This window comes from Protopterus annectens, chromosome 10.part0 (assembly GCF_019279795.1).
Source record: "Protopterus annectens isolate FY-2018-M chromosome 10.part0, PAN1.0, whole genome shotgun sequence".
Taxonomy (NCBI): domain Eukaryota; kingdom Metazoa; phylum Chordata; order Ceratodontiformes; family Protopteridae; genus Protopterus; species Protopterus annectens.
The window spans coordinates 1,358,599,298-1,358,743,476 of record NC_056744.1 but is presented as its reverse complement, the minus strand read 5'-3'; the positions used below and the strand labels follow the sequence as shown (position 1 = coordinate 1,358,743,476).

Here is a 144,179-nt window from a genome sequence, read left to right as displayed (position 1 = left end):
CACTGATGGTGTAGAGCCTATATAGTTTTATGGTAATTTATTGATATTATTCTTTTTCCCTAGAAAATAATTTTTTAACATCCATATAAGGGGTGATGATATTACAGTTAAATTGTTTTGCATATGATTGTAATTAAATTCTATGTAAATCTGTTCATGCGCTTGTTTCCATATAGGTTTGTATGAATTATTTAACCATAGTGTTATATTTTTAATAACAGAGGAGGTAATATATAAATCAATATCCAGTAAATTAATTCCACCATCTTCCCAATCTGGTAAATGCTTATTTAAGGCTATACAGGGATTATTTGGAAACCATAGAAAATTTTAAATTAGTTTATTATATCTTTGAATAATATATTTGGGAGGTGGCAATGAAAAGTTTTGTAGTAAAAATAATATTTTGGGAAAGATGTTTGCTTTAATAAGATATAATCTGTCTGCTGTTGAAAATATGTATTTATTCCATTAACAGATTGTTTGTTCTATTTTGTCTAGTATTTTCTTATAGTTAAATACTAGAGAATCTGTTAATTCATTGAGTAGATTTATTCCAAAGTATAATAATTTATTTTCTGTTACTATATATTTGGAAAACCTTTTGCTTATTTTTTTTTTTTACAGTTACAGGACATAATTTTGGTTTTGTTTTCATTAAATTTTAGGCTTGAAATATTTTGAAATTTATTCATGGAGTTAAATAGAGCATTCAAATATTTATTGGCATCTGAGAGAGTTAAAAGTATGTCATCAGCAAAAGGTTGGATTTTAAGGTTGAACGTTTTATTAATACATTTATGTTATTGTTTGATCTGATTTGATTTGCAAAGGGTTCTATGAGTAATGCAAATAACAATGGTGATAAAGGGCAGCCTTGGTTAGTTTCCTTTTTGATTGTTATAGGGCCTGATCTATGTGATCCTAGTTTAACATATGCAGTAGATTTTTCATATAGTATTTGAACAAGGTTATTAAAATTAGAAGGAAAGCTATATTCTTTTAAAACTAGTGAAAGAAAGCTCTAGTTAACAGAATCAAAAGCGTTATTAATATCTAATGAAATTACATTTAAATCTAGGACTCTGTGTTTGCTATAGTCAATTAATGTTAGTATTCTTTTAATATTATTTGAATTGTTTCTTCCTTTAATAAAGCCTGTTTGATCTTTGTGAATTAAGAAAGTGTTTGATCCTATCTGCATATATAGCCCTAAACATGTTATAGTCTATATTGAGTAATGATATTGGCCTATATGAGGAACACTGCTTTATCTGGTTTGATAATTGGGGATATCAATGAATATTTCCAAGAGGGTGGAATGTTCAAGTCTTTTTTGGCTATAGCATATACTTTTAATAATAAGGATATGGCTTGATTGGGTATTAATTTATACATTTCTGGTAACATATTGTCTGGGCCAGGTGCTTTATTTGTCTTGAGCTTTTTAATTTGTGATTTTAATTATAGCATATTGATTGGCTTGTTTATAATGTCTATTTGTTCTTGTGTTAGTTTAATATGAATATTATTTTCTAAGTATTTTTTTATATCCTTGGTAGGTATATCTTGGGTGTTTAGGGAATTATCAAAGTTATATTGAAGTCTGAATGCTTCTAAAATATCATTTAGATCTGTAACTCTTTTGTTAGTATTAGGATTAAATATTTATTTTATTTGTTTAGATTTGATTATTTTTTTGTTTTATTAGTTGTGTCTCAGGTGTGCTGGATTAGTAGAATATGAATTTATTTTTATCTTTTGTAAGTTAATCATAATCTTACGATGTAACAATTCTGCATACTTCTTATTGATTTGTGTAAGTTCTTGAACTAGAGTAGTATTGCCCTTTTGTATTTCCAGTTTCAATTTATCTGCTTTGTTTTGTAAGTCTAGCATATCTTTATTCCATGACTTCCTTTTATTTATGTACCAGGATAGTATTTTTCCATATGTAACTACTCTTAATGAATCCCAGACAAATATTTCTGAAATATCCTATGTAGTTTATTTCTAGAAAGTTTTTGATTGTTTTTTTTCATAAAATTCTTTAAATTCTGACGATTTTGTGATATGGGAAGGTATCCTAGTGATGGGATTTGACAGAATAGGTGTAAGCTCTATCTCAAAGACTATGGTATTATGATCAGATAAGGGACAATTTATAATTTTAACTTTGTCAATTGTTGTTATTAGGTCATTTGCAACATATATTCTATCTATTCTAGAGTTAGTTCTATATCTATGAGAATAAAATGAAAAGATTAGTGAGTCTGGTTCTGCAAATTTGTTTATATGTTTTAAATATACTGTGTCTATAAATTTTAAAAGCGCCTTGGAGATAGGCTGATTTCTTCTTTTAGTTTTAGAATCTGTATCTTTTTTCATTTATTATACAGTTGAAGTCTCTTGCCAATATCAGGTTACCCTTAGTTAGATGAATTATCTCTTCAAAGTGCTGTTTACCTGTTCTTAATCCTAGTCCTGGAATCCAATATAGATTTACTAAAGTATAGATTCTCTTATTTAACTCTATTGAAGCTAGACAAAACATACCTGATATATCTTGATGAGTAGTAATTATTTCAGGTGTTATAGTTGTGTTGCGAAGTAGTATAGCTACTCCTCTTTTTTTGTTTTATGCTGAGAACTTATTAATACTGTGTAATTATTGATATTTAAGTTGTTTATATCTCTATTTAATAAGTGTGTCGCTTATAAGAACACTACTTGTGGTTTATGTAACTTTATGTATTTGAATAGGCTTCTCCTTTTATTACTATTATTCAGACCATTAACATTTATGGATAAACATTTCATTTCCTAGTTTTGAGTTTGTTTTATATGTGATTTTATGTAAATATTGTTTATTCTTAGTTCTATCTTGGATAAAGAAGTTAAAAATGTTTCTACTGTATAGTTTTTGCATGTTTCTGACTGACACCAAAGTGATAATTAAAAACAAAAGAACTTCTGAACTTGTAATTCTTAACCTTAAAACCATTCCCTATCACTATGAGGTAATATACCTCTTTGTTTGGTTAGTGAATCTAACCAAACAAACTTTCTACCCTCGCAAATAATATTTGGATCAGTTTCTTTTATCCTCTTAGTTTTAAATAAAGATACTTAAATAATATATGAAAATAATATAATCAACTAAAATATATAAGTATATTCTTTTCTCTTTATATCATTGTAATTCAGTAATACTTGTTTCTAAAAAAATTTCAAAAAGGTACAAAACATTTAGACTAAGGTAATATAATTTCAAAATAATTTAGAGTACTAATAAACATTTTCTCATGTTCAACAATATTATTAACAAAAAATATCCAGAATTATACACTCTGTGAAAATCTGAACAATTGAAAGATGACTTGATTAAAACTACTGTAATGACACCAGGATTATAACATTATAAGTGCAATTTATTATCCTATCTGATTAATACTGAAAAAAATGGGTCTCTGACTACAAAATCAATTAAGCAAGGTTTAAGTAATGTCCCAAAACTGGAGGAAGAGGAATGATAAAAAGGGTATGAGTTATTCAACTTTATGGAATAATTAGTGAGGCTGAGATGGAATAAGCCCGGAACAAAAGCCTGCAATGTCCCCATTATACTTTCCTCTTTTGGATTTAACCACATCACCATTAGGTAAGGAGAGTATGTTTAACATATAAAGAAATCCTAGACAAATGTAAAGATAGCAAAACCCCAAAATGTCCCTAGGGTCCACAACAGGATCCAACAATATCATTTTAAGTCAGTCTAGGGGGGTAGGAGAATAGCTGCTAAATATGGTGTGGGCATGGGGTGCTGGTTTTCAGCTCAAACATCATGTTCTATGAAACAGGATAGAGTTACTACTACTTGGTGAACAAAGGGCAGTTGTTTTACTTGGTTTATTGCTATTTAAAGTTTTGTATTACAAAACTTCCTTTCTCAAGCTGTAAAACTTCCACTGAGATCCATTAGTTACAATGTAACAGATCAAACAAATCCATATTCAATTTTATATATAATTAAATTTAAATGTTAATGTACTTAAATCTTCTTATTACAGTTAAGTGAATTTAAGAGTGTACTGAAAAAACTGCCCTTTTCTGTCTTAGGGGAAAGATAATGATTTCTTATGGAAGTGGGGCATTAGCCTTCTTTATAACTCTTTGCACAACTCCTTTCTTATGTTTCATATGATGTGTATATATATATATATATATATATATATATATATATATATATATGTTAACTTCTGCTTTTCACTGCTGTAATTAATTTCTGGGGCTTAGGCTTACTAATTTGCCTTAGTAAAACCCATTAGTGGATTGTAGTGTATATATTTAAGAATGTGTGGTTCTATGTGTGAGAGCATGTCTGTGTAGATTTATGAAAAGTGATTCAATATACAGAATTAGGAATGGGTACTTTTCCACTACCAGGGCAACACCACAAAAGCAGCAACTGGTGGTGGAAATCATCGCACAGCTGCTTATTTAATGTGTTAACTTGTATACTGTAAGCTAATTCATCATAGTTAATACACGTGGAAAAAGTGTGTCTTTTTAGTTTAACCCTTTCAATGCAGTCGCTGCCACTTTATAAAAATAGATTCAAAACTAACAGCTGTTTTCCAATTCAAATAGTAATGCAGCTATTAAAGTGTTTAAAATGTCAGCTATCATTATTTTACTTTTCAGGTAGTTGTAATGGACATTTCTTCTGTGAGTATATACATGTCCACAAGAAGGTGAATCACTTGTTTAACTACCATACATTTCTTCTTTCTGGAGAACATGGCAACCCTTTTATAACAGTAGTTGGTACTTTTCAATTCAAAACTTAATGCTCATCTGGTCTAACAGCTGTGCCAGGATTCCGATCAGAGCTGCAAAATGCCAGATCAGTGTAACTATTTTATTGTACTGATAAAGTAAAACATAAATTTATTATTAAAATTTTGTTTACTAGCACCTTTTAAAACTACATTGATAGATAACAGCTGCTTTCCAAATCAAAACGCAAAGTAGCTGTGCGAGGATCCCAACCACAACCGCATGATGTCAGACAATTCAGACTAATGTATATATCCCTGTGTTGGTAAGATAAGACAGAAAGTACTTATTATTAACATGAAAATACAGAATAGCAATGCGGCTCCTGACAGTCTCCAGCGCCACAACTAAACCGTTGCCCCGAAAACGGAAAAGCACCGAGGAATGTCTTATGGATGGAGGTGTATGAACAATGGTCATGTAACTTTAAAAGTGAAACGAGCATGTTTCCTGGTTGAGCATCAATTAGATAGGGCCATGGGATGATGCACATAAGCAAAAGTGTCAATAAAATAAGGAGCTTGTGTTTCTAATACTATTCGTGACTGTAAGACTGTCTCGTGAACCAAGTGGGAAAGGGTATGTGTTTTTCCTCTTTTTTTTTTTTTTGTTCTGGCAAGATCATCTACTGTTCACATGACTGCTCTAGTCTGCTCTACACAGTTCACATTATAAAAATGCATTTTAAGCATGTTATGATATATATTATCATAAGGCAGAACATAACAGGATATTTAAATATCAGCAGAACTGTCACTCAACTCTGGATGTCCAGAACCACAGCACATTCGGCTTAAAGCCAGAAAATACTACACAGAGTAAATTCTGCACTACACTACATTAACATAGTCAAATGAATTAAAACGAAACAGTTTTAAGACTATTTAAACTAGTCTTATGATAATTCCAGACTGAAACACTTTGCATCAATCACGACACATTCCCGCCCAGCTCTACTGTTTACCCAAACAAGAACACTTTTGTCTCTTAGAAAGATATGTAGTCAGAGATATAACTGATAACAAAGTTTACAACAGGTCTTACTATATCTATTAAGGAATACAACCATGAACTGAAAAAAAACATTATAAGTTAATGAAGACTTTATATGTAAGAAGGAAAAGAAAACAAAAATAAAAATGTTGAGAACTTTGTTATGTGTTGATTAATCTGTTTAAGAAAATGAATATAACAGATGGATAAATAATGAAAAATGAAGTAATGTTTAAATTATGCTTAATATATTGGAGTGATTGAGTTAAATGTATTTGAATTTATATTAACTTTAACATTTAAAGTATAATTGAAAACAGTACCTGTTTCAGACTGACTTGAAGACAAAAATAACTTTTCTTTTGTTGTTTGCATTATTATTTAAATTTTTACAGTATATAAAACGTAAGATTATTTGTCTTTTAGTTTTTTTTTTCTTTTGTTCAACAGTCTTCCAGTTATTTACTTCAGTATTTCTCTTTGGAGTACTAAGTGCCCAGTCCATAGATTATTCGTGTGTTAGGATGTTATTGTTGGTAAGGTATTTTATTGCTGAATCTACTGTTTCAAAGACTTTTAATCCATTTGGTAGGAAAATTCTCACTCTTGCTGGAAATAAAAGATGGGTTTTCAATTGCTTCTTCTTCAAGGCTTTTATTATTGGTAGAAATTATTTTCTTTATGAAACCACCTTTATAGAGTAATCATTGTCAAATCTAATTAATGTATCATTGTATTTGATGGGAGAATTTGCCCAAGCATTTCTTAATATAAGATATTTATCTTGTGTAGAAAAAAGTCTCACAATTATGGATCTCGGCTTGTTCTTAATTGGAGAAGAAGTATTTTCAGGAGCTGCTAGTGATATATGTGCACGTTCTATACCATATGAAAGAGCTTTAGGTAATTTCACTACATTTGGTATCCAGGTGTAAGAAAGTTTATCATATTGTCCCCTTCAGATTTTTCTGGTAGACCATACATTCGGATATTATTTCTTCTTGTTCGATTTTCCATATCATCAAGCTTTTCTGGTAAATATGTGTTCTGTTGTAGTAAGAATTCAGTTTGTTGTTCTTCTATTTGGACTCTGGTGTCAATGTCATTTAGTGACTGTTCAATAAGTGATATCTGTCCTTTCTGCTGAGTAAACATTTCCTGAAGCTGTTCTAGTTGTTGTGAGGACTTTTCTTTAAAAGTATCTATTTTATTGTCCATCTTGTCAATTTTAATTGTGAGTTCCTGTATATTTGTTATAAGAGATTGTAGATATTTTCTGAGAGAAGTGTCTTGGGCTGAATTCCTAAGATGACTCATGTTGTAAAGCTGATATTGGTGTTGATTTCCCAGTAATTAATTTGACAGGAATTGTTCATGTTCTGACAAAGAAAGTTTTCCTGTAGATGCTTGAAGTTGTTAAAAATAAGTTAGTAGTAAATATTTCTTCATATTAAATATTTTTTTGTAAAATTCCTGTCAGGAATAGCAATGAGGTAAGAGAGATGAAATGAAGTGCAGCTATCAGTTCAGCATCCTAGCCACGCCCGTTATGCAGATTGTTGACATAACTAAAGAATGCCTTGTGGTTATCTTTAGTATCTGTAGCAATTTTGTTTTCATAACTAGCTTTGGAGGATTTGATGAGGAATCTCCAGTTTTTTGCTGAGATTTACAAAGGAATTTTTCCAGTCTTGGGACTTTACCCTTGTCTGCAACAGTTTTCTCCTTCTGTTGTAGAGTTTGTTAATATCAGGGGGCCACCAGATTGGCTTCCTTTTTTTGGAGGACAACATCTTGGTTCTGTTTGGCATGTCCCAATCCATGCACTTGTGTAAATGCTCATACAGTGCCTTGGTGTATAATTCAGCAGCCATACATCCATTCCCCATTAGCATGGATGATGTAACGTTTGTCACTTCTGTCTTTAGAAGCTCAAAATTGGCTTTGGAGAAGTTCTTCACTGTGGTTTCTTTCATAGGGGGTGAGGGTGGGATTTGGATATCGATGGTGATTAAGTTGTGGTCAGATCTAACCAGGGAGGAGTTGATTACTGGTGTAGAGCAGCGATTCCCCATGTTTGTAATGACCAGTTTGAGAATGTTTCTACCTCTGGTGGGGGTGAGAATGAGTTGGTCCAGAGTGTTGGAATTAATGAATTCCAGAAAAACATTGGGCAAATGAGTTGGAACAGGAGTAATTGTCCCAGCTAATGAAGGGGTAGTTAAAGTCTCGCAGTATAAGGGCTGAACCTTAATGTTATTCAGAGTGTTCAGGAATGCAGAGTGGGAGTCTTAGAACATTGTGGGGGAACTATAGCAGGCTACAACCTAGATTTCAGTTATATCCAGTGTTAGTTGTACCTGAAGTATCTCTGATGCGTTATGTTGGGCAACTAGTCTGGAGGTGTGCATATATTTTATGAAGAGTAATGCACCACCACCACCTTTGGTGCTTCGGTCCACACCTCTTTTAGGGCTTCGGTCCAGATTTAGGGGCTGAAAGGTGTAATATGCATTATAGCTTGGTAGTGCTGGGGTGCTCTCCGGAGCCTTGAACCAGGTCTCTGTTACTGCACAGATGTCGATGTTCTCCATTTTAAGAAGTGACTCCAGCAAGTGCATTTTGAGATTTAAACTTCTAGTGTTGAGTAGCATAACTCTCAGGTTGCACTTGTGTGAAGCTGTTATGGTGGTAAATTTGTCTTCAGGGCATTGCCTAAAAAAGGCACTATAGGGGTGGCAAGAGCAGTGGCCAGTATCCAGAATCCCAGGGGTGACAGATACACTCCATCTCTGGCAAAACTTCGAGGTCTGTCGATCATATCATCCCAGACAGACAGATACTGGATCCCCTTTGAATGACACCAGAAACTTACCCAATTATTGAAGTCAATCATTTTCTGCTTGTATAATGGTATAATTCTGGGTGATGGTAGGATGCTACACAGGGCTTGGGTCATACCTGCCTGGGCTACAAGATCTGAGAACTCCTCCATGTCTCTTTTCATGTAGTCCAGGGAGAGACATCTTAGGTCATTCACATGAACATGGACAATGACAAAGTCATATTTGTACTTGTTGTGGAGAGACCCAAGTGCATGTGTTATGTGGAGAATCCTGGCACCCAACAGGCAGCTGACCGTAACTTTATCCTTATTCAACCTAGTGAGCGGGACATCAGTGTGCCTTACTATTGAGTCACCTATGACTATGTGTGTTGGGTAAAATGTTTTGCCGTAGGGGCCTAGGCTGAGTGTACACTGTTTATGTGGGCTATGTGTCTTGTGGGTTATGTTTGGATGAGATGTTGCTTGCATTTCTGCCTCGGAGGTCTTTGTTTTTTGGGTAGATTTTTATTGAGAGCCTCAGCGGAAGTGTGTGTGTGTGTTTTGTGTTAATATGTGAGAGGTGTTGTGGTGTGTGATCTGGGGAGCTATGAATTCTATGTGATGTGATGTATGTGTTAACCTTCTCCTCTTGACTGGCTACCCTGGTCATGGTTTGAGAGAGCATGACCTCTAGTTTGGCTATGTAAGTGCATGTCTCACAAGTGGATGTGTTAGGAGGTAGGAGGAGAGGGTTGTCTGTGTACATGAGGCAATTGCTACATTGCCTCAGGATGCCCAGATTCACCAAATTAACAGGAGAAAGCATAGGGAACTGACCTTTAGACATGCCTGGATAGGTGCTCAGTTATTTAAGTACTGAAGCTGTTTTTTCTTTCTTTTAAGTACTGAAGCTGTTTTTGTTTCCTTTATGGAAAGTTTTTAGTGCTACTAGCAGTGAATATGCTTGCAGTAAATGCTGCTAGAGGTTCTGAGCAAGTGCTGGATTTAAAGGTCTAATATGAGTGCTCAGAAATGAAAGCTAACAAGATCTAAGGGAAAATTTGAAGAGAGAGCAGACTTTAAGGCACCAGTAATAGTTTACCATAGATTAGCAACACTGCATATCGTGCAATACCGCACAAACATGGATTTTTAAGTCAGAAAGTTGAAAGGGATAGAAGCAGTCCAAAATGGCCAATAAGATGCAATTCTTGAGCTGGAAGCTGCTCTTCTAGCGATAGATGGGCTGCTCAGAACCTACCACTCCCACTGATAAGCAGAAAGACTTCCTTCTATCTCAGCAATGTCTAGACAACTCAGAAACACAAAATACAGTCCTGAAATCAGCAAATCTGAGATCTGGACTATTCTAGTTGAAGAAAAAGGTGGGAAATGAGCAAGTAGATAGATTTTTTTGTTTGTTTGTTTTTTTGTTACAGAATCAAAAATATAGTTCATGTAGCAATAAAATTTACTTTAAAGGCACAAAAAGGCTAGTGCACTTGAGTGTGTAGCATACAACAGTAAATGCAGATGAAAAAATGATTCAAAAAAGTGCAGTAAGCAAAAATTAACAGAATGCAGTTAAATTAAATACTAAAGCTTGTACAAATGGCTGAAATAAAGTGCAGCAAGCAAAATTAAGCCAAAGAAGGTAAAAGCAGTTAATACTTCATTAATGAAAGCACTCATCCAAAATTAAAAACTGAGACATGCTGTAATTCCTGGCTAGTTTGGTTTTCTTATTTTCAGTTTGTTTTCTTAATTGAGTTTTTCTAAATATCAGAGTAGGGCAGGAATGTGATATATAGACATTTGAGCAAGCGAAAGTCCATACATATTTGGGATTTGATGAAAGATGCACCAATAAAACATGAACAAAATGTGAATGAAACCAAGTAAGGAATATTTGATAAGACTAAAACTAATACAGAAAACTATGTAGACATCAAATAATAAAGTTTATGGTGTAAACCAGTTTACTCTTCCTATTCTAGCTTACAGTTTTGGGATGACTGACAGGCCTCCAACGGTACTGGATCATTTGGACAGGAAACAAAAAAAATGCTTCATACTTATCAAATGATATGCAAAAATCATTATATATCAAGATTATATATTCCTCATGCTAAAGAAGATAGGAGCTTCTTTGAAACTGATAACATGTATAGATCTGGATCTGATATGGAACTGAAAACATATCTGCCAACCTCACCAGATCCAAACAAAGTGAAAGTTTTAAAAGATGAGGAGAAGAAGTCTAAGGTGACTTCCCTGCTTAGTTTAGCAAAAACATAAGTAAGAACAATGGCTGCTCATGATATTGGACTGCAGGACTGCAGTTCCCCCAGTTGTAAACCAAAATAAAAAAAAAAAAAATCCCAGAACTCCAGGCATGCATGCTCAGAAACTTGAATCTGGACTGCTGTTTAACCAGTCCGGGTTCGGAAAGAAGGCAACAGTCTACAGATGCCCAGAAGTCTATGCAATTACAACTACATAGACTGGAAGGGGATTGGACTGCAAGGTCTGCAGTCTGTGCATGCTCAGAACAAACTAGAGGCAGCACATGCATGTTTGGCATTCCAGCACCAAGAAACAGGAGCTGCTGCTGCAATTTGGACTCAGCGAGAAACAGGAGCTGCAGACTTTTGAATGGGGGATGGGACAGGGAACTGGCTTATTTATTCCAGTGGAGGATGGGATGGGAAATTGGCTTATTTATTCCAGACTTTGAATGGAAGATGGGATGGGGAACTGGCTTATTTATTCCAGCTCCAAGAAACAGGAGCTGCTGAATACTTTTTGATGGGACGGGATTCACTCAGCTACTGGTGTGTGTGTGTGTGTGTGTGTGTGTGTGTGTGTGTGTGTGTGTGTGTGTGTGTGTGTGTGTGTGTGTGTGTGTGTGTGTGTGTGTGTGTGTGTGTGTGTGTGTGTGTGTGTGTGTGTGTGATGCCCCAGTTAACTATAACTGGTGGCTAGAGAGAGTAACTCAGGCTCAAACCCTCAACCTTGTCTGCGGATAGCAAGAGCCTGAATTCCCTACCCACCACCACTTGTGAAAAGCTTTCAGATTTTTGCCTCATATTTTTGTTCTGTTCTGTTCCTTATAAAATCTGTGGTTTTCTGGAATTTAAATTAACTAAATAATGACAGACATTTGAATTTCAGACTTCATATTCTTCAGAAAGTACATGGTAACATGAAACATTTTATTTTAGCAATTTTCTAGGTTTATAAGATCAATATTTGAAATGTATCCCTGTTTTGGGGCTGTATTCCTCCATTATTGGCTTTGTGCAAGTTTTTTGTGCTAACCGGTTGAGAGCTATGGTGAGAACTGAATTCCCTGAATATGTTTGGGGGGCTGTATTCCCCCATTATTGGCTTTGTCCAGGTGTTTTGTGCTAAGACATTGAGAGCTATGGTGAAAACTGAATTCACTAAATGATAGCCATTTAAGTTTCAATCTTCTTGTCTTTTAAGAAACAGCTGATTTGGCATAGTGGTATGTTGTTTTGACTGTAGTACACAGGGTCCTGGATTCAAGTCTTGGCAGTGAAATGCATGGCGGTAGCACAGCATTTTATTCTAACAATTTTCCAAGGTTATACAAGCAATGTTTAAAATGTATCCCTGGTTTTTGCGTTTAAATAAATACATACATTTTGACTTTTTCCAGATTTCTTGTGCTCATGTGCTGCAAAGTTGAGAGATACAATTGAGTATCGAGTGGATTTTATAAGGAGCTAAGAGCTTCAGGGGGAAGAGAAGTTTAGTGCTGCTTATGGTGAGTCTGCTTGCATTGTTAATAGCACAACAAATAGTGTACTTGCTTTTGATGCAGAAGACTGTGAGTTCTACTCCCACAGTATGTAGATGCATTGCTGATACTGTACTGTGTTGTACTTTTAAAGGGGAGTGGATGCTGCAGTCCTGAGAATGTCTTCTATGGCAGAGATACCTAGTAACTATCAACCTGTTATCAGTTTTCCATCAATTCCCTATTGCAATATTACTAGCTTATCATTTTTTTAATGTAACATGGGCAATTTAGTCCTCAAAGGCAACAGGCACTTTATTTGAAGATGAAACAATGAAATATAAAGTTGTTTGCTAGCAGCAACCTCTTCATTAGTTACAGATCTCTTTAATGTGGAATTATTTAGATGACTTTTACTTCTGCAGATATTGTGCATATTTCCTGATACTGGTGGATTGCAGAAGGCTGAGTAGACTTTTATGATGGAAATGTTCTGAATTGGGCAGTTTTGTCCTTATTGGTGCAAGCATTTGCTTCATTGTTTACTGGAAAAATGTTCAAAACAATAAATTTAAAACACCCTCTAACAACTGTACTATATTATACAAGGAATATAATTTAATACAGTCAGGAAGGTGTATCAATGAATACATGTATGTTTCATGTGCAAGGGGCCTATGATTTGAAAACAGCCCAAAGTTTATCTTTATCTGCCTCTGGCCAGACGTATTTTTTTTGATTGTGAGTTTCAATGCTGTTTCAATGAATATGAGTTTCAAGGGCAGAGAAGTTTTAATGCTAAGTCTATTTTCATTGTGAGACTGTATTGCTTTGTTTAGCAGATGTCCATTAGTGTTTGTGCTGTAAAATGTAAAATAAAACTTTTAAATGAAATCTAAATCATCATAGAGGTAAAGCAGTATGCACATTGCAATGTTTATGGTAAATGGGGTGAAATAGCTAAGTAATGGGACATTGGAATGACTGCAGGGGGGAGGCCCCATTTGACCATGATTTTGTGAGGGGGAAAGGTGGCAAACTTAAAGATAGCCCTAGCTGAACTATACCTCTCCACTGTCCAGATTTTCGCAGAATGAATAGATTTTGCTTCTTATTTTTGGTTTGTTCCTCATAAAATTTGTGTTTTTTTTGGCAAATCATTTAGGAATGAAGTCACTAAATAATGACAGACATTGAGTTTCAGATTTTATACCCTTCAAAAAAATGCATGCTAAAGCAAGACGTGTCATGTTTATACAAAAGCAATTTTTAGTACTGTCTGTATGTTCCCCCAATATATTTGGCATTGTCCAGATTTTCTGCATTAAGAATTTGAGCGGCACGTGCAAATAAATTGCTTTATAGAATTAGGTATATCCAAACCTCTCAACTGTCCCCAACTTTGGGTCAAAATGTTGCTCTCCCCCTAAAAATCCTTCTGCAAAATAGCAATTTGGAAGAAAATGTGGAGAGTTTACAATTAATGAATAATTGTAATAATCAGAGTTACAGATTACTTTTATTTCAGACATTATTTATTTATTTATTTTATTTTATTTTACATTTGTTAACCTGGGGTGTCTGACTGAGCCGAAAAGGTCCTTTTTTAGCAGAGGCTCGGGGAGAAAAGTTCCACACAGAAAAATTACAGATACATTTAGACATGATCAGTATACACACAAATTACAACAGACATGATTTTACAGTGGTATGTAGCACATCAACAGTTACAGTGGAGAGAACAAACAAAATTTAAAAATAAAGGTACCTAATAGATTTGTGGTATACAGCTGAAATTTGGAACATAGGTAGAATACATACATAGTACACAGGTACAGTACATACATTGTAGATTAGCCAGTGTTTGTGAGCATAGTTTTCAATCTTAATCAAGTACTCTAGGTTTAGTATGTGTACCTTATTACCTTATCTGCTTTCACTAGCCTGGGGAGCAATCATGGCACTGCTAACTTTGCTTGAGATGTTGCCTGATGAGGTCTTTAAAGGAGGTTTTGAATGATGTGTTTTGAATGCTAGTGGGGACAGAGTTAAATATTTTAGCCACTGAACTACTATATAGTGTATCTCCAAAGCTATTGTAGCTGTTGGTGACTTCTAGTAGTAGCTTGCTTGATGATCTAAGAGGCCTTTTGGCTGAGTGATGTTGTACTAGGTTTTTGAGGGCAGGACACTTATTAGGGAGGTAATAGATAAAATGACAGAGGCACAGCTGATTGTAGGTTAGGGGGTTGGACAGTTCAAGCCAGTGGACCTGTCTCAAAGCAGTACAGTGATGAGTTCTATATGAGCAATTTGCAGCAAAGCTGGCAATTCTGTTATAGCAGGCTTCCATTTTGCTTAGTTCAGTTTTGTTAAGATTAGTCAGAATGGGAGATGCACAGAGTAGGGTGGATAGAAGTTGGGAGCGAACAATGGCTGATCTTGTGTTGTTGGTAAAAAATGGTTTGATATGGTAGAGTGATCCCAGTTTGGCATGTACATTTTTAATAGTTAAGTTGAGATGACTATCAAATTTTAGGTGGGAGTCTATGGTTATTCCCAATAGCTTAGCCTGTGCCACTGGAGCGATTGGAGTAGCATTTGTGGAGTAGATAGTGAATTGACTGTTATCAGTGTTTTTGTTAGAACTGGTTTTCTTTGGATTGAGGATAAGTTGGTCTTTGGTTAGGTAGTTTTCAATGTCAGAGAATGCTAGTTGAATTGTTTGCAGGAGGGTAGGAATGTTTTGTTCAGCACAGATTAAGGTAGTGTCATCTGTATACTGAATGATAGATGCATGCTGTGTGGAGGTATGTAGGTCATTTGTGAAGATTGTGAATAGTAGTGGTCCTAAGATAGAACCCTGTGGGACTCCTATAGTTATGGGCAGCTAAGGAGAGAGAATTTTCCCATTTCACAGCTTGGTACCTGTCAGTTAAGTAGCTTTGGAACCAGGTAAGAGTGGAATTTGATAGGTGATACTGGTTTAGTTTGTTTAGCAGGACTTGGTGTGGGACTGTGTCAAATGCTTTGGACATATCCAAAAAAAGAGTTGACACCTGCAGGCCTTCATTTTTGAGATGGTTTACTGTGTCTGTGAAGCAGAGGAGGGCTATAGTGGTTCTATGGGCAGGTCTGAAACCATGCTGAGTAGGTGACAGGATGTTGCTGTCTAGGAAATATTTTAGCATCTGAGTATGGATTCATTTTTCTAGGATTTTGGTCAGGGGGAGAGTAAAGCAATGGGTCTGTAGTTATTAAGTTCAGTGGAGGTCTCACCTTTATGTATGGGTGTAACATAGGACATTTTCCAGTATTTGGGCACATAGTTTTCAACAACTGATCTGTTTATGAGAGTGGAGATTGGGATAGCAATAGCATCCACTGTGAGTTTCAAGAAATAGCTGGGGAGTAGGTCGGCTGCTGTTGATGAGGTTTTTAGTTTGGAGAGCATGCTTTTGATTGAAGTGGTGGAAACTGTTTTGAGGGTAAAGCTTGTATTAGTGTTATTTGTGAATAATGCATGTAGATTTTCTTATTTTGTCAGTTGCTCAGCTTAACAGTACTAATATTAAAAAAAGTTTCCACTCTTTGACAGGTTCCCAGCTGTATTGCGCAATGATTTTATATTTTTGCATCACATTTTTGGTCCAATTTTCATACAATTGTGGTTTTCTGGAAAATTAATGGCAAATCATTAAAGATTGAAGTTAAAAAATAATGACAGACATTTGAGTTTCAGATTTCATGCCCTTCAGAAAATTCATACTAATGCAAGACCTACTGTTCTATTATCTTTCTAAATTTAAAAGAGCAATATTTAAAAAAATGCCCTTATATTTGGGTGTTTTTCCCACTTCTGTTTATGGCTTTGTCCAGACTTCTTGCTCTGAGGTTGAGAGGTATGACAAATGTGTCACGGTCATCACCGTCAGCCAGAGACATTTCAAATTGTGACATACTTGTTGCACCCCATTCCCCCATGTAGTCACTCTGGATGTGTCCAAGCAAGGTAAGGAGCAGTTATGCAGTATACGTGTGCAGATTATCCCCCCATCTAAGGTAGACACGAGTAGTACATTGGCTTTTCATCTTTCCTTGATTTTGCAGAATGTTCTGGTTTTCTGTCATATTTTTATACTGTTGATTTATGCTTCTTATTATTCAGAAAATGCATGCTGTTGCAGTGTCTGTTGCTCTGTGTTTAAGTAGCAATGCTTTAATGACCATCAGGTAAGCTTGTCTGAGATTGTAAGATGCAAGTAAGCTTTGTTGTTGCCATGCAGAGAATATTTACATAACTAGATAACATATAAGCCTTGTATTGAAAAGAACATGACAGTATTTGTAATAAAGGACAGGATTACAGTATTTTCAGAAGTTCATTACATTTGTTAGAGACTTGCAGTCATCTTTGCAGGTTTGACCCATAAACTAAACAGAATGCAAATCTATTATGTGTGGTCCATAACCTGTGCAGTAATCCTTTAAGCAATTTATCTTGAGCTTGTTTCTTGTTTGCTGGTCATTTTTACTTTGATCATGTTTAGCCCATGAAACAAGTAGACAGTTGTCAGGTAGCAGGTCTTTTTTGGATAACAAACATTTTTACAAGTGGGGGTATCACAGAGATTGCTACTTTCAGCATGTTACTTGGTACTTTTATGAAGCTGATTATAATTTATAATTAGAACTGCAGTGCAAGGAGAAGTGGTTTGCGTTGAGTACTGCTTGTTTTTTTATACTTGATTTTGACTGGCATTCCAGTAATGTATTTAAAAAGTAATTTATTTTTCCATGCCTCACAACCTTTTTGTTTCCATCTAGATATTAAGTAAGCTGTCATGTAGCCAATGCATTGAATGTTTTTTTTTTCTTCTATACTTCATTTTGTCTTGATTGGAACCTAATAATGATGGTTTAGCACCCAGGGCAGCGTATTTAATTAAAGTCACAGTTTTTGTGGTTTTGAGAATAGCCACACCCCTTTCTAGTTGGTCACACCCTTCCCATTGGCCCCACCCATTCAACTGTCTCCTGCAGCCTCCCTTTGGTTTGAAGTCACCAGCGCCACTGAGTAAGAATGGAAATTAAACCAGAAGTAGGCACAAATCAGATGACAACTGAATGTACCCCAAAATAAATAAAAATATTTAAGGAAAAGGATTAGGTGAGAAGGAAATACATATGCAAAATGGCATAAATATTGTGGCAAGTGCAGAGATCTCCTGGAACAATCTTATGTCAATCAGGGTTGGGAGGTTGGCATAATGGTTAAGTGTTCACTTTGCAAAAACAAGGTGCAGGGTTTGATTCTCACATGGGGTAACTGGCTAGGCTTAAAATGGCCCACAAGGATAGTTAGCCTAGTACTAACCTAGGAACCTAGGGTTTGAAGCAGGAATAGTTAAGGAGAGCGGAGCTGAAACCAAAAGATGAAATATTAATAATGGCAGGCCAGGGTAGTGGAGTACGTACACGTAGGCAGAGAGACACAAGTGCTGAGCAACTCACAAGTCAGAGGATGCAGGCATCTTCTCTTCTCTTCTCACTTCTCTTCTCTTCATTTCTTCTCAGCTGTTGTCTTCACTTTGTATTCTACATCATAACAGAAATTGCAGGTGCCAGCAAAGAGATTTTCCCCAAAGTTCATGCTAATGTAACTGTTATTAATTTAGATACACAAAAATCTATCCTGTTTCCTCTGTTATATCACATTAATTTATGTTAATAGTCTTGACTGCTGAGTTCATCTGTCTTGTAACATTTTGCGTTTTATTTACTTTCTGTAATTTATTTCTTTTAGCGATCCTAATTTATCGATTCATCTCTAGTAAATCAAGAAACTTTGATCATTCTCTTCTAGACTGAGAGCATATGTTTTGCCCTCTGCTTCCTGTGGATATTCTACAAAAAGTTCCAGAACATCTACCTGTGATATTTTCTTTTCAGCTGCATCCTGCATCTTGCATAATCTGTTGCTCCTTCATATGGAACGCATTGGTCCAGCACTCCACAACATTGCCTGCATCAGAGTTGTTACTCTTTCTTCCCTCTTCCTCCAACTGAACTTTTGCTCTGGTTTCCCACTGAAGGCTCCGGAGCACCATCATGTGGCAAATCATCAGATGCTTCCCATTCAACGTGTTTCTCCTTAATTTGGGGACTCATTGTTCCATCATGCTGTGACATTACCTGCGTTGGACTGCCTACACTAAATCCTTCACTTTGCTTTCTTTTTCTTTAACTTCTACCTTACTAATCCTCTGTTCTATCTTCCCCTTAGGGTTCTTTTTTTGTATTGTGAAATTTTTCATATCTGGGTGCCGTTGCCTATATTTCTATTGAAATATCTTTGGATCTGCTTTTTATATTGATTAGTTTGGCTTTCCCATTTGCATAAAAAAATATTAAAAGTGCAACGATTCTAAAACAACCAACCACAACTAGGAAGATATTGCTGCAGTCAAGAAACGGACTCATGTTCGCATAAAATTACACACTATTACAAGTCAAAATAAAATGAATTGAGCACTTTCGTCCCAACCACCTGGGACTTCATCAGAACTGCAAAACTTTAACATATTTAGAGAAGCCATGTTTTGTCTTAATTAATTCTCTTAAACATGCAAAGTACTAAGACTTCAAAGTCCTAAAACACATGACTCTAAATATAACCGTGATGGTTAAAAATAAAACCATAACAATGTGAAGGGGAAGGTGAATATTTTAAACAAAATAAAGGTATTGCCATGTGCCCCAATGTATTGCAAATATGTTTTTGTTTGAATTGGAGTATGATAAGGTCCCCCGGGGCTCAGTCCTGGGACCCCTCTTGTTTGGTATATACTTCTCAGAGGTACAGGCAAGCACAGGAGGACTTTGGCTGACCAAGTTCTCAGATGACTGCAAACTATGGGCCATAATTGATTCTCCAGCTGATACAGACACCCTCCAGAAGGGTCTCAGAGATGGATACCTGGTGTCAAAATCATGGCCTCAAGCTGAATGCCAAAAAGTGCATAGTCATCCCCTTTGGAAAAAACAAAGTACCCACGAACTACTACATAGGCGGTAGTCCACTAAATACAGAAAAAGTAATAAGGGATCTGGGGACCCAAGTAGATAGCAATTTCTCCTTTGATACTCATATTGCCAAGGTGGTTAGAAAATCCTTTTATGTGGCCCACCTAATCTCAAAAGGGTTCACATCCAGAACAAAGGAGGTTATTGTGCCTCTCTATTCATCACTTATTAGACCCATTATAGAATACAACACCCCATTTGGGATGTACCTTACAAGACACCTGCAACAGCTGGAAAGACCACAAAAGTACCTCACCAAGAGGATTACTGGCCTCAAATAGATGACCTATGCAGCCTAATTAAAGAAACTCCAGCTGCACACGGTTGCATACCGCTTACTCAGAGGTGATCTCTGCTTGACATACAAGGTCATGTCCAACCCAGAATTGATGGATATGCTCCACCTACAAAAAAACAAATCCTGAAAGCCACACACTCTAGGGATATAAACCTTACCACAACGATAAATAGGATGTGCTGGAGGGATAGATTCCTGACCCAGAGACTCCCCATGCTTTGGAACAAGATTCATCATACATCAGGCAGAGCCGCTCACTAGCACTCTTTGAGAGAAACCTTGACGAGCGGATGGGAAACAAAAAATTTACCACAGGGATCACTGCAGTGGCTCTGCTGGACAGAGGCTCAGGGAACTAATGTCTCTGCTGGTCAGAGGCATAGGGAAATAATCTAAGGGGGTGGCGAAAGCCAACACACTTTGGCTAGGCTTATAAATGCCCTAGGGCAGATAGCCTAGTACTTACCTATGAACCTATAAACCTAACAGTGGGTTTCATCAATATTTGAAGCTTTATGTTCGATACCTGGATGACATATTTATTTTGTGGAAAGGGCCAGAATGTGAGATTAGGAATTTTATTAAGTACCTTTCTTGTTTCCCAAATTCTGTTACTGCTAGAACTTTTTTTAAGGTACTTTATATTTTTTATATATTTTTGATATAAAATGCTTCCTCCAACAGCATTAACATACACTACAGAAAGTTTGAAACATTAAGCGGAGGAACTAATTTTACATCAGAAATATACAAAAAAAAAATAAGTAAGCAAAACACAACAATTTTACAGTGAGCCCATTCTCTAAGTGCAGTAATGCCCTCCAGGGTGTGTGTTAATGTGTCGTGCCTGATAATACCCCTGGATGGGCATTAATTACAAATTAACACACATTCTGTCAGGCATTATTGCTTACTTAAGTGCGCTTAATAAGCTTTTGTTAGGTACCCAAAAGCACTGTTAAGATTGCGTTGTGTGCTAGGGTACCACTTAACAAGTTTATCTTTTTATCAATTGCACAGAGTATACTGCACTAAGAGTGAGACCTCTATGTCAACTTTTGTGATACTGAGTACATATAACCATATTTTGCCTCCTAACTGATGTCAGAAACCAGAAGCTTTCAGACTAGTAAACAGTTTTCACTTGACTATGGCCAAAAAAAATATGACCATAATACACTAAATTGAGCATTCCCAAAAACTCATGAAGACAGGCCCCCTGATTTACTATTCCTCCCTGCAATGCTAGCTTAGTCCTGCATGGAGGTTGCAATTTAGGAGCAGGACAGCAGCGCGCCATGTATAGTACTGAGGCACTGCCCTGAGCTCTCTTTAATCTTTCATAAGGCATGTAAGAGTGCAGGCGTGCGAAGGAGAGAAGACCCTGAGAATACAATGAAGAATAATGAAAGGAAACAATGAAAGGGTACAGAAATGGTGGACCACTCATGGGTGTCCTCCACTATATCCCCACAACAGCAAAAGTATACAGAAATAAACAGACAAAACCTTTTTTTAAAAATAACTGAAAAAACTTTTTTTGAAGTGCAGAAAATGCTCGCTAGGTGCACGGTTGTTAATGCAAGCTATGGCTGAAATTAAGTAAAAGGAAGATATATGCAAATGATAAGCATAGCATGTAAATGAAGCAGCATATTTCTCCTGTAGCAGGCAGAGCATTCTCCTTCGAGCAGGGCAGCACCTCCATTTTTCCATGTGCACACTCCATTTTTCCATGGCAAAATTTATGTATGACTATACTAAATATTTTTTATGACTATATAACTGATTTGCAATGTGATATGATCATAATGAATAAAGCACTAGTAAGCAGGATTAAGCACCAATAAGCAGTAGTAAGCATACTTAAGCAGTAGTAAGCAAGCTTAAGCCCATTTGCAGGGGTAAGCAATGCGCACACAGGTTAAGCAATTCTGAAGCAAACTCTATGTAAGCAGTTTTAACCTCAGGTTAGGAGTGATTACCATCATGCAAACCCATGCAAACCCACTTACATATAAGGTGTAATGAATAATAAATCAATGACAAAAAGAATTATAATGCAACGTCTAATGTCAGCAACACTAAGCATTGCACAGGCCAGCTTAGGAGGTGTAAGCAATGTGTAGGCCAACTAACTCACTGTGCCCAGTATTATACCCCTTTAAACAATGCCAACCCTAGGTAAGCAGGTTTGCCCATAGCCTGGCCTTTTCAAAACTGGCCAATCACGGAAATGTGCGGGACATCAGCCCTACATAAACCCAAAAGGCAGGAATACATCTCATATCTGGTTGTAGCTTCCCCTTGCAGTCACCATGTCAGGAAGGGGAGAAGGTGTGCGCTTTCGGGTGCAGCGCTGATGCATCCAGGAGCCCAGAGTCATGGCAGGACTCCTTGTCAAAGACCATGATCAGAGACTGCTGCAGGGCCAGTACCAGGGCTCCCAGTATCTCGCCCATGACCTCACCAGTGCCAATGACATACCCCAAACTGGTGAGCAGGTCAAGCATCACTATGCCAACCTGAAGTGGCATAAGGGGACCTCTTGGATCAGTGGATCCAAGAGACTAGAGTGGCAGGGGATGTTCCAGTTGTGTGTAAGTATCACCCCACTATGTGTGTAATAATTGTCAGCTCAGGTATATCATGGATAGATATGGCTAAATATTCTTCTTATGTCCCCCACAGCTGCAATGGAGTGGGTCGCGAACCAGGAGGCCTACATCAGTCGCCTGGTGAGGTTGCGACTTGAGGCAGGTCAGTAATATTCATGTATTTACTGTCAAAGGAAATAAAAGTAAAAGTAGTTGTAAATCAATTGCCTGTATAAAACCTGTATTGTTCAAGGCAAGTATTGCATACACTGGAGAATATGGCAGGAAGAGTCTCATATAGTTCGTATATATATATATATATATATATATATATATATATATATATATATATATATATATATAAAAGTGTAATATCCTGACAATAAAGGTCTAACTGCTGGACTGCATGTGTATCCTCTGGTATCATATGGTAATGTAGATTTACGATCATGTACCCACACAGTGCGCCATAAATTGAATGTGTAGGAATGCCTGTATATGACTGGTGTAATCCCCAGAGGCCATTTAGTAGAACTGAGAGACACATAGACAGAAAACAGGGAAAATGCAGACAAGAAAACCCAAATAGTACATGAAACTGAGATGTGAACTGTTGATTATTTTAGCACACACAGCCATGGTTCGAATCCTGCCAGTGGTAGTAGTCTGCATACAGAATCATACCCCACAACTGTACAGATATGTCCAGAATGTCCAGTAAAGTGGCCCATATCTGTTGCCTATCAACTTGTCCACCTGGGAAATCAATGGGATGATCCCAGACATATAGGCAGCAAACAGGAAATACAACTGATTGACACACATCTATGAGAACAAAGCTGACACACTAGCAACTTCCCAAAACCTTATGAGACTAGGAAGCCACGTATGTCCCATTTCCACCCCAACTTGTCAAGCTGTGGCCAGAGTGTGTACAGTAACAGAGTGAGATGTATGTGCATAATAGTAATGTGAAATCTGATACAGTGTGTGGGAACATTCAGGTAGTGCTAACAAACACTGCTCCCACAGGTACGTCGGATATGAACACTGGGCTGAGAAATAAAGACCATTATAACCTGTACTGGTCCTGTTCACTCTGGTATTGTAGAGAATTGTGAGTGTTGCAGTTTCTCTGAATAATAAGATATCACTGATCACTGTCACCCACACTGTGCTACATAATATAACTGTGCAGGAAACCATGTATATGTGTGTGTCAGGTCACTAAAGGTTGAAGAGGGCAATATTCTAGATATGTCCTGCCACACCTGCATGTGGTCAACACATGTCCATAGTCTGTGCAGAAAGAGTTGGATAGCTATGTGCACAACATCAACTCAGAATTCGGGAGTAGGTGTAGAAACAATAAGTGTTAAACATTCCCTCCATATGTATACCAGGTAAGAGGTGTATACTGCAGGTAAAACCAGTCCATGTATAACGATGATGACAGCCATATTACTGTCCAAACTAAGGCTATAGGGTAGTGTAGTAAGACTTGTAAAGTACAGATAACAGCACTGACTAGGAAAGTACTGTGGGCTACAGGAATATACTAGTTGTTAATTGACATCTTTCTCCCCCCCCACCATATCTCCAATAATATTCAACATATCCAAGCCAACTGGTATGTAATGACACCTATGTTCTGATAATGTCCAATTGTTTGATAAATATTTTAATTGTTCCCATGCATGTGCTATATTGAATTATTCCAACATTGATGGCATAGTGCCATTAATGTACTTGCATGCTGTTCTTATTACCACTGTGGTCCCATATATGCATGTGTTCTGTTTACTATGCAACTGTTCCATATCTGGTGTTTGGTTTAATGGGAATATCTATGCATGCTGTTATACTTAACCCTGGAATGTGTTGACTATTACTAACCCACATATGATGATGAAATCTAAACACTATAGCACGTTTGGGAAGGCCGGTCCCAGCAGACCCACCTGTCCCACCTCATCTGGCCATGGCATTGGGCACCAGCATGTCTGGGGCCAAACCCAAGACCTCCCTGCTCATTGGTCCTGCACCACCTTCAGGTGGAACTGCCTCAGGAGATGGGGCTCACCCCCCCCGGGAATGGGCATGGACAGGAACCTGTCATCCATCGCTAGGTCAGGGTCATGGTGCATAGAGAGCTCAACCAACAGCTTGGTGATCTTCTGTGCCAGCTCGAGGGCTGTGTGTTGCAACTAGTGCATCAGTCTGGCTCTGCAACTCAGCCCCCAGCACAGCCACCATCAGGGCTGTGAAGGTGCAGTGGTGACTGCCCATGGGTGGGGACCTCAGTCCCACTGTTTCCACTAGGGGGTTCATGGGTTTCCGATTTCCCAACACCCCTCCCCATCAAGGTGTTTACCCCCCACATGTGTCATATACTGCCCCATATGTGTCTTGTCTGTTAACCTACCCAACCTACCTCCCCAAATATACCTACTGCCCCTCCCCAACATACCACTCTCACCTGAAAAAAAAGGGCAATCTGTTCCCCCCCAAAAAATCTCGCCCATACATAGCTGTCCATTTCACACGTGTCCACTGAACACATGTAATCAGGTCTAAATGGCATCACAACTTATTATTGTTGTCCTCGCCCCCTCACAGGGGGTTGAGTGTCCAAATCTACCTCCAAATTCAGTGCATATGCACAACTGTTGCTGGAGAAGAAATGGGCAGCTATGAACCTTCCACACACCCTTCCTGCACATCCTTAACTATTTCCCCTACTGTCTTTCACTCTTTGTACCCCTTTTTTACCGCTTTCCTATCAACCCTTTTTTCTTTTCATTTAAAGGAATTAGCGCAGGGGTAAGCAGGAGTAAGCACTTTTAAGCAGCAGTAAGCAGTTTTAAGCCTGTTTGCATGGGGGTAAGCAATGCCTACACTGGTTAAGCAATTTAAAAGCTGAGTATAAGAAACTGTAACCAGAAGTTAGCAGTGCTTACCTACCCGCAAATCTGGGCAAACTCTCTTACAACTGCTCAAAAGTGCCTTAATCACTCTGTATCCAATGGCCTTTGTTCTGCCCAGTAACAAAATAACCAGCCTCTGCAAGGCTCTTCCCCAGGACCCTGCACACCATAGCCAAAATAATTTACCATTAAGCCATGTCAGATATACATAACCCTGATGTATTCACAAACATATCATCCAGCCTAGTCATTCAACAGTACAGAGAATGTATTCCAACATGTAGATGTGCCGTGTGTGAACATATATTAATATCTAAACAGATACAACATATATATATATATATATATATATATATATATATATATATATATATATATATATATATATATATATATATATATATATATGGCTCTAGGACTGTTGAACGAAAGTTCAGCAGTCTGAATCCACTATCACCGAACACACTTTAGCGAAAGTGCTTTCATCGAAAAAGTGCTTTCACTAAAGTGTATTCAACAAAAAAAAAAAACATTGGATTAACATTTTTGCAGGGGGGCAAGCCTCCCTGCACTCCACCCCACTTTAATATTCTCACTCTGAGATGGCACTACAGTGGGGAAAAGGGAATTTTCCCTTATCCGCACTGTAGTACAACCTCCACAAAAGGCATAAGTATGCTCTGGCATTAGTGATTTGGTGATGTCATTCGGGATCAGTACAGATCCCATATATATATATATATATATATATATATATATATATATATATATATATATATATATATATAAACATATATACATAGAAATGCCTACATCTATAGATATATTTGTCTACATCTATATGTCTAAATATATACAGCAAATTATATATATATATATATATATATATATATATATATATATATATATATATATATTTAGGTAGAGTTATATTTATGTAAGCAGATGTATATATGGTCATACATCTGTAGATAACAATGAGACAATAACAAAAACATATATGTCCACATGCACCTTAATGGGGTTGAAATGCTCCAAACAATATATGTCTTGTACGAATAGGTATACCACCTCCCCACAGCCAAACACGTCTGCCCTGCAATACACTATCAAGTGTTGCAGATCCCATAACCAGGGCCTGACATGACATGAACATCTCTCGGGTACATACACACAGACACATATATGCAGATACAGAGATATATATATATATATATACATATACACATATATATATATATATATATATATACATATACACATATATATATAGATATATATGTAACTACACATACACACGCAGAGATATGACTAGTAAGATACATATGTAGTAGGTGCACACAATATGGAATGGCCACTATTCCTACAGTTACCACCTTACCAAATGGAGACTGTATGAGCCACCCATACAAATGACAATCATTGCCTGCAACATATGCCCACAGAGAAGTCAAAGGATATAACACCACACACAGGTTTGTATAAATGGGAAAGCTTTATTTGTGCACTATTACAGTTGTATATGCCATGTCGTATAGCTGTTTAGACATGGGCATCCATATAAACTGAGTAATGCAACTATGAAACAGTTATACAAATACAGTAGTCTGGAAAAGTTAACAAATGTTACTGTCCAGGCCAAGGCCATCAAGTAGTACAATAGTAAAGACAGACTGGGTTACAGGATACCAAACAATCAACAGTAAGTAATGCAGATGTATAGTTCAGCAGCCTCTATCTATCCTCTGCAGACAATCCCTAGGGGGTAAAGACCTCCGTTGACACAATGGGGTGTAACTGTTACATAACAAGGTACAACTGACACCATCACAATCACACTGACAAACAGAACAGTTTGTATGGCAGGTGGCAGTAGGCCTGCATTTAACCAAGTTGGATTGTATGGTAATGTACATCCATATACCTTAAGGCAGTTTACCCCTGATGGTCTTCAGGACTTTGGGCTTTCAGGATTCTGTAATGCTCCCATATACATATATGAATATATAGATATATGTATATATAGCTATATGTATATATGTATATATAGCTATATACGTATGCACATCTTATGATATGCCTAGTTATGTTGGTATATATGTAGATATCAATAACTATATGTGCATACATATCTATTCTGATATACCTGCTACTGTTAATATATATGTAGATATCCATACATATATGAGCATATGTATTTCTATCTGTATATGTGTAGACATATATTGCTCTGCATATGTATATATCTGGGTGTTTATTTGTATATCTATGTACATATACATATCCATCTATGTATGTCGATATATATATATATATATATATATATATATATATATATATATATATATATATATATATATATATATATATATATATGTGTGTGTATGTCTATATAGATATTTGGATAATTATATGTACATATATCTTCACCATATGTCCTGAATATGCAGTGTAGCCCTCCCTCAGCCCCTATAGTCCCAACTTCGTAGTGCAAGAGGATGTCACGTATGTATAGCAGGTATATTTGTAGACATTGCTACTGTAATAAGGAGTGTCTTTACAGACATGGTGTGTGGGAGGTCATATCTGCTTTAAACATTTGCACCATTGGTTACTGACAGACATCCTAAGGACATCATAGTACAGTACCACTGTTAGCTGTAATGCTCCTGTGGACTACAGCAGAGACAATGACCAATATATGTGGACAGTCTGACACACTCTGGATAGTCCAGAGGTATACACATAACCCATTAGTGCAAGACATGTGGACCAATCCTGACAATGTGGATGTTAACAGCCATGTAGATGGGCATAACACGTAAATACTGGTATACACGTGCCCCCATAAGTTATGCATTCATACGTCCCTGTCTGTTCTGCCACATAATAACCACTGGTACAGAGGTGCCATGACCACATACTACCCACTAGTTATTGACATACATCCGTACAGCATCCCACTGTTCTGTCTGACATACATGACTGTTATGTTGGCCCGGCAGCAGTATATCTGGCAAGTATCTGGACAATGCATCTGACTGGGTAAGTACACTAAGCTGCTAGGCTTGCAACAAAGCACTGTACAGGCTACAGACAGACCGGCTCAACACTGGCCTACATTTCCTATGGGGGAATGCACATGTACCTGCATATATAGCAGGCTCTACAGGCATGCAACAGCACAGAGTAACACACCCCTGTGTGAAAGTGCATAACCACAACCAATGTGAACACAGCCACAGCCACATATGGTATGCTAGCGTATTATTCCTAGAATTTATAAACTGAAATGCTATGGAACAACTTGTTACCACTCCCACAAGAGTGGAAAACATACTGTACCTGATCATCACCAACATGGGGACTCTATGCTCCAGAACAGAAGTGTATCCCTCACTGGTAAGATCAGACCATAAACTAATCTCACTGGATATTCACATCCCGACCCCACTCCCTGCCCAGAAAACCACAGTGAAAAACATCTCTAAAGCAAATTTTACACTCCTCAAAACTGAGGTGGAATCCTTCAAAGCCCCCGAACCTGTGGAAAATACGGCCCAGACTGTAGAATCCTTTATAAATGCATTCTATGAACACCTTCAGGAATGCATGGATCATGCAATCCCAAATAAAACCAAGACCCAATCCTCCAAAGGCAGACGTCCTGTCTGGTGGACCCCAGCCATAAACAAACTATACAATAGAAGGAGGAAGCTACTACATGATAGAGCAAAATCCCAAAAAGGGAAGGCATCTCTGATCAGTATTAGCAAAAAACTATGGGCATTCATAAAATAGTCTAAGTCCAGCTTTGAGAGAAAAATTGCACAGGACACTAAGGATAATCACAAGGCTTTCTTTAGTTATGTTAGGAACCTGGGTGGGAATTCCCAGATATGCTCAGAATTAGTCCAAAATGACAAAAAATACACCGAACCCACAGACATTGCCAACATCCTAGCTGACAGGTTCAGTGCAAACTCCCCCTCCCCACCAAAAGGGCAAATATTTATCCCAGCAGAGTGCTGCCCCCCTGACATCTCAGATGCTCAGGTAAGAGCCGCCCTCTCCAAAGCAAAAACACAGCATCAATGGGACCAGACGGTGTCCCAGGCTGCGTCCTACATGAACTCCGAGAAGAACTAAACCCAAACATAAAACTACTGTTCAATCTCAGCCTTACTACAGGATATGTACCCAAAGAGTGGCGTACAGCAACAGTGTTCCTTCTCCACAAAGGTGGTGCCTCAACGGATCCTGGAAACTATCACCCCATAAGCCTGACTAGCTTGGTCTTCAAAGCTATGGAAAGGATCATCATGGACCTCATAAATAAAGATATTACGGACCTACAGACACTGGATCTTACCCAGTTTGGCTTTGTTAAGGGCAGATCCTGCCTCTTAAACCTGGTCGATTTCTTTGAAACAGTCACTAAGGCCATTGACGAGGGGAAGGTGGTCCACACAGCCTACCCGGACCTCACAAAAGCCTTCGATACAATACCCTACTCGGGCATTATAGATAAGCTCACCAGCTTAAATATAAACCCCTATGTCACTAGATGGGCTGCAAACAGGCTCAAGGACAGAACCCACATGGTTAGAATTGCTGGAGCTATGTCAGACTCCAAACCAGTTACAAGTGGCATCCCACAAGGCTCAGTCCTGAGACCTCTCTTGTTCGGTATATATTTCTTGGAGGTACAAGCCAACACGGAAGGACTGTGGCTGACCAAGTTCGCAGATGACTGCAAACTGGGTGCCATAATTGACTCTCCAGCCAACACAAGCATCCTCCAAAAGGGCCTCATAAAAACAGACAACTGGTGCCAGAGCCATGGCCTCAAGCTAAACGCCAAAAAGTGTATAGTCATCCCCTTTGGCAAAAACAAAATGCCCACAAATTACCACATAGGTGGTAATCCATTAAGTACAGAAGAAGTAATTAGGGACCTGGGGACCCAAGCTGATAGCAATCTCTCATTTGACAACCACGTGGCCAAAGTGGTTAGAAAAACATTTTATATAGCCCACCTAATCATGAAGGGATTCACATCTAGATCAGGGGAGGTCATTGTACCTCTTTACTCATCCCTCATCAGGCCCATAATTGAATACAATGCCCCTTTTGGGATGTACCTTACCAGACACCTGCAGCAACTGGAAAGACCCCAAAAGTACCTCACCAAGAGAATCAAAGGGCTCAAACAGATGCCATATGCTGCCAGTTAAAGAAACTCCAGCTCTACTCAGTGGCATACCGCCTGCTCAGAGGTGATCTGTGCCTGATGTATAAAGCCATGTCCAACCCAGAATTAATGGACATGCTGCACCTCAGAAAATCCAAATCCCATCGAGCTACGCACTCGAGAGACTTGAACCTCAGCACTGAAATAAATAGGACATGCTGGAGGGACAGATTCATAACCCAGAGGCTCCCTTCACTCTGGAATAAAATCCCAGTCCAGGTTAGGCAGAGTCCCTCATTGAATCTCTTCAAGAGGAATCTTGATGAGTGGATTGGAGATCATAGGTTTACCCCGGGTATCACTTCCATGTCACTGTTAGACAGAGGTACAGTATACTAACCTCGAAAAAGGGCATAGCAAAATTAATTTAAAATGGGTGGCGAAAGCCAAACACACTCTGGCTAGGCTTATAAATGCCCTAGGGCAGATAGCCTAGTATGAACCTATGAACCTATGAACCTATTACAGTATATGGACTATCTGTTCAACATCAGCCTCATATGTGCCACTCACACACTAATCCCAGATATACTGGGCCACTACACAGTGTGGTCCAATGCCTGTCTGTGATATGTACATGTGCGTGTAAGGCCCTACAAACATGTAAGCCGATAGGGTAACATACAGTGGAGCAACATGCAACATCAGATAGAACAGGACCAAGAACAATGACATCTACCACAGTCTCTACACAGGCCAAGGTACATATTAACATTGCACACACTGCCGACAATCACCATAAGTACACATACGTCAGTACTGTACACACAACCACAGAATGTCCAGGTTATGTCAACAAATATAACTCCTACTATACATAACATCTGTAGCAGTCTGATATCTCACTGGCTTGTTATCAGATATGATGTCACTAATTATGGTGTAAAGCACATATGCACCCCTGACTGCATGACATATGAACAAAGGATGACAAGGTTGTGGCTGGAGGCACATAAACAAGGCCAATATTGACATGTTGCTGTGATAACCTCATACATTTACTGTTGTAACAGGGTTTGTTGCAACATATGTCCTTTGAGGGAAATGAATTCAGTAACTCTCATGGCTGTCACCGTCTACAGACTGCAGTCCTCACACTACCTTCTGCAGTTCACAGATAGGTGCTCTGTGGGTAACACCTGAAACAAAAGGCACTGCACACTGGCCAGTCTGCAGATGACCCCACAGATGGATGTTCCCTCATAAACATAGCACTGACATGGCAGGTATGAAAACATGTTGAACAGCCATATCCACACACACCCTGTTAAACCAACATTACTACAAATGCAGAATAGCAATAGCTTGAGTTCCTGCTCTCAGCTGATCCTGAGCATCACTTAAAATACACATGTTGCTGCCTAAACATCATCATCCATCAGAGAGGGAGAGAGAGGCAGAGAGAGAAGCAGAAAAGCCAGGAAAGCAAGTTTGTGTCACACGCCTACCAGTACAGGGTATCAAACCCCTAAACACTATGTAGTGCTATCACATGTCCATGCAGTTATTGGATGCACCACATAGGTTACATGTTGGGGAGCCCTCAGAATGTATATGTGATGGTGAGTGACATCTGCAACAGGGATATGGTAGCTATGTGGTAGGTGTAGTACACGTGCCTGTCCATATGAACAGGTGTCAGCGTCAATACAGCCACACTCTCACAGGGACGCACACACATTGACACACTTGGCAGGGCCAGGAATACAACTCATCACTAGTGGGATTGCCACAACACAGTACTGTGCAGGTATCACATGCACCACAGGGGTCATATGGAGGTTATATGTGCAAAGGGTATGTGGTGTCAGACATCAGGCAGCATGCTTCAGTATGCCAATGGGGGTTTTAGTGATTGTGAATGTGATCATATGCATCATAGACCACACACACAGACACGGCTGTCAGAACTGACATGCATGGCTGCACAGCTTCATGGGTGTGTTTTGGTTGACTGTGCCAGATGGCTATACGAGGCTAGGTGATGGGTATACCTTGACATCAGGCCACATGACAATGGTCTGCATTGTGACTCAGGGGTGTAGTGTCTGGAGTTGCCCACACAGGTGGGTATTGTATTCACCATCCAGTTACCTGGATGACTGTTGCATGGCCAATGCTGTGCATTGCTTGCCATGTATGTGTGCCATAGTCCATGATATGGACAGTGTCTGGGATATACACACCTCCCACATGCATGTACAGTAACATGTGACACTGAACCTGGGGTGTCTGGGTCATGTTGTGTACACAGATTGTTATCATCAGATATGCCAGTCCTGGCCTCATGTGGTGGGAACTGTTAATGGACAGCAGGTTGACCCTGCACTTACATTGATTGCTTGATACCAGTAGTCCCTGATGTCAGTGGCATCTGTCCATACAAGGTTTGTGTTTCATGCATGGTATGTCTTTTGTGGGTCATATTTGATGGCACCACAGGTGTGGCAGATGTCCAGTTGGGAACATGGGGGAGGTGCACTGTTGGCATGTACATGCCTATTGGACTAATGGACAGGGTGCCATGCCCTCTGCGGTCCACTGCAGTCACACCATGGTTACTATCAGTGGGCAATATGCAGGGTACTACCAACATAGTGGCTGTTGCCTAGGCAAGTGTGTGTGTGTGTGTGTGTGTGTGTGTGTGTGTGTGTGTGTGTGTATGAGACATGGGTTGAGAGTGTTCCCTGGGTAATACAAGGGTTGCTAACATTGTTCAGCTGGCATTGATGTCACATTTAGGGGTATGGATTTACACCCCAGCCTCTCAGCTAGTTAACATCTGTTATCCCTATATGGCAGACATTGTGCTATATACTTGGCCCACCATATACGAAGTTAGCAAAACTCACTCCACATTGAGTCCAGTTGTTACACACTCACAACCACCTCCATACAGGATATGAATGACAAACACACACACACACACACACACACACACACACACACACACACACACACACACACACACACACACACACACACACACACACACACACACACACACACACACACACACACACACACCTGTCATGTCTGGGATTAGAACTCCTTCCTAACTAGTATATTACACTACAGCACTATGCCAATATAAAATGCGCCACAGAGATTACTGGAGTACTCCTTCCCCAAAGTTGTATTTCACAGTGAATGACATCAGCAGGCTTGGCAAAGTAGGGCATTCAAATTGTACTGAGTGTGACTAGCCTAAAATGCATAGAAACACACACAAAACATCCACAAGTGCCATGTGTAGGAATAGAACCCCTACCTGAGTTCTCTATCACACTACAGCATGATGCTCTTATAGGACGCACCATAGGGATTGTAGGAGTGCCCCTTCTCCGAAGGTATATTTCACATTGAATGACATCAGCAGGATTGCCAAAGTATGTCATTTGAATTGTACAGTATGTAACTACCCCAAAATGCATTGCTCCTTACACAGACATAGAAACACACACAAAACATCCACAACTGCCATGCATGGAATAAAATCCCCTACCAGGTTCTATATCACACTACAGCACAATGCTGCTATAGGATGCACCACAGGGATTGCTGGAGTGCCCCTTCCCCAAAGATGTATTTCACATTGAATGACATCAGCAGGATTGCCAAAGTAGGACATTTGAATTGTACTGAGTGTGATTAGCTTAGAATGCATTGCTCCCTACACAGACATAGAAACACACACAAAACATCCACAACTGCCATGTGTGGGAATAGAACCCCTACCAGAGTTCTATATCACACTACGGCATGATGCTGTCATAGGATGCACCATGGGGATTGCTGGAGTATACCTTCTCCGAAGGCATATTTCACAGTGAATGACATCAGCAGGATTGCCAAAGTAGGGCATTTGGATTGTAGTCAGTGTGACTAGCCTAAAATGCATTGTTCTCTAGACACACACACACACACACACACACACACACACACACACACACACACACACACACACACACACACACACACACACACACTTGCCATGTCTGGGATTAGAACACCTACCTAACTATTTTATCACATTATAGCAGTACACAGTTATGGGACATGCTACAGAGATTACTGGGCTACAACCTTTCCAGAGGTGTATTTCTAGGTGGATGACATCAGCAGCCTTGCCAAAGTAGAGCATTTGAATATAGGGAGTGTGAGTAACCTAAAATGAATTGCTCTCTACACAGACAGGGACAGACGCACACATGCACACACACACACACACACACACACACACACACACACACACACACACACACACACACACACACTTGCCAAGTCTGGGATTAGAACTTCTACGTAACTATTATATCACACTACAGCAGTACACAGTCATGGGACACGCTACAGAGATTACTTGGCTACAACCTTCCCAGAGGTGTAGTTCTAGGTGGCTGACATCAGCAGCCTTGCCAAAGTAGGGCATTTGAATTGTAGGGAGTGTGAGTAGCCTAAAAGGAATTGCTCTCTACACACACAGGGGCAGACACACACACACACACACACTTGCCAAGTCTGGGATTAGAACTCCTACCTAACTATTTTATCACACTACAGCACTACGCAGTTATGGGACACTCTACGGAGATTATTGGGCTACAACCTTCCCAGAGGTGTATTTCTAGGTGGATGGCATCAGCAGCCTTAACAAAGTACAGCATTTGAATTGTAGGGAGTGTGACTATCCTAAAAAGCATTGCTCTCTACACACACACACACACACACACACACACACACACACACACACACACACACACACACACACACACACACGCACACACGCACACACACACACACACACACACACACACACACACACACACACACACACACACATACACACACAGTTGCCATGTCTAGGATTGGAACTCCTACCTAACTAGTTTATCACACTACAGCAGTACACAGTTATAGGATGTGCCATGGAGATTACTGGGCTACAACTTTCCCAAAGGTGTATTTCACAGTGGATGACCTCAGCAGGCTTGTCATAGCAGAGCTATGGGGAGGGCAGTGTGTGTGCATGGGCCATAACCCATTCACCAAGAGGTTGACACACCACATGTGGACACACACAGGGTCATATTTCACAGGTACGTGTATACAGCTGCTAGATGTCTACTTCCTTGTACAGTCATGTTGCTCAGCTAGCACTTGCACCACATAGTCTGTAATGCTGACAGATGCCGGTGGCTAGTATCTACAGTGAGTGACATCTGAACATCATGTGGTTGTGGCCTTTTGGCTGTGTGCTGGGTGGGACAGGCCTGGATGGCTCCTCATCACAGTCAAACTCTTCCACACATCTAAGTGCATCTACCCTTGGCTTATTATAGTGTGTTGTCCTTAGATATATGTCTGTATTCCTATCCACTGTGTGTGCAAAGCATGAGTGGTGCATACTGAGGAGTGTCTGCACTAACATCTGCGACTTCCAGATATGTCTGGTCCACTGATTTTTACAGACTTGGCCTTCATTTGTTTAAGTGTGTGAGCATGCCCAGTATGCCCATCTGTATTGAATGTGTGGATTGAGTCCAGGTAGTTTGTACTGCAGTGCAGACCTTTGTGTTGTACACCTACAGGTAGGATACTGTTTCTGCAGGGAATCCGTCAATCATTTGGCAATATAGGGACAGACTGTGCAGGGGATAGTGTGTACTGTAAGTGATTGTGTCTGTGCTGCTTCAGCTGCTATTAGCAGAGATATTCAGACGTGTACTGTTATACACAGTGATGTTTTCTGTCCTCATGTACTGTCAGGTGGACATTCTTGCTCACAGTGATGTCTTGAGGGACAAGGGTAACTGCAGCTGTGTCTGGTATTGTGGGCAGACACCTACATATTCATGGTAAGTTAAACCATTCTGGAGGAGGAGCTGTAGACACTTGGTGCTGGGTTTGTGTATCCGGTTCAGCTCCTTTGTACAATATTGGCAGAGAATCCCATACTTGTATGCCCATCAGCATGAAAGTATGGGCTTATCTTGCTGTGGCAATGCCTCACAGCTGTACAGATTTGCACAGGTTAGCCAGGGGCAGGGGCCATGGGTCAGGACAGTTACCTTTTTCTTGTGTATGGGCAGGTGTGTAGCCACCCATGTATGTGTTTGCAGTCAGGGATAGTGTGTGCACACAGCTTGGTGTCAGAACCTGCACATTCCATCCTGCCCATGCATCCACCCCCCCATGTTATTCTAACCTCTTCCGTACATTATGCATACATTCTCTGATACTTCCCTAAGGGTATCACCCCATCACAGGTGTGTGTTAGTGTTGGTCCACAGTTCATGCAGTGAGACATGGTGGACATGTTACAGTAGTTTGTCCACATGGCCTTGCATATGGCTTATGTGGAGTGTGTTATGTTGTTATTTGGGTGTCCATGACATAATATGCATTGGCAGTATGTGTGGGAGGCAGGCCTTTGGCAGATGCCTGTGGGGCATTAGGTGTTGCTGCATGCCTTATGTGGCAGGTCATTGCATTCTGTCAGTCCCTGGGGTGACAGGGTAGGAGTGATAGGTATTCATACCAATACATCCTAACAGTCTTGTTCAGGTGGTGTGGATGCTGGCAGGGTGCTACCTGCAACTAGGGCCACACCTGCATGGGACACCTGCACTGCATGCTGCAGTCTTCTACTATTGCCATATACAGGTGGGGTCTTACTGTACCCATTCCCCACAGCAGGGATATGACCAGAGAGGTGCCTGCGGGTGGTGTTTGCATGAGCTGGGTGCATGTGTGCCATGGACACTACTTGCATCTGACACACAGATATAGGTTCATAGGTTCATTGGTTGGTACTAGGCTATCAGCCCTAGGGCCTATACAAGCCTAGCCATAACAATTCCCTGGCTATTTCTTCCCACAGTATTTACTTCCCTGGATCCCTGTCTAGCAGGGTGACTAACGTGATCCCTTGGGTGAATTTCCTATCTCCCATCCAATCATCAAGGTTCATTTTGAAGAGGGCCAAAGAGGCATTCTGCTTGAGATGTATGGGCAGTCTTTTCCAGAGTCTAGGGAGTCTCTGGGTCAGGAACCTATTCCTCCAGCATGTTTTGTTCATTGTGATGACAAGGTTTAGATCCCTGGAGTGTGTGGCTCTGAGGGATTGGGATTTCTTTAAGTGTAGCATGTCCAACAGCTCTGGGTTTGACATGGCCTTGTATGTTAAGCAGAGATCGCCTCTGAGTAGACGATATGCAACAGAGTATAGGTGGAGTTTTTTTTCGACGGTCAGCATAGGGGATCTGCTTTAGGCCTGTGATTCTTTTAGTGAGGTATTTCTGTGACCTTTCCAGTTGTTGCAGATGTCTTGAGGGACACATACCAAATGGGGCATTGTATTCTATAATGGGCCTAATGAGAGATGAGTACAGTGGGACAATGACCTCCGTTTTTTCTGGATGAAAATCCCTTAGTGATGAGGTGTGCCACATAGAAGGATTTGTGGAATGTGGTTATTGAAGGTGAGACCACTGTCCACCTGTGTCCCTAAGTCTCTTATCACACTTTCGGTTTTTAGTGTACTGCCATCTATGTGGTAATTCACAGGTACATGTTTTTTCCCAAAGGGGATAACTATACTTTTCTTGGCATTGAGCATTCCATTTATGCTTGCATGTGCAGGTACATCAGCTGTTTCATCAATACATCAGTCCTACCTGCTTTATGATCTGCGAGTGTTTGGGTGGACAATACCAGTATTCCCTACAACAGGACCAAATAATGTGATGCATACCTATATGTACTTTTCCAAGGGTGTGTCTATTTCACAGTGACACAATATATACTGTATGTCTTTTCCAAGGGTGTGTCTATTTCACAGTGACACAATATATACTGTATGTCTGGGGTACTTTCCCCTGTGTACTGCTTGTGTATGTAGACAACAGCCATGCCATGTCAGTCTTTCAGATGGTGACACATATTACCACCATACATTTGCAATGGCTTACTGCTAGCTTGTGTTATACTGATGGGTATTGTGTATGGCACTGCAGTTGTGAGGACTTGTCCCTGTCATCAGCAGTAGTGGTAGATGGCTACCAAGCTTACCTCAACATGTGACCACTCTCACACAATATGGGACACACACCAACCTAACACGCACATACCTAAATATTGTGCAGATGCTACAGCCTATCCTGCTACCTTGGCCACTTCTGTGCATCTGTGCTCCACTGATATTAGACCTACACATACATGTTACTCCATTTCTACATAGGGTTGTGGGGACACACCTGACTGTTTCGATGTATGTACATCACATTGGGGGGGGCACACCAAACCATTACTACGTAATTAAGTAGGATTGGGGGGAGCACACCTGACTGTTTCTGCATTCCTACACAGGATTGAGGGACACACACCTGACTATTTCTACATATCTACACAGGATTGGGGGGCACACCTGACTGTTATTACATTTCTACGTAAGATGGGGGGGGGAAGACACCTGACTGTTTCTACATTTCTACACAGGATTGAGGGGGCACACCTGATTGTTATTACATTGCTATGTAGGATGGGGGAGGGGCACATCTGACACTAACCTATCATGCTGACTAGAGACACACCAGTGCACTACAGATCTTAGCTTTGATTTACCTACATGTTAGTTTCTGACTTTCTACCCTTCAGAAGTAACATCCCACTGCCTGACCTGCCGTAGTCTGTCTGTGTAGCCCTGGGGGGGGGGTTACCCATAGGCATCATTCAGTGGCCATAGCACAGCCTTTGTTTGTATTTGTCTACGCCTGTCCTGCTGGCTGTGACTGTTGTTGGGTATGTGAGCCCCCACTGGCATGTGTGAGTTACTAACCTTGTAGGTGTCCCAGTATTGAGGGTGGTGCTGCAGGGCTGCTAATGTCAGATGCACATAGTACACTCCCTACACATGGTTGAGCACAAGTACTGTCACATTTGGTATCCTTTTTACTGTATGTGAGAGTCAGAGAGAAGTGTTATTCCCTGGGTCCCTCCTGTGTCAGTGCTTGTGCTATGGGTTGCCTCTTTGCCAAGGCCAGGGCATACTGGGCACCCCTCCTTCTGCCTACTGGGGCAGGCTCAGGTTGTTCCTCCTCTGAATCACTCTGTGCTTGTGCAGGCCTTGGCAATGGTGGGGGGCTTTGTGGCCCTGCCCCGTGCTGTTCCTGCTGCAGCTGTTTCCGCAGGATCATATTGTGTAGCATGGCACATACAATGACAATTTGGGTATATGCAGCTGCTGAGTACTGCAAGGCTCCACCAGATGTGTCCATGCACCAGAACCATGACTTGAGCATCCCAAACACATGCTCTGCTATGATTCTGGTCTGTGTGTGTGCCTCATTATGGAGTTCTTGTTCGGGTGTGTGTGCATTTCTGATGGGTGTCATCAGCCATGGCTCCAGTGTGTATCCAGCATCCCCCACTAGGTGATCATGAGGGATGTATCCATAGACAAATCTCTGGTACAGCTGCATCAAATGCCAGATGTGGGAATCGTGATAGCTTCCAGGGCAGCCAGCACACACATTCATTATTATGCCCTGGGCATCGAGCACAACCTGGCATTTGATGGAGGGGAAGCCCTTGCGGTTGATGTGGACCCTACCCCGATCACTGGGTAGTTCTTTGATGCATATGTGCATGCAGTCTATACCACCTACTACCTCAGAGTATTCTGCTATTTGGTGGAACAGTTGCATATTGATGGCCAATGCCTCATGGGTGTTGGGGAAATATACGTGCTCACCGACGTGCTGACATGGCATCTAGGAACTGGTGGAGTACCTTGGATGCTGATGCCTGTGAAATCCCCATCATATCCCCAGTTGGCCTTTGGACGGTACCTGAAGCTAGTATTCTTAGGCCTACACATACCTTGGTATCCACTAGGCTGGGTTCCACTCTGTTAGTTCTATGTGTCAGGCGTGGACGGCAGAGCTCAACAATTTGCAGTAGGGGGTCCCTGTCCACCCTATAGCACCCCACTATCTCCAGCTCATGTAGCCCCTGGTAGGTTACCTTAGGTCTGTACACTCTTCTCTGTCTCCTCACTGTGGGTTGGTCAACAGCATTCACATCCTCACCACTCTCAGCCTGTTCCACAAGTTGTTGTATGATAGCTATTGCAGCCCCTATCATTTTGTTGTTTTGATTGTTAAAAGTTCCCCGCTTGTATGCACTGGTGGTGTAGAGTGGGAAAAAAAACAGAGGGGAAGGTGTTTGCATAGTTTATAGTAGTATTCTTGGCTGGGCCTATCTGCTGCCTGTATAATTGGCTGATTCTGATACATTTCACCTGCCAGCTATGCTAGTTCTCATAGATTACCTTCCGACTGCTGTTTTCCCTTCCCATTACCTTCCTGTTTAAGCCCAGGGGTGCGGCACGCAAACAAAGTGCTCAAATGTGCACAGAGCTGGTATTTCCTGGTTTAACTTTTTTTTTAAACCTTTAAAACCCGGTGTGTACCGTGCATACCTACTTAGGCAATGTAAAGAGTGCTGGGCAGACTCAGACACACCCCCTTGCTTAGCTGTGATTAGCTATGAGCAAACTTGAGCCACAGGGCCCCAATCAGCTTACAGTATGCCTGACACACCCCCCATGATGTCAGCTAACTCCTAGGCTTGCACCAAGCTATTCCTACTCTTACACTGTTGGGACCTGACTAGCATGCTGGGGAAAACTGGGATTCACTATCATTACCCTCATTTGCCTAGGATTGCCTGCTAATACATAGTTACATGTCTCACACTGAGCCTCCCCCCTTAGCAACCACTACTCACTGGCCATGTTGTCTTCTGCCTACCATTGACTTTCATGGCAGAATAGTGATTTTAGTTAGAATGCTTATTTTAGGTTTATTTTATTATCCCCTCGATCCCATTTGCGCACTGTTGCCGTGCACTTAAACAGCCGAGATTGGCTAAAAAAAAAAGTTGATTTTTTTATTTTTTTAAGCTGTTTGCAATGCCAATGGCCTTATACTTGGCCATTGGCATGCATTCTGACTGATATGCAGCCTTTATTTGGAGCTGTCACAGCTCCGTTTTAGATTTTTGCAGAAATGTACTCGGTTACTAACCGAGTACATTTCTGCAGATTACACTAGTCCTGCATGGCAGGTTTCAAGCTTCCTGGATCACAAATTCAACTCATTTGCATGGATTTCTCCTGCAAATGGGGTGATTTGCATAGAGGGGCTTAGTTTGTGCAGGACTAGTGCAGGAGTGCTCGTGCATGCCCCGGCAGGCTGTTCCTGGATCGCACGGCAGACATATTGCCTGCTAGAACTCCTGCACTAATCCTGCACGCCATGCAAGGCATGCAGAATCTGGGGGAGAGTAAAGGATATGACCTCAGCAAATAGTGTGAGAATGCAAGAGCACATTATATGAACTGAAATGCAGCAGATCAACAAACTTTCTTATGGCAAAAGTATAGTGCTGGAAATATGTGTCTTCATATTAAAAAAAATTGGACAACACTCCTGGCCTTGAAGTCCTTCAGTGTTTAGTCTATATTTCAGATGCACACATGTAGCCATACTGCAGTGTAAATTTTAGACTTTATGGTTTCATTTAATTTTTGACATGTTCTTATTGTCTAATGAGCCCTTTTTAATTAAAAGAATCAATTATTCACTGTTCTTATTGCTTCAGTGCACCACCAAAGCAATTACAGACCGATCTCTGCTATTGGTAAACAAACTAAATGTTTAAAGTGAAGCAATCTAACTCATTTTATGGGAGCTCACATATATTACCCATGATGCTTTTGTTTTATGAGTTATATGTAGTAATGTTCATTTGTTCCCTGACAACTGCACTATGAAGCTGGAGCCTTAGCCTATCCTGGATCTCTGTATGCACATACAAGCAGACACACACACACATTCACTTAAGCAGAGTTCACACATCTATGAGAAACTTGCAGGATCACCTGTCTACATAGAGCATGTTTTTGTGATGTGGAAAGAAACACAAGCACAAGTGAAAACTGAAACAGATACCTACAGACTTCACAGAGCTGATACCCTCCCACCCCATGCTAAGCTGGGGAAGCATCTGTTGTGAGGCAGCTGCTGAGTTACTGTGCTATCCATGTAATTATGTTTTTTCTAAGTATTTAGGAGTTTGTGTAACAAATATGGAGATAAATTAATATTTTACTGTGGTGTTAAAAATATAATCCTGATGTACATAATTTTCAATGTTCCATATGCAAAAATGTTATTTAGATTATTTTAGATTGTATTTTAGCCCAAGAGGATGATGTGCTTTTTTATTGGAATACAAACAATACTATATTATAATGCAAAGACGCTTACAGAAGAAGGACTACGGCTATTTGGTTACTCCGGGTTTTATGCTTAAGCCTGTATCCCTTTATTTCAAATATTCATTCTTATTGCCAATTGCCTTGATTAGCCACACCGAGCAATATTTTATTGTCAATCAAATATGTTACCCCTTCAAGCTGCTGCCCATGCCCCTTAAATATCCTTTGTCCTTACTTCTGTCTCCCATCCCCATTCAAAACTGTGGTAAATAAATGTTATGCTTTCTTTGCAAAATAAACATGACTTTTGTCCTTCATACATTAATGCATTCCCCATAGCATTTACTCAGTAATCGTTGTTTCTCATTTTCTGTTTAACAATCTTTTTTTTCTGTCTTGAAACTGTATCTATTGCATGGATAATATTTCTTTGCACAATTCAGTTGTAAGGTATTCTGTGTTGCCTGGTGTCATATCACTTCAGACAGATTTTTGTATAGTAGGCAATAATTTCTGATTCCTTTTTCCTTTCTACCTAGGTGTTTAAAGTGGAATGCAGCAATGAACCTTTAGTGATGTACAAAAAGGAAGGGCATTTGAATTACTACCAAATAAGGTATATGTATTTTACAGCCAGGGCCACTTTCAGGAGGCTATACGCTACTTTCAATGCTTGTTATGTCACTATTTAGAGCTGGAGAAAAAGAAAGGAGCATTCATTAGAATTGCTTCTAGTACATCTCATTTGACTGCACACTACATGGGCATGTGTGTGTTTTAGTGCTGTTTAGTGCTACTGACATAGGAAATGACTAGGTGCTGTCATCACTTCTGTTTCAGCTTATCGTAGTCAGTACTGAAACTTGCTGTCAATCACTCAGTTGCAGGCATAAAAAAATACTAGCAAAGAATATTCATAATTTTCCTCTTTTGCAAGAGAGTACCCCTGAAAGTGTAGACGCCAGCATGTGATATGCCTTATTTTCAATGCAGGACTACAAAAGGTCTGAAAAAGTAAATTACCAGGATATATGACTCGCAAAGATGGAACCCAGATTTGATTTTTTTTTATATCTATGCAATTCTGATGCAAATAGCACAGACAATTACAGGCAAATTATCTTGCTTGCTGACTCGTGCCAAATGTTTTAGAGCTGTTCTGATAGTTAACACAGATACATTTTGATATAAGCTGGGTTTGTGAAGTACAAAAGAAGATTGTTTCATATACTCGGCCTGCTACTCTTCCTTGGAATGAAAGGTGCAAGAATGCTGGGATATGCCAAAAGTTTCTTCCCGCAATGCAATGTCCTGTTATTCTTCACTCCATTAACTCTTCCCATTATCTGCCTCAGCACTTAGTAAAAGTACATTTGAATGTGTGCCAGGGCAGCTTAGTGGTTAACCATTTTCTCTCAGTTTCATGAGCTGAGGTTCAATTTTGACCCACTGATTGTGTGTTCAGGGTTTGGGGTCCATTCCTGAGTTACTGTCTGTGTGGATTTGCATGCTATTTCCTTGTCAGTACCATTTTCTACAACAATGTAGTGATTGAATGACAGCTGCAACAATACTTAATACCATATTCATGGGTAACTTTAATTACCCCACTATTAACTGGGAATCCTATATGACATCAAACGTACATGCACAGAGATTCCCGGATTTTGTAAACACAAACTCCCTGGACCAGATAGTCAATAACCAGGGGTGCCACCATACTGAACTAATATAGGATAGTGCTGCACAGCCCCTACTGTCATGCCTTCCCTGGTAAGGTCAGATGACAAAATAGTCTCCTTTAAAGTAAAAAGAAAACCTGGACCCCCAGCTGAACTGGGAATAATCAGGAACTATTCTAAGGCTAAGCTTCTGCTATTAATTGAGAACCTGGCAACATTTCAAGCCCCTATAAATCATGAGAACACTTCTGCTTATGCAGAACTGTTCACAGAAATCATGTACAAGCATGTTAAAAGCTGCAGACTGGCAACTGTACCCACCAGGAAGAAGTACAGAACTAACTCAAAAAACAAGCCAACCTGATGGAATCACAAAATCAGTCAGATGTATAACAGGAGGAAGAAAATCATGGCACAAATGAGATGCATCACCCAGAAGGATAAAAGCTCTCTTATCAAACTAAATAAACAATGCAGAGGACACATAAAGTCTACCAAAGCCAAATTTGAGGTAAGTTTGGCCTCCCAAGCCAAGGACAACCACAAAACATTCTTTAGCTATGACCACAACCTCACAGGCAATGCACAATTGTGTGCAGAGCTCATTGTAAATGAAGCTACCTAATGCTGAGCCAGAAGATACAGCAAAACCTCCTGGTTGATAAATTCAGCTTCTACTTTACTCCTCTCTCCCCCTCAACCTTCCCTAAGGAAATATCACCAAATATAACTCCCCCTAATATCACTAGGGAACAGGTCCTTAATACTCTCTCTAAGACCAAGAACAGTGCATCTGTGGGGCCAGACAATATCACATGATGCCTTCTAAATAGCATGGAACATGACCTATTAGGACCTCAGGGATTACTATTTAACTGTAGCTTCCAAACAGGCTTCATGCCTCATGAATGGAGAAAGGCAACAGTCATCCCTCTGCACAAAGTTGGGCCATCTACAGGCCCTGGAAACTACAGACCCATAAGTCTCACTAGTCTTATAACCATGGCAAGAATTATCATGGAGATGATCAATAGAGATATAGTAAACCTCCAGACACTGGCCACAACCCAGTTTGGTTTCATCAAGGGCAGATCATGCCTACTCAACATGTTGGACTTCTTTGAGAAGGTCACCAAAGCAATGGATGAGGGCAAAAACATTCACACTGCCTACCTTGACCTGGCCAAAGCATTTGACACAATACCCCATTCTGGCATTGTTGACAAACTCAAGAGGTTAGGTACAAACCCGTATGTCACCTGGTGGATAGCCAACTGGCTCACAGACAGGACCCAGGAAGTTAACATTGGGGAGTCCACCCCTACAAAGAGGCCAGTCACAAGTGGAGCTCCTCAGGGATCAGTCCATGGACTGCTCCTTTTTGGCATTTACTTCTCAGAGGTCAAGGCCAATGTCAGTGGTCTCTGGCTGACTAAATTTGCAGATGATTGCAAATTAGGCGCTGTCATTGAATCTCATACTGACGCAAACATTCTCCAGGAGGGGCTGACACAGACAAATAACTGGTGTCAGAGCCATGGACTAAAACTAAATGCCAAGAAATGCATAATAGTATCCTTTGGGAAGTCGTCCATCCCCAGTAACTATCATATTGACAACACACCCCATAGACGTAGGGACACACACATAGATAGTATTCTAGCCGTTGATCATCATGTGTCTACAGTGGTGAGGAAATCATTCTATGTTGCACAACTTATAAACAAAGGTATGCCATCTAAGTCCAAGGAAGTCATTGTTCCACTGTATTTGGCATTCATCAGACCTATCATTGAGTACAATGCACCCTTTGGTATGTACCTAACCAGGCATATCCAACAACTGGAACGTCCACAGAGGTTCCTCACTAAAAGAATACCGGGTGTAAGTAATATGTCCTAATCAGACTGCCTAAAGGTCCTGTCCCTGTATTCTGTCTCTTACAGGCTTTTGTGGGGAGATCTATGCCTGGCATACAGGGCACTGTCAGACCCCACTCTGATGGACTTTCTGCATGTCACAAAACAAACAGTACTAGAATTACCAGTTCTAAAGACAAACCTTGAATGTGATATAAATAGGACCTGCTGGAGAGATAGATATGTATCCCAGAGACTACACCATCTATGGAACAGGCTCCCAATCCATGTGAAGCAGAGTTCCTCCCTAACCCAATTCAAGTGCAACTTGGACAATTGGATGGAAAACCAGAAATTCATCCCTGACTTGGCATCTATGTCTCGAATGCAAACAGGTAGCCTCAAAATGGTTGATCTCCCAGGCCAATGCTTACACTTATCACATTTATCAGAATTTGTTAGACATTTGGGATGCATGGCTATGCTTAAAAAGGCCCTTGTGGTCATTAGCCTAGTAAACACCTATGAACCTATAATATGCATTTCATTTACAATTGTATTTATGGTCTGTCCTATAGATGAAAATGGTCAAAAGGGACGAGGTCTCTTTTCCAGGTGACCAATATATACAATAAAATAAATACATTTATGTAAAAAATGATTTATGATGCATCACACTTTTCCATTTAAATTCATCTTATTCTCTGTCAATCTGAAGTATTCATATTGTAGACAAAACCTGCATTTATCTAAACATCAAGGAGAACCAGTGTGAATTAAATATTTTGCTTAAAAACTTTTGACATTGTTTTTTTATGCAACCCATTCATTGAATAAACTTTCTGTAGGTTCAGATAGCAATATCTTTTTGTTTGTGTTATTTTGGGAAGCAGTGACCTGCCAATAAGTTTTCAAACGGTCTAAGTGACCCCTTGGAGTTTGCTGGTACTATGATAAACAAAATGCTTATTTCAGTGAAAATAGATCCAAACAAGGTCATGTGGTTATTACTTTTTTGCTATAAATTCTCAGAAAATTTCACAGCTGTCAGTTCCTGCACTATGAGGGCCATTTTGCTAGCTGTGACCCTCACAATTGTGGGTAAGAGAATACTTTACTTTTTGTGTTATTCTCACAGAGAACATAATGAAATAAGACTTAGTTCTAGCCCAGCTTAACGGTTTTTCTTTTTATCTCTAGGGTGTCAGTCTAATATTGGTAAGTGTTTATTTTTGGTTTGATATTGAAGACATAATGCTATAAGCATTTTTATTAAGATTTGCAAGTGGTAAAACTGTGATATTACTATTAAAATCTTTGCTTCTAGAACCTAATTTCAGTCAAGGCAAGACATATCTGTACCGTTATGAAAGTGTTCTGTTAACGGGATTTCCTGAAGGAGGTTTAGCCAGAAGTGGAGTGAAAATAAACTGCAAAGTTGAAATTGGGGCAGCTGGATCACATAATTATATACTCAAGGTAAAAGAAATCTTAATGAATGAGCAATTAATGAACATGAAATAATATTATTTTTTTTATATTTATCACTTAATACAACTCCAGACAAATGACCATATCCCTTTTTGTATATTTCACTATAACAGACTATTTAAATGACATTTCTATCAGCCTGATTTTGTCAGCTCAGTGTAAGTTTATGCATCATAAAAAATAATAATGAGAAATACATCAGTGATAAATATAATTATCCAGACTCACGACTTATCTGCTAATGGCATATAATTTGCTGTATTATTTTAAAATAATGACTGCTAGAGCAAGAAACAAGGTAGCCCACAAACGTAAAAAATGGTCACTATGGGTTTTTGCATTGCTGACATCTATGTGTTTGGTGTCTAAGTAGGTGGTCATACTTACATCTGATTTTATGATGTGCCTTTTTTCACCAGTTACATGGCAAACATGAAATATAGTGTATTCAGTTTTGATGCCTGCATCGTATTGCTTGCTAGAGACTAAACAGCTCAATTGTAATGGGTGAAGGTAAAAGATCTGAGGTCCATAGGTTCATGGGAGTATCCTAGTCTAGCAATCAATAGGGCCTTTATAATCCTACCTGCACAACCCAAATGTGTACCACAACTTATACGTTTTAGATGTTTATATAGGGGATGATTATTGGTTACGATATGATTTAATGACTGACTCAATCCATCAGAGACGTAGGCACCAGACCACTGGCAAATTTTCAGTTTCCCATACAATGGTCCAATCAATGTTCCAGACACATAGTCATAACCAATGAAAACTCATTAGTTTGCATACCGCATATCTCCTGTGTCTTGCTGTAAGCAGGAATTCAGTCACTTTGATGCTATTGGATAGCTACAGGACAAGAAAATTGTAGCTTGGATATTTGAAGGCATAAATATGATTGGCTATAACAAGAAGCAGGATTTATGTTGTATGTAAATCATTAACTTTGTTGCTATTGGATAGTTCTGCCACTAGAATACCAGACATTTGATACCCTGAGATATAATAATGACTGGCTCACAGCAAGACACAGGAGATATCTGGTATGCAAACTAATGAGTTTTCATTGGTTATGACTATGTGTCTGTAACATTAATTGATTTATTCTGTTGGTTTATCCTGTTTTTAAATTCAGAGTGAGCACAGCTAAGACATATGATCTGATGAAGGCTAGTAAGCCGAAAGAGCTTATCAGGGAATTTTACTGTGCTCCTGTTTTTGTTGTTTTTACTGACGATTAAAGTTTGTTTTTAACATTTTTACAGCTGTGGTGGAACCAAGGATTTTTTCCTACTACATTTCTACATTTATGCTCGGAGCCTTCAGCAATACAGCTATGTTTTCTTCATCTTAATGAGTATAGAGATAGGGTTTTGAAGGGATCCACATAGGACACTGAGTTTATGTCCTGTATTCTTTTTGCAAGAAACCTTTATGAGTGTTCCAATTGCTGCATATGTCTGGTCAGGTACATAGCAAAGAGGGCATTATACTGAATGATGGGTCTGATGAGGGCCGAGCATAGTCCTATAATGACTTGCATGAACCTAGATTCCATGCACTTGTAAGTTGAGTAACATAGAAGGATTTCCTTACTGCCTTGGATATATGTTGGGCAAAGGCCTGGTTACTCTCTACATGTGTTCCCAGATCCCTGAGTTTTCTGGGCTGGCAGACTTTCCCAAAAGGCACTGTAATACATTTCTTGGCACTGCGTTTTAAGCTGTGGCTTTGGCTCCAGTCATTTGTCTGTGTTAGACCCTCTTATAAGATGTTAGTGTCTTAGGGGGATTCTGTGCCTGTTCCCAGTTTGCAATGATCTGTAAACTTGGTCAGTCAGAGGTGTTTGACATTGGCCTTGACTTCTGAGATGTAGATGCCAAAGAAGAGTGAGCTCAGCACAGAGCCTTGAGGGATTCCATTGGTGACTGGCCTCTTTGAGGAAGTGGTCTCATCAGTTCTATCTTCCTGGGTCATATCTGTGATCCGGCTGACTATCCAGTGTGTTATATAGGGATTTATGCCAAATTCTGTACAAATGTAAATGTAAAAATTAACAATTCCCGAGTCGATATTATACCTTTTATTAACAATGCCTGTGTCGGATATTGTACCAAACACCTTAGCCAGGTCAAGGTAGGCAGCACACACTATTTTATCTTCATCCATTGCCTTGGTGACCTTCTCAGACATGTCCACACATATATAGAGATGCCCCATAATGGCTGAATGACTTGTACATCAAATGCATTTGAATAAAAGAAGAGAGATTGTGGAACCTTAAATACAATAGGTGAAGTACTGTAGATGAGGTTCTCAGAGTGCAGGGGATAAGGGAGTTGTCCTACATATATTTGTGAAAAGACATTTTACTTAGTTTGTAGGATGTCTGATGAGTTAGAATTCTTTTTTATGTGTTTTTGGTGTGAATGCATTTGCCAAAGTTGCTTTTTGGTAGGTTACTATAAACCTGTATACACACACACACACACACACACACACACACACACACACATATATATATATATATATATATATATATATATATATATATATATATATATATATATATGCGTGTGTCTGGGTGTATGCAAACAATCTCTAAAAAGAAATTTCCAGCACTACAAAATAATATCAATTTCTTCTTCGATATTAAGAAAACATCCAGCAGACTTTTGTTTGCATGTAACAGGATTTTTCAATGCTTAATCACAGGCCCTGTTCCAACATTTAAATGCCCATCAATATTGTGGCTTTCCTACTGACATGGTTTAAAAAATCAAGACTTTACCACCACTAAACACTCTTAAATGCATATAATATCCCAAACATGTGTAAATAAATGCAAACATAAAGTACATAAATATATGCATGTATGGTTATTTACAGTCAAAATATTTTTCAAACAAGACATAAAACAGTACACTCATAATTAAATAGTCCAGTGCTGCCATCTGATGTTAATTTCCTTACATTACAAACTAAATCCATTCCAGTTTTTTATTTATTCTAATTCATTTAGTGCTGGATATACCATTGCCCTAAATTAACAATCCATTTTTTCTTTCTTGTCTAAACATATATATATATATATATATATATATATATATATATATATATATATATATATATATATTTAGTCTTAGAACTGTAAAGGGTAGCTACTATGTTGTCTGTAGTGATAAAGTTAAAATATGTTCCTTAAGTTTAAGTAGATGTTTATATAATACACTTTTCTATCTTTTACATCCAATATCACTTGTGGAGAAATATCCTTTGTTTCCACACAAGTAAAGTTTGTCCCACAGAAAAACTGCCAAATTGATATACCATCACAGAAACTAACCATTCAGAGGTACAACTGATAAACCCCCCAATGTCATATGTTCGCACAGTTTTAACTGCAATAAAATATTTTGTGTTAGAGATCTTATCGCTCTATTTACAGTTCCCCAGGGGAAACAACCATTAATTACATTAACTGATTTTTTTTTACTATGCCAATATTTCTCTTATAGCCAGAAAGGAACTGGGCAACAATCTATCATCTTCTGTATGCCATTTTGCATGTGTCATCCAAAATGCTACCAAAGTAAGAATAACCTGTTAAAGTAAACCAGTATTTATTTAAAACATGTCTAACCTTTGAGGTATTATTAGCACATGTGGTAGTAAAACTAAGCCTTTTGTATCATTCTTGATATTGGATTTCTAGCTTAGCAATTCTGATTTCTCCTTTGTAATGACCTTGCTGGCATTATCGTCTAGCAGTTTGGTATGATATTTCTTAGCTCCAAACATATTATTCATAATTTAAACTTGTTTATTGTATCCTTCTTTGCTATTGCAGATACACGTAAGTATTAAACATTTGGCATGTTCCTTAACTTGTGTTTATAACTTAATTTTACTTTATATAATGTTTGCATTCAAAAAAACATTTAGTAATCAGGAGTGTTACAGCATCCAGGATTTATATGTACCCAGCACAGCAAACTCAATGACAAAAGAACATCTGTCTATCTTCTTCTTCTTCTTTCGGCTTCTCCCGGCTAGGGGTCACCACATCGGATCACCTGTCCGCTCATGATTGGCAGTGGAGTTTTACAGTACTGAGTTGCCAGCCAGGTGCACAACCTTCCACAGAAGACACACACACACACACACACACACACACACACACACACACACACACACACACACACACACACACACACACACACACACACTCACACCTAGGGTCAATTTAGAGTGTCAAATCCACCTACAGCATGTCTTTGGGATGTGGGAGGAAACCAAAAGAACATCTATCTATATCTGTCCAGAAAGTCAAAACAACCACACAGGTGGGTTGAAGTTGTCACACCAGTATGCAATAAGCAAAACCAAATAAAAACTGAGTGACAACAAACATGGCTATGTAAAATAAACCAAAAAAAAAGCTTTTATTGTACCTTAATATGCGCTTTTGTGTTGACCTCATTGCTTCATCTGTCTGAAGAACTGTAGCTTTTTTGGTTTATTTTACATAGCCATGTTTGTTGTCCCTCAGTTTTTATTCTGGTTTTATATATCTGTATATCTATCTATCTATCTATCCATATATATATATATATATATATATATATATATATGTGTGTGTGTGTGTGTGTGTGTGTGTGTGTGTGTATATAGCTATATCAGTTTTGACTTAATACATATAGTAGCAGGTGATTTTTTGGTTAAGTAATGCATTAGAGGGTGCTTGTCAGACTACATAAGTGATGGTTCATAAATCCCCCAGAATTAAGATTTTGTAATAAGTTATGCTTCATTTCACCAGTTGCATACTTTTTTGTGTATTTACATTTAAAAACTTTTGTAAGTTAACTGGATGCAGTTTTTGAAGTACAACATAAAGTTTGATCAATAGAAGGCTGACTTTGTTTCATCCTTCTGTGCATATGGATTTGCCTTTTGATGAAAATGTGAGCATTTGAAGAATTGTCTATTGGCAAAAGTATCAGCCTGCCCCTCCTGCAGTATGCTGATTCTTATTGCATGTGTTAATGCCAAATAAAGATGTTTTACACTTCTGTTAATATGTTTCAGAGCTGCAACTTGTTTATCTGGTGCCCTGGCCAGTGCTCCAGACAGGTACATGATATAGCAGGATATAAAATAGTCCAACATTGATGACATAACATATATTAAAGACAATCTTGTAATTTTAATGTAGTCTTAGAATGTTGAAATGGCAGCTAGAGATGCAAAATCCTGTTTTCAATGAAGGCTCCCTGTTAAAGGAAATATAAATAACATACATGAATGAGGCATATTTGAACATTTAGGCAGAATAGACTTGTACATTCAGTACAATCTAATAGAGTATGCACAGAAGAAATATTGTACGTACTTGGTTCAGTGAGGAAGGGTGACCTGGAAAGAAATAATGCTAAACTTGGGTTGCTGTATAACTGCTGCCTTTAGAGATAGGGCAAATATAACCCTTGTGTTCTAATGATTAAGTAATTATAGCTAAAGTTAGCTGGGAGGTGAGACCTTTTACCTGTAGACTAATGAGATTTATTCAGTTGCTGTAGAAGAAAAAATTGTATAGCAGTTGGCAATGTAGATAAAATACTTGTAGTAAAGCCTATGTGTTCACGCACAGGTTGGTTCAGCATTGTAAAGCCTGTCTGTTCATGCACAGGTCAGTTCAGCATTGTAAAGCTTATATGTTCACACACAAGTTGGTTTAGCATTGTAAAGCCTGTCTGTTCATGCATAGGTTGATTCACCCCTATGCTTAGTCACTAAATGTATGAGAAATGTATGTGGAAACTGAAATATTCATCAAGAAAAGTATATAATGATTCCATTATGCATCAACAGAAGTATATAATGATTTCATATTTTTTGTGAACATCTGATAATGCAAATACTGTAATCATGTTTATCATAACAGTTTATTTACTAAATGTATTTAAAAATTAAGCCATGATTCTTCTCTGCTTTCCTTTTTTAGATTTTAGACCCCCGTTTAGAAGAATTCAATGGTATCTGGCCCAAGGCTACATTCCAGGAAGCTCCAAGACTGACCAGGACATTGACCCCTCAGCTAACACAGCCAGTAAAATTTGAGTACAGCAATGGTCGTGTTGGGAACATTTATGCTCCTGAAAGTGTTTCTGAAACTGTTGTCAACATCCAGAGAGGTATCCTGGAAATGTTCCAAGTTACTATCAAGAAATCGCAGAATGTGTATGATTTGCAGGAGGTACATTTTTGATCACTTACTTTATAGAGGTATGGCGACATGCACATATCAAGAGATAAGTTATTTTTGCTATTAATTTTACTGTACAGGCTGGAGTTGAAGGTATCTGCCAATCAAATTATGTTATTCAGGAAGGCAGAAAATCTGATCAGATCTTTGTTACAAAAGCTAGAGATCTCAACAACTGCAAGGAAAATAATATAAAATCCATTGGAGCCTCATACATCCAACCTTGTCATGCATGTGAACAAGTAAGTAGGTTACACGGATTTAATCTTTTAAACAGGCAGCAATTTAGTATGTAAAATAATACAAAACATTTTTTCCTTTTTCAGAGAAGCAAGAGTCTGCGAGGTAATGTTGCCTACAACTATATAATGAAACAAAAAAGCTCAGGAGCTTTAATTACTGAAGCCAGAGCCCAGGCAATATATCACCTTACACCATTCAAAGAACAAAATGGAGCAGCCATTACAGAAGCCAGGTAAATGTGTGCTAAAAAATGTAATACAAATCCTCTCCAAAAGACTGTACTATTCAAATAAAGAAACAAAAACTCAAAAAATAAATTTGAACTCAGACAAAAGAACAGCACAATTTCAAACCTAACTCACAAGTTATTTCACAAGTTGTTTAGCACTTTCATTAAAACACACTGACTTCTAAAGAAGTTGTTTTTAATCTGATAACACTTCATAGATTCATAGGTGTGTACTAGGCTAAAGGCCCTGGAGCTTTTACAAGTCTAGCCCATAGGATTACCCTGGTATTGTGCCACCCGACCTTAGTTCCCAGTGACTCTGTCGAGTAGAGCCACTAGAGTGATCCCCAGGGTGAATTTTCTATTTCCCATCCACTCATCAAGTTTTCTCTTGAAGAGGGCCAGTGAGGTGCTCTGATTGACATGTATGGGAAGTCTATTTCATAGCATGGACAGTCTCTGGGTTATGAACCTGTCCCTCCAGCATGTTCTGCTGATTGTGATAATGAGGTTGAGGTCTCTGGAGTGTGTGGTGTGGAGGGATTGGGATTTCTTTAGCTGTAGCATTTCTAACAGACCTGGGTTAGACATGGCTTTTTAAGTCAAGCAGAGATCACCTCTAAGTAGGTGATATGAGACAGAGAATAGTTGGAGTTTTTTGAGTCTGTCCATATAGGACAAGTGTTTAAGGCCTAGGATCCTCTTTGTGAGGTACTTTGCGGCCTCTCCAGTTATTGCAGGTGTCTAGTGAGGTACATGCCAAAGAGGGCATTGTACTCAATGATTGGCCTAATGAGGGAAGAGTAGAGGGAGACAATGACCTCTTTCTTCCTGTATGCAAAACCGTTAGTAATGAGATGTGCCACATAGAAGGACTTTCTGACCACAGTGGTAATGTGGTGGTCAAAAGAGAGGTTTCTGTCAACCTGTGTTCCCAGATCTCTTATAATGCCTTCTGTGTTCAGTGGACTACCATCAATGTGGTAATTCAAGGGAACTGGGTTTTTCTCAAGGGGGATGACGATACATTTTTTGGCATTGAGCTTAAGGCCATGGTTCTGAGACCAGTCACTGGTCTCAGCGAGGATTTTCTGTAGGACATCGACATCACTTGTGGAGTTAATAATAGCTCCCAACTTGCAATCATCTGCAAACTTTGTCAGCCAGAGTCCCTTTGTGTTGGCCTGAACTTCAGAGAAGTAGATACCAAACAGGAGAGGACCCAGGACTGAACCCTGTGTGACTCCACCCGTGACTGGTCTGCAGTCTGACTTGGAGTCAGCTACTTTCACACTCTGGGTTCTATCTGTGAGTCAGTTTGAAACCCCACCTAGTGATATAGGGGTTGATGCCTAGCTTAGTGAGTTTTTCTATGATTCCTGAGTGGGGAATGGTATCAAAGGCCTTGGCCAGATCAAGGTAGGCTGTATGAAACACCTTGTCTTCATCCACAGCTCTGGTGACTGACTCAAAGAAGTCAACCAAATTGAGTAGGCATGATCTACCCTTCACAAAACCAAACGGTGTAGGATCCAGAGTTTGGAGATTCCCTATATCCTTGTTTATTAGGTCCATGATGATGCATTCCATAGTTTTGCATATCAGACTCATCAGGCTAATGGGGCGATAGTTCCCAGGGTCTGTATTCGCTCCTCCTTTGTGGAGAGGGATGACTGTAGCAGTGCACCATTTGGTAGGGACAAAGCCTGAGGTGAGGCTATGATTGAACAGGGCACACAGGTGAGGTGCCAGTTCACTGTGTAATTCATGTAGAACACAGCCAGGGATATTGTCAGGTCCCATAGAAGCTGTATTCTTAGCCTTGGACAGTGCTGTTTTAACCTGTGCAGCAGTAATACTGGGTGCCTGGCAATCTACTGGTATTGTGATTGGTCCATTAGGGGGGAGATATGGGTAAAGTTGACACTGAATCTGTCGGCCAGTATATTGGCAATATCTGACACGCAGTTAAATCCAAAAGCACAAACTGTATACACCAAAAAGTGCCAAGGTAGTGCATGACCGGAAAGCAGAGTGTATAAAAAGTGCATAAAAATATAAATGTAGATATATAAAGCCACGAATCGATCAAAAACAAGCAAACAACAAATTTAATAGATAAGGCACCTTTCGTTCATACCATATAATGAACTTCTTCAGATAAAAATCAAGACCAAATCATTTCCTTATATAGGAACAGGTAAATCACACGACCATTCATTCCCTCCACTTCTAATACATACTAAGTTAATAAACATTCATCAGCACTTAAATATCATAACATATATAATATTAACATAATAAAAAACTTAATTCTACATATAATACTATATCTATTAATTAATAAATATTATCTAAAATTTTCATTATCACATTATGCATTTTTCACTCAATATACCCTACAACTACACTTTAAATTAAAAATATTCAGTAAATATTTTTTTAAAACATTTTAATAAATAATTTTTTACATTAATTCCTGTGTCTAACTTCCATCTTAATAAGTTCCACAGTTTTAATAAGCACATAACGGAGCACATGTCATTCAGGCCTGGAGGATTATAAGCATTCAGTTGTACTTGCCATAATAATTCTATCCTTTCCAACTGCAATGACAATGGCCCTCCTCTCTCATTATCTTCAATCTGATCAATAACAAAAAATGTAAACCGATGCTGGGGGTGCATACATGTATTTTTTGCTAATGCACTATCCATTTTATACTTCCTCATACTATATATGTGCTCATAAATTCTGTCTCTAAGACAGCAGTCTGTTTTACCAATATAAAATACATCACATGCTTTGCATATTGCTGCATACACCGCTATCTTAGAACAACAGTTGCATTTTGATTGACAATAAATTTTTGTTCCATTTATCATTATACTAGTGCCCTCTTGAATATATTTACAATATGGACACATTCCACATTGTATCATTCCTTTACCACCTACTGTTTTTTTGCCTTCCAGCAGAGTCCTAAAAGTACCACTTCTTTTTAAGATGAATTTCGGACCGAGACCTACCCTCACCATTAAATCTCTATCATGCAGAAAAATATTCCAATTTTTCATTATAATGTCTTTTATAAGTGGAAAATTCGAGCTGTATGTTATAACACATCCCAAATGATGGCCAAACTTGCTACTGGGTTGGTTATCAGCTCCTAATTTAGCCGTATCCACATTAAGAGCCGACTCATTTAATGGGCTATAATCCGCCCCTCCATCCAAGATTGGCTTATTTATTCCACTCATTCTCTTATGTTTCACTTCGCGTTGATCGGCTCCTCTAATAGCATTGAAGGGTAGGCCCTTCTTAAAAACATTTGTTTTAGATTTTCACATTCACTATCAAAATCCTGCACCTAAGTAATCATTCGTGCAGCATGCACCAGTTGTCCCTTGACAACAGATTTTTTTTCTTTTGGAAGGGTTGGGCACTAGTATAATGTAGGAATGCATTACAATAAGTAGCCTTCCTAAATATTTGGCCTCATACCTTTTCTCTCCCACATTTTTACTCAAGTAAACATCCAAAAATGCAATCTGTCGTTCACTGAATGCATGTGTAAAAGGCAAAAATTCTGTAGTATCATTAAAATACTTTACTAAAGCAATCGCTATTGTCTCTTCACCCTTAATAAGTATAAATATATAGCCCAGGTATCTAGTATAGAAAGCAATTTTATCCATGGCACTTTTTGGTGTATGCATATTGGCAATATCTGTTGGCTTGCTAAAGGAGGTACTATTGTGCAGTAGCTCAGAGCGAATCTGGGTATTGCCATGGATATTCTTTACATAACTATGGAAGGCTTTGTGGCTGTCTTTACTATCTGCTGCAATTCTGTTTTCATAGCTAGCTTTAGAGGATTCGATGAGGGATCTCAACTTTTTGTTGAGGCTTATATTATAGGCCATTTTATATCAGATGGGTCCCTAATTCTAGCGGGGTGGTCTGCCTTGCTACTTATAGTTCCTGTAGCAGTTTCTATGTTGAAAATGTATAAGGTGTTTGAGTAAATGCATTTCTGAGCCAGTTATATGATATAAAGACACTTAACAATTCATGTTCCTGTACAAAATTTAAGAAATACAGAAAGGTAACCTGTTCATTTTATTTGCAATTACTGAAAATGATAGTTCATCTGAGCACAGCCCATTTTAAATGAAACCTTAGTGTGTAAGCTCTACAGAGCAGTAAAGAACAAGTACGATTCAATGCAAAAGGAAATACGGCTGCATTCTTTGAAGCTCATGTTGTACCATGCAGCTGCAATTAATAATAAATGCATTTTATATGTAGTAATTTACATTGCTACAATACAATTTAAATGTATTTGGTACCGATAGGCTGGGATTTCAACAGAATGAGATGATTTGTGCAGAATCTTAATGGAGCAGGGCCTAGATATGTGGGCTGAGTCAGCAAATGGTGTAACTAACTAACTAAATAAATAAATAAAATGAGCTAGATGAGTAGAAAAGCTATGAAAAAATGTAGTCATGGAAACAGTGTAGTCATGGAATTCAGGTCATATTATAGTGATAGCTTATGACACCTAAAAGTATACCAGTAAGTAGGCAGGCTGGCTTTGCGGCACAGAGGTTTGATATCCTGCCTGAAGCCCAGGAGAACTGGATTTAATTAGTTCACTAGGCTCCTGAGCAATCAGATGAGAAATAGGAAAATAGTTATTTGGACAGCTTACCTATCGTATGTGTGTGTATGTGTGTGTGTGTGTGTGTGTGTGTGTGTGTGTGTGTGTGTGTGTGTGTGTGTGTGTGTGTGTGGGGGGGGCATTGGGTTGATCCTGACACTCTCCCAGTCTATGAGGCTTAGGAGGTGGTACAACATTCACTACAAAAATTAGGAGAGACACTGGCAGATGGAGTGCATTAGTGCATAAACAAAACAAGTGTCTCTCTGGTAACAGTAGCATGCTGCACAGGTATGTCACAAGTACCTCTTTGGTCCTAAATATCAGATCAAGTTCAGGGAACCCAGAGATCAAAGGTATGGACCCATTAGCAGCTGACACTCCTCTGTTAGAAGATCAAAACATATTTAAAGTAACTGTGTGTGCACATACTGATACTCTTCACAATTTAAAATTCAGGTGCAATATAACTGCAAAGGAAGATTCTCATTGTGCATGTTCAGCTTTATAAAATCTATAAATTAGTGCATGGGTGTGTATCTATCTATCTATAGATATATGTGTGTGTGTATACATATATCTATCTATATATATATATATATATATATATATATATATATATATATATATATATATATATATATATATATATATATATATATATATATATATATATATATATATATATATATATATATATATATATATATATATATATGTGTGTGTGTGTGTGTATTTATATCTACATAGTACACACACACACACACACACACACACACACACACACACACATATATATATATATATATATATATATATATATATATATATATATATGTAGACACACACACACACACACAATCACACACACACACACACACACACACACACACACACACACACACACACACATATATATATATATATATATATATATATATATATATATATATATATACTCACACACACATATATGTGGGAAAGATGGTGAAAGCAGCAGCTGTTTACAGATTTGTTCAGGTATTATTTGAATATATACCAAAAAATTGAATGTGATTGCTAAACCATGGACAGCAGCAACAAATGAAAAGGAAAAAAAAAAGCAGAAATCTGTTATGCTTAAGCCATATTTAAAACAATGTTTTACATTGTTGTTTAGAGAATGATAAGAATATACTGGGAATAGTATGATAGGAGTGGACTGAGAAGGGAGTTTAATGAAGATTTATATGTTAGAACAACAGCATTTTGAACACTGGTAGTGTTAAGCACATTGCTCAAAAGCACATTACTGTGAACTTACACACACCAATTAAACTTGTTTTTTTTTTGGGGGGGGGGATTTATCCTTACAATCTTCACCTGGACAAAATTACAATCCTAAATTACAATCAAATTTGAGGTCACTTGTTCTTGAAGAAATGGATGAAATAATCATATGCATGAAGTGGCTTGCATGACTGGCTGAAGCAAATTAGATTGACAGATCTCCTGTTCAACCAACCATACTATTTTCATTTAGTATAGACTGGCAAGAGATAACAGAGAAATTGTCGGGGGGGGGGGCAGGTTTGGGGGCAAAGAAATGTGACAACGTTTTTGATCTTTCAGTTCTTAACAGTCCTTTAATGTAACATTTGTGATATGCTTTAGGTGTTTTCTGTTTTAGACTTTTTGTGATTGAATAAAATGTAGTGATGTTTCTTAAACTCTTCTTTATCTGTCTGTCTGTTAGTATGTCTGTCTGTCTATATATCTATCTAGCTATCTATCTTTCATAAATCAGTTTATATCATTATGAATTACTGACTGACTGACTGTTTTGCCACCCATGCTGTACAACTAAAGGCAAGACCGTTTTTTGAAAAAAAAAGATTAATATTTGGTTGTTACCTTCTCCAAGCATGCAGTGCTATAGCTCTTGCAGTCTTACTCACTACAGTGAAAGTCATGCTTAATCTCCCAGGTAAATATAAAGGTTTGTGTTAATCTCTGTCTCTGTTTTTTTTTTTTTTAACTGATGGGATTTGAATCATGGTATGATGGGAGGGCCCCCAAACAAGATGGAGACTTGGTACCATGTTCTTCAGTTTATATATTTATTTATTGAGTCCTTTTGCTCTCTTCTCCCACAGACCATTTTCCCTCAGTCTGGCTATCACTGATGACCTACTGATTTTCCCAATGTAAGAACCCTTTAATCTATTAACTGCAGTAGGGGCAAGCTCACCAGAAGAAAGCCTAGCAAATTCTCACTTTAAATGATTATGTTACCCTCAAGGGATAACATTAAATAGACACCTACTGTGGGGATCTCTCATACTGGCAAAAGGCATTCAACTGGCTCGTGAACAACAAATATCTTCAGTGATTTCTGGCACCAATTGGCCTTCATCTTTGCGTTGCATGCCAAACATGCTCTCACCTTACCCAGGAAAAAGTTGATCAGACATTGCATTGTAATTTCTTTCTGCATTCTGGCCACCTGCATCAGCACTTGAGCTTCTAATCAAACCCAGGTCCACTAGATCATGGCCACTGCTCTGTCCTTTTATATAAGCAGAGCTGTCTACAACTCCTGCCATATTCCATGTTGAATGGAATGAGTGTGCAAAAATATGGTAACTGTCTGAAATGTTAGGACCCACTAGAACAAATCCTGAGATAAGGAGACTGAATGGCCAAAAGAATGAATTTACATATTCCAAGTCAGAGATGCCATTTCTTCAAGGTATGGTGCTCTTGGAATTGGCATATCTAAGTTCAGGGGGTGTGCCAGGAGGCTTGTATCCCCCACCCCACAAAAAGCAATTGTAAGGAGAAAACCAATCTTCAAGATTCACTTTTCTCTTGTGTTTTCAGTCTTTTTTTTCAGCACATTGGCACTTGGCATTTCAAGTGTCGACATTTGAATAGGAAGCTGAAAATATTGCTTCTGTATTACTTGATAAGAATTTATTTTGAAAGTCATTCAAGTGTGTGTGTGTGTGTGTGTGTGTGTGTGTGTGTGTGTGTGTGTGTGTGTGTGTGCATGTGCGTGTGTGTGCATTTACATGTGTGTGCATTTGCATGTGTGTGTGTGTGTGTGTGTGTGTGTGTGTGTGTGTGTGTGTGTGTGTGTGTGTGTGTGTGTGTGCGTGCATAAGTGCGGTGCGTGCAACATTAGGTATGTATGAAGGTTGTATTACCGCCTGTGACTTTTTATCTTTATAGCTGAATAATGGTCTATCAATGTGCTTTATTTCATTCTGAAGTGGTTGATCTCTGTGTATGTATGTGTCAAGCATTTACAGTAAAAACATGTATTTTCCAAATTTGCATTATGGATGCAATTTTTAGAAGCTGCAACAGGTTGCACATTTTCTTAGAAATAATCCTTTATGGCTTTAATTAAGGAATGTTTCCTGCATTAGCCATGGCTCCTGGATTTATTACTTTCAACAGTACTCCACTTGAAATATTCTGTCAATCGATTACAGGGCACATGACTGACAGCATTGTTTGCATTGCTTACAGTAATCTAATGCTTTTATTTGTACTGTCCATTAGGCTGAAGGCGAGAATGACATTCAGCCTTCTGTTTAAAAACTTTTAGGCTAATTAAGAGGTTGATAGGATTTAGTGGAAAAAAATGCAATAACAGAAATCTTTTCTGCATCACATTTATAATCTGAATGCTAATCTTACTTCCTTGTTATCATCTATAGACTTCTTTAGTTGTGTGTTCATTTCATGATGTATGCACATGTTTTGTCTCAAGTCCAATGGAATATGTTTGAATTCTTATTGGTAGATTATCTGCTAGGTTTCTCATTTCAAAGGGTTCAGTATGTGGAGACTGAAGTACTTGTGTACTCTGCTTCTCAATATACTTATGACTTGAATAATACATAATATTCTTTGAGCAATACATTTACTAGTACAATATAAATTGCAGGTAAAGCTGGAAGTAGAGAGCCTCTAAAATTGAATGCAAATCATAACTTTTCTTCTTACTTTACAGACAGCAGCTAGTCCTGATTGATGAGAAAAATTCCCAGATGAGTGAACCTCACAGTCAGATGAAGAATCGTGGAAAGTTAATGTATCAGTTTACTCAGGAAATCCTACAAAACCCATTTCAGCTTGTGAAGACTAGAAATCCTCAAGCTCAGGTAAATTTAATTCCTCCAGAAATCATTTTCCAATTAAATAAATGCACTTAGATATTCTAAGGGCAGTACTGAGGTAACGTATGTTGTTCAACACCTGCAAAGTCAACCTTACTTAGTCACACTTGGGCACTTAAAAACTAAATAAGTACAGTGAATCAGACGATATAGTAAGTTTCAGAATGCAACATGTACCACATAATATGTCAGACTACTATAAAATGGGCTCTCATAAGTTAAAGATAACATTTTCCCCTGGGCATTTTAATAATTACATTGCCCTTGTATGTTCTTGTAGAACATTTCAGAGTGCACCGTAATGTTAGCAAAACATTTTAAATGTTCATTTATATAAATGTTTTGTTATTTATGAGTTATTAGCACAGTAGAAGATATAGGTGACGTTTTTCAAGCCCAAGAGCCTAGAACAAGGGCCATGCTTATCATTTAAGGACTAGCAGTTTTAAGTGGAGACCAGGGACTCCAGTAGAGTGATATATAATATACATACACACACACACACACACACACACACACACACACACACACACACACACACACACACACACACGCGTGTGTGTGTGTGTGTGTGTGTGTGTGTGTGTGTGTGTGTGTGTGTGTGTGCGTGTGTGTGTAAACTTCATAGCTGTCAAAATGCTGGATCAGATGCTCTGATCTGCTGTATAACAATTTCCCCTGTTGCATATGTTAAGGTTACCCACTTATGGCATTCCAGTTTATGAGGACAAGACTTACAGATATCAGAGAAAGTTGGACTAGGAAGCTTAGTAGTCTGAGACATATATAATAACTATGCAGTTCTTCTTTTCATGAGTTTTCACTGCTCTTGAAACATGATTATTCTTTCTTTCATCTGTGTGCTGTATGCCTTTTAAAATCCTCATTTACTGCCTGGCACATACGTCTTGGTGATATTAACAGACCCATATTTCAGGAAAACATCTGTTCATTTTATGCAGAGATTATGGCTACGAGCTCTCAACAAGCTCCATCCTGTAGTCCTGAATTTAAATCCTTTGTTCTGCACACAAACCCACTGACTTCAGTTGTGTATACAGTAGTAGAAAAGCATGTAAATCATTAGTGACGTTATCTAATAATATTTTGCATGAGAAGTTCCTCTTTGATTAGAATGTGCTATTTACCTAAATCTGAAAAGTATTCAGCATTTTGATGTTCAGGGTATGACATTTGTATTCCATTTCTCCTTAGGCTTCTGCTGAAAAGGGATTTTGCATATTCCAGTTAGACTTTTCCAGTCAATAAAGTCAATAAATAAAAATAAAAAATATATATATATATTTTCCTTTGTAACAGATAGAAGAAACTCTGCAACATTTAGTGCAAAATAATGTGCAAAAAGTGCACCCTGATGCTCCTGCCAAGTTCCTGCAGCTCACACAGCTGTTACGGTTTGTAAGTTATGAAGACATCGAGGCTCTCTGGAAACACCGCTCATCAAACTCAGAGTACAGGTAACAATACTTAACATGCAGGAAACAAAATTATAAATAACAATGCAGGCATTAAAGTGACTGAGTATGATCTTTGTTTCTGCAAAACAGGAGGTGGATACTGAATGCTATTCCAGCTGCAGCAACACCTGAAGCCCTAAAATTTATTAGCCGAAAGATCCAGAATGAAGAGGTCACTTACATGGAGGCAGCAGCGACCCTGATCCCTGCAATGCATATGGCAAAGGCAAACCAGAAATCACTGCAGATAGCATCAGTGAGTATGTTGTTGGATAATAACATCCCTTCTGGGGATATTTGTCTTCTCTCTTCTTCTGTAAAAATAAATTGAGTCTAAAGAATTTTTCATAGCATACGGTACATCACTGAAGAATGACTACAAGATTGGATCACCATTATATGATGAACAGATCAAAGAAATTCACATTATCTGATATTTTTATTTTTATTTAAGAATCCGAAATGCAAAGGTTGAGAGCTACTCTGGAAGAAATGAGTGCTAAAGCATGTGATTCAATATATATGTTTAAAGATGGGTCATACCATACCAATGTAAACAATTATAACTAGAATTACACTAACAAAACAGGAAACACCTGACAGAAAGCATTAGGGCAACGTCTAGAAAAGAGTAAAAGATTTGCTGAGGAAATAACATTTTTCTTATTAGCAGAAGACTTCTTGGATTCCAAAAGGGAATCAGTTTGTTCTACGATGTTGCACTGAATATTCATCCCATTAATGATTTCATAAGCAGGAGTCACACTCTTCTCAGCTGACATTTGTTAATGAGAACTGGTGGAAGCCTACTTCTGATTCCAAAAGGTGACTTGGCTTGCAGTACTAGACCTTTAAGATTAATACATTGATGAATTCTGCTTATGTACAACCCCAAAGGAATAGGATAACACATTGGCTTCAGTGGGTGGTTTTGGCATTTCAGCAACTCCACCTGTAAAACAGATTTCGTAGTGTAGAGAGAATATAGTGGGGTTGGTGATTGACATAATGGTTAAGGTGTTTACCTCGTAGACACAAGGTTGGGGATTTGATTCTTACTTTTGGGTTGGAAAATGCAGCTAGGCTTAAAATGGCCCACAAGGGTAAATAACATATGAAACTATGACATAGTGGTAAGCCAGGCTGGCTGCTGAAGCAAGTCCGACATAGAGGTGGAGTTGTTCAGCTACTTTTGAGGAGGTGTTGAAAGGACCATATGACACTGATCCATATGCTCAATAAGGTGATGTGTGAGTCATTGCTGAAGTTTAGTGAACAAACACTGCTTCCTGATGGACTGATGCCTATCTAGGCCTTTTGCTATCTGACCATGCTACATGTCATGCATGACTTCTCCCACCTGTCATTCAGCTGATGTTGCTCTACAGGGTGGCCACTTGCTTTTACCACTCCATTTATATGGCAGCACTGTATAGTAGGCAGGTATGTGCTACCCTACAAGTAGAGATCTGGTCATTGTCAAAGTCTGTAAATGTTTCATTGTACTGTAAAACTGGTACATGTCTTACTACTGTGACATTTACAAAATTATATTTGTAAAAATGCTATCAATAAAGAAGATGAGGTGAAATTAATATATAGCAATAGGCCAACCAACTCAAAAACACAAAACTGAAAATGCATTTGCAAAAATAAGAATATATTTTATAGCTACGATTTTAAGTTATTAATTTCATACAGTTTTCATTTTAAGAGACCAGTTGGCATAATGGTGAAGGTCTTTGCCTGCCGTGTACAAGGTACAAGGTGTAATTCTGACCTCTGGCCAATGCCTGTTTGGAGTTTGCATGTTTTCCCTTTGTCTATGTGGGGTTCCTTCCAACTCCAAAAAATGCTAAATGGGCAGTAGTGCAGACTGTTCATGGTGATCTCTAGGGGGAAGAGTTGTATAGGCCAACCTCTTTGGGCATCTACTGTGGTGTACAGTGTCCTCAAGATAGGAGAACACAAATCACAGACTGCATGCCATGTTTGGGCTAGCCACTTGACAGTGTAAAATATGGTCAGGGATATTTGCCATGGGTCAAGTGGGTTGAGGACCTGGCCTAATCTGTCCTATGCAAGAGACCTATGTTGATGGTGGGAGGAGTGTATGTGCCATTAATAAACCCCAGCAGCCCTGTGTGGATAAGCTACTGGATGGTCTGTGTTCAGTTGCCCAGCCTGGGATATCTGGGATAGCTCAGCTGAGCAAAAGCTAGACGTAAAACCAATCAACCTGCCAAACACAAACTAAGAATTGCTACACAAAGTGTAGGTTCACTGACAGGATGAAATTTGGAAGTCAATGACATGATGATATAGAGGAGGCTGGACATCCTATGTATCCAAGGGACATGATGGAAGGGCAGTGCAGCAAAGCCACTTGGCTTGGGATCCAGAGTCTACTACTCAGGAGAAGGACAGGCTAGAAATGATGTGGAAATTGGAGTGAGAGAAAAGGTAGTGAGGGATGTCATCAGAATTAGTGACAGAATCATGACAGTCAGACTCCAGCCAGTCAGATAGGACAATATTCATAATCTGTGATAGTGAAGAGAAGAGTACATTTAGATAGTTACAAGACCTACTAGATAAAGCAGGACAGCATGTATTGATAATGGATGACATAATGCACATATCTGGACAGACAGAACAGGGTATGTGGATTGTCTGGGTCCACATGGGTAGAGAAACAGGAATATAGAAGGAAAGGCCATTCTAGACTTATATCTGGAAGATGACTTGATAGTAATCAACACATATGGTTCAGAAAGAGAGGAAATCACAATATCACATACAAGAGTGGCCAACAAGAAACTCAGGTAGAGTTTATCCTAGTAAGCAAAGGGCACTAAGGTAGAATCAGTGCTTGCAAAGTCATCCCTAGTAAAATAGTCAGCCTGCAGCATAAACCACTGGTTGCAAAAATGTAAGCAGCTGTCAGGGAAGGCTCTAAGGTCAACAGAGACCAGGCTGAAGACCTGGAAGTTGACTTGATAGACATTAGAACAGCTCAAGCAATTACTAAGGGTGCTAGCACCACAAAAAGAGGAAGACATAGGTGGAGTTGAAGAAGAATGGCAGTGCCTCAAAACAGCATGTGTGAGGACTACAAAACAGATACATGGCAGATCAAGGTATGGAAATAAGGTACATAAGGAAAGCTGGTGATGGAATGCAGAATTCCAGGAAGTCATCAAAAGAAAGAAGGAGTGTAGGAAAAAGTGGGAGATAGAAAAGATAGGCCAGGCCAGGAAGGAATACTGGTTGGCTAACAAAGAGGCTAAGAAAGGAGGTGCAATAGCAAATAATAGGGCATCTGAGGTACTCTACCAACTTCTGGAAAGTGACTCAGTAGGGGGCACAAAGAAACTGTATCACATTGCAAGATAAATAAGATAGTCAGATACCTTTCATAAGGAATGCCAGCACCAACCTACTCACCAGTCCACTGGGCATTAAAAGCAGATGGAAGGAGTACTTCGAAACTTCTGAATGAAGATAAACTCACAGAAGCTGTACTACTCCAGACACAGCCTATGATGAGGGAGGAAGAGGGGATCATCCTAGAAGAAATAAGAACAGCACTAAGGAAAATGAAGTCAGGGAAAGCAGCAGGCTCAGATGAGGTCACAGCAGATATGATCAAGATGCTGGGTGAGAGAGGGGATACTCATAGCAGTGTGAAGAGTTAGGTGTATCCCAGACAACTGGAGAATAAGCATACTTGTGCCAGTGTTCAAGGACAAAGGGGACATCCACAACTGTAGGCAGTACAGAGGTATCCAACTCCTAACACATTGCATGAAGTTCTACAGAGGGTGATTGATAAACGGATATGCAGAGTAGTAGAAAGTAAGATGGGAGATGAGCAGTTCGGATTCCGATCAGGATATAGCACAACTGCCCCAATGTTTGCAGTAAGACAGTTAGTTGAGAAGAAGCTAGAGATGAGGAAATAGTCCAATTGGGCATTCCTAGACTTGGAGAAAGTATATGACAAGCCCCAAGAAAGCTGACTTTGGCAGTTCTGTGGTGGTAAGATGTCCCAGAAACCTTGGTGGAATTAGTGCATGCCATGTAAAAGGACCCAGTAACTCAAGTATGGATAGTGTTCAGTCTCACAGAGGGGTTCCCAGTGGGAGTGTGTATGCATCATGGTTCAACTCTGCTTTGTCCATACTGTTGATAGATTTCATTAGCATACAGGTTGGAGGTGACAGATCAACAATGTTGTTGTATCCAGATGATGTAGCTATACAGGCAAACTGTGAAAAAGAACTTCAACAAAAGATAGGGGAATGGAATGCAAACCTTAAGGCACATGGAATGAAACTAGGTAATGACAGCAAACTGAGGAAATCAGAAGAAACTGAGAAATCTGATAGAAGGAAAGATAGTGGAACAGGTTAACAGCTTCATTTATCTGGGAGGGGTGATTGAAGAGAAGGGAAGTCTGAGTGAAGTCAAAGCTAGAATCAGAGGGGCTGCAGCTGACTGGCAGAGAGTGTCAGGTGCAGTGTATGACAGACGAATGTCAAAGAAGCTGAAAAGTAAGGTGTATAAAAGAATGGTGTGACCAGTACCGCTGTACGGTACAGAAACCAGGGCATTAAAGGCACAGCAGCTGAGGAATCTAGAGGTGAGAGACATGAAGTACCTGAGATGCGACTTAGGATGCACACTGTGGGACAGATGAAGAAATAAGGACACAGGAGCAGAAGCCAAAGTAGTTCTAATTGCTGAAAAGATCAAAGTGAACAGATAACTGGGGTTTGAGCACATGTGCAGAAAAGCACAAGTCAATCTGGTGGAGAAGATCTGGGACAGACAGGAAGAAGGTAAGAGGAAACAAGGGTGTCCAACAAAGAGGTGGGTCAATTGTGTGAGAGAAGATCTGTGCCAGTTACGCATAAATGTTGAAGAAGGCAGGAGTGTGGCATTGAATAGAGAAAGATTGTGACAGTTAACACAACACCCTGAGCCCTTTTAGAAAAATGGGGAGAAAAGAGGGTTGATGATGCTGGTGATTATGGTTTTCAGTATTCAGAGATAGGTTTGCAAGGTAATTGTGCAGAACTGCATAAGAACTGTTTCTTATTTTATTTAAATACTGTTTATAATTAATCTATGGTGTCTACTTTGCTAGGAAATTGCAACATCTCATTATGTGAAGAAATACTCCATTCTGCGTAAAATGGCCCTGCTCGCATATGGCTCCATGGTGTACAGATATTGTAAGGAACAGGACACTTGTCCTGATTCTGCTCTTCAGGTATGCTGTAATTTCCAAATACTGATTATGTAGAGATACAATGCAGTGACCAACTTTGCTGCCAAAGGTTATTGAATGTTTGTGGTAAAGTGCCAGGTGAATAGGAAAAGAAAGGCACCAAAAGCATATGTTATATTATAAACTGACTTCATTACTAGTAGCAGTATTCATTGCAACTTAACAAACAGAAAAAGCATCCATATATACTACACCTCACTTTAGAGACATTCATAGAGACTGATACGCCAGCATAGCAAGAATTATTCTGATAACGCAATAACCCTCAGAAAATGTTACAGAATATGTATATATAGTGCCCTGATTATTACACTTCATCATGGACTTTATCACCATTTGGTTCTACTGTCAGAGATATCACCCGAGTAGCACTGGCTCACAGACCAATTCATTTTAAGAAATGCATAATAACAATGCTTTGATATTTTCATTAGTCACATCATAGTTTTTGATGAGTTTTCCAAAAACACAGGCGATACATGTAGTGTTTGACCTCTACCCTTGAGTGTATTCACCATGATCACCGACATAATTTTGTGAAAAAAAAAGTTTATACAAACTTTGACTTTTAAAGAGTAAAGTGCAACTTAACCAGCACATGACATAGTGATTTGTTTACTTATTTCAAGGATCACAGCTTAGTATGTGCTCTTATCCTTTCATGTAGCATTATGGCCATCACATAAAAATAGGTAGAGATTCTGTAGTGTCACTGTAATATAAATGTATTCCCAGGAGCTTGGGTGTATGCAGATAGACCAAACTCCCCAAAAGAACACATGGATATACATGGGATGCTTGAAGGAAAGAGCAGAAGAGGCCAATATCTGTAAAAACATTATAGAAAAATAGTTGTTGCAGAATAACTTCTTTGTGTCCAACAGGAATTTAAATTTGTTGTTGATATAACTGTGTCCTTGCCTAAACCAACCAAGTTCTGCTTATACTGGATAGACGAAACTTACATATTCACTGAAATACAGTGCTAAAATTGTATGGGTATTATTATGAAATGTTTAAGAGTGGTTCATTCTGATTACTGGATAGCTAGTTCCCATTTACAGGATATGATGTACATTTTTCTTTTGTTCCCATTTAAGCTGTACATAAAATGTTGTGGGTTAATGATAAAATGTTGTCATATTACATATCTGTTACTGCCCATGTTAACATCTCTCCCCATCTGTCTATCTCTTGTTCTCACACTCACTTTTGCTTGTCTTTCTCTCTGTCTATATCATTTTGTGTATCTGGTTTGTTCCATACATTCAGATGTGCTCATACTTAACTATGCTATCTCAGTGTTTTTATCATGACTGTCTCTTATTGTCTTTGCCATAACTGTAATCCTTTATTTAATCTGAAATAAGTCCATTTGATAAAAGAGTGTTGGAAGTTTGGTCACTGTTATCACATTATACCATAAATGTCACCATTAATTGACGTAATGTTACAGAAATAAACAAATGGGATGTTTTTCCTCAGGTACTCCATGAATTTGTATCAAAATCTGCTGAGACTAATCAAGAAGAAGAAATAATTCTGGCCCTGAAGGCACTCGAAAATGCAGGGCAACCAGAAAGCATTAAGCGCATTCAGAAGTTCCTGCCTGGGTTTTCATCTGGAGCTTCGCATTTTTCTATCAGGACTAAGGTAGCAGCTGTGATGGCACTGAGGAACATTGCTAAGAAGGATCACAAGAAGGTAATAAAATAATATTCCAAATACAGAAGTACAACTTTTATTAGTTCATTTACTTTTCAGGAAACTGACTCTAACAAATTGTATTGTTTTAGGGTTTCAATTAAAATCTATTAATACAGTAAACTAAAACCATAGTAAAACTAGTAATTTATATTATTGACAAGCTGTAATCCTTCAGGTGTAGAGGCTTTTACTCTATTGCAATATAGAAAATAAAAAAATGTACAAGTATGAACTAGAAAATATGAAGCAGCCATCAATGAATAATACATGTAGCTATGTAATTATACTTGTCTAGATTAGACTGAACTGCACATTAATGATACTATAATATCTGGATCTTTAAATATTTGAATTCTATTTCATAATAGGTTCTTCTAATATGGGACATAATTTATAAGTAATGTCAGTTTTGGAATGCTTTCATATTTAGAAATGTCTTTATCATAAACTATTGATAGAATACTTTTAAATTCCTGAAAAGAGGGAGACTGTTTTATTCCACTCTGCAGTAATGCTTTCTCTCACTACAGTAAATGAACCCCAACAAAAGAAGCCTTTGCAGTGTCTTTACAGCCTTTATCACATTCAGTGACATTACATGTGTATTTCATGGAATATATAGGCATGTCTCAAAGTCCTTAGATGATAATTGTTGTTAGTTTAAATCAGACACGCATTAACATGAAACAGTGATGTTTCACAGACTTTCATGATAATGCCATGTTTTAAGAGTGCACTGTTACACACTGAACATGACAATGCTTTATACTTATAAGTCGGGATAGACGTGCATACACATTAAGAAGCACAGTGGAATGTGTTGTTAGTTGGGCGACAAGTAGCGCACTCACCTTTGTTGCAAAGGGCTATGGGTTCTAGTCTCATACCATGTAGACTGATTGTTGACACTGCAGTGCAGCATGGGGCGGGGGGTGCTGCACTCCTGAGTATGTTGTCCTTCAGATGCGACATTAAACAGAGGTCCCTTTGACTTGAGTTAGGGGTACCTCAGTTGGATGTAAAAGATCTCCCTGCACCTATCAAAAATAATCAGGGTCCTTCATTTAATACAACATAAAACAATATTATTTACATACTTACATGTTTAGAAAATGAACACATCTACAAACACTTATAAACATTTCTATTTTTTACTAGTTATAATTTTTCTTATAACACCCTCATTGTTATTCTTCAATAATTAATCCCTGTTCTTTCTTCCACAACCATAATCTAATTGTTTGCAATATATTTTCCAAAATCTGTTTTTCATTAAAAAAATAATTTAATTTTCATGCCAAATAACTCATATTATATAAATTAAATTCCTATCTACACTTTTCACATCAACTTTCTTCTTGCTCTTAAAATAACAGTACAGAATCATATTGCTATCTATATTATTTACATCATTAATATTCTCAAAAAACATTTCTTCAGAGAAATTTTCCATAGTTTCTCTACACTTTTACATTAAAATGCATGCTGTGTTGTCTCTTCTTCCTCACAAAATAACACCCTTTCAACTTTTATTTTTATATGGCATATTATCCTTTATTGATAACTTATTTATTAAAAATCTGTATAGCAAATGCTGACACTCTACTATCATGGAACACCATTTTTCTACTGGTAAAATTTCCCATGGACTTACCTTTGAATGTTGTTTCATTGCATTATTATACTACATACTTGTATCATTCTGTATATAATCAGTTTTATTTTGCATTATAGTATTTTTCTTGATAAATTTCAATTTCTTTGTTTACATATTCAGTTTCTCTTTTTTTATTCTCATAATCTCCCAGGACTTTCTTTTACTTATATTTAAACATTCTCAGTGTTAATTTCTCATCCACTTCCTTTACCCACTTTAATACTTTATACAGTTTTAAAGAACCAGAATAAACTACTAGATTTAGTAACTCTAATCCCTTTTTATTTTCACTCATATACAACACATCTCTTTTTTCTGGGTTTAATCTGGAATTCCATTTGGAAAAAAAAAGTAAATTGAAGAAGTTTCTTATATTTTTTTCTGGGACCATCTTGACATTTGACGTATATACTATTTTTCTCATTAATACAAAATTCACCAGATACACAATTTTCCCCTGAATGCTAACCTATAAACCCTCCACAGAAGACATAGTTCTTTCATTTCCTTGATCAAACTCCCCCATTGCATCATGTCTACATCATTTTCCCATATTTTAACCCTAGCAAATTTACTTCATCCATTGAAAAATATATCCCCCCTCCAATTTCACCACATCTCCCAAATCCTTACTTTTGTCTTTAGTCAAGGTAATTTCTCTTTCCATTAAACATCTCGTCAGCCAAATCAACACTTCCCTAATCCATATTTTGATCTTAGCAACTACATCTATATTGTCTACATATGTCAAAATTACAGGACTTACCGCCTCCTTTTGTGTCACATACTTCACTCATTATCAGATTCATCACCACTGCAAACAATATTCCACTCATGGGATATCTTTATCTTATACCACACTTCCTGAATATGTCTTTACTCAGCCACCCATTCTCTCACACACTCACTCTGTTATTCTGATATACTGACATATGCATTCTCCTAATTGTATTACCTATTCCATACTTCTGCATAGCATCCCACAAAGCATCATGTATTACTGTAGCAAATGCCTTGCTAATATCACCTACCATAGATTTCACATCCCCATTTTTCTTATATCATCTACAATTTCTTTCAAAAGCAATACTAATTCTTGACATCCTTTCCCTTTTATACCATGCATACTTTTTTTTCATAATATTTTTCATCCTTCCTTCCATTCTTCTCTGTATTATTCTCATAAAAATGTTACAATTTATGTTATTTAGTGTGAGCGGGTCCCTGATTTTTTATTTCATTCTTCTCATTTTACTTCCATGTGAAGTTTAATATCCCACTGCATACCTATCCATAAACAAAAAATTCCTCCAAACATTCATTCAGTATATTTACAAAATACTCTGCCAATCCATTAATTTCTTATATATTCCATACAGTAGACCATATGGGCCTGATGCTGCATCAGCATTTACTTTCCTAAGTACATCATCCAGTTCACTAATAATAATTTATGTTTCAAATTCTTCCTTAACTCATTCGTTATTTTGTTTTTACTTTCCATTATTTTGTTTTCCTGCAGGAGCAGAGCCAGTTGTCATTTAAGTACATATCGAGTAGGTGTTTAAACATGGATGGGTTGCTGGTGTTAAGAATGTGTTGAGGGATGGAATTCCATGTTTTAGAGATATGGCTTGAGTAAAGGGAATCTCCAGAACTGTTATTGCATTTAATAACTTTTAGTAGGAGCTTATAGAAAGATCAAACTATCATTATAGTCATTATCTCTGCAAATCATAAAAGCAAAGATATTAACACTAACAGTTCCTAAAATTTGCAATTAAACTAACAATGTACTTATATTTCCCTAAAATACATAAAAATCCACTTCCAAAATACAAACCTCATTTTTCTTTCCTTCAATGTAATTACTTCTTACTGCTTCTATATATTTTGCTCTTGTACCTCTAATGAAAATATTCAATTGCAAATTGTTTTTACATATAAAAATATAAATAGGATCATAGGAGGTTATTAGGCAATTGGCCCTGAGGCCCTTATAAGCCTAGCCAAGAGTTTAGCCCATGTTTAGACAAGTCAGCACCCAAAGCCCCTGTCCAGCAGTGACACAGGTGGAATCCCAGGGGCGTATTTTCTGTTTCCCATCCAGTTATCCAGGTTGCGCTTAAAAAGGGATAATGAGGTACTCTGCTTGACGTGGAGAGGGAGTCTATTTCACAGATGGGGGAGTCCCTGGGACACAAATCTGTCCAGGCAACATGTCCTATTGATATCACAGACCAGGTTGAGGTCGCACGTCTGAGTTGCTTGAGTGGAGCTTGACTTGCGGATATGCAGCAGTCCCATCAAGGTGGGGTCTGAGATTGTATGCTAGACAGCGGTTACCTCTGAGGAGTCTGTAAGAAACTGGGTAGAGGGACAGGACTTTTAGCCTGTGTAGGGTAACTATGCACTTCATAGGTTCATAGGTTGGTACTAGGTTATCGGCCCTAGGGCCTATGCAAGCCTAGCCATAACAATTCCCTGGCTATTTCTGACAATAATGTGTACTAATTCATTCTATTTGTATTTATGCATAATATAACTTTATCTTCTATTCATTTCTTAAGCCTTATATTGTATCTGTCATATTTTTCATGTGAAACTTTTCTCCCAGGATGTCTGTTGAAAATAGGCTTTAATTGAATAAGATTTACCTGGTTAGAAAATGGAAATGAATGAATCAACAGTTTAAAAAAAATAATGACATCTTAATGACATATATAACATTTAATGTTTTCGTTACCAAAAGTGAAACAAAATGTCCTATATTGAGGATCAGTATAATATATACTGATTTCAAAATACATTTTGGAATATATCTTTCTGTCAAGCTGTACATACTTAACAGTTACTTGTTAATGAATTGTAGTTTAGCTGATTAACTTAAGTTTATACTATACTTTTCAAAATATGAAACATTTGGGATGTGATTTTAATCACTAATCTTTGTGAACAGGATTTTGACATGAGTACATGTTGCGTAGCCTTTGCTGATTATTCTTAAAGATAATTTGACAGATGCAGTTCTAAAAATAAGATACATTTTACTCTTTCAGGTACAAGACATAGTGGTTCAGATTCTGTTTAATAAAGAATTACAGCCTGAAGTTCGCATGGTTGCTGCCACTGTCCTGTTCAGAAGCCAACCTCCTCTGGCGTTAGTAACAGCTGTAGCTGATTCTCTGCTGAAGGAGACCAATTTACAAGTAACCAGCTTTATCTATTCTCAAATGAAAGCTTTGGCCAGAAGCACTCTGCCTGACCTTCATACAGTGTAAGAGAAATCTTGTTATATGTAATCCTTGATTTCTTTTGTTTTAAGATTATAGGCTACCACATTGTCTGGGAATAATGACAAGTTTTACAATTGAATTATAAATGTTTCTGTAGATGATGAAGTAAAAGCATAATATAATTAATCTTGTAAAATACCATCATTTGTCAGTAGCCCTCAACCTTCCGCCTTCATAATGTAGAACAATATCTTTAACAATATGGAACTTCTTCTTCTTTCGGCTTTTCCCGGTTAGGTGTCACCACAGTGGATCACCTGTCCACTCATGATTGGCAGTGGAGTTTTACAGTGTCGAGTTGCCAACCCGGCACCCAACCTTCCACAGAAGGAACACACATGCACACACTCACACCTAGGACCAATTTAGAGTGTCCAATCCACCTACAGCATGTCTTTGGGATGTGGGAGGAAACCGGAGCACCCAGAGGAAACCCACATGACCACAGGGAGGACATGCAGACTCCACACAAAAGGCACCCCAGCTAAGGATTGAACTGGAGAACCTCTTGCTGTGAGGTGGCAATGCTAACCGCTGCACCACTGTGGCCGCCCTTTTAATAATATGGAACAAATGGGCAAAATGTAGAACACATAATAGCATGTTCAACAATGAAGATTACAGTTTAGTTAATAACTGTTTATGCACACAAGTTCTTTTGATGAATGAATATGAATATGAATTGATATGATTAGATATTATTTACAATGTATAATTGTTAAAAATGAATGTGTGACAGATGCTTTAAATGTGACACAGAATGAAACATTGAAATTTTAAGTCTCAAAATGTGGATAATTTTTTATAATTATTCATAATGAGTTATAGTTAAAAGGCATGCATTCATCTACATTCATCTGCATAAGATTCATAGAGTCTCAGTGCATGCATTGAAAGAACAGCATGCTGTTATGTAGAGTATTGTTTGCAGTGAGACAAAATGGTAGCAAAGCAGAGACCTTAGAACTCTGAGGAAAAGCTCATTATGGTTTACTTCTATCTTCACATATTTTTATATGCTAAGTTTTACCACAGAACAATTTTGTTTATATTACAATTTTGTTTATGTTAGGTTGTAAAGTAATATCTATACATGGAACTGCCCTTAAAATCAGTGAAACAACTAAAAGGCTTACAAAAGTTAATATATAGTCAGAAAATCATTTCTTCCACTGGGAATTTGCAATTATAGGAATACACTGTTAGCCCTGATGATTTTGAAGTAATGATTAAAAAAAAAAAGACAGTGCCCCTTTCACAGCTGCTGCACACATTTTTTGGAATGCTGGTCTAATCAAACCCCCTTCACAGATGTTCTGCACAGCTTGCTATGCTGCTGTTGCTGAAGCATGTTAATTGCTTCCCCATGTGGACAGTGATGGCTACAGTGAATACCTTTATTTGCAAGAGACAAACACATTTACTTTACCCAGCAGATACTTTTTCTACACTAGTTCAACATCGGATGTCAGTACTACTGTGTTGCAGGGAACCTACTTGGCACAAACAAAATGGATGACCCAGCACTGACTGCTCAGTACTAACCTACCCAACTGGTTCTGAACTCACAAGCAGGTTTTAAACTAATGGTACCAGCTTTCATTACAGGTATTTTTAAAAAGCATGATAATTTATTTTAAAATATCACATACAAACTTTCACGGTATAGGAGAAGTTCCAACATGAGGGGTGTAGTATCTCAATATTCTTGTTATGAAACAATCATTTACTTTCCACAATAAATACCTTATCATTCTTTGTTTTGTTTACATTGTACATCCACAGAAGAAACTTGATTTTATAATACATTTGTCTATAATTTATTTTTAATTACAGGCCAATGCATTTTACTTGTGTGTATATTCACAATAACAAACAAACCATAAATAAATAAGTGAATTAATAAAATCCCTTCCTGGGTAGCAGTTCTAGTTTCATGAAGGTTTGGCTGTTAGTTGCATTGGGTATAAGGGTTTTTAATTAAATGTAAGCCAGTATATTTTATTTGCATTTTATGTCCGCAGTGACTAGAAGAGAATAAGAAAATTCATTCAGTTTGTTGCAGCTGTACTTTGATTGAAGTCTGATTGCCACTTACAGTATGTTGCTATTTAGGGTGAGAAGTTCTGTAACTTTTAATTAACTGCTTCTCTTTTTATTTAGTACTTTGAGATGACAAGTATTTTAAGTAGGTTACAGTGGACTGATTGGAACAGTATGATTGCACCTTCTCTTGAGCTGTGACTCCTGGTTTTGGTCTGAGGTATCTGAAGTTAAACGATTTTAACTTTGTGTAATATTATTTCAACTAGGTGACTGTCTTTGATATAGTAGCTAATGAAAATATTTCCAGATCAAACTGCTTAGCTTTGACTGGTAATTTGTAAAAGGAATTTGAAATGTAGTTTGTTTAAGGATGCTGTTACGTAAATTAGATGAGAAGCACTGGGTTCATCAGAGGAGGTTCTCCTATCCAGTTTCAATATTTCTCTAGTCTGATAATATATTTTTTCATTCAATCATTTTTCCCAGCCAAAGAAAAACTGTTTTTTTTTTCATTTTTAATAGTTTTTGACTAATGATAGATAATAGCTTAATTATTGCATTTTTCTTGTATATATGTTTACATTAAGGCTACTAAATGATGAATGACTTTATCTAACACTGTTTAACTTTCAGTGATGGTGGCACTTCACATTATGTTGGTGAAAGTTTGTAGCTTACCCCATCTTCCTTAAAGTTTACCAACTCACACTGTATTTTTATACTTTTCATTCAAAATATATTTATCCATACAGATGCATAATTTATAGAAATATCATGAAGAAAATTATAGCTACTTTACATTGTGGTCCTTAACTTCTTTATAAATAGATGTTTGTGAAGATATTCCTTAGAACATGATTTAAACCTTCGATAAGCATGCTTCATAATTTCTTTTAATCTTTTTTTCTCCAGAAGCCTGATTATCTCAGTTTAGATAATATTACGTGTTAGTATTTTGGCGCATTTAATTTTTTACTCACACATTTGGGCTTTCTAAATTTTCATTCTAAGAGACTAAGCTACCCTGTGACAAAATCATATTTATAAACATTTGTGTCTGCAAATGAAAATTGTATTTTGAATTATAACCACATCTAAACTGCATTTTATTTATTTGATTTATTTAGAGCTGCTGCTTGTAATGTTGCCACCAAGCTTTTAAGTTCAAAGTTTGACAGACTTAGTTACCGCTACAGCAAAGCCTTCCACTTTGATGCATTTAAAAGTAAGTAAAGAATCCTCAGATAACAAGTGAATGACATGTAATGAGGTTTATTGCCATTAATTATAGTATTTTCTGCATTTACTTAAGTATTAAGGAAGGCTGATTTGCCAAAGCAATGCTTACGTTTGCATTTCAGTTTTGTTTTGCCATTATAACTACTGAGGTTTCATAGAAGTGACAGATTTATTTGATTATGTTTACTTCATGTTTATGGTGGCAGGACCATTATCTGACATTTTGTCAATGTTGCCTTGCCCCATCAGGTAAAACGTAATGTCTTTGTCAGGTTTAAAGAATTATGATTGGGTCTCTGATCATAAATATGTTGCTCTAAGTTTAAGAAACTAATGTCAAGAAGTCAACCTCAATGGTGGAGCAAAATAAAACTTGAGGGGTGATGTTTAACTTCCATTTCAAGAATATGCAACTGTGATAATGTGAAGTATTGCCATCTGTGCCAGGGAGAATAGGCCAATGCATGTGTAACATATGCCAGCATAGTTAGCTGGAGCTTTGTAAATAATTTTGGGTCATTTGACTATCACACTGACTTGTAAAGATGTTTGCATTATAAATGTATCGACAGTGTTATTATAATTGATTAAATGTTTATATTTAAGCAAAGAATTCTGGAAGAGAAGAGCAGATGTTTTTGAAAATTGTTCTATAGCTTTCAGATACTGCAACAGATATTAAAAAAAAGCTCTGAGTATTGTACCAGAGTCAGGTGATCAAATGTGATGTCATTCCCTAACCAACACTGAGAGGATGGAACTCTCACAGCAGTTTGTTTTCTTTTCTTTTCTTTTCTCCAGAACCTGATATTAAGATCTGTGACAGTTATCACAGTCAGTTAGTTAGATGAGATAGATAGTTCAGTTCAGTTTGTTAGAAGCTCATCACTTTGCCTTGTGGATGTAAACATCTCAGCACCTAGTTTTGCCTTGAGGTATTAAGTTAGCCAGGGAACAGTTATTCTTTAGACAGTCAGGAAATACAGTGATGTTAGTTTAGTGTTTTTCTGCATCTGTTTGAATCTGTCCAATGGTGTTATTTTTATTTCTCCTGTGATTAAAAGTCTGATGTTTAGCGTACTTAGATATTTGGTATTCTCATGTTTTCTATTTTATTATTTATTATTAAATATTTTTATACATTTCATTGTGGCTGGTCTTTTAGAGAATACTTTTAACATCTTGAGAGTACTTGTGCTTATTTTAGTGACACTTTGGCTACTCCAAAAAGCTACTTTGGTTACACTCTACCATGTATATTAGTATTGATTTTACTCAATATAATTGGATACCCTTTTAAGAGCCTGAGAGTGGTTGACTGGCAACGTGGTTACCTTATAGATGGGCAGAAGGGGTACAGCTAGTAAATCTGTGCCAGTCTTTCCCTGGAGTGTGTGGGTTTGTGTGTGTGTGTGTGTGTGTGTGTGTGTGTGTGTGTGTGTGTGTGTATGTGTGAAAATCAAATACCCAAGTGTGGAGGTGTCAGCTACTTGAAACTGGGACAAAGTGCTCCAAAGTAAGTCTCGTTTGGGATGTGGAGAGACAGAGAGTCCAGTCTCAGGTATGGAGCGTGTTCCTTGTGTGCCATTGGGGAAAACTCTGCTTGATGCAGAGAGCTGCATCTTAAAATACTGTGTAAATCCATTCCTGGTCTTAGTGACATCTCTTATCAGTGTCAGTGGTGAGGATTGAGGCTCCTTGATTACTGGCTTGGGGTAGACAGGCCATCACAGTAACTATTTGGCTGTGATCAGAAACCCTGATCATCACCATTCTTTGCTTTTGTTGTACAGGCAGCTTCATCTCTTCCCTACAGTACCAGTTGTTGGGGGAGGGGGAGGTTGCAGCCATGTCAATAATTTTCGCACCTTGGAAAGATAAAACATACTTCAGTCTGACAAAAAGTGTTTATATTACATGGAGCTTTAGCTGCTCCACTGCACTACAAAACAGTGAGAAAAAAGTGTTTCCTAACTGTCAAATATGTAACACATTTATGCAGCCTCACAAACAGCAGCCAAAAGTGAAGTATACCTGATGCACTAACAACTGTAAAAGCTGTACTGCTCTTCACCCTGTCAAATATGTAAGGAGGACTTTGTCAACCCAAATTGGCTGCTATTGTTTATACTGAGTTATGATGTGCTTAAGAAAGAGTGTTAATCATTTTTCTTATATTAGAAAGGTGCTTATCAAATGTACTTATTCTTGAATTTGGAATGCAATCCTCACACTCTATATATACTGCATAAAAAAACTTGGTATCCTGACCACTTAGTGAGAAATGCCATTTAATTTTAAGCTTATTATGAACAATATTATTCCCCCCTGATAAAAGCATATACAGGTAGTTTATTGCTTCCATAGCTTTTGATATATATTTTTTTAAATTATAGAAGCTTATGCATTTCCCATCACACATACACATCTTTCACCAGGTGCACACATACCAAACATATTATACAGAATTTATTTGTTCTTTATCAGGGACTTTTTTCTCTTTAACATCCCTTGTTTTTGATATCTTGGTATCTTATGAACATTACCGATTGACAAGAACTAAAACATTACATGTTAAAATGGCACCACAAAATAAAATATAAGTATGTATGTATCATTTTGAAAACAAGTTGGTCAAAGTCATATTAATTTGCTTAAAAATGTGTTAATGGACTAGAAACAAGAATGCATTTAACTAAAAAGAGGAGTTCTAAAAACAAGAAATCAGGATTTGCAGGTTATGGCAACATTGTTATTGTAGAACTTTTACAGTCATCATTTAAAAAAAATAAAGATTAAAGCTGGGAGGTGCCATAAATTGAGAAGTATGCTACAAATAATTTACTTCAGCCTCTAGATAGACAAAACTGTTTTAGCATTTAGACATTTTAGAGAGAAATTGAAGTCATTTAAACATTTACAGCACACAGTTCCTAAAACTGACTTCAGGAGATTAGACTAGTGCTTTCCACAACTGTCTGTTTGCTCTAGAGTGCAGTTTAGGCTCAGTAAACAATGTTCCCTCCAATCAGCAGTAATTCTTATTGTCATTGACTGATCCTGGCTTGGTTGTAACCATGCATACTTACCTATCAGATGCTGTTGTCTGCCTACAGTACTGTTTTATAGATGCTGCTGCATAACTAAGTAAGGTTAAGTGTTGCTGTGATTGTACTGTCACAATTCTAAATATATATATATATATATATATTGGAGGCTTCCTTAAAGTAGAACAGCGAGCCTGTAGCTCAGACAACTGAAAACTGCAGTGTAACTGAATCACATTTTAATACCATACATGCCTCATGAGGCTGCCCCAAATGAGTATTCATCTCCTGTTCAAAGTAACACAGCCATGTACAGTTTATGTAGACAATTATATCTAAATTAATATTAACTACAATAGACACCCTTGATTTAAGATATATTTGGGATATTACTAGAAGTGTATTGAGCTTAATAATGACAGAATTAATGGACATTCTTGTAAAGGATTTGCAGATGTAGTATGTCTGTCTGCAGCTATGAAGACAACAGTTTAAAAACTGTTCTTGAACTTAGTGGGTTAATCAGTGGCTACAGTATATGGCTCTTATCCTTATCATCTTAGGGAAGACAGTAAGTATATGACATTAGTTTGATGCCCCCCACCCTGGCCAAAGGGGTCACTAAAACCATTCCACCGAAAATATAGAACTGTCACTGATAGCACTAGGAATGAAGCTGAAAAAAGATATAGCCCAAATGAAAAAAATGCATAATTATATTATTGCATGTATGCTCTAAGCAATGGACTTAATTATGCAACAGTTTATATATGGATATTACATACAGCTGATGTATGTACATTCTAAAACTGTTAAAGTGATATGATCAGGGATAATTGCATAACAGGTAGTCTATATAATTAATACAGGAAAACTAAACAGATAATCAAGTATCATCAGACATTATGTAATGAAACACAAATCAGATTTAAACTTCTATCTTTGAATATGTCATTACAAAGCTAGAATGTTTTCTAGTTTTTAGATATAATTAGTCTTCAAATTAAAATCGATTCTGTGTTGTCATATTGATATTATTGTGGCAAGCACAATATGAACATAAGCCTTTCCAAACTTGAAAGAGTTAATAGTGAAGCACATTTTGCTCAATTTCAAAATTGTAGCTTAAGACCATACTTTCTAAGTGGTTACCTGTAAGTCAATGTCTAACCTTTAACTATGTTTAAGATATTTTATTAACACTGTAGCTAGATTGTTATAACTAGACTCAGTGTTCTTCCAAATTAATTTATTTAAGCATATACATTTCTTATTGCTGTCAATTTCTATTTTAATTATTTGCCTTAAAAATTGCCTATATGATGCAACTAATCTGTAAAAAGATTTTACAAAAATGATGTGATGTGCAAGCAAACTGCAGAAACATGTTCAGAAAGGAAACAATGTTTGATGTGACAAATTAACGTTTGGGTGGAGGTACCTTTCAGCGCACCTGACAGAAGTAGGCAGTAAACTAAATGAATAAACATCAGAATAAATAACAGAAACATTAGAGATAATTTTAGACCTACATTTTGTATCACAAATAGTGTTTTTGATGTCATTATGGCAAATATTTTCTGAAAAAAATCCAGCCATACTGATAATGGATGAAGTGTTAAGAGAAAATCCTATGAAAATCATTTGAACATAATTTCAGTATATGATAAATTTTACAGAAAAATATAAACAGCCATGTCATTTATTTCCTTAAAAAAAGCAAAGAAGTATAAATGGTAATTTATGTTATATAATACATAGTACATGCAGAAATCAAGCAAGGAGGAGGTCTGAACATTAGCAAGGAAAGTTTTTTCTTTCTCCAAGATGTATTTATCCGACTTTTTTCCTTGTTAATGACCAAAATACCAAAATATCTCTAAGATTGTTTGCACTTCTGCCTGAGAAAATAATACAAAAAAGTAAAACACAGAATTTAGACTCATATAAAAGAGAATGCAAAGGAATACAAACAATCCAACAGTAGTACTTTTTTTGTAAAATATATCTCCATTCCTAAGTAAAATCTCAGTTTTGCTGTATTGGAATGAGTAAATCAAATGAAAGGACATGAATTCATTAAATTTGCTATATATTTGTTTGGTAACCAGTTTAACTTGATGTGTTAACTAAGGTATGGTTTTATTAGATTTATTTTCTACTCTATGGATGAAAAAGCTTAGTATTATTAGAGGGTACTCTGATAATATGTAATAGGTACACATCCAAAATAGTTAGCCAAAGTTTTCAGCAGTATAGGTGCTATTTATTTATAGAAGGAGCGCAATTTATTCATGGGGTAGATTGTTATCAACTAAGTTTATAGTACAGCTGCACAATTTCTTCATTTAATACTTATGCAGTTACTGGAAAATATAAAATATTATGAATATTCTTCATGAGGATTATATATTTTACATCCTTTTTTCACAGATGACCTCATGTCTGGAGCATCTCTAGATGTGTTTGTCCTCAACAATGCTGCCAGCTTCCTGCCTTCAGCAATTATGACCAAGTTCAGAGGGTATTTTGCTAATGCTAAGGCTAGCATTTTTGAGGTAAATTAACATGTCACAGTTTAAAATCAAATGTAAATGTTCACTTTAGTTTTGATAAATATTACTAATCATTAATTATTATTATGCAGGTTGGTATCCAAGCAGAAGAACTGCAGCAACTTATGAAACGTCAGGGAATCGATACTCGATCGACTGTGAGAAGCAAAATACAGCAAATATTGAAAACGGTAAGTTTTTTTTTATGGACATTAAGTTCTACTTACAGCAATTGAAATCTGATGAAATTCTAGTGCAGTATCAATGAAATGTGATAATGAAAGCTAAATTTCACCAGGCCTTCCTTTAAATACTGTAGGAAAGTATTAGGCTGGAAGAGATATAATTGTTTCAACAGACACCTCTATTATATTCACAATACAAAGACACAAATATATATTTACTACTGATTTACAGGTCCATCTCATTCTAATAGCTTAACTCTCAGTTTACTCAAAATATGAATGCAAATGAAAGAAATAACAGTGGTCAATTTTAGGTGAACACAGGCAGTTAGTCTAAAAAGCAGGAGCCATAACAATAAACAGTGACCAGAAACAATTACGTATACAAAGTAAGTTCTTATAACAAATGGAGTGATGAGTATGCAGGTGGTATATTCAATTCACAACATCCAAATCAAAGATATTATCAGAAAAAACAAAATGACTGAAGTGGAAATTTTATATAGCTATAGGCAGAATAGCACAGAAGCTGCAGAAGGTTGGGATGTAGAAGGCAAAAGGAAAACGTAGTCATCTAAAAGTGCAGTTTTTTTCCCTTTTTTTTGCGGTCTACTGTCATAACAGAAGTATATCTCTGATACAAGATGTATGTAGTATGAGTTACATTTGGAATTACTGCACAGAAATTTCATAGAAAATTACAAATGAAGCTAATCCAGTAGCCATAAAAGTCAAAAGTTAGAGGAAAAAAATGCAATGGTGTTGTTGCCACACAAAGAGCAACCACCGCAGAGGAGTGGCAGGAAGATTTTAAACACTTCATTCAAATGATTAAACACTTCAGTCAGACTTTTAATAAAAAGTCCAAATGAAGTGTTTAGCAGCTTTCCACTGCCAACATTAAAACTACAAGCAAAATATAAGAAAATATAAGTCTTGATGCAGAGAAAGTATGTGGCAGAATAAGCTGGGATTTTATGTGTACAGCAATGGAAACATTGCATTCCCTGATACAATAATAGGGTTAATTAGGGGGATACATGAGAGATTGGAGGCAATAATAAAAGTGTGAGCGTTCCTCTCTGATAAGTTTTGTCTGAACAGAGCAATCAGGCAGGGGTGTCATCTTTCCCCTTTGTGATTTGCTTTATATTTAGAGCCATTGGCAAAGAAAATAAGGGACTCAAATTCAAGGATACAATTGGTATGGTAATCAAAAAACTTGGCATTATTTGCAGACAATATTATTCTGTACCTGCTAAATCTAGAAAAGCACATCTCAGTGTTGTGGAACATTCTGAGACAGTTTCAAGTCTTTTTGGGTTATACAATTAATGAAGATAAAACAATGGATATAGCTGTGAATTATGTACCCACACATGAAATGGCTCAGCTGTACACATATTTATGAAGACACAATAGAAATAAAGTATTTAGGAGTATAGATTTTGTTATGGCAGCTTTGATAAACAAAAGATAATACAAAATCTGAGAAACTGTGGATGTGTTTTATGGACATGGATACAAGCAGTGAAAATGTTTTTAGTCCCTTAAGTTTTATATATAGGTCAGGTATGTTTTATCAATCAGAGGAGAATTCATGGACAATAATTAATAAATAGGTGAAAGGATTTAACTGGGAGAGAATGATGGCAAGGGCCAAGTGGGATAAGTTGATCCTTCCAATAGAACAAGGAGGTATAGGATTACCTGATTTGAAGGGATATTTTAGAGTTAAGGCTCATATACATAACACACGCAGAAAGCTATAATTCAAAGTGGAAAGGGATGATGAAGAACTGAGGGGGTTAAGAAGTAGGGAGAGAGTGAGATTTTGGATACAGATCTTTAAGAAAGAATAACAATAGCCATAGAGAATATTATAGTTATAAAGTATCAGAATGTATTCTAAGAACTAAGCCAGCATAAGAGTGGAGAAAGAAGATTTTGCAAATAAGGATAACTGCAAATAGGGGTAAAATGAACAGGTAAGAGGACGCTGAAATTTACTGAAGAAACCTGGCAAGCGAACCACGGTATTGGGAGCAAATAACTGGAGGGGTAAAGTGATAGAATGGGATGAGACCAAGAAAATGTTTGGATTACAGTTTAAAGATTGCCTTCCCCACAAGAGATTGATATCAGAGTATAGATAAAGAGAAAGGGATAGAGGATCCTAAGTAAATAACTTGCTCTGGTAGAGTTTTTAGTTGAATCTAGAACCACTGTTAAAAAATAAATAATTAGTAGGGCATATAAAATATTGCACAATAATTATATGAATCAATCAGAAGAGGTTAGAAAAGATTGGAAGGAGAGACTAGGTAAGCAATTTACAATGGAACAATGGATGAATAAATGCATGGCTCCCAAATATGCAACAAAGTCTAGAAGATTTAAAAAGGAAAAAATTGGAACCTTCTGCCACCTGATCTAACTTTACAAACCTCCCTGCAGCTCTTTAAACAGAAACTCAAGAAACATCTTAAAACTCATTGGTTATGTCCTTGTTGTAACCCTGACTAATCCTCTGCTTTCTCTACTGCCATCCCTGTACTGCCTCCTCTTACCATTCAGTACAATCTCTGGACTGCCTCCTCTTACCAACCATTACTACTTTACCTCCCTGGATAGTAGTAAATATCTCAACTAAAATTAAATGACCTATGCTATGAATGTAATCCTTGGAATGTACTGTATATTCTACAGATATCATACTGTTCAGTGACTTATTCCTGTCCTATATGCACATAATACTTTAATGTATTTTTCCTCTCATTAATACTCATTTATTTTAACATCCTTTCTTTGTATGAATTGTACATGATATATTTAAGTGTTTTATCTCAATGTTACCATTGGAGCTTTTCTCCCCGGGCCTCCACTGAAAATGGAAATATACCCAGCTAGACTAGCCCGGTTAACAAATGCAAAATAAAATACAATAAAATAAATAAGATTTAGGATTTTTGCTTAGAAGTGTTTGTATATGTATTTTTATACCCAAGTAGACTCCAAAGAAATGTCCATCAGGTAGATGGCAAATGTTGGAGGGGGACCAAGGATAGAGCCTTGTGGTACATCGGTAGTGACTGGGAGGTATGGAAAGAGGGAGGAGTGCCTTGTTACTGACTGATATCTTTTTGGTAGGTAGAAGGGTGGGCTGAGAGTGACATAATGAGGACATTTGAAGTAGAAGTTTGCTGTGACAAACTGTGTTGAACGCTTTTGATAAGTCTAGAAATAAGGAGGAGACTAGTTTCTTGTTATCACTAGCTTTATTGACAGTATCTATATAGGTTACAAGGGCAGTGTTAGTAATATGAAGAATGGAAACCATGTTATGTGGGGGATATGTGTTCTTCCTGCAGGAGATTGTTTAGTAATTATTTTTAAAAAAATGTTCAGGTGTTTTGGAGAGCGGGAAGTAAGATTGCTATAGGTCTAACATTAGTAATACCTGTTGAATTTCCTTCTTTGTGTACAGGGACAATGTGTGATGTTTTCTAGTGAGACTGTAATGATTTTCCAATGATCAACCATTATTCTTTTCAGCTTTAATAAGTTATTTATATTCAAGAATTAATGGCAGGGATTTTGCCTGCAAAGGTATATTTAGGCATACCACAGGGAATAATGTTTCTGAATCGTCCTTCTGGTCAGCTGGAAATAACTCACTAATCTCCACATAGTTGTGCATCACTTAATTGAACCACACTCCTGTGTATTTCGCTAAGACCATGGGATACAAATTGCTTAATTCTTGTACTCTCATCTAATAATACATTTTAACCATCTGTATTTTTCCACATTACTGTAATTCCCAATTTCTTAGTTAATTTCATTGTTTGTTGTCCCTTGTAACTGAATAAACTTGTTCTTCATATATGAATATCTATTCAATTGCTCACTAACCATAAGATTGATATCCTTTTGCTCTCAGCCTCTGCAATCCAACAGCAAACATTTGCATTGCCTCATATTCAGATAAACAATTTAACATTCCACCTTATTATACCTATTTTTGCATGCATTTTGGATCAAATGCTAACCCTGACAGAGTTAGACTTTCAGAAATGTTTTGTGATGAACTGCTCAGTTACTTCATGACACTCTGGAGAAGTGGATAAATCCAGTTACCATACTGCAGTATATTGTACATTGCTTCTCGCATAATACAACTTCATATACACATTTAACATTTTGTCATGTAGTCTTTTATTAACTAATTTGTCAGTTATTAAACTTCAAACCTTTTTATTTCCTGCAATGATTTCATGTAACATGCTTTTTTTTTCTAGGAATGACAATTCATGTCACATTTTTCTGCTCTATAAGGGCTGTCTTTTGAGATGGAATGAATACTTCTAACTCTATTCATTTTATAAGAAGTAAAATAGCACTGTAAATAAAAATGGTTGGATTTAACAGACATTCATTAAACATTTCCATAAGATAAGAAAGGTGATGTCAGGAGTTTGGTCTCTGATGATATTGAACTGAAGTAAAACTATATCAATCGTCTCTGTGTTTACAGCTTTTGGGATGGCGAGATCTTCCAGCTGGAAAACCACTAGCATCAGCTTATTTGAAAGTATTTGGCCAAAATGTTATTTTTGGAAGGTTCAGCAAAGACGAAATTCAAGAGATGATACAGGTAAAAATACATATTTCTTCAATGATAAATTCAATAGCATATCCCTAAATAAATGTATAAATTATAGTGAACATATCATGTCATCTAATACAATGCTTTTATTTCTACAAAGGCTGTAAAGCAAACAAGGGATCCAGCCATTCCAGTGCAGAAGATAGTAAGACAACTTCAGAATGGAATAAACACTCATTGGTCAAAACCACTGCTTGCAGCAGAAATTCGTCAGGTTGTTCCTTCCTGTGTAGGGCTTCCTCTGGAATTTAGGTTACATGCATCTGCAGTGGCAGCTTCTAGAATTAACAGTAAGTATTAACTAATATAAATCATATTTATTTATTTTTTTAATTTAAGTAACTGCTAATTCAGATTCCTCCTTTATCAGGTCAAATTCAGATTAAGCCATCTGTGTCAGAAAATTTTAGATTGGCTCAGCTGTATGATTCAAAGATTGATATGAGACTTGAAGCAAATCCCAGGTATTTAAAGACTTTTAAAATAGAATGCAAATTGTATTAACTACAGAGCAACTTAGAAAACTGGAAAACATGATTCAGACTATATTTTTATTTTGTTATAGTGCAATCACACATGTTGTGGCTATCATAGGAGTCAACACTCCTTATTTCATAAGTGCAGTTGAGATGACAATTAAGGCCAGAGCATCTGCTCCTGTCAACATTGCAGCAAGCTTAAATATAAGAGAAGAAAATTTCAAGTTAGAAATGGATCCTGTTCAGCAAGAAAATGAAATCATAACTTTGAGGTAAGACATTTCAGTAATCGTTTAATCTTCCATTTGTAATAAATAAAAAGTAGTAATAGTAGAAGTCAAAGCTGACATTAAGTATTTATTGCAAGTAATATGTTAATTTCTGTAAGTATAATTAATTCTAATATAATAATTAAAACATCATATTTCTTGCATAGATTTTAACAATCCTGTAAATTTTCATGCACTTCTAATTTAAGATAATTAAATTTTTGTTTATTTTTCTCAGATGTATAATGTAGCACATCATCTAATTCCATGTAAGGTATAACAAAGGATATATTGGTGAAAAGGATCAAACAATGAAGGATCCAGCTTTATTCTATCACATATCGCCTACTCAGAGGTGATCTCTGCCTAACATACAAAGCTATGTCAAACCCAGAGCTGTTGGACATGCTCCACTTAAAGAAATCCCAATCCCTCTGAGCTACATGCTCTAGGGACCTAAACCTTGTCACCACAATAAACAGAACATGCTGGAGGGATAGATTCCTGTCCCAGAGACTTCCCATAATCTGGAACAAACTACTTATCTATATCAAACAAAGCTCCTCATTAGCACTCTTCAAGAAAAATCTTGATGATTGGATGGGAGATAGGAAATTCACCCTAAGGATCACTTCTGTGGCTCTGCTTGACAGGGGGCACAGGAAAATAATTTTCTTGGCTGGCAAAAGCCAGGGTACCATTTAGCTAGGCTTATATAGGCCCTAGGGCCAGTAGCCTAGTACCTACCTATGAACCTGTGAACCTATAAGAATATTGTCAGCACTCCATTTTCAGTTTCTGACTCAGGTAGACTGATATGTATGGAGAAAGATTTAACAGTCATGGGCCAGCTCTTATTTCACAAGCAATAGTTAACAGTTGACACATTCCATTCTTACTCAATGGATGAGGATAGATGTTATAACACAAACAGCACTTTGAAAAAATATAGGGTGTAGTTAGGCATGTACGTTAGAGGTACTGCTCATGAGATCATCTGTATGACCTTGTATGGGTATTATTTCCTGTTCATGTTCCTTCCTTTTCCTATTTTTACACATTGTACAGACAGTACAAAATGCCTCCTGTGTGAAAGGCCATTACTACTCTTTGATATCCTACCCACAAGAATGTAACATATTTATTAAAAGCAGCTGGTGGCTAAACCGTAGACAATTGATTGGCACACAAACGTATACAACTAGTATGAATATAAAATATACATGTTCAAAGAAAATACTGCACTGTCCCTATTTTTATATCATATCACGCACAAGTGACATTAACTGACTCATGCACACCTCTGATTTGGTTGCCTGTGGCCTTACTGCTCTAAACGTACTCTACACTATGTAGTACCGTTATCATCTTACTGTTTCTATTACCTGTCCTAACCTGTCTTCCACCACTCATCACTCCCTTCTCCTTCTACATCAATTCTAGACTTCCTATTTCTAGTCTACTTGCATAAATGTGTGTGTGTGTGTGTGTGTGTGTGTGTGTGTGTGTGTATATATGTGTGTGTATATATATATATATATATATATATATATATATATATATATATGTGTGTGTGTGTGTGTGTGTGTATAGAATTTGTTTTCAGATTGTCACTGTATACTTACAAATGTTTACCATTGTTGATTTCATACTGCACATTGTTTTGTTACAGGATGGACCTACGCTAGTAAAACAATATGCAAATAAATAAATAAAATAAATATGTAAATAAACAAATAAATAGAAGATTATTCCAATAAATTGTATTTGTGATAGACATTTCCTGAATAGTTTGCAAACAGTAGTGAGGTTTATTTAATTCACAATAATAGTTCTCTATCTGACCTGAATAAAATTATTTGTGTTGGTTTGCACCCATGTGTGTATTTGAAAGATATACCCACTGAAACTGAAACAGTTTTAGAATATAACACATTTATAAACATGAACCACACCTTTACTTTTAGTCATTTGACATAATCCTGTCTGATGTAAAATTCATCATAATGTATAGGCTACTGTATTTCCATGCTAAATGCATCAGCAGGAACTTCCTGATTCCTAGAAAGACACATTGACAACTAGGTATTTCAAGTGGAGCAACTTACATTTAAAATTAACACACGTGATTATGTAGTATTGATGTAAGTAAGTGGCTGCTCTTCTAAAGGAATAAGTTATTTTTATTTAACCAGAATGCTTTATGGTTGTATGTAAATAATTGCCTGATACCTACCACGACATCATTTTGTGGGTATTGTTATAGAGAAAATGAATAAACAATGGAATAAAACACATAAAAACAAACAAATAAACAAACAAGTAAAAAACTTTTTGCAAAATGACTTGCAACTTTAACATGAGGAGTACAACTAGAAACAAAACTAATTGTAAAATAAAGAAGCTTCAGAAAGTGATGGAAGTACTTTAAGAAATGACAAGTCTTCTTTCACATGAATTATTTATTACTTAAGCATTTTACAAAAACAAAAAACATGGATGCACATATAAAACATTTATATAGATCATTCAATGGCTCAAGTAATATGAATTAGTGAAATCTGTGTGATCTGCATTCCTCTGCTGGAATTAAACATATATTTGTGGTGAATCTTCAGCAAGTTGTGAAGCTGTAGTGACTGAATGTCTATAACTACAACCAATTTTCATTTCCATGCTGATGCCTAGCTCTGGCCACTATGATGAAAATCCTGTTTCTAAGTAAGAACTCATTTCTTAAAACAATACTTCCTATACACTGAGATAGAAAGTAAGGCTTTGAAAAACAGTTAATTAGATAGTTATGCTTCTGTCTTGCTTAATTTTCTTTTTATTCATTTAAGTGGTTAAGCCCACTGGATGCAAGTGCCCCTTTTAGGAACAAACCAAGAGCCCTGTCTGTTTAACAAACTGGCTAAATGTAATGCATTAGGGAAAACGAAGTGGAAGGAGACAAACCCTTGACTATAGATGGTAGCTCATTAACATATCAGAGCCTTAAACCTGTTTGCTAACTGCCAGACCAGGTTACTACATTTTGCACAGGAATGAACCTGTTTTGTTCTTTTAAAATAGTAAACAAGGAGACAGGTGTTAGTCCACCCCAAGATACCAAAATAACCAACAAATGTAGAACTTAAGAAGAAAAAAAAGCAGATTCAATTTATTGGTGCTGTGCAAGTAACAGCCAGTAATGCTTTTGGTAGGTAGTCAACTCATAGGTTCATAGGTGTGTACTAGGCTTATGGCCCTGGAGCCTTTACAATCCTAGCCCATAGAAGTGTCCTGGCATCTTGCTGCCCGATGTTAGTTCTCATTGCCTCTATCAAGTAGAGCCACTGGAGTGATCCCCGGGGTGAACTTTATATTTCCCATCCACTCATCAAGATTTCTCTTCAAGAGGGCCAGTGAGGTGCTCTGCTTGATATGTATGGGAAGTCTATTCCAGAGCATGGGCAGTCTCAGGGTTATGAACCTGTCCCTTCAGTATATTCTGTTGATTGTAGTAATGAGGTTGGGGTGTCTGGAGCGTGTGATGCAGAGGGATTGGGATTTCTTTACATGTAGCATCTCTAATAGAGCTGGGTCAGACATGGCTTTGTAAGTAAAGCAGAGATCGCCTCAGTGGATGATACAGAGAATACCTGGAGTTTTTTTAGTCTGTCCATGTAGAACATGTGTTTAAGGCCTAGGATCCTCTTCATAAGGTACTTTTGTGGCCTTTCCAGCTGTTTCATATGTCTAGTGAGGTACATGCCAAATAGGGCATTATACTCTATGATTGGCCTAATGAGGGAAGAGTAGGAGAGATGATGACCTCTTTCTTCCTGGATGCAAACTCCTTGGTAATGAGATGTGCTACATAGAAGGACTTTCTGATCACAGTGGAAATGTGGTGGTCGAAGGAGAGGTTGCTGTCAACTCATGGATCATTTTACATCATTTACTACTTATCCCTCAACTGCTTTATATATAGTGTTGAAGAAGGGAGACCCAAGTCATAAAGAATACATGCACTTTACCTCTATTGCCCTTCAACAAGTTAATTATGATACCATGGTGTGTATATGGGTCTACTTTTATTCAGTGAAAACTCATTTCACTGAATTTCAAAACATGCATGCCAAATTGCTGAAGGCTCAAATCACTGAAAACTCATTTCACACAGAATGTAAGTACTGCTGGACAAATAAATCATATATGCCCTTTTCCCCATTGTAGTGCAATCCTGGCATTATTATATATAGTTAGGGGGTGTTGGGGGCACAGCCCCACACATTTGAGGGTGTGGGCGGTGTAGCCCACACTTACTTTTGGTTTTATACTGTTAGCTTTCAGTGAAATCAGATTCATAAATATAAAAGCTAAGTAGGTGGGGGCTATGCCCCACACAATACCCAACGTAGGGGGCTATGCCCCACACAATACCCAAAGTAGGGGCTATACCCCTGGCACCCCCCTAACTATATATACTAACTCTAGGATCACGCTACAGTGGAGAAAAGGGCATACACATTTTATTTGCCCAACAGTGCTTTCAGTGAAATGTGATACAGTGAAATGAGTTTTCAGTGATTTGAGCTTTCAGCGATTTTTTTGAGGGTGAATTGAAATTCAGTGAAATGAGTTTTCAGTGAATGAAAGTAGACATATATATATATATATATATATATATATATATATATATATATATAGTTCCCTATCAGAAGCCTGAAACACTATAAGCCTGAAAATCAAAATCCTGAAAACTATAGACTGAAAGTTCAAAATCCTGAAAGACCAAAATCCTGAAACTCAAAACCCTGAAAACACAAATAATGCTAATATGTCACTATAAAGACACTAATATCTACCAACTGACCCTGACCCTAACCCTAACCCTAAGGTCCATCACTATCGCACACTCACCTGACCCGCGCCCTAACCCTAACTCACTTAAACCACCCTAACCCCAATATTTGTCACTATTGCATACATGCCTAACCTGCCTCTAACCCTAACTCACTTAAACCGCCCCTAACCCTAACATAAAACCAACCGCACACTTACCTGAACCCAACGCATGACCAACACCACAGGGCTAACAATAGCAAAGCCACAATGACGTCAGTATGTCCATTTTGTGTTTTCAGGATTTTGAGTTTCAGGATTTTGGTCTTTCAGGATTTTGAACTTTCAGTCTATAGTTTTCAGGATTTTGATTTTCAGGCTTATAGTGTTTCAGGCTTCTGATAGGAAACCATATATATATATATATATATATATATATATATATATATATATATATATATATATATATATATATATATATATATCTCAAAAATGTAAAGTAGTCGAGTAGTAGTCGAATCAGAGCTGATACAAGAAAGCATTTGTTGTCCTAGAAGGAGTGGTGGCTTATAGAAACAGAATTCTTGAAATTGTAGCATGATCCAAAAGTATAAAAGATTTCATGATTTAAAGATTAATAAAAGTGGGAAAAGGTGTTGATTGTAGATGTTACACTTTTTCAGTACCTAGAGATATAGATGCAATGATGGCTCAAGTACTCCTCTGATAGCACATTTCTGTATTTATGGGCTAAGAGTTTCTAATTACATTTACAGAGCCCAGACATTTGCTGTGTCAGAAAATACTGAAGATCAGGATATGGCAAGACGAACCCCAGTGCTTCCCCCATCTGCTGACAGACAGTCCATCACAAAACAAGAATTTTCCTCCGGACAAATCTCAGCTGTAAGTAAAATGTGTGTAATAATTTAACGTATATATATTTTGAATGAACTGAGATTAATTTAAGCTTTTTTTCTGTTATAGGAACATCATAGTTATGAAAATACATTAATGAACTCAAAGTACAGTTCAAGTGATTCACAAAGACATTATTTATCCACCTATCAAAAAACCTACCAAGCTTGTGCAAAATTAGTGAACATAGCAGTGGAAGCTTGTATCAAGACTACATCACAATCTGGCACATTTATTAGGCATTCTCCTCTATACTTCCTGCTTGGAGAAAAGGATGTTCAGATTTCTCTTAAACCAGGTATGTCTATTATAAGAGTTCAGCCACTGTAATTTTCATACATGAGTAACTAAAACATGATCTTAATATCATGAACATTCTGAACACTTGTCTTTTCAGCCCACACTGAAGGATCTATTGAGAAAATACAAGTTGAAATTCAGGCAGGTGATAAAGCAGCTTCAAAAATAATCCGTTTAGTTGCTGAGGAGGAAGTCGATGCTGTTGAAGAGGAAGAGCCAAAAGGCAAAATGTCTCTCTTGACAGCAAAGCAGATTCTGAGAACTACATCACAAAAGGTAATTTTTGTACAAGTCCTAATCACATGTGGCACCCATCTTGACTAGGTTAATGGAAAACCTGCAAAATGTCAATAGTTTAATAATTATAAAATGTAGTCTAATGGCAAAATAGCTGGCCTATTCTTTCTCTCCTTCGTTCACTGATCTGTTAAACATTTTAGTTATTTTGTAAGCCACTGTGTCATGTTTATGTCAGAATGCCTAAACGTGATCCTTTCATAGATCTGATACCTGCCTGATAGTGACAGCACTGATGCTGACAAGTATTTCATACAGTGTGGCTGCATTTAGTTTCAGAGCTGGAGAAGTAAAGCATGTCACGACTTCTAAGCATGGTTAATGTTACCATTACTAGTACAACTTATGATCTACTGTGACATAAGGGTGTTTTTAGCTGCAATAGTTGGTTAAGCAGCTTTTTAAAAGTATTCATATAGTAACTGGTTAAGTGAATTGACCATCTAATTTAAAACATGACCCAGGCCACAAGCGTAAGAGTAAATACAAACTGTTTAGGGCACCTACTGAGGCAGCATATTTTTTGTGGTGAGAGGAACAAGGAGTGCCTAGAGAAAATTATGTAGACATGAGGATAGTACATGAATGCCATGCAGGCAGTAACCTGAAAACAGGATGGAATATTTTTTTTTCTTGAAACTGTGAGATACAGATCTTAACCATTTATATACTGCCCACTTTACTCCAGGTAATTTTGTATCCAATAACAAACTTCTCTGACACTTCGGCCAGAAACCTATTAACTTTAACATCAAATGTAGCCAACTGCACCCTCCTCCAGTATGGATAGCTTTATTCCCATTTTAGTTCCCTGGATTAAGAGTTAGGCCTATTTACAAAATATATTTTAACAAAAAAATGTCATTAGATACACTAAAACCAATTATTCTGGTGCCCTTAATTAAACCTTTAAAAATAATAAAGAACAATGTGTATTTTGTCTTAGGATAGATCAAAAACCTTTCCTGTAAAATATATTAGTGATATCTGAATTACTGTTTGATATTTCATAAACTGGCGCATCTGTAGACACAGATTTTAACAGATAATTTTATATGTAAGCCATGACAAATTAATGTAATGCAACACTTTGAATGAACAGATTCAAAGATGTTACTGCAGTTACGATTCAGAGGTAGCCCTTCCACAGCGCTGCACCAAGAAAAGGCCTACCCTAAATGCAAAAGAGGCATTCTGGAGGAATGGCCTATGCTAATTATCTCTGCTCTGTCTGTACAGATGCTTGCATTAAGACATTTATGCAGCTGAACAGAATTGCATGGCTTTGTAACAGGGGTGTAGCTAGGATTTTCAAATTTGTACTGACAGCTCTCAAACTGCTACCCCCCTCCCCAGCCAAGCTACGGCCATTCTTGTAATTCACGGTTCGTTCTTTTAGTGTCGATGAAGAGGCATTCGCTGTAATGCTTCTTCAATAATATAATATAAATTCACTCAAAATCGGTTCCTTGAATTGAAAATTAACCTGAAATGTCAGTTCTTTGAAAAATGCAGCATGGCAGTTGGGGTAGAGACTTTATACTTTTGTTTTCTGTAACTAAGGTACAGGTTTTGAGCTTGAGTAAATTACTAACCACCTGCTACCACTAACTAGGATGTTTCATTCACACACACACACCCCTACCTACCTCTTAGTGCAAGAAATATGGACAAAGCATAAAATAAACAGGGACAGACATTAAATAATGTTCTCATGAACTCAGAAAGTTGCTAGAATAACAGGATTTGTGCTAGTATGAGAAAGTTGCTAGAATAACAGGATTTGTGCTAGTATGAATTTTTCTAAAGGACATTACGTCTGAAGCTCAAATGTCTGTCATTATTTAGCAACTTCAGCCTTCAATGATTTTCTAGAAAATCACAAAATTTATGAGGAACAGACAAAAAATATGGGGCAAAAATCTGGACATTCTGCAAAATGTGGACAGTTGAGAGGTATGCTACCTACCACACACACACACACACACACACACACACACACACACACACACACACACACACACACACACACACACACACACCTCTCAACCTCTTACAGCAACAAACTCATAAATAAAACTGAGGCAAAGGCCCAAAAATAAGGACATTTTTTTTAAATATTGTTCTTATAAACATAGAAAGATAATAGAATAGTAGTAGGTCTTGCATCAGTACGAATTTTCTGAAAGGTATGAAATCTGAAACTGAAATGTCTGCATTATTTTCTAACTTCAGTCTTTAACAATTTGCCACTAATTTGCCAGAAAACTGCAATTTTATGAAAAACGGACCAAAAATGTGATGCAAAAATATAAAATTGCCAGACAATACAGCTGGGAATCTGTCAAAGGAGGGACACCATTTTAATATGAGCACAGTTAACTTAGAGCAGCTGACAAAATTAGAGAATCTACATGCATTTCTGAAATAAAAGTAATGTATAACTCTGATCATTACAGTTATTTATAAAAGTAAAGTAAACCCTCCATGTTTTCTTCCAAAATTGTAATTTTGTGGAGGGATCATTAGGGGAAGAGCAACATTTTGAGCCAAAATCAGGGACAGTTGAGGTTTGGCTATGCCTAATTCTATAAAGCAATTTATTTGCATGTACCTCTCAACCTGTTAATGCAATAAATCTGGACAAGGCCAAATATATTGAGGGAACATAAACAGTACTAAAAATTGCTCTTGTATAAACTGGGACAGTTGATAGAACAGGTCTTATTTTAGCATGCATTTTTCTGAAGGTTATAAAGTCTGAAACTAGTGTGTCATTATTTAGTGACTTACTTCCTAAATCATTTGCCAGAAAACCACAAATTTTGAGGAACAAACCAAAAATAAGAAGCAAAAAAATCTATTCATTCTTTGAAAATCTGGACAGTTGGGAGGTATAGTTCAGCTGGGGCTGTCTAAGTTTGCCGCCCTTCCCCCTCACAAAACCATGGTCGAGTGGAGCCTCCCCCTGCAGCCATTCCAATGATCCATTACTTTGCTATTTCACTCCATTTACCATAAACACTAATGTGCATACTGATTTACTTCTATGATGATTTGAACTTCATTTGAAAGTTTTATTTTGCATTTTACAGCACAAACACTAAGACATCTGCTAAACAAACTTGGCATTAAAACTTCTCTGCCCTTGAAACTCACATTCATTGAAACAACATTAAAACCCACATTCAAAGAAAAATACATTTTACCCGTGGCAGATAAAAATGAATTCTGGGCTGCTTTTAAATCATAGGCCCCTTGCATATGAAACATACATGTGATCTTTGATACACCTTCCTATTGCTTTGCACATTTTTCCAGTAAACAATGAAACAAAACTGCCCAATTCAGAACATTTCCATCATAAAAGTCTACTCAAACTTCTACAGTCCATCATTATCAGTAAATAATATGCACAATCTCTGAAGTAGTAAAAAAAGTCATCTAAATAATTCCACGTTAAATAAATCTAACTAATGAAGAGGTTGCTGCTAGCAATCACCTTTATATTTCATGGCTTCACCGAAAAATAAAGTGCCTGATGCCCCTGAGGAATAAATTGCCTAAATTACATTAAAAATAAGCTAGTAATATTGCAATAGGAAATGGATGGCAAACTGATAACAGGCTCATAGTTAGTGTCTTAACTTTCAGTACAGCAGCATTCACCCCTTATGGGAGTAGAACCAACAACCTTCTGCATTAAAAGCAAGTACACAACATGTTGTGCTACTAGCAATGTTACCCGATTTAGCATAATCAGCACTAAACTTCTCTTCCCCTGCAGCTCTCAGCTCCTTGTAAAATCTACGCAATACTCAACTACATCTCAACTTCGCAGCACAAAAGTCTGGAAAAAGCCAAATTTATTGGGGTGGGTCAAAAGGGCAAAAAACAGGAACACATTAAACATTGCTTGTATAATCTTGGAAAGCTGCTAGAATAAAATGCTGTGTTACCATCATACATTTTACTGCCAAGGTCACTGTGCAAAATAGTCAGAACAACATATCACTATGCCAAATCACCTGCTTTGTGAAAGAGAGGAAGACTGAAACTTAAATGGCTATCATTTAATGAATTCAGTTCTCACCATAGCTGTCAACCTCTTAGCACAAAACACCTGGACAAACCCAGTAATGAGGGAATACAGCCCTCAAACATATTCAGTGAATTCAGTTCTTGCCATAGCTGTCAACCTTAGCACAAAAAACCTGGACAAAGCCAATAACAGGGTATTACAGTCCCAAAAATAAGGACAAATTTCAAATAGTCATAAACTTAAAAATATTGCTATAAAAAAAGGTTGTGTTACTATATATTTATTGCTAGAATAAAAAGTTGTTTTACTACGTATTTTCTGAAGAATATGAAGTCTGCAATTCAAATGCCTGTCAATTTTACTTCTGACGAAACAAAAACAATTTTCAGCAGAGGCCCAGGGAGAAATATTGTAGACACATGTCTTTGTAAAATGGCAGGACACCAGAGCAAATCCACACAAACACAGGGATAAGATGCAGACTCCACACAGAAGGCACTACAGCCAAGAATCAAACCAGAAAACCTATAGCTGTGAGGCAACAATACTGCCACTGCACCATCAAATATGTAAGGAAGTAAACATTTAGACACCTGAAGTCTGAAATTTAAATGCCTGTCAGTTTGTTAATCAGGACAGTCTGACTTGGAACAAAAAAAAAAACAATTCTCAGCAGGAAAAAATAATGCAGTCATGTCTTTGTAACATGGGAGGACACAAAAGCAAACCCCACAAACATAGGGAGAAGATACAGACCCCCCCACAAAGAAGGCACCCCAGCCAAGAACCAAACCCAAGAACCTACAGCTGTGAGGCATCAATGCTACATTGCTACCACTGCACCATCAAATTTCAAGCATTGCAATATTTAAAAACCACAGATATGAGGAATAGATCATCAGATCAAATATGAGGCAAAAATCTGCAATTTTTTTACAAATGGTGGTGGGTAGGGAATTCAGGTCTTTAACACCTGCATACAAGGTACAGGGTTCAAGCCTGAGGTATTCCCTACCACACCACCATGAGTAATCACCAGTACATCCCACCTGGGGCATTTACACACACACACACACACACACACACACACACACACACACACCTTACTCACTAACCCTCAGTTGCAAGACCTTCTAAATAAAATCCTTAGTTGAAGCGAGGCCAACATAATGTGTAAATCCTCCTGCTCGACCAACATAACGCTTATATCCTCCCACTCGAAAAGCATTTGAACCGGCCGGAAATACATGCGCGGTGAGCTCCATTTCGACTGGCTGCCCTGATGAGCTGACATCATCGTGCAGTAAAGCACGAAAATAAAACTGAAATCATGCCTCCCAACGTCCCTGCTTTGTAAGTATTATAGGCTGCCTGTGTTAATGCACATGGCTAAAAATTGTTCACCATCCCCCGCAAAAAAAATTCTGCTTTGTTTTACATAAAAAACAAAGATGGCATGAATGAGATAAGCCACCACTATTTAATGTAAGTGCTTTTGTACAAACAATAACATGTACTTCTTCAGACCCCTTTTGAAGTTTGCTTTGTTTTACATCTTCAGAGGATTACTTAAGAAATATACATATATATTATATATATATGTATATATATATATATATATATATATATATATATATATATATATATATATATACACGCATGATTATCTAATGTTCCACTGATATCCACTTTTGTAAACATGTAGAACAGTATCCACAATACTCTAAAATGGCAAATATTGGCAACACTACACATGTGCTGAGAAACAGCCTTGGTGCATAGAAAAACTAAAAAAAAAACCTAGGGGCAAGCCTATATGTACCCCTATATGGGGGCTGTACCACAACACCCCCTGCTAATTATATATGTTCTCCAACTCCAAGATCACACAAAACTGGGGAAAAGGAATATTCTGAAATCCTGAAAATTGTCTCGCACACCTGTCGACCATCTGTTTAGTTTACCAAATCAGATGACTAAACAGATGTCAACCAAACAAACTTTCAACCTAACCATCTGCACTTCTTTGTGTTTGTGTGTGTGTGTGTGTGTGTGTGTGTGCGCGTGTGTGTGTGTGTGTGTGTGTGTGTGTGTGTGTGTGTGTGTGTGTGTGTGTGTGTGCAGATGTAGAGAGATAAACATATAGATACAGATATCTCTCACATTTTTAAGAAAATAAGCTTTAAATATTTCTTTTATAATGAGCTATTCTCTACTAGGCAGGACTTCCTGTTACCAAGGCTGAGCCCCACATTTCTGTCTGTATTAGTGACTTACTTACAATGACATGGATGACAAAACACAGTTACTGGAACTGTTTAACTCCCATATCTGCAATTCTTTTCATAAAACATTACCTGAACAGTTACATTATACTGCCAAGCACCTTGCAGTCATGCATTTTCTGTTCCTTTCACCAGCATATTTCATGTTACATTCTTATTCTTGTTTATTAATATTTTTATGTCTTAAGACTTTTACTTCTGCCTTTTCCATGATAAATTCTTAATCCCTATTCTAACAGCCTTATTACTGATTTTAAAAGTAAATCATTTACTTATAATCAGATTCTCTCAGAGATATGGTATCGTTCATTACTACTGACACAGTCTGATGAAATTGTTCATGTCATTAAGTAACTGGCTACAAATTAGACAATCAGATCAATGAAAGAACAATGTTGCTGTAGTAGGGGAACCCATAATTAGAATGACGCTTCACTGAAGATAAAAGCCCAGTGGTTAAGTCACTTATAACTGGTGAGACTGCAGCTATAGACATCTAGAAGTTGATATCATAGCCAAGAATGTTGTAGGTGCACTTTTGTATAGCTGTATTATTAAAACAGAAAATAGCCTTTCATCTTTACCAGCAGAAATAGTGATAGCAAATCAAACACTGTCACCCCATTTCAGCCATGGCCTCAGATGTAGCCCACCATCAGGATGGATTAGATTTCTTGTAAAAGGAAGAAAGGCAGGGATAAATGGTACCAAACGTATGTGAAACCACAGCTATTATCCTTACAATGGAGTTCCTGGCATATGAAGTCAGTCAGTAGCATAGCTAGAAAGGGGCAAGAGAGGCAACTATCTCAGGTGCAAAGTGTTAGGGGGGTGCAATCAGCAGATCTGGATCTTTCTTTAACACAATACCATCTTTTAAAAGCTGGTAGTACATTTGCAGTCAAACCTTTGCACTGTAGCACTCCATGTCTGGTCTAAACTGTAGCAACCTGCTTGTTACATCATAGCAAGCAGGTTGCTACAGTTCAAAAGAAAAACAAAATCTTTTTTTTTTTTTAACTAACACCTCAGCACTGTAACACCTTTTTACAGATAGGGTATAAACTATAGCAACTGTTTCCTGCTGTTTAAAAGAAAAAAAAAATATTTTTTTAAACTAAAACTGCTCCATGCAGGCAGGGTGTAAACTGTAGTAACTAACTGTTTACTACATTTGTAGCAAGCAGTTTGCTTTGAAGTATTTTTGTTTTGAAACTAAAGTATGGGTGTTGTAGCGTTCCATGCAAGAAGGGTATAAACTATAGCAACTGTCTGCTACATCTGTACATTTGTAGCAGGAAGTTTGCTACAATTTAAAAATGAGAATTTTTTTTTAACTAAAGCATGACCACTGTAGTATTGCATGAAGGCAGGGTATGTTGAAGGAGGGTTGGGGGCAGGAGGCAGAGACACAGAAATGGGACCTGAATGGCTGGAGCAGGAAGGGGGAGCACGTCATGCATCTGGCCACCTGATTGGTGTGCCTACAGAAGGAATGTCTTTTGTTTTTTCTTTTGCTCTTGAATTCAAAAGCTGAGGGGGGTAGATCTAACTGCAATAAGCTGATTGCTTATTGACTGGCTTATTACAGTGAATAAAGTGTTTTTTTTTTTTTGTTCTTCATTTGAAGAGCTGAGGAGGTGGGCCTCTGATCCATAATACTGGCCCAGGGTACTGGCTGAACCAGATATGCTTTTGAAGTTAGTAGAAGATACTATTTCAGTGGCCTGAGGATCAGCCAGCCAGAAGCCATAAAAGACCAATAAGCAAACATTAAAACAACAGCAGTCTGGACTCAAGTAAAGTTATAAAGCTGTTCATGTAACAAAAATCACTCAGCATCTGTCTTCTAATGCTGTATGCTTATACTTTAAACAAGCTTCTTACCATGAATACTACCCCCTATCTCTCAATATCTAGAACTTTGCACAATATTTCTGATTATGTCTACTATATTTTGGTCTGTCCCCAGTAAAAGTTGTGATTTTTGTTTTGGTAAATCACAAAGGACTACATTCATTCAGTAATGTCAGACATTAGAGATTATTTAAAAAAGTATAGTGTTTGGGGGCTTATTTCTTCCCATTATATTTGGCTGTATCTAGAATTCTTCTGCAAAAAACTTGTGAGGTACAGACTACTCCTTATGTTGGTTTTCATAATATACTTGTAAACTATACCAAAATAAACACTTTGCATTCTTTACTTCCTTTACATGTCACCATCAATGCACACTTATCTTCAAGCACCCTGAACTCCTAACAAAAATATAAAAGCTTTTATTAATAAAGAGCATCATGGCATTTAGACATAGATGATGTGCTCTCACTAGATTTTAAGCAAAGTTTTTTTTTTAATCTATAGCAGCACAGCAGGAAACATGGAAACAGACACTCTAGTAGCTCATCTAGCAGTGAATCATGGAACTTCTACAACAGCAAGAAAGAAAGACAACAGCAGCAGGATCGAAATCAAGGACATAGGCAGCATTCACAAAATCAACACGAAAGGCAAAACAAGGGCAAAAGGAGGAGCAGCAGCAGTGAAGAAAGTAGTAACAGCAGCAGCAACAGCAGCAGCAGCAGCAGCAGCAATGAAAGTAGCAACAGACGCTCTAGTTCTTCATCAAGCTCTTCTGCTGAGGATCAGAGGAAGAAGCACCAATCAGTCTCACACAATATACACAAACCTAATAGGCAGCAACAACAAAAACAATCCAAACACAGAAAGCAGCAGAGCAGCAGCAGCAGTTCTAGCAGCAGCAGCAACAGTTCTAGCAGCAGCAGCAGCAGCAGCAGTTCTAGCAGCAGCAGCAACAGCAGCAGCAGCAACCGTAGGAAAGGAAGTAGGTGGAGTCACAGCAGCAAAGACCAGCAACAGGTAGTATTATAGTAGTTCTTTGCTCCCATAATTTTGAAGAGAAATAGCATGTTGCAAAGCGTTACAATTGTTTTAAGTTTAACCTGAGTGATAAGAGATTTTCTTTTTAACCCTGTAATAGTGAAGTGTAACTTTAGGTCAGTACAATGATTTCTGTAATATAAACAATGAAGGGAAAAAAGAGCACTGAGATATTTTTTCTAAACAAATTCATGCTAAGTGAGTCAAGCTCTACTTTGCATTTCTAAGAGATGATTCTCTTTGCGCACTACAATACCCCCAATTCCAACTCATTTTCACATAATTTTCTTTATAGGTATCATAGCCACACTGCCCTCTACCAACAACAGCCCAAAGGACAAAGACAGTGACACTCTTAAGTTATACAAGGGTCTAAAACAAATTCATCATGTACCATCATTCATTAATGCCTATTATACAATGACTGGCCATTAATATTCAAATACAAACACACTGATTGGTAAGCTGAACCAGGATGCCCATTGTAAATTGTGAATATAGCAACAGCAAAAAGTCCGGCTGCTAAAGTATCATTGAATGGCCAAACTTTCTTGAGTGAAACTTTACTATACATCACTTGTCAGGCATAAATACAATAAAAACAAAAACTGCAACTTCCAAACAGTCTGTAAAAAACCTTTATTAAAGCAATCTGAGTGCTTTCATCCAGACACAATTACAGACTTTATTAGATTATTCAGATCTCTGATGAAGTCTGTAATTATTTCTGGATGAAAGTGGTCAGATTGCGTTAATAAAGTTATTATTACAGACTACTTGGAAGTTGCAGTTTGTGTTTTTATTTTACTTATGTCTGACAAGTGATGTATAGTTAGGTTTCACAGTGAGAAGTTATTTTAGTGTGGAGTGAACATCGCAAGTCTGATCAGTTAACCTGAATGCTCAGGGTTGACTGATGTACCTTTTTCTTTTAAAATAAACATGTTGGGAAATATGCAGATATGCAAGACTTTATTGGGACATTTATTTAGAAAAAAATACTGTGGATGTAACAAACACATCGTGAAGTTGAGGCTTGAATTAGCAACAAAATTGCCTTTACTGACATAAATGGAAAGTAAATAATCCACACTGCTTTTTGTTAAGGACTGACTAACGTACATGGTGTAATCTCTTGCGATTTGACAAGAAGTCCATTCTCTGTTCAGTGTGGCCTGCTCACAGCAAATGAACTTGGAATTACCTGCCACACACACTTGTGTGTGTGTGTGTGTGTGTGTGTGTGTGTGTGTGTGTGTGTGTGTGTGTGTGTGTGTGTGTGTCTGTATTGGCACTTGGTTTATACTGGCTGTGTTACTGTTCTGAGTGATGTGAACACCTGTAGAGGTATATCTTTGTTAGCTGGGATATATATAAGCTTATTTGGTGTCCTTGCTGTACATTTATTTACTGTCTGTAGGTTACAGTTTTTTTTGGGAAAAAAAATAGTAGCAAAGAACATTATTTCTCTGTTGCTTGCATTATAAATGAGTGATGTACTGTTTAAGCCTGGGAATGTGTGTCCCATATGCATGCGCACTACAACCTCAAAGGGTAGAATCCATGGAAGAACACCACGGCAGCAGACATTATTTAAGAAAAGTAAATATTTTTTTCATAAATAATGTCATTTTATAAAAGCAATAACCCATGCTTGGGTGTGGGTAATGCTAGATTTATCCATGGTTGGCTTTGGTCACTTGGGCTTTGCCCTCCTGACCAATCCGTGCCAACCATGGGTAAATCCAGCATTACCCACACCCAGCCATGGGTTATTGCTATACTAATTAATGTACCACCCTCCATTTATATGTCACAGTTTAGTAACTCTTTGAGTTCACATATCTGCAAATTCATAAAACAGTCATTAATACATACAACAGCCATTTCTGTGCATATTTATACTACTAAATCAATCCTGATTTCTTCATACAGCCCTTCATATGACAACAGTTATGTTTACATCCACTTCTTAATTTTGCTACCATCCCTTAACATTTTACATGAAATAGTTCAGTTCTCCCTTTGGTATCTCAAGTTTCTACTCATCCATAATCCTTAACCACTCAATCCACAATCTTCTCTCTTATATAATTAGCAAAATCTTGTCATTTAATATTAATATATTTGCCTTCCTCCACAAAATGGTGATAATTTACTGTCATTTCTATCTTCTGCTTCCCTCACCTAGAAGACCTACCTGAAGCAACATAACCAACAGCACTGTTACTTGCATTACTTATTTCAAATGCAACTTTTACAGTGTCACTCAGCATAGTCAACTTAGCTTCAGCATTCCACCTAATAAATTGCTTCTAGACCTTTCTCCAAACTTTGCATACCTTACAGACATTTTCCTCTCTTAAAGCATAAAGTTCACATGACCTCCTGAGCATTCCAATCAATTGCACTTCCAAGAAAATGCTCCAAAGCCCTCTTTAAACTAGTTCCTATATTTCTACTATGCTTGCTATGTGAAACTAACCCTAGATCCATAACTAATCCCTTCCATTGCCATTCTTTTTTTACATTCTACAAGGTTACAAAATCCTGTCCTACCCCGTTCCCCATTCAAGAAGTTATAAAAACTATAACAAGTAAATGTATTTTTTATCAAGCATTTACAGTAAATAGTTAATGTCTCAGACCTACATTAGTATTTTTCTTGGGCGCAAATACATTTTTAATGTCTGACCAGGAAACAAAAGGTAGGTAAAGGCACCACTTAAACTACCTCCAATAATGAATTTTACTCAAATTAGCTTCTCATTAACATTTGTAGTCAAACGTCTCACCCTTATATCTGGCTGTAGCCTATCATACACTCTCCCTTCCATAAAAAAAATCAAAACCTCATTTTACAACTTGTAATTGTATGTTTTCTCTACATAGACCTCATCATACTAGAATATATTAGTGTGAATCTACTAGGGCAGATAAAATATTAATATATTCCTGGCTCACTGAGTACTTATTAAAGTAGTAAATGAACCACTGAGGTCAATTTCACACTGCATCAATTCATTTATAAGTAGGACACCACAAAAGGTCCCCAATTTAAAAAATATGGTCTGCATCAATAGTTTGCCCACCTGCATTTTCTTGCAAGCATTTCTTCAGATCTTTGGGTCAGATATTTTCCCATTTTAACTAGGCTGCTAAAACTCAGTCCAAAGAAATGGTTGTCAAGAGAACAAAAGCCATATTTACTCTTACGGACTGAGCCTGAAACATTGGCAAGTCTCTCAAACCCTAAAACATGCAGTAAATTCATTCCTCTGTGAAGAATATGAAGTCCTGCCTAAAAAGCAGTTCAGATTTCACAACACATCCCTTTCTTAATACTAGTAATCCACTTTCCTATCTCAACTTCAGTCTTCTCAAGACAGGAAAATATTATTATTGACCAAGTCTCCAGTTCCATCTCTGAAATCTCAGATTTCATGCATGCTAGCAATGTCTTTTATGTTCACTAACAACTTCCATGTGAACTTCTTAAAACTTCCAACAACACCATTTCCCATGCTGTAAAATTCTTCAAGGCACAATATTTGTTTTCCCTTTATTCTTTCTTCTACTTTCTTTATTAAAAAAAATTAAAAAAAAAATTTAAATCTTTCTTGACCAGTGTGGGAAAATGCTATTGTTATTCCCTCTTGCCAAAATATGGAAACCTTATTCTGCTGCTCACTACAAAAATATCCATCCTACCAACATTACCTAAGGTGATAGAAGATGTCATTTTTAATCAGTTGTGCTCTTGCATAGAAAAACATGCAGTATTGTTCATATATAGAAATGGCATCTGAACTGGTTGCTGCACAGTCACTGCAACATTCCAAACTACATTATTATTATCATCATTATTGTGGACAAGAAGAAACCTTATTGGTTCCATAATTATGGGCTTAATAAAGATTTTTGAACTTGATGATCTACTGTTCCATGACACTCTTTCAAGTGCTACCTCTAGTTAAATAATTACTTGTCAAAGTAAATCATTTTATATTAAATAGGTAAATTGCTTTAAAATGCACCTCAATTCTCAAGGAATCCCAAAAGCATCTGTGCTAGCCTCACTTCTGTATCCTTTTTTAACAATTTACTACCAATAGATTTACCAAAATTTTGAATTATACTCTATACTGATAACATGTTAAAATGCAAATCTATCTCCTGTTATAATTCCATTAAAAATGAAAGTGAACTTGCCTTAATGACAATCTGACTATAAGGTATGACCAATTTCTAAAAAAACAATAAACCAAAAGCAATGATAGCCCTACTGAATAAAACTTTCCAAGATACTACTATGTTGGTATACTGTGGACAGCAATAAAAATCCAGCAGAGCACATTAATGTTTTCAAGCATCTCGTATTCTGGCTTGATCATCATCTAAATTTCCATTATAACCTTGAGCAAACCTAATTTAGAATCCAAACACTCCTTTTCTAGATTTGAAAGGTTTCTCTCTTCTGTCCCACAAAGGTAGAAGAGCAGTTGGTAAAGGAATTCTGCCAGCATCAAAAGGTTAATCACCATAGCCATATACCTTGAGCACCATTGCAAAGTTTAGTTGATTTGATACACCCCCCTGAAAGTGGTTCATCCATGATGCTATCACGTAACATAGCAAATAAAGGGCCAACTCTCTTTGGCTAAACACCTTAAATTAGGTTATCATTTTAGTTGAAATTACTTTTATCCACAGTTTACTTAAGAATGTTTTTTTCTTTCTTTGTTTAACAAGGGATTTCATTGTAAACTTGAAGTAAGGATGAATATGCTAGTATAAAACTTTATAGGCATTTAAAAAAACAGTCTGTGCAAAAGATTCACTCTGTCAGACTGTGCGCAAAAGCATTAGATATGTCAATCACATGTGATTACCTGCTATGGAGTTCATTTTGTTTATTCTACACCTTAATGGGTTTTCGATGGATTTATTGATGGATGGATAGTTAAATGATTGTATGCATGTCATTAACAAGACTGAGATATGTTAAAAAGTATAATTTTAAATATTATACCCTTGCAAGAAAAATGTGAATGTTAAGTATTTGGATTTCTACAGATGACTATCAAAATGATAAAATGAACTATTGTATCTGATTTATGCTATAGAAAGACAGATGTGCTATATACCCAATAAGCAAATGTAGTCCATCATTAAAGGGTCTCATCAAATGGTAGGTTTTACAGAGAATATATGGAATCATTAGTTGTTTCCATGTAGATGCATATCAGAGTCTAAAAGGGAAAATCAAAACAAACACATAATGCAATGGTTGTGATTTATTGTTATTTCAGAATCTTCTGGTATGTCTATAGAGAAAAATGACACAATGCATCATCTGCAATGTGGCAGAACCATTGATGGCACTGAGCTGTATACATACACATCAGCATGTTCATTTCACTAATATTCACTTATAAAGTGTCAATCTGCAAAAATATTATGCAGGTTCCTTTTGCTCCTAGGTCATACTTGGAAGCAGTATGGCTTAGTCTGCCTTGTAGCCAAGTGATCCTTTCAAATCTAAGATCACAAAGTAGTTTTATCACAACTTTCCAGCTTCTGAGAAGCATTATGGGAAATGTGATCAGAAAATGCATCCTCTTCAGTTTAAAGTATGTCACCATTTTTGCAAGTACAGCAGCTATATAAATTCTATACACATTCTATACACATTTTATATACACTCTTTTACAGGAGCTCATACATTTGTAGAGACATTTGCTCACATTACTTCTAATTCTTTCACAATTCAGCTTCATTCAATGCCTTGTCCTTCATTTGACCACGACCATCCTATGCTATGTTTACACGTTATTATTTTCATGTATGATGGATGTTCTGTATTCTGTTCATTGTCTATTTTAAAATGCCATTACACATTTTCTTTTTCTTGAATGGTGTTTTTAGAAAAGGAAGAAAGAAAGAGCGAGTAATTGCAAATGAGCTCTCACTAATCTGACCTAACACCCTCATTGGTCTTTCTATTTGGTGACACTTGTCTGTATGTATCCTGGACCACTTCTGACTATCTTCCTAGGTTGACTACATTTTATGTTTTCAGACGCTGTTAATTCAGCATCACTGCCCTGTTTTTTTAGACAAAAGTACTTCATTATTCACCCTGAGCATTTCTCCCTTTACCCACTTTGACTTAAATGCATGTTTGAAAATCACTATAATATAAATGACAATATAATTTTTCTGAAAAAGAAAATACTGGATTGGATTATAACCTTAAAAAAAGAGTCTCTGGACTCAATAAAACAGGTTCACGGATGAATATGTACCCTGTAAATGTACTAAATGTTCAAATTTTGTAGAACAAGTTTTGCCGATGCTTAGTAGATCCAGGGTTCAAAAGTTTATAACATTTTCATTAAAGAAATTCACTGATTTTGGGAGATTGTACTTAATCTTAGATTTCATGAACTTGATGATTCTTCTTCCTTTTGCAATAGTTTTCTTTTACGTCTGTGTACTCTCAGGAGTTAGCAGAATTATTGCTAGTTTTAGGCCACAAGTACAGCAAAAGATTTCTTCATGTTAATGATTTTGTAAAGTCTTGGATATAATCCACATGTGAGGGTTCCGGCTAGTTATTATTGTAGAGTTACCAGTACTTCAGTCATCTTTTCTACCTTCTGCTAAGTCTATTTGTAACCTGAGTGACCACATATGACCCAGCTGCTCATCATTCAAGATTGACTATAAGATCAGGTTGAAGGAAATGCTTTTGAAATAAAGACCAGCCAAATCTCTCTTAATTATAAATGCCCCTGTTATTCAGTGGTACACACAACAGTCATTAGCTTATTTGAAAAGACATAGCCTTTTCATTCACAGCATTACTGTTAAGTGGATTCAAACAATGTCACAGTGCTTTCCTGAAGAAAAGATAATGTGAATTCTGTGATCACTGCTATTTGAAAATCTTACTTGCAGCATATAGATTTATCCTTTGGCAAACATTTGGCTGGAATGTTCTATAAAGGTGCATCAGAACCATGATTCAAGCCTTAGAAACTACAACAAATGCGTTACCCCTTCATACCTGCTTGAGTCAGTATTAGAATCACACAAATTTGTAACTTTTTGAGTAAATCTGTGAATAGTAAGGAAGTTCCTTCATATGTACAGAATTCTGATATACTTTTCCCCGTATCTCCTTGCTAAATTAGTTGGAATCTAATTTGTCCTGGCACATATACAAATCTAAGTAAAATGTTCTCTAGCCTCTAGTGCTCCCCTTCTTCTAGTTGCCTTCCCATTAAAGTCCCATGATTTTATTGCTACATTACCTTTCAGATATAATATCTAGAAATTATTTTACATGCCTTCTAATTCATTCAGCTATAGACCTTTTTCTATCCATGATATGGGCCTAGTGGCTACTTTGTCTCATCTTTCACTTCCAGGTCCCAACTCTTTCTGTTTTTCCAAATTTGTATTGGTTTAACTTTTACTGTCATTTCCTTACTAAGCTTGTTTGCCCTTCTGCCAGATGAAGATAATTATTGCTTTTTCTGTGTCTTTAGTATGCCACATGCATAGTTAGTATCACAGGGCTTCTCTACACTTCTCTCTACCCTGACTCTTACAAGTAGTTCACTCGACTGGCCTTGCAATTGGAACTTTTCAAAAATACCTGTCTTTTTTTTCTTTGTTTTATTGAATTTCTTTTGTACTGAAATGAATCAGAACATAATGCGACCACTGGACTCTGGATAAACCTCCATTTATACATCCAGTACTAGTTTTTGTCTGCTGAACTCTACATGGAATTTTGTCTTACTCCACAGACTTCCCAACAACCTTTCCTTCTTACAGTTAAGTTCTTGATTATGTTTATGTTCAAAGCACCTAACTCTTCTCTTTGTCTTGGTTACTGAGATCTACTGATCACAACTACTCAAAAAATTACTGCATAAGTAAAAGCCTTTTGATGCTTAGTTATTGTTAAGAATTTATGTGCATTATTTATTTTGAGAAAAAGAGATAAATAATAATGAATATTAAATCATTGTTTATTTTTGTTTATTAAGGATTTCTCTTCAATGGATGTATTTAGGTACAGTTTCAAGACAACTCCTAAACAGAAGGTAAGACATACCTTGATTTAAAATGTGTTTATCTAATGGCACTTATAAAACTAACTATAGTGAAAACTACAAAGGGTTTGATTCAGTTGTGACGAGCTGCATATCCTTTACCATGTTGTGCTTTTGTAAACAATGCTTGGAGCAGTACAACTTCCAGCCTTAGAAGTATGCTTAGAATGGGAACCTTAAAGTTTGCATTTATTAATCCTATCTACCTATGCACAGGAAAGTAAAATATATCATGAATGAGCTTACTAAAATAAAAAAATGTCATTTTTCCTCTCAAAGAATTATTTACACCATTTCTTACTGTAGTAAAAATGATTTATCTGTGATTACTGTTCCCCTTTATATTAATAATATATTTTGTTGATAATATCATGCTATAAATTACCTCTCTCTCTTTTGATAACCTTGTCACCTGTGATAGTCTGATGTCATGTCCAAGCAAGGTACATAATTAACACATTATTATATTATTTGTTGTGCAGTATTTTCCTATTTAACTGCATTGCTGTATGCTAATTAACATATTGCACTTGTTCTTGCTGTATTTGTATTTGAAAACTTTGCAGTTCATGATTTTACCACCTTATATGAATGCTGAATAAAAGTATACTCATCCATTAGCTATGAAAAGTAAGCCTATTCACCTTCTTACGAGTGCTGTGTGAAACTGAAAGAAATAAGGTGGTTTAATGTAAATTTAATTTAAATGTTGCTCATTTTGAAGCCATGCAAAGTTACATTTTGACAATAGAACTGTCAAAGTTCTCCCTATAGCTCAGTTGTATTGTATAGATCTCATAGGATCATGAAATACAAGGCAATACCAACTGTCATGTTGTATTCCTTTTCTCAAGAAGGGTAAAACAGGGCAGTCCTAGAGTAAATTTAAGGGTATGCATACACTCATCTTGGTTTTAATATGAAGGATACAAGGGTGTGACTTTGTTGAACTTGCAGGGAGAATTAGTTCCAGAGACTGGGTAGGCACTGAGTAATAAATTTGTTTCTCTACATTAGTGCATAAAGTAGGTCAACCTTCAGTAAATCATACAAAGAAGGAGGAGAGACTTGGAATTTTGTTGAAGCAGGAGCAGAAGAATTGGAATTGTGTTGAAGCAGGAGCAGAAGAATTGGGCTTGGATAAAGAAGTGTTTTTTGAGTTGCATTCTTAATTTGGAGTTAATTATTGATTTCCAGTTAATGGTTAAAGTTTGCCAAAGAGTAGATGCTTGAGAGAAGAAAGCATGTACAGTGCTATGGAATTTGGTTCTGGGGTAATAAGAACTGGGGTTGCTTGTGAGTAGTGTCTCAAGTTGCATGAGCAGTTTTTTTACATGAAATTTAGCTGCAAGGGGAGAAAATGTCTGGAGCTAGAGTAGTCTGCAGGGTAGAGCTGACCTTTTCTAGGGTGAGACTGTGATGCTCATAGAGAGGAGAGTTTGTAATTATTTTGAAGATGGTGTTAAAGGTTGTCTGAAGTGTGAAGGTGTTTTTCCTGGAGGTAGAACTGAAAATGAGAAATCCATATTCAAGCTTTGAAAGGAAATCTCATTTGACAATGGCTGCTCTGGTTGGTTGGGTTAGGAAAGAGAGATCTTTTGAACCCAGAAGAGGAAGCAGTTTAGTTTTGGTCTAATTTTTCAATGTGGAAATTTAGGAAATGAAGAGCCACCATCCTAAGTAACTGAGACTGGAAGCTGCTTCTATGGATACGCAATGTTAAGTCAAAGCCAATTAGAGTCAGTTGAATTTTCTGTGGTGTCCCAAAAAGCATTGTTTTAGTCTTCTAAAAGTTGAGAAATATTTTATGATTTATAAACCATTAGTGGAGCTCATGTATGTCACACTGGAGTTGGGAATGAGTGTTGGTGTGAGAATGAGTTAATTGGTAAATGACCATTTTGACAGCCTAGAGGATGACTGGGTAATGTGGAGGTCACAAGGAAGTTAATGAATCTGGAGAAGAGGAGGGGGATAAGAATGTACCCTTGTGTTACATCTTTGGTAATAGGTGCAGATTCTGATTTGGGGGATCATGTTTTAATGTTCAAGTGTCTCTCAGTGGGGAGGGTTTTAAACCAGGAATGGTATCTGGAGTAAAAGTGATGCCAAATGCCTTTGTGAGGATGCCTCTATCAATGCTTTGCAGGATGTCATAAACTGAGGACCAAAGTTGTGTCATAGTACTTCCTCCAGCCAGAATCCACACAGTTTGGAGGATAGCAGATCTTATTGCTAAATAAATATAGAGAATTGGTTGTAGACTATATTTTCTAGACTTTGCCAGAGTTGGGAGGATAGATATTGGATATAAGTTAGAGGTATCTTTTAGGCTGGGTTGTTTTAAGAGAGGTGTAATAAGAGCAGTTTTCCATAGATGATTTCTACAGTGATGTATGAACTCAAATATTGCACAACTGTAGGGAAAAGAGACACTTCTTTCACCCAATATTTTATTGATATTGGTCTAAAATACACAAAGAGATTTTAATGGAAATAGAAATTGCTCATCATATTCTTGCTTCAATTAAGCACACATTTTATTAAGGCATAGAACTTCTGGCAACTCATATGACTGAATTACATCAACCATGGCATTTTTACTTACAAAAAAAGGTTCTTGAATTGTATTAGATGAAACATTTGTGATCTTATGACATAGCTTCATGGGTAAAATTGGTGCCTTCTATTAAACAAGATGATGGCTTCATTGTTTAGGTTTTATTAATTAAATATTATGCCCTGCCCATAAAGCATTTGTGCATTTACTTCCTGATTATGCTGAGTTGCTGACAACTTTATGCAAAACAGCTTTAGAAGAAAATTGCTTGATGAAATTCAGGCATGAATTATTCACAAAAAATACTCATGGCTGAAATTCTTATGTGCAATTTCTATGCCATCCATAGTGGTGTCAGACTCCTCTGCTCAATCTCTTTCTCTTTGTCATTTTATTTAGGAATGTATATGTAAATAACAACTCAACAAGTAATTTTACTATCAGAGGGGATTGCACTCTCCTGATTATCCTATTGTTACTGGTCAGGATGTAGAAAAGGCAAACCTCATCGCTTCTGCTCTGACAAGCTACTTACATTTATAAACAATGTAGCACTCACATTACCAGTGATAGCCCACCAACTATTTCAAGCAGCATGTATTTAGTTACTGGTGTGTTATACTCCAATACTAACCTTTAAATTATATTTGTTTGTATAGATGTCCAGGAGTCAAAGTTCTACACAAAGACAGCAATTTTCTTCTAGCAGCAGCAGCAGTAGCAGCGGTTCCAGCAGCAGCAGTTCTAGCAGCAGCAGCAGCAGCAGCAGCAGCAGTTCAAGCAGCAGCAGCAGCTCTTCTAGTAGCCAGTCTTCACAGCAGGTTAGTTTTTAGTAAATAGGCCTGTTTGCCCTGTATTACTGTTATGAAAAGTCACTTAAAAAATGCTGTTGTTATTGAAACAAGAACAATATGCTAAGGATATTGAAATGATTAAACTTTCAGATTTGTTATGTAATAAATTAACGTATTGATGTATCCTCCATACTGAATATGTACCAAGACTTTTCATTCAAAATATATTATCTGCATTCATTGTGCCAGTTATCCATTTGTGAAATTAATTTATTGTTGTTTGCTAATTTCAGATCCAGTTCCTAGGAGACCGTACAGCACCAGCAGTTGTGATTATAGTTCGGGCCAAGAGGAGTGATGGCAAACAGCAAGGCTACCAAATTGCTACTTATGCAGACTTCAAAGGACCCAAACCCAGAGTTCAGCTATATGCAGAGGAAATCTCCAAATCCGGCAGATGGAAAGTGTGCGCTGATGCAGCAATTCCCAGCAATTACAAAGCAACCGTAAATAAGAAATACAATTTTAATAAGCATTTCATATGAGTCACTTTGTACCTCTATTCCTTTCTTATTCAAACATGTAATTTATTCCCATTTTAGGCAACTATGAAGTGGGGCCAGAACTGCAAAGACTTCATGATCACTGTTAAGGCAAAGACGGGTCAGTTTGCATCCCATCCAGCTGTGCAGCTGAAGCTAGAATGGAGCAGGCTTCCTCAGATGGTAAAAGAAACTGCAAAAATGTAAGAAATCTATCTGTCATTATATGTATTATAATACATTATATGCATTTTCTATCTGTGAGAGTGACTGTTTATATGTGTGCATTCTCCGTACATTCTCCATTAGAATGAACAGCTTCTATACACTGCCAAAGGAACTGTCTTTACAATAGTATGCCATCTTTGAAAATATTTATGTAACATGTTTACATGCACTTTAAAAGAATAAATGCGAAACACTAAGTGTTTTTTTCTGTTTTCAGGGTTGCTGACTATGTTCCAGGTGTTGCTTTAATGTCAGGATTCAGTTATAAAATGCAGAGCAACCCCTCTCGAGAGCTGTCAGCAGTTTTAGCTGCAACATCTTCAAGAACTTTGGATTTAGCCTTCAGATTACCAAAAGTATGAAACAGTGTGCTCTATATGTGTTTATTCAAATTGCATAATGGTTACAGTATTTCAGTTCACCAATCTATTTTCTATGGTTGTTGCAGGAAACCTTATATTACAGAGGATTGCAAATACCAATTACATTGCCTATAACTAAGGACACCACTGGTGCCCAGTTACCTGAAGCTGTGCTACGTACTCTGCATGAACTTCCGGAACTGATAGCAACAGCAGATACAGGTTTGATATTGATTTCATTTCAAATATTTAAAACATACATAGTTTGTATGCTGGTAACACTGTACTTATAAATGTAGGTCAGATTTTATTATAGCCTTGAAAAAATAAGTCCATTTTTTTCACAAAATCTGAAAACATTCAGTAACAGTCTTTTTGTCAAAAGAAATATAACGAAGTAGAAAAAAATGAAGAATTTAGAGGACCATAGCTTTAGTTACTTTTGATGAAGAAATTAATAGCAATACAATAGTTGCAAGGTCACTGGATAATCCTTGGTGAAAAGTGCTATTATTTTAAATGTAGGTTTAAGCTATTTCTAATGGAACCGTTATATAAAATTATAGGTTTAAAAATGATAAACTAAAAGTACCTTTACAGAAACTCATTTTAATGGATGTTTAGAACGGGGTTTAAATGTCTGTATGTACATTCATTTTTACACGCAGTTCTCATTTTCCTCACTTATGCAGGTTAATGGTACAGCATTATTTCACATTTTATATTTGTCTTGAGTAGAAATGTTTATTGGCTTGCTGCCTAGATATAAAAGCTGCATTATCTGACATGCAATCTCAGGGTTCTTTTTTTGTCTTTCTTGCCAGTCAAAACATCTTATCTTGCATGTATTCATTAGATCCTTTCACTCCCCCATTTTGCATAAGCAGCACATAAAGGGGAAGGGCGTCACTGACAAAAATCAGCAGCTCTAGGCCAATCATGGTACTGAGTAATGCACAAATGGGCAATGAACATTACTTTTAAAGACTGTAGTAAAGGAATTAAAAAACAATAAGTTTGCCCAATATTTATCAGCATACACAAATGATAGATCTGTCATGACATGTAACCAGTTACTCTGTAAGAATGCACTTATAGGTTCATAGGTTCATACTAGGCTATCTGCCCTAGGGCATTTATAAGCCTAGCCAGAGTGTGTTTGGCTTTCGCCACCCATTTTAAATTAATTTTGCTATGCCCTTTTTTGAGGTTAGTATACTGTGCTTCTGTCTAACAGTGACACAGAAGTGATACCCGGGGTAAACCTATGATCTCCCATCCACTCATCAAGATTCCTCTTGAAGAGAGTCAATGAGGGACTCTGCCTAACCTGGACTGGGATTTTATTCCAGAGTGAAGGGAGCCTCTGGGTTATGAATCTGTCCCTCCAGCATGTCCTATTTATTTCAGTGCTGAGGTTCAAGTCTCTCGAGCGCATATCTCAATGGGATTTGGATTTTCTGAGGTGCAGCATGTCCATTAATTCCGGGTTGGACATGGCTTTATACGTCAGACACAGATCGCCTCTGAGCAGGCGGTATGCCACTGAGTAGAGCTGGAGTTTCTTTAACCGGGCAGCATATGGCATCTGTTTGAGCCCTTTGATCCTCTTGGTGAGGTACTTTTGGGGTCTTTCCAGTTGCTGCAGGTGTCTGGTAAGGTACATCCCAAAAGGGGCATTGTACTCAATTATGGGCCTGATGAGGGATGACAGTAGAATCAAACAACCACACAGATGTAGACTGTATAGCAGCTTTTTGCTGAAACAAATCAAAACAGCTAATTGTCAAGTTGGTGAGGTTAGGTTTATTTAAATCCCTTGATGGTGCATAGTAGTACAACAAGAAAATAGAACATGGAAGTGCAGATGAAGATCTGGTTGGGGAACATCATGGTATTTGATAGCAGGGTGTCAAGGGTAAATCCTGTGCTCTTGCCTTTTTAGTCTGTATGTATTGGACATAAAATTCCATCTGATATCTTCTATTGCCTGTATGCTATGTTAATTTCAAAAGATCAAGTGAAACTCTAATAATGATTATAGGACTTGTGCAGCTAAGCTGTGGTGAATAATAAAGTAATTAATATAGATTAGACTAAGCCTGTGTCTTTTGTCCCATCATACTTCCAGTATCATAACAACCTTGGTAGAAAAGAAACTGAACTTATGTTTTTATTTTGAGATCTTGGCACAAATGCCAAATTTTAGTTATCACATTAATAATGTCATAAAAATGCAGTAAAATCACAGGCTATGACAGATAATTTATCACTGTGCACATTAAGTTATGAAGGTGATATAGGAAAAATGATAAAAGTATTAATCGGTTTTCTTGGTGAGTGGTAGGCAGCTAGAATAAATTACCAAGAGAGTGTAAGAACTGTGATAGTCAAGCAATATTTAAGAAAGTTATTAATGATTTCCAAAGCGGATCATGCTATGATGATTGACAGGCTTCAAGGACCTTCAACCTCTACTTTAGACATTACTATTTTGATGTCATAATAGAAGTATAATATTACTAAATGAAAAATGGATGCTGCTTTCAATAATGTGCTGTTATAAAAAAAATGAGACCTACACTGTGATTTATATTTATCATTAAAATAACATACAAGCTATAGCATCAGAATGCTAAAATTGCCTTTGTAAGCATATTATGTAAACTACAGTTATATATATTTTCAGCTGAGTGCACAGCACAAGAGAACATGGTGAAAACATTTAACAACATGAAACTGGAGTATGAAATGGCTGAAGGTTGTCATCACATCCTGGCACAAGATTGCAGTCAGGAACTAAACTTCCTTGTCATGATAAAACGAGCTGTGGGGTCTCCTGAAAAGAAAGCAGTTAATGTAAAACTTCCTGACCTGTAAGTATCATGTATTCAGAATGCAAGCATACATCTCCACTTACTGGCTAAGTTTTTATTTCCCTGAAAGCATCACGATTATTTGCAGAAGGATACTGCTTTTCTTTGTTAACATTGCACCCATACCTTTCAACTGTACAGATTTTCACAGAATGTCCAGATTTTTGTGTCATATTTTGGGTCTGTTTCTCATAAAATTGTGGTTTTCTGGCAAATCATTGAGGGTTGAAGTCAGAAAATAATGACAGGTGTTTGAGTTTAAGACTTTATATCCTTCAAAAATTTCATGCTAATAAGAAACTTGTTGTTCTATCAATTTTCTAAGTTTGTAAGAGCAATATTTAAAAAGTGTCCCTCTTTTTGGTCCTTTGTCCCACCATTATTGATGGCTTTGTCCAGATTTCTTGCTCTGAGAAGTTGAGAGGACCGACTGCATTCCCACTCTTGGATATATAACTAGCTTTTGGGATAACTACAGTTTGTAGTATTGCAATTAAGTACTGTTTTCAAAAAAAACATTTATCCAAACTGTAAGGATTCCAGAACAGCTTTTGAGTGTGGAGACAGGTTAGCCCCCCTCCCAAATCCTCAGATATCAGGACAAGCTCTTCACACCTTCCAACTAAATCTGACTTCTCTGGAACAGTATAATCTGGATAGGTTATATGTTCATAGTGGAGTTGTTTTAATTTCTGCTCAGTTCTATAATATTTTATGGATAATTGTATCATGCTTCCATAGTTCTCAGCTCACATATACCGCACTTTCTAATCATGCTTCCATAGTTCTCAGCCATGCTTCCATAGTTCTCAGCTCACATATACCGACTTTTCTAATCATGCTTCATAGTTCTCAGCTCAGCCTTTCTAATCATGCTTCCATAGTTCTCAGCTCACATATACCGCACTTTCTAATCATGCTTCCATAGTTCTCAGCTCACATATACCGCACTTTCTAATCATGCTTCCATAGTTCTCAGCTCACATATACCGCACTTTCTAATCATGCTTCCATAGTTCTCAGCTCACATATACCGCACTTTCTAATCATGCTTCCATAGTTCTCAGCTCACATATACTGCACTTTCTAATCATGCTTCCATAGTTCTCAGCTCACATATACCGCACTTTCTAACATAAGCATCAAGCTCATCACTGTGATGACACATTCCACCAAGCTAAACAGTGTTTTCCACAAATTTAACTTCCTTTCTAACATTGAGAAATCAATTCATCAAGCAGTTTTGTCATCATATAAAACTTAGTAATGATTTTGTTTCTTTGTGGAAAAGCATGTTTTACACATTGCACATTTCTCAATTGTCCATTTGTCAGTATCTTTGTCTCAAATGGTTATTTATTAACCTAATGCCTTACCACATGCTGCTAACCAGGTCATTCCCAACTGTTAGAATGTTTAACCATCAGCAATCTTTCAGCTATTTGAGACTATAAAAATAAGACATTTAAATATAATGCAGCTCAGGTGGGATTCTAGATCATAACTTAAGAATATGTAATACATCCTCCAACAAACCACTGAGGGCCACCATCACTTCTTGATGTCTTTTTGATGCCCATTCAGCCATCTTGGCATTACCAGTAAGTCACCGGTCATCTGGTCACCTTCCTGTCATTGTCATGCATTGTCTGTTTCAGACTCCATTTTCTTAATGAAATATATGTGGGAAACAAAGGAGGATAGCAAAAAGGGGGAGAAAGGGGTAAGTCTTCACGATTTTTAAAGGGATACTTCTATGGAGAGAAAGATGGACAATCAGAAAAGAACACAGATAATATGTAATTTAAGGAAAACAAGATTGTAGATATTTGTTTATTCATTTATTTATTTGTATTTGTTTACTGGGGTAGTGCAGTTTTCAGCAATGACTATTTGCAGGCACAGCCTGGGTGAATAATATTTATAAGTGTATCAAAGAAGTTGAATTACAGTGGAAAAAACAGCACATGAAATAAAATATGTACCATGCATATTTACAGCAAAAATAAAGTAGAACTTAGATTTATGGTGCTCAACCAGGGAGAAAAGATGAAAACATGTGAAAGGAAGTGAAAGGCCCCTGAGTTTCAGTGTATATACATATATGCCATAGTGCAGAATAATGAGGTGCACTGAATAGGGGGAGGGGGATTCAGAGCTGATGAATTAATACTAATCATTTGAATAGGACTGTCTCAATTACAAGCATGAATATTCAGCGTTAATGTCTAATTGTAAGTTTCTGCATGAGTTCATGTCTGCTTGTAATAGCATGCTCACTGACATAAAGGACATACAGAATGTCTGACATTTTCTTAGAAAATGACATAACAGAACAAGTCATAAAGGGAGCCAAAAATGCATAACTAGGAACTGGACAGGGATAAAGTGAGGATACTTGTTCAAGCTCAGATATAATCTGCCCAGGCAGGTAATGACCTACCTAAACATTTTCTATACCTGATTTATCTATTTCTTGGTTGTGGAGCATCAATACCCCTCCAAGAAAGGAATTTATTTATTTATTTATTTACATTTGTTGACCGGGAATGTCCGACTGGACGTAGGTCCATTTTCAGTGGAGGCCCGGGGAGAAAAGCTCCACAGTTAAAATAAACAGACAGTAGTTACATTGGATTACATAGCGATTAACAATTTAACATAGCAATTACTTACAACATATTTACAGATTAAGAACATAGTACATCAGTAGACAACTAGAATCTTTATCTGTGAAGTACATAACAGACATTAACAAATGTTACAATAAGAAGTTCCTGCTGTATAATAAGTGCTAGTCTTATAACCATCTGAGCTTGCTATAATCAAAGTAGTTAGTGGAGTGGAAAGAAAGGTAGTGGTTGGATGGGGTGGGTGATATTAGAGTGGGAGTTGCAAGGGCATAGCCAGCATGTTTTTAGGTGCGCTTTTAGTAAAGTTTTGAAGTGGATGCATGATGGTACAGAGGTAACTGTGGGTGGAAGGGAGTTCCATAATTTGGCTATGGTGCAAGAGAATAGTGCTTCACCAGCAGAGTTATTGGCTTTAGTGATCTGCAAGTGATTTTTGTTGTTGGAATGGGTATAAAGCAGGAAACCACCCCAGTAGAACCTTAGTCCATTATAGAGCACCTCCTCACATAACAACACTCACATTTATCTACTTATTTCTTGACATTTGGATACTGGGAAAGTCTGATTGGGTAAGAGCCCATTTTCAGCAGAGGCCTGGCTTGAAAAGCCTCTAAGTATTACAAAACATTTTAAGAACAATAATTGTGCAGTCTTTACAAATAGTAAAAAAAAAATAATAAATATATTTTAAATAATTGTACCAAATTAGACATATGAAAGCATAGGTTAAGGGTAGGTACAAGTTATATGATAATGATTTAATAATTACAGAAATTTTAGCCAGTTTATAGAGAAATTTAAGGTAAGTTAGTATAATACAAACAGGAATCACAAAATGAAGTGAGAGAAAACAGGCTTATGATATATTTAGACAGAAAGCCATGGAAGAGAAATTGACAGAAGGAAGTGAGTGAAGAAAGGAGAGAAAGGGAGGGGGGGGGTGCAAGGTGTAAACATCTATTTGTCCATATTTAGGGATATATTTTTTCTCGGTATTGAGCCAGAATACAGTACACATTTGGCTAGGAAGTCTTTCAGAATGGTTTTGAAGGATGTGGCTAGGGTATTGACCTGATGGATACAGATAATAAGTTCTAGGCCTTAGAAACATGGCATGAGTACAGCAGATTTGATAAGTTTGTGTACAGAGAGGAAGTTTTGGTCATGATGAATCATAATGACCAATTATTAACATAGTTGTGTAAAATTTTATTTAGTGCTGGACAAACAGATGAATTCTGGATAATTTTATAGGTGATAAGAAACTGTGTATATGTTTGCTGATATGGTAGTGCTAACCAATTTAGGCTTTTTAGTGCTATGCAGTGGTGGGTTATGAAAGGGGTATTTGTTGCAAATTTAGCAACTTTGTTAAACCATTGTTAAAGTTTTGATTTTTGTGATGTCTGAAGGTTTGTATTGATGAGAACACCATAAAGAAGTGTGCGGATGAGAAAGCTTTTGGCTCTATAAAGCATCCCTAGTTTTTAATGAGTTTTGTTTTTTTTTTTGCAGTTTTATTATTCAGGTCAAATTTATTATTATCACCCACTGCCATCCCTGATAATTTCCAATGAGAAGTGACTTCAATGGTTGTATTATCCAGAGAGAGGACTTTCAATTTTGTTTTTAAGTGGGAGTGGGATTTGAAAGAAAAAAGTATTAATTTGTTTTTCTTCAGGGTTGAGCATGAGTTGTGAGTTGCAAAGCCATGTTTCAGTTGCTGTTAAAACTTCCAGAGTAATTTCTGGAGATGTGCCACATTGTCAGATGTGCAAATGAGTGTGGGGTTATCTGTATACTTTATTAGGGAGGCCTGTTGTGTGGATGTGTGGAGGGTGTTGGTGAGAATGTTAAGGAGGAGTGGACCAAGGACAGAGCCTTGCGATATACTGGTGGTGACTGGGAGCTATACAGAGAGGGTGGAGTGCCATTTGACTGATGCCTATTGGATAGGTAACTTTTGAACCATAGAAGGGTAGGCTAAGGGAGACTGAATGAGGATATTTGAAGTATAAGCTTGCTGTGACAATGGTGTTGTGTAGTCTAGAAATAAGGAGGGGACTAGTACTTGTATAGAGACATTAACATAACTATTCAACCTGTCACTATTTTTTTAACTATTAGAGAAAACCAGAGCACCCAGGAAAGCTTTACACAGGGATGGAAAACATTCAAACAGCAATCAAAGGCACCTGCTCCTTGACTCAGAAAGAGAACCAAGCAGCGTGTGGTACCTGTGTTAATTACTGCAGCACTCTGGCTGTAAAATGCAAATCTTATGCATCATGTATGTTATTACCAGCATTTTGACCACTCCATAAACTCATTTCCTCAGTTGTACCTTGGTCGCCTTGTTATCAGCACTCTTAACCTACCCCTGTGTATCTCTTAATGATCTGTCATAATCTAATGACAGGCATGGCCCTGTAATATCCCATTTTAATTATTTCATAGCCAGTGCTGCATTATGTTTTACTGTTCCTACGGTTCCTGGGATTTATGCTTCCTTTATTTATCACAATCATACTATGTGCCTGTCACACTGCTATAAGTTAGTAGGCAAATTATGTGGCTGCAGATCTTCATGAAACTGCTGATAAACATTTAATTCCAAGCTGAATCTGAAATATGTAAAGATGCAGTGAAGTCACAGGTCAGTTCTGAAACATGTTGGATGACAGCTGACTGTACCATGGCATGGACTGTCTAGTCTAATGAAATTATTTTAACAACCAATATGAGACATGCCCAGATGATTCTTTTAACTTCAGAACTTTTCTGTGGTTTGTTGCAAGGTATGACCAATATAGTAGAGACCGTTAGGGATTCCATATACATAAATGAATAACTAGATCAATAGCTAACTAGCTAGCCAGGGAGATAAACAGAGATAGAAAAATAAAACATATAGATTCATAGTCTATATAAAAAGTCATTTTATATGCTTAAGTGACTGAACTGTACTGCTTTTACCCTGCAGAGAACTTGAAATGGTACCCTCCAGTGATTCTGTCAAGGTGTTACTGAATGGTGTTGAAACACCATTACAAGCCGGTTCATCTCTGGATTTAACTGGTACGTATGTTTAGATGAAGGTGGAGATACCCAGTACTAAACAGATCTGTCTTTTTATTCTGGTAGCCTTTGTTTATAACAAAAACAATTCTAGTAGTATAATCAGTAACCTGCATTCTGCTGTGATATTTACAGTGCAAATTTTAGAATACTTAAACAAGAAAACATATCTGACAGAGCCTAATGTATAAATCACATTTAAAACAACAGAAATGCAAAAGTCTTATTTTGTAATTTTTTTTCTTTTGATAAGACAGCAATTCTCCAGATTTATTGAGGTGAAATCTGAACTCCTGAACATTGATACTTATTTATTATAGTAATACACAAGGGGCTCAAAACATTTTCAGAACAATGTAAACACCAAAAGAAACTTCCACAAATTGTGCTAAAGAGTAAAGAAATAGCAAAATTTGCTTTGCTTTATATGCCAGTTATATAGTGCATTTAAGCCATACTTTTTTTCTTCCAGACTTCCTTTTCCTCTGTGGTTCCTCTTACATGTTTCTAGATTTCCCTTTTAATGAGTTTCTCAAAGTTTTCTCATTCCCTTTAATGGAAGCCCAGTCCCATAATACTGATCATTACCCTTTTTTCTACAAAATCAATACCCACCTCACACCCTAGTCGCATGCTAATGTTTTTGTGTCACATCTGTTACAATGTACTACTCTGTAGTATGCCACTGTGTGCAGTGGTACATTCACCTTAATTTCCTCAATTACATCCCCTTTTGACTGTTGTAGAACAGTGTCCATACTACTACTTTTACCTTCCCATCTCTTCCTACACTCATCTTGCCTGGTCAAGTGCCTCCATTGGTTCATTTTCTCTCTCGCTTGACTCTAGAAGCTGGTATACATTATTCTGTCTCTGATAAATTAAAATCTCTCATTTAACAGTGGGTCATCAGGTAGCACAGTTGCCTTTGGTGTTGAAAGACCAGAGGATTGTAGGTTCTATTCCCAGTCCAGGTGATTGGATTGCTGACAAAGCAGTTCAGCATTAAGGGGATGCTGCACTCCTGACGGCATCAGACTTTGGATGAGATATTAAACTGAGGTCTCATCTGCATGATTTGGTGGTAGTCTATCAAAAAGAGCAGAGGGTGTTTCCCCAATGTCCTGGGCAAATGTTCCATTGCAGTATAAACACCACCTGAGGTCTCCCTTGGAAAGAGGCCACTGCCCTAATGGGACTAACCCAGTCAACAAAGAATACAAAAAAATACGCCTGTTTAGCACTACATCTTATCATAAGCTGAACCCTTCGAGACTCAAGCCAAAATTTATTTATTTATTTAATTTTATTTTGCATTTGTTAACAAGGATTGCCTGAAGCCCTTTTCAGGGGAGGCCAAGGGAGAAGTGCTCCACGTGACAAATTACAATAATGATTTAGCCTCAAGCTTTACATAGGAAATAGCAATAGCAATATATTTTAAGAGTATGCAGACTACCTACATAAACAAAACATAACATGCAAGCCCTTACATATAAAATTCACATCTTTGTACAAGTGCAAAAAAAAGCGGACATATGTATTTACATTGTAGCTGTTTATGTTGCATATAGTCATTTGTTTGAGAGTACGTGCACATTTTATCCTGGGGCTGAACATTGGCAGATCCAGGATTGTTTTCTGTGCTGTTTAAGATCTGGTGTAAAAGTTTAGAGTTATTTACTATGGGATGGAGTTCCAAATGTTTGAGACAGAGGTAAAGTAGAGTGCATCTCCTGCTGTATTTAGTGATTTATTTATGGTAAATAAAGTTTTTTCTTGGAAAAATAGATTTCTGATTGGCTTATATGCTGGATCACAGACGTAAGGGCTGGGTATATGTTTGAGTTCTATATTATATTGTGGACTACTAGATGTTGGGATTTGTGAAGGATGTGGGGGTAGTTTTCTCCAGTTTACTAGTCTGAGGACTTGGAAGTAGTGGATAAGGTAAAAGAAATTTGCAGCAAATTTTGTACATTTTTTATAACATGGCTTGGGTGGTGACAGATTTGTGAAGATTTTAGAGGTGTATACTAGCAGTGAGGAGTGAGTTTTTGCAATTGTTTCTTTGGCTGTCCATATAAGGAAAGGTCTAGTTCTGTACAACAAGCCAAGGTTTCGGTGTACTTTTTTGACTGCTATTTGGATCTGGAGATCATATTGCAGATTGTCATCCACTGTGACTCCAATAAGTTTAATGTGAGGTACAATTTCTATTTTAATGCTGTTGGATAAGGTGATGTTAAACTGGTCTTTACTTTGTGAATGTGATTTACAAATGAAAATGAGCAACTTCATTTTTTTGGGTTCAGTAATAGTTGTGAGTTGTCTAGCTAAGTTTCAATAGATGTGAAAGATTCTTGGATCATTTTTTATAATCTGTGCAGGGTAGGGATAGAAGAGATTAATGTATAATTCTTATATTGAATCGGAGTAGCTTGTTTGGCTGCTAAGTATATACCATTTATGAATACATTAGACAGAGCTGATTCCCATTCTGAATCCCTATGGTACACCAACTGTGACAGGTAGAAATGAGGAATATTCATCTTATTACTGGGCACCTTGGCATCTGTCTCATAAGTAGCTTTAAAACCAGGAGAGAGAGGTAAGAGAGAGGCCTACAGGAGATAGCTTTCTGTAATAATACATGATGGCTTGAAAGCTTCTGACAATTCAGGAAATAGTAAGGAAACTAGATTGCTGGAATGTCTGTTTTATTGACAGTGTCAGTAAAATGCAGTAAGGTTGTGCTGCCACTATGGTGGGACAAAAGTCATGCTGTGTGGAGTAAAGTAAGTTAAGTAATTGAATGTTTATGCTTTTTTAAAATATTTTTGATATGGAGGCAGTATACTGACTGGAATGAAATTAGCGCAGTTGTTAGCTGAGCCTCTTTTGTGAAATGGTACTGTATATGCCTTTTTACACATAATGAGCACATGACATTAATTAACGGATGTATCTATTAGGATACTTATGAAGGTAGGCGATGCTCTCAGCAGGTATGCATGAAATGGTACTGTATATGCCTTTTTACACATAATGAGTACATGGCATTAATTAATTAACAAATGTATCTATTAGGATAACGGATGTATTTATTAGGATGCTTATGAAGGCAGGCAATGCTCTCAGCAGGTATGTGTGAAATGGTACTGTATATGCCTTTTTACACATAATGAGCACATGACATTAATTAACAGATGTATTTATTAGGATGCTTATGAAGGTAGATTATGCTCTCAGCAGGTATGTTTAGATATTCTGGTAGAAGAATGCCTGCAGCTGGAGTCAAGGTTTTCAGTTTGAGGAGAAAAATATATTGAATGAGAGTTGGATTCTAGCAAAAGGTATTGAATTGTGCATAGTGCTGTTTTTTTAGTACTGAGGTGATGGACTGTATAAATTGATTATTAAATTTGTCAGCTATTTTCCCCATATACATCGAGTCATTGATGCAGTTTATATACCTAAGCTTGCATGAGAGAGTAAATCCCATCATATTGTAGGTGGGGAAATACAGCCTCCTAAAATGATTTTTCTGTTTTTTAAAGGTGTGAAACTGATTGGATACTGTTTCAGAAAATTCATTTATGATGATTCCTTACTCTTTTCTTCTGCTTGACGAACATATACACCTACTCAGATAATGACCAAACCTGAGGTTTGAACTCTGCCGTTTGCAGATATGAAGGCATGGGAAGATTGACCACCACAGCTTTAGCTCTGCAACAGTTGTGCAAGCTAAACACAGCCAACATATCCTTAGCTGTGGATCAGTCATTAATGCCAAGCATAGGATAGACAAGTGTTTTTTAATGTAATATGTAGCTTCAACTCACAGTTAGACCTAAAGGACCATAATTGTTTATCCTATCCCGGGACCTTTTCTGTCAGTCATCACTCTATCTGCTTCTCCCAGTAGCTGTAATCCAGTAGTTGATGAAGTCATTAATTGTGCTTTATAGCTAACTTGAAAACAAAATGATTGTCTATTATTTATTTAATTAGTGTGCTTTAGTTATTTATGTTGAAATTCATTTAAAACTGTGAGATTTTCAAGGAATTCTCTATGTATTACATTGTTAGTAAACTGTTTACTTGTACTTTTTGACCATTTCTATTATAATTTGAGTGCATGTTATAGATGCATGTTCTAACTGCATTTTTGTTTTCACTTATTTTATTTTTTTATATCATTGTCTATGCCACTTGTATTAACTGATCATGGCCGAAAAGGTTCCCACGATAAGGTCCCCCTAGACACACACACACACACACACACACACACACACACACACACACACACACACACACACACACACACACACACACACACACACACACACACACACACACACACACACACACACACACACACACACACACACACACACACACACACCATACACACCACTAATGAAACTAATTGGTGTGTAAAGTCAAACTTTGGTCTTATTCAGAACACTTCATTGAAGATTATGTTGTCTTGAGTGCTGATATGTTTAAGATGTTGCACTTAGACCATTCTAAATAAATAACCCAATTATGTGTTAAGCATCTATAGGTTAAACAATCATATTTACCAAAAATAAGGCATGGACTTGGTGAGTTACTCTAATCCTCACCCTCCAAAAATACTATAGGGCAATATCTTAGACAAAGCTAATATATAGCTTTTAATTGTAATATTTATATAGTTATTTATTTATTTATTTCGTAGGCTGATAGGTAAGTGCTAGGCTAGCAGCGCTTGTAGACCATTTTAAGCCTAGCCAATTTCCCTTTTGGTACCTGAATTAATCTATCCCATTTGGGATTAGATTTGACTTACCTGTTACATGGTCTATAATTATACAGTACCTCTAGTGAGAATAACTGGGGTCATACTATAGATAATTTGAAAGGATTCATGCATGGAATAAAGAATTTAGGAGCTACCTCTGTCCATTAGTAGTACTGGGGCTAGTTCTGGGGTAAATTTTCTGTTACCCCTCCATAGATCCAATACGCCTGAATACATACAAAGATGAGCTTTGTTTTACGTTGAGGAGTCTGTTCCAGAACAGTGATATCCCCTGCAAGATATACCAGTCCATCTAAACTGTTCTGTTGATGTTGTTTTCAGGACTTGTGAAGTGCTGGGTCTATTCTGTAGATATATTACCTATGTAAAATTACATAAGATGGAGAAATCTAATGAAATAAACAATGAACAGAATTAAACTGAAATTGTCCAGAGATATCACCAAGCAGTGACAGAGTAGGCCTGTCTGAAGAAACATTATATGTCTTAATCTCTCTACTTTAACATTTATACAAATTGACAGGATCAGAGTTTAGTGTGGAGATACTGGCATCAAAAGCTAATAGAAATATATGGAGTGTCACAGTCTATATATTATTACAAAAATATAATTAAAATAGTCAAAATCATGTTTGTTTTTCTACACGGAAAGGCTTTATTCCGGAAGAATAATACCAGTGTTTCATAGTCTAACCCAAGATGACATTAGCAGTTCCTGTAAGAAGTACTTTAACAGTTCCTTTAGTAAAATTTAAATGCTATGAAGGACAATTTTTTGTCCATATTGACCTATTCAGAAAAACTGTGTTTTAAGGAAATGCCACAAATAATGTATAGATACATATGTATTATACCACCTACACACACAATTTTGAAACATATCTACAATATTACCTACAGATATTTGCACTGCATTTTTTGTTTCAGTTGGGTTTGAATATTTTGATTAAATACAATGCATTTAATTTTATTATTCTATTTTCTAGATTCTGTTTCTCTTTATCCTGAAGGAGAAGGTATATATCTCCAAGCTTCAGATCATGGCATTGAACATTTATATTTTGATGGAAAAACATGCAAGGTACAGTTTTAATAAAGTTTTTTTTAAGTCCAACTTAATTGCATAACTTTTGCTTGATAGATGTTTACATTTGTTCTTCCTGTATAGATTAAGGTTTCTTCCTGGATGAGAAAAAGAACATGCGGCTTGTGTGGTCACAATGATGGAGAAACTATGCAGGAATTTAAAAAGCCCTCAGGGTTACTGGCACTGAATGCAGCAAGCTTTGCACAGTCTTGGGTAACACCTGGACAGTCATGTTCTGAAGGTAATATCAATAACTTACCTTTATTCTAATTATAGAAGTTTTTTTTCATATCTTGAGTAATCTTAACAAAAGTAAGCTGCAATTATAGCCATATAGACATACATTGCTTGAAGTTTTCTATTATGCTAGCAGTAATGTAGAAATCCTAAAAATATCAATGACTCGGGTAAAAAAATCATAAATTATTGCTGCATCACTAAAAAAAAGAGATAAGTGGTAATGCATATGTTAAATGTCTCATATATATGTCATATTTTAACAAGCATGTCAAACAAAATTCATATTTAGAAAATTTGGAATCTCTGAATTAATTTTATGTTATAAACTTCACATTGCAGGGGGCTGTTAAAATAAATTAATGTTTTAATTTTTTCATAAAACAATGACATAATTCTAGATTTAATGATTCATAAATGATATTTTCTTTGCATTTTCAGTTATCTGTTTTATAAATGCAGACATGAACATTTTTTTTATTTAGTTAGTTACTCATTTCATCATGTGCAACTTAACTGAATTCACTATAATTTTCTCTAAATTACTGTCTTCAGTAACTGCTAATTGGATACGTGTTACTTTATTTAATGTCTATTTTACAACTGCATAAAAAATACAAATAATTGTATTTTGGAAACTGACAATTAAAAAAGTGATGCACCTGAAACTTTATGTGACAATAAAATCAATACTTCATTGTTTTTCTGCAGTTTGTAAACTGAAGCATTCATTTGTGAAATTGGAAAAAGAAGTTATCCATCAAGGAGAAAACTCCAAGTGCTTTTCCACTGAGCCTGTGCTCCGCTGTTTACCTGGGTGTTCCCCATCTAAAACTACTCCAGTTACTGTTGGATTCCATTGTGTGCCAACAGGTGAGTTAAATATTAGAAAGAACATTCAGCCTTGGAAACTACTTCTTCATCTGCCAATCTCCCATCTATTGGTTATCTTACAGACTTCTTTTTTCTTACCATGCCTCCTTCCTGTATTTCTGTTTTGATGCAAATCAGAAGATAAAGAATATATTTCTGTCTGATCATCTGTGTTCCCCTAACTACTATTTCCTACCTACTATCATCAGTTTCAAGCATTCTAGAATTCCTAGGCACTACAGTATATCTGGTGCCCAAATCTCTTTCATGTAGCCATGTCCTGTTGCAGACAATTTTTGCTGATTTTTTACCAGTTTAGGCCTTTTTCCACCCTTTAACACACACATATCCCTTTTTCTCATGACTTCAAACACTCTCTTTTGTCTTCCATCCAGACAATTTGATTCCTTTTCTTTTTCTTGCATTTCCTTGTTCCTCTAAAGCAAGATTTCACTTAACTCATTACTATTTACTCAATACTCCTAAACAGATATCCATTTAGTTATTTGAAAACAGCATTCTGTTACTTCTTACTGTGCTTATGGTAGTACAAGGTTGACCACTGTGATTATAAAGCTAATTAGCATTTATCCTGTTTCAGATACATTTCTTAGAATCTCCTGTCACCTGTATATCCTGGAACTAACATTTCCCATTGTATTTTTCTTACCTGCAGAGGCCACTTTAACTAAACCTGAGGCGGAGATGAACTTTGAGCAGAAGACCCTGGACCTGATGGAGACCGTTGATGTTCATACAGCTTGTTCATGCAGTGATGCAGCATGTCAGGCATAAATCCAGATGGAGTGTGTTGAAAGGATATAAACTACTGTAACTTTTATGAAGTTTATTTAAGTATCAAATTGTCAGACTTTTACAATGTTTATTTAAGCATCAGTGCAGTCTAATTATTAAACATGAATGTGCAAAACACATTTTGGAATTGGTCCCTTTTTTCTGACTGGCCTGTATGTAGCCATTATGAAATTTACCAATGCAAGATTCCAGTTTCTGAATATATGTCGGCATTTACCATCACATGCTTAAAACACAGTGTGTAATGTGCATGTGGATTACTAGTGTCATAATGAAAACTGCACACATAGTTACTCTAGTTGATGGCAGTACTTCTTACCCTCTGATTTAGGTGTAGTTAGGTGTAGTTATGACTAAACTGAACCCAAAGTAGTAAAACTTCTGAAGATGCCTGACTTACATGGTTTGAGGAGAACAACCTAGTCCTGGGAAACAACTTCCATAGCCGTTATTGATACATCATCCAGCACTAGGAATGTTATTCCAAAGCAGGCTTAATGTAGATGTATCTATTTAACATTTCCAACAATTCTGTTTGCCCTCAGATAGTCACTAATTGTGAAGATTTTGTCAACTACCTTATTTCACTGTTAAAAGCTGACATGTTTCAGTCATGGTGTATCATTTCAAGTATTATCATCATCCATGAACTCTTCACCACAATTGTCTTCACTTTGCACCCTGTGGTTGCTTGAAATCTGTCTAAGTACATTTATTTATTTATTTATTTATTCCAGTTTGGTGACCGGGGAGGCCCACTGGGCTCGAGAGCCCATTTTCAGTGGAGGCTCGGGGAGAAAAGCTCCACATAACTAGTTACATAATAGTTTTTACATTGTTAAATTGTGAAGATTTGCAAGTTACATAAACATATAGAAATTCTTCACATTGATAAGTTACATATCATATTGAAATAGCACACAAAATAAATTATTTTACACTGTAAAACAAGTTGCATAAACATATAGAAATACTTTACATTGCTAAGTTGTGTATCAAATTGAGATATCACATGAAAGATTCTTTTACATAGCATTCAGTATGGAGTTGTAAACAAGTTTTTTACCAGGAAGGGAAGTGGATAGAGGAGGAGTCTAATACTTGGTAGCTAAGAAGATTAAGTAGCTATGAAAGGACTGAAATTAGAGTCAAAAGTGATATGTTGGGAGGAGATAGCTTATGAGTTGTACTTACATATATTGTCTGTGCTAAATATATACCTTTATCTCCTTTATTTAATGGGACTAAACATGGGATTTTAATCTCAGACCCCAATTCACTGTCATATTTCCATTTTTTCTTTGCTGTCAGTTGTGCTACAGATTCTGCAATGACGTCTAGCTGCAACCAGTTTTGCTTTTCTTTATTATATTCCTTTCATGATCTATTGTCTCTCTCATAGTTGAAACAAGCTAAGTTTTCCTTTAGTAAACAACTAGAGGCTCTTGTCAGGTCAACTCTTCCAGCCTTTCCTGAGAGAGACAGACTTTACTTAACAAAGAGGAAACTCTAGAGACTGCTATCACCATCAGCTCTATCAGTAAAAAATTACACTAAAAGGCACAACCAGCAATACCTTTACTTTTAAGATACCATTAATTGTGGTTTATCAAAGTATTATTTCAAGCACTGACATCTGTCTTTACATCCTTACATGATTCAGCATATCAGGACATAATTCCTCATTTATAAACTGCTTTCAAACCATTTTAAACTCATTTATCTATATGCATTTATCAACTGTCCTTCATATGCGATATTAAACTGAGGTCCTATCTGCTTGAGTTGGCAGGAGTTCAGCTGGATGTAAAAGATCTCACAGCATCAATTGAAAATAATAAGGGCTTTGTTTTATATATACATGTTATACCTATGTACACGTCATCATAACAAAATTTCACACCAATCTTAACATGACATTAATATGATATATACAGAAACAATGTTACTACTTCATTCTTTCATTATTTATTCCACAACCATTTTTATCTTATTTATAACACTTGATGAACCACACATTTGATTAGGTAATAATTCTTTATATCTGACATTCCATAAACTCCAAATTATACTTGTAATCAATTTATCTAACACATCAACATTTCCCCCATTTAAATGTTCATAATGACCACACAATACCATATTTATATCAATTCTATTAAAAATTTGTTTAAAAAAGTGATTTGTAACATAAACACTAGATTGGTTTTATGCTCACACATTCAATATTCAAATGTTTCATTGTTTCCTCTGCCTTGCATACCATGCCATACATACCCTATGTTTCTTTTGTTTACATTTCATTTCAGACTTTACAGGCAATGTCTTTAAAATAAGCCTCCATAAAATGTATTTTAATTTATTTTCCCAATCTTTTGCATAACACAGTTTTGTCATAATTCTATTAATGCGATTATTTTTACCCTTTTAACGCTCTACAGTAATTCACATCTTATTAATGCTATGCATGTTATTCCAAAGTAGTCTCAATGTAGTTACATCTATTAAACATTTCAAACAATTCCATTTGTACTCCTTTTCTTTGTTGCCCTTAAACATTTTTCTTTTTCCATTTGATTCCTGTACATTGTTATACTTTTCCCATATAATTTTCCCACACAATTGTTTCCATTTATGAACATGCAAAAAAAAAATTAAACCTAACCTGCCATCCTTATTTAAACAATATAATATCTCTTTCTTAACCAGATTATGCCTAAAAACCTAAAGAAAAATAGAAAATCAACTCAAACAAGTCTTTTTCCATTTTTTTTTTTTGGAAAAAAAAAATTCCCGCAAATATTCTAATTTTCCCAAACAATAAGAGTGAGCTAGGCAAACCTTTTACTATATGACAAATCAAATGCTTTTCATATATTTATTATATTACCAATTTCCTTTACAACATCTTTTAATTGATTTTATATAATTTCATAACTTCCAAAATCTATTCCTAATAATTTTAATCCTATCCTTGACCCCACTTTCTTCAAAACCTTTACATTTATTTTTATTCATATTCAAATCCATTGAATATCCACTTTCTTCATTAGTCTTCCTATTATAATAAAAAATTCCCAGTCCATCCCTTTCTCCTTACTATTACTATCGTTTTTACTGCATATGACATATAAATGGAATTTCTACTTTTTTATACATTTTAATGCTTCTTCCCTGACTCTGTTGCTTTAACTACTATAACATTCATTACTAATACAAATACAGATACAAGTTTATTAGAGTTGTGAGGATAATAATGCAGTGGAAGTGCTGTGATTTGCTGAAATCCATGTTGCATATTGGTGACTAGCTTATTTTGTAAGATATAATGGAGAAATAGTTGCTGCATATGTCGATCGAGGACTTTAGAGACAGGAAGCAGGATGACTATGAGATGGAAATTTGTAATGTCAGTGGCTTTACCTCCTTTATGTAATGGGATAATATGTGCCATTTTTCATATGTTAGGGAATCAGGATTCTGTAATTGATCTATTAGTAAGAATGCTGATTTGGTTCAGTATGCTATTGCATCTGTTGCTACATTTAAGTATTTGGGGGAAGGTTATCAGCTGAGGAGGAACAAGGTTTTAGTTCATGTAAAACCTTTTTTTATGAGAGTTATAGAAACTGATTGAAAGGTAAAGTGGGTGGAGTTCTCTATGTACATGTTTGGAGAGGTTGCAGTTAGGTGAGTTTTGTGAAGGAGATGTACTAGAGTCTAAGGTGGGTAAGTTAGCTGCATGGAAGGGGTTGTGTTAGGTTAGTTTGAGGTTAACTTTACTATGCATTGTATGAAGTACATACTAAAATATGTAGCTGTTTGAAGAGGGGATATGTCTGGGCATGGCCCACAGTGGAGTAAGTACCAGGAAAACAATCTGTAAAACTGCAGCAAGACAGGAGCTAAGGCAAATCCTTATAACTTTAAAGGAAGTAACACAAGCTGCTAGATTATTATTAAGATACACCTAAGCTAACTGCAATAAGCAGCACTGCAGTGAGTTTGGCTTCAAATAAATTTAAGAAAAGTAGACAGGGGCTTAAACTTATACCCCCTGTATTATACTGTAGTTTAACTCTGTTTTCAGCCAACTTCAGTTGTTTATTTAGGAGGCTATAGGTATTAGATGACACATATTTGTTAGAGCACAATAAGACTAGATTGTTGTTATAGGAGTTTGTGGGGGTGGGTTCCACTAGGCATGTTCATGCTGACATCTGATTTAATTAGTTTTAAATGTACTGTACAGATTAAAACTCTGATTTATCTTATTTTTAATGCACTGTAGGTTGTATCACTGTTTTCAAAGCAGTTATACTTAAAAAAAATATAGATCAGTTTTGAGTGGCATAGTTCATACTTTTTAAACGTTTGTCTGGAGAGGCTTTAGTTTGAATTACAGCTGGATATATAGTTTGAGTTTCCTTAGTGAAAAACAGAGCCCAGTAGGCTTACATGTGAAGACTACTTAGTGTTGAAATGATACATTAAGACTGGGCAGCTACAACAGAAAAAATGGAAAATGGATATCAACAAAAGGTCTTTGAGCTCTATCTACTTGTTGTTATGGGCTCTATTTGTTTTTTTCCTGGGAAATTTTACACTGCTAGAGTGAAATGTGCTGAAGTGTTAATTTAGCTTTACCTTCAACAGTATAAAGTTTGCGGGTGTGTGTGTGTGGGGGGGGGGTGTCCCTCCAGCAGATACAGCATTACAGTACAGAACACACTGATAAAGAAGTGAGGGAAAATGATATTTATTTAAGTTTAATTTGATTCTTGTATATTGCCTTACATAGGTTTTAACTGAAGGCACTTGTGGGCTTTTTTAAGAGGAGTGAAATGTAGCTGTAGACGTTCCCTTGGTAGTGAGAGTGTCATCTTTTGCAGCAGGAATTGTTAGAGATAATATGTGCTCAGTGCACTGGGAGAGGAATACAAATTAAAATAATAATATTAATAATTATTATTATTATTGTTATTAGGTGATTGAATTGAGTAGATAAAGTAGTATTTGCCTGTACTCTGCTACATTAAGAAGTCCTTGACCAACATTTCTGCTTTAAAGCCTTTAAACTGGAAAATAAGGCAGCTAAGAAGAAATATGCCTAGCTAAGCAAGTTTGGGATTACTAAAGTGGAGGCTTCCACAGTTTTAGAAAGTCAAATGAAAAATAAAGTAGCTAACAAGATATATGTGTTGGTATGCAAGTTTGGAATGACTGAGATGGAGGTTTCCAGATTTTAGAAGGACAGTTAGAACACCTATCTCAGTTAGTTCCCACTTTTTGCTACACAACATGCAGTCTGCAAATGTGACATTTAAGCACTTTAGAAGGAGAAGCTTGAATTTTAGCATATATAAAATATAAAACAGACAGTGGCCTATCTTTTTCACAAGCAGAACTGTCTCATAGTATTAACAATTGACTAGACTAGCCAGTAACTGTGCTGTTCATAACACACATCAAGTACTACAACTGAACTGAACCCTACAGCAAATGCCATTAGAAACATCCTAATATATATATATATATATATATATATATATATATATATATATATATATATATATATATATATATGATAGAGATTAGCAGCAGAGAAAGAAATAGCACTTAACCTGATAGCAACATACTAGAAACTTACTTGGCGTAACTGTGCAGTTCATAAAGCAAAACGTTATTTTCTTTCACTGAATCCTAGAGCAAAAAGCTAGTAGAGAATTATTAATACATTTGCTACACATTAACAGCAGAAAGACAACAGTTTGTAACACAGTATAAGCTTATTTGTAATTGTTTCTAGTACAAGGTTGAACCAGAATAAAATAATAGACAGGTTCTGTTAAAAAATGTAGAAAAATATAATGGATCTTACTGCAGAGTGAAGTAGCTTGATGGAGTTCTTTATAATAATGGAGTAGAAAAGTGATTTTGAATTTGAAGTCACAAAGGCTTTAGTACCTGGAGAACAACTGAGATGAGGGGAGGCCCAATCAGGTACTTCAGTGAAATGTAGTTACTCGACCCCGCACACACACAGATGTTTTACCAGCAAAAATAATCAGTGAGGTAGAATGTTTATGGATACAAAGGCAAGGTCTTTGAACTCTAACTATTTGAGTTAAGTCACAGCATTTAATTTTATTGCTATGGACTTTATTTGCTTTTTCCAGGGACATTTTACACTACTGAATTTCTGAATTTGAAATCTCAGCCATAATGGCACAATAATCAGTAAACAAAAATCAAAAGCTAACCCTATTAGTTCAATCAAATGCTCAGAAAATACAATATAATTTATTTCTGTCTTAGTACCTCCTCTTTTATATGTGCAGTCCCCATTTCCACCTGAATTAATAGTCCTAGTCTTATCATTTTCAACATCCATATCCATTTTTCCTGCATTTTATTCTTAAATTGCAGTTACAATCACATATCATAGTAATATCAGTATTAGGCATCATATATATTTTTTATTTCTTCAGATAATAATTGTATTTATTTCATTCTAGTGGACACATATAAAACAATTAATCTCCATACTTTCATACCATCCCTTATATAACACACAACTCAACATCCATGCTTCACAACAACAACAGCAGCATTAATAACTTTCATTGCAATTTTTTAACCATTTCAGCAACTCCAGAACATACTTCTTCACCAAACCTCCATAGTATTTACCTCTCCATCAATCTTCAACTTGCTTTCTCTGTGTTCCATTAATTAATGTTTTTTAATTAATTATGTTGTTAAAATTTAATGACATAATCCTGCCATTATCTCTTTTCTTTTTTGCGGTTTTCTTTTGCCAAACTTTTATTTTCTTTCTTTTCCTTAGTCTTTTTCCAATAGTTCCCTTGTCCACATCACCACCTGTGCAGTCTTCATTTGCTATATTTTAAATCTATTATCCCTCTAACACCATATTTATCTCTGTCCTCCTCAGTTCCTTTAGCAGATGCATTAACTCCCTCTTTATTAGACTTCAATACACATCATTCCCATTCACTTCCTAAAACAAAATAATTGTCTTTTCTTTACATTCAGTATATTTCTTTTTCCATAATCATGTCACAGTCAAACCAGAAATGAGTTTTACTTCCACAGTTCCTACACAACATTTAACAATTCTTGCTCCTATGACCCATTTCTCCACAATGAAAGAGTGTTTTTAGGACAGTCATGTATCACATGATCACTTACTGGACAGATAAATCAAGTTTTTGATTGTCTCCAATACTATAACATTCTTTTTTTTTTGCATTATTGATCATCAGACTGGGGTAAATATTCTCATCTTTGTTATCCAAACACACTAATATTTCCAATCCTCCATTCCCTAATTTTCTGTCATTGTAAAATTTCTAAACATCATATTCAGCTTTATACTCTTTATACTTTTCTTCAAAAAAATGCTTTTAGTCAACTTTCATCAACACTGGCATGTTTAAATTATAATTTTATCTTTCTTTTAAATATTTTGCTACATCTCCTTATCAAATAATTGGGCCAAGCTGAATGAAATGATTTGGCTTCAAATAGCAGAACAAACTTCTCTGCTTTTTCAAGAGTCTCAGATATCATTCTTTTACTTGCTACATTACCTATATATATATATATATATATATATATATATATATATATATATATATATATATATATATGCACTTTTATTTTCAGGAACAAAGCTCAAAGCACTAATAATACTGTCCTGCACAAAATATCTATAGATGCAGTCCCTACCCCATTTTAGTTTCAATTCTTTTAACATGTTTTTGTCTTACAAAGGTTTGCACAGCTTGCTTCCTCTCTACACAGTGTGACAGAACTGCCATATTAGAAATGGTTTTACTGGTAGTTCCTTTAGATGAATTTTTGTCCATTTCAGACAAAAAAAGTTCAGTTGACTATTTACCATTTATGTCTGATTCTCACCAGCCACTGCTACATCCATCCCTTCCAAGATCAACGTCTTGGCATCTTTCAACAGCTCTCCTGTAATAATTTCCAACCAGGCAATCACATTATCATCTTCAGGTTCCATATCTTCAATCGTATGACATAATACCTCATTCTACAGACCACCTTTTGGAATTTCTACAATTTTGATGTGCTGTACTCTATAACCTGCACCATTTATATCAACTCCAATGTTAT

The 144,179-nt window shown here is 37.0% G+C and overlaps 1 protein-coding gene across 1 annotated transcript; it reads left to right on the top strand.

Moving 5' to 3' along the window:
- The first annotated feature begins 47,475 nt into the window (after positions 1–47,475).
- On the top strand, positions 47,476–136,127 carry LOC122813600 (vitellogenin-like). The gene is made up of 35 exons (XM_044086013.1): positions 47,476–47,515; positions 47,615–47,632; positions 47,742–47,893; positions 53,919–54,170; positions 54,260–54,421; positions 54,506–54,654; positions 63,321–63,471; positions 64,807–64,964; positions 65,055–65,220; positions 70,117–70,242; positions 71,746–71,964; positions 76,684–76,901; positions 80,094–80,191; positions 85,686–85,810; positions 85,900–85,998; positions 90,530–90,649; positions 90,762–90,951; positions 91,032–91,125; positions 91,227–91,412; positions 97,016–97,145; positions 97,227–97,455; positions 97,555–97,733; positions 106,446–106,961; positions 115,046–115,102; positions 118,331–118,492; positions 118,759–118,971; positions 119,068–119,210; positions 119,453–119,591; positions 119,684–119,819; positions 122,287–122,473; positions 128,090–128,184; positions 133,984–134,078; positions 134,166–134,325; positions 135,033–135,194; positions 135,871–136,127. The coding sequence occupies exons 1-35, from the start codon at positions 47,476–47,478 to the stop codon at positions 135,987–135,989; spliced, it is 5,445 nt and encodes a 1,814-aa protein (XP_043941948.1). The 3' UTR covers positions 135,990–136,127.
- Positions 136,128–144,179: the final 8,052 nt, after the last annotated feature.

What these genes read in the sequence shown, in the direction of transcription:
- LOC122813600 (XM_044086013.1), top strand. Translation starts at nt 47,476, where the DNA reads ATGAGGGCCATTTTGCTAGCTGTGACCCTCACAATTGTGG. An exon ending in TCATCAAACTCAGAGTACAG is followed by an intron (nt 64,965 to 65,054) that starts GTAACAATACTT and finishes TCTGCAAAACAG; the next exon opens with GAGGTGGATACTGAATGCTA. An exon ending in AGACAACTCCTAAACAGAAG is followed by an intron (nt 115,103 to 118,330) that starts GTAAGACATACC and finishes TTGTTTGTATAG; the next exon opens with ATGTCCAGGAGTCAAAGTTC.